This window comes from Dicentrarchus labrax, unplaced genomic scaffold, assembly GCF_905237075.1.
Source record: "Dicentrarchus labrax unplaced genomic scaffold, dlabrax2021, whole genome shotgun sequence".
NCBI classification, from domain to species: domain Eukaryota; kingdom Metazoa; phylum Chordata; class Actinopteri; family Moronidae; genus Dicentrarchus; species Dicentrarchus labrax.
Window position 1 is genome coordinate 19,277,855 of NW_026136721.1, and position 128,979 is coordinate 19,406,833.

Consider the following 128,979-nt stretch of genomic DNA (forward strand, 5'->3'; position numbering starts at 1 on the left):
GATCTTTCAGATCACCCCTGCCCCCCTCCCTTCTGTCACATTCTCCCTCACCTCTTATCGACAGCTTCGACCATTGCTGGGTGTCGACATGTGAAAAAGATTAAATGTTTCTGCCTACAGTTGGATGGATTGATTAAAATCCAGATGAAAGTGAATGCTGGGAGGATCGTAACAGATGGGTGTAGGAGCAAGAAGAGAAGAAACATTCCAGTCTAAAAAGATAGAAGGAACTGAGTGAAGACGAGACACAACATAAAAACCACCTCAACACTTTTGATCCGTTCTGATTTTTTTATTTTCTGATTTGTTTTTCCATCACAAAGCCCAGAGGACTCTTTAAAAATCCAGTTGAGAGCTCTAAAGGCTTATTTATTGAAAAATAATCTTGTACCCTTTATCTTTGTCCTCTGTCCTCCTCCTCCTTTCTTTTTCCGACCAGAGATGATTGCATTGACCGATGTTGCCTCAGACTTGGGGTTCAGTCTGATAAATGACTCTGCCCATCATTGGAGGAGGGGAGAAAAAGCGAGGGGAGATAACCTGGTTGTCCATCATCCTTTGTCCGAGTGCAGAGAGGAGATTGGATATTGACCCGAGGTTGCCTTCTCCAAGCCAAGATATTTGAAGTCTCTGTCATGGAATGACACTATAGTCCCAATACTGACTTTCTCTGCAGTCACACGCTTCTTCAAGTGTATATTTTCTATCTTAAAACCCTTATTTTTGGTGAGACACAGTTCCAAATTGAGATGCTGTGTATCGTATCACCGGTCAACATCTTGTAAAAACTATTATCTTGTAGTCAGAGGGTTAATGTAAAAGTTTGATGCTAACAAAGCCCCCCTGGTTGTAATGACTATATGAGTATAACAGCTGTTACAACACTCAACCACTTTCAACCATTCAGGCCTATATTCAGCTCCAATCCATGCATGCCTGTTCCTCATCATCCTACATTTACTCTTTTTTTTGGGGGGGAGGGGCTGGCTTTCTGCACCATCAGGTAGTTTGTCACAGCTCTACACCCGTTCTAGACTGTGGGTGACCTTGTCCCCTCGCCAATCTGCGTCTAATTCTTTTTCGTCTGTCCTTCACGTGTCCCTGTCATTATAGACAGTCTCTGCACAGCGCCACCTGGCCGCGGCGGAAGTCCCTACAGGGGCAAAGACGTCTGTATTTGGGGGAGTGTCCTGCACAGCTGAAAAGGAGGGGTTCCCGCTGGAGGCCGCACTCTCGCCGCACCACCGAGAAGGCTGGGAGGATGTGGTTGATCTCGGAGTCTACCACCTCGCACTGCACCTCCAACCTGAGGGGTGAAACAGAGGAGCACACGTCTGTATTCACCCTAAAGTAGCAGTTCATTGGGTTTAACCATAGGGAAAATGTTCTTAAAAGGATAATAAATAAAAGTCAGGAAAGTTATTTTTATTTGAGACAAGTAACAGGAAAGTGGAACCGGCCTGACCTCAAAATAAACGGAAAGCAGAGACAGGAAAAGGGCGACATTTCATCACTTTCATCGAAGTTGCCAATTTAAAAAAGACGATGAAATTTAGTGAAAAAAGTGACAAGGAAGTTGGAAAAACTGTGAAGCAGGTGTGAGATATCAGCATTAGAAATATAACTTATGTCAGAGCTACAAGGACGTGTAACAGATCAGAAACAAAGGAGAGCCGCACAGAGGCGGATGAAACAAGTGCAAGGAATAAGAGCTGAAAGCTGAAAGCAGTCAGGAGGGGGGATGTTTGGAGTAGAGACTCAAACATCGGCAGGCTTTGAGTCCTGGAGCTCCAGAAAAGGCAGTGTCTGAAACTTTCTGGCTCAACTGCCTGGAGCTGGTACAGTAAACAAATAAATACCTGGTGAGATTCAGCCTCACCTGTTCTCAGTGATCTCAGCTAAAATAGGAGAAGTTATCCAGGCAGGGCAGAAATGCACGGTAGGTTTAGATGCTAGAAGCACTTGCAATATCCGAAGGCCTTTTAACTACAGGGCTTTTTTTTTTCTTTTAGGGGATCTATCTTGATTTTTGTGGAAAAATATCCAAAAACTGCTAGTTGTTTCAGATTTGTCTTTATATTTTATGTAGACATGATTGACAGTGTTTTTGACCATGGATGGTCAGGCTGAAGAAGAGAGAAAATTTGTGATGAGATGTTGAACCTTCATTGTCATCATGATGTTTTTGGAGAATAGTAGTAGTTGACGGACAGCAAGTTAGTAAGTCTGCAGTGTTCAGCCAGGTGGGCCTCATGCAACTCAAATGGACACTACGTCAGGATGACTTACCCGCGCAGGGCCTCTTTGTTGTTGATGAAGCGGAAATGAGCAGGCTCGCAGATGAAACCAGCAGAATGGCATGCCTCCACGCAGGACTGGCCCTCTTGAGATACAAGCAGCCTAAGGGAGCTGAGAGGCGGCCAGGCAGGGGGAGCTGTCACATTGGACGCCCAGCCAAGGGCCGTGGTATTTGGCAGGGGCACAAACAGAGGCCCTGTAATCCTGCTGCCACCAGTAGACCCCAGTCTGGAAAGGTTGGCTGGCATGGAGGGAGGCTCTGGGGCACAGAAGTCCTGGGGGTGAAAGATGTGGCATTAGTTTGTGCAATCATAGTATTGTGGTAGACTGTTGGAGGAATACCTAACTGTATTATAGGAAGAACCATAATGCAGCTTGATAAAACACAAATTAAAGGATAGGTTTTCATATTTCAAGTCTTTTTTAAAACAATACTCTCATATATACACTACCAGTCAAAAGTTTGGACACCTTCTCATTAAATGTTTTTTCTTTATATTCATGACTATTTACATTGTAGATTCTCATTGAAGGCATCAAAACTATGAATGAACACATATGGAATTATGTAATGAACAAAAAAGTGTGAAATAACTCTAAGGGCCCTATCTTGCCGATCTGAAACGCAAGTATCAAACGCAAAACACAAGTAGCTTTGTGGGCGGATCTCGGCGCTGTTGCTATTATGCCGGCGGGATAAATGACTCTTGCGCCCGGCGCAAATCTAAAATGGGTTGGTCTGAAGTAGCTACATTAGTCATAGGTGTGGTTTGGGCGTAACGTGCAATAAACCAATCAGAGCGTCATCTCACATTCCCTTTAAAAGCAGGCGCGCTTGTTCCATGGCGGATTGCTATTATAACGGCGGATTTGCCAGGCGCATGCCAGGAGCGGTTCACAGCCGAGGAGACCGACCTTCTCGCCAGGGCCGTAAAATACCAAGAAGTGTCATTATTGACATGAAATAAATGTGACACAGCCATACAATAAATCAAAAAGATGTAACGCAGCTTCGCAGGAAGAAGCCCCTGGCCTCGGGAGCAGTGCGCACAGGCCGAGCAGTGCGCAAGGGCCAGCTGAGGAGGGAGCAGCGCAAACACCAAGGAGCAGAGGATCCAGACCCACTACACGCCAAGTGCAGTTGCATCAAGCGCTACGACGAAACTGGCTCACATGAGGACCGCCCCAGGAAAGGAAGACCAAGAGTCACCTCTGCTGCTGAGGATAAGTTCATCCAAGTCACCAGCCTCAGAAATCACAAGTTAACGGCACCTCAGATTAGAGCCCAGATGAATGCCACACAGAGTTCTAGTATCAGACACATCTCTACATCAACTGTTCAGAGGAGACTTTATGGTCAAATAGCTGCTAAAAAAACACTACTAAGGAAAAGCAACAAGCAGAAGATATTTGTTTGGGCCAAGGAATGGACATTAGACCAGTGGAAATCTGTGCTTTGGTCTGATGAGTCCAAATTTGAGATCTTTGGTTCCACCCACCGTGTCTTTGTGCGATGCAGAAGAGGTGATGATGGTCTCTACATGCATCGTTCCCATCGTGAAGCATGGAGGAGGAGGCATGATGGTGTGGGGGTGCTTTGTTGGTGACACTGTTGGGGATTTATTCAAAATTGAAGGCACACTGAACCAACATGGCTACCACAGCATACTGCAGCATCATACCATCCCATCCGGTTTGCATTTAGTTGCACCATCATTTATTTTTCAACAGGACAATGACCCCAAACACACCTCCAGGCTGTGTAAGGGCTATTTGACCAAGAAGGAGAGTGATGGAGTGCTGAGCCAGATGATCTGGCCTCCACAGTCACCTGACCTAAACCCAATCGAAATGGTTTGGGATGAGATGGACCGCAGAGTGAAGGCAAAAGGGCCAACAAGTGCTCAGCATCTCTGGGAACTCCCTCAAGACTGTTGGAAAACCATTTCAGGTGACTACATCATGAAGCTCATCGAGAGAATGCCAAGAGTGTGCAAAGCAGTAATCAAAGCAAAGGGTGGCTATTTTGAAGAATCTAAAATATAAAACATGTTTTGAGTTATTTCACACTCTTTGTTTACTACATAACGTGTTCATTCATAGTTTTGATGCCTTCAGTGAGAATCTACAATGTAAATAAGTCATGAAAATAAAGAAAAACCATTAAATGAGAAGGTGTCCAAACTTTTGACTGGTAGTGTTTTTTCTTGCTGTAATCATTCCTCTCATTCATATAGGCCCTTAAGAGATTCCGAATGCAAATTCAATGCAAGTGAAGGGGGATAAAATCCATAGTCATCGCTCTGTGCAAAAATGCATTCTCAAGTTTATCTGAAGTTAATATGAGGCTTCAGCAGTCTTAGTCAGTCAAATCAAAGTCGCTTTTAGTCTTTAGTCTACACTACTACTACTACTTTTAGTCTACGTACCAAATCCCCCCTTTTGGTTCCCTTTGACAATGTTTCTTTGGTGAGCCGTGGCAGAGGGATGGTAACAGTGAATTTCTTTGATGTAACTAACAAAAACCTATAATGTTTTTTTTTTTTTTTTAATAAAACAAGTATCGTATTTTGTCCCCCATCACTTTATATTGAAATCTCTTTAAGAAGGGCTCTCTTTGTGACCAATATAAACTGGTAGAAACTGTTTCAATGTACATGTGGGCAACTGACTGTTGTTTAAAGTCAGACATGAATAAATGTGAATCTGTCCTTTAACAGTTACTGCTGTGTCTACTGCCCACGATTCCACCTCCATAACTGCTGACAGTATGTAATACGACTAACATCCTGTATTATATGCTGCAGGTTGCTGCTGCCCACCGCCTGTTCTTTAAGTTCATCAAAGTAGAGCATGTAACGTCAAACTGAGAAAATAATATACAGTCAATATAGCTGGTTAAGCTACCTGATAATAAAGTGCTTACTGGCCCGGACTGCATGATTACAATTCAAAGCTGATGTTACTCCAAGACAGTTTTTTGGTAATTAATATGTCTGCTGGGGTAGGGTGTAATTTATCTGTATAGGACATTTGAGAGCATGACAATGCAAAGTAAGTTGATTTGTGCAGTACCTTTCAACAACAAGGCAACTCGAAGAGTCGTGCTGTATTTTGCATTGCAACAAAAGGGAGTGAATAGAATACAAATATCATCCAAGAAAAAACATATTCAAGAAAGTTGGCAGCAAATTAAAGGGCCAGTGTATCATTATTACTAATGCATTTCAAACTAATTTTCTTTAGTACAGTAGATGTTGTAGTCAGTGGCGTGCACAGACTTTTTGAAGAGCAAGGGCGGAAAGAAAAAAAAGGAGCGCTGACTGCAAAGTCTGCAGTACCCGAATCAAGGATGCTGGATCCACCACAAAAAATGTTATCAGGCACCTGAAAACTCACCCGGATAGGTCAGTCACATTAGCGCATATGGACGGTTAGCTCAGCATCAGCTATGTAACGTTCACTTAGCTTGCTACTAGCTTTGTAACTGAATATTTGAATAGATGAGTGAATGTTAGTTTGCTTGTCGCACTTGTTTGCATTGAGAGGTGTTGACATGACGTAAAAAAAAAAAATAAAAGTCGGGTAACGTTAATCATCTACGTTGCCACCATCTACTGGCTAACGTCAACCATAGAAAAATACATAGTTATACTGTCGGCTTACAGGCAGGTTACAGGTTAATTGTTGACCACGTAACGTTAATGTTACAGGTTTACCAGGTTACCATTACACTGCGTTTGAGTGAGAGGATAGAGGAATGTGTCATTAGAGACCCAGTGTAATTAAACAATACGGTTGCAGAGTGCAAACCTTTAACTTTTTTGAATACAGTTTCCTTTAAAGGAAAGCATTCATTGTGTGTTTTCTTCATATTGCATTGCAATATCCTGTTTAAAGTGATCATATAACAAACAACTAATCAGTACTGATACTGTATGCTAATAGATAAAGGAGTGATAATAATACAGTAAATGCTTTGAATTTATTAGATATAGCTGTGCAGTATTCTTAGTAGACCGGAAAGCAGCAGATGACAGAAGGCTCATAACAACCAGAAGAGACATATGACTTTTATTTTTTAGAGACTTGAGACTCAACTTGGACTTGTGACCAAGGACTTGAGACTTGACCAAGTCTCACCCCACAAAGACTTGAGACTTGACTTAGACTCATGACCAAAGACTTCAGACTTGACTTGGACTTGCAAAAAAGTCTTGTGAACATCTCTGCACTTTAGCACGTGTTTTGGCTCCCAAGAGGGCACTTGAGGGCACTTTAACACCCCGTGCACGCCACTGGTTGTAGTAGTAGTTGACCAACTGTAGGTGCTGAATCTAAGAATCACGTTTAAGTTTCTCCTTTTTCTCTTTGTTTAGTATAAATGCTGTAGTAGAGGTTTCTGTGTCCAAATCAGCTGCCAGTCAGGAGTAAACAGGTTTGTTGAGACACCCACTGCAGTTTGTCTGACATCTAGTGTGGGATTATTAAAAAGGAAGTCTTTCATTCCAGTCCTCCATCATCATGCCCGTCTTCTCTTTCTCCTCACTCATACCTCCTCATTAGTGTCAGCAGACCCTCTGCTTTAGAGCCGGAGGGCAGATATGTACTTCATAATGAGAGTTAGCATGTAGATTAATCATAAGTCCACATACGTGGAGTACAGAGACACTGACATATACACACACACACACACACACACACACACACACACACACACACAGGCAGAGATACACGATGTTCTGGGTGCTGAATGCACAAAATGATGAAATATTGAGCAGAGTGGGGAGTTTGAGACCTGGTGAGTGTATGCATGAGAGAGAGAGAGAGAGAGAGAGAGAGAGAGGGAGGACGAGAGACTGCTAGAGAGAATTTCTGTACGTGTGTGTTTTGTCCGGCGCTCCATACATTTGTATATGTACATCGACTGAACCTCACCTGATGCTGGATGTAGGAATGCACTCTCTCCAGCATTCCTTCACAGGTATATTCATAAGGCAGATATGGCTCAACCTGAAAAACAGAAACACACAAACATTATTATTCCATACTATTTTGCACATATTTAAGTGTATTTTTTTTGCTGTCACTTCATTGTTCACACTAATTGCAATAAACCTCACCTCTCCTTGTTAATTTTAGCAGATGAATGTTTTTATTGTCAGATCTGTGCGAGGCCTAATCACATGTGTCACTGCTTGGAAACTCATTATGCTTTATTTGCATACCAATAGATCAACTCCTGCTGTGATGTGCTGGTAAAGCACACACTTGATTGGCCTAATTAGAAATGAGCTGGAAACACAATAAAAGTATTCATATGTATATATATATATGTATAGGCAACCTGACTGATTTGTGGCTACGCAGCCCCATAAACAACAAACTGTGATTTTCTGCACCTTTCTATCAGAACCAGCATTAACTGTTTCAGCAGTTTGAGCTACAGTAGCTCGTCTGTTGGATCGGACCACAGGGGCAACGTGCATCAATGAACCATGACCGCGTCAACCATGTTTACTACTTTTCCTTCCTTGGACCACTTTGATAGGTACTGACCACTGCAGACCGGGAACACCCCACAAGAGCTGCAGGTTTGGAGATGCTCTGACCCAGTCATCTAGCCATCACAATCTGGCCCTTGTCAAAGTCGCTCAAATCCTCATGCTGCCCATTTTAAAGTGGATTTTTTTGTAAACACATCAACTTGAGGACAAAATGAAAATGTTTACTTGCTGCCTAATATATCCCACCCACTGACAGGTGCCATGATAACCAGATAATCAGTGTTATTCACTTCTCCTGTCAGTGCTCATAGGGGTAGGGGTAGTGCTGTTACGGCTGATATGTATATATATATACACCAAGATGTTAAATACACACTATACAAATAATACTGGATGAACGTAAACTAGCTGCAAACACAATGCTTGGATTAATACTTAAATTGAACAATTAGCAAATTAAAAACAAAAACAACAAACATTTATTTTGTTGATATCCTAATTGGAAATCAATTACACTCAAAATGACAAATAAAGCTTCATGATTGACTTGAAATAAACTGTTACAAAAGTGTAACTAATGAAAAGACGTCTCTCCACCTTTGAATGCTAACAACAGACTTCTGAGAGATTGAAATGGCAAGTCTCTACACGCTAATGCAAAAGACCTGCCTTTGTAAATGATACCCAACTTACTAAATTGCTTTTCCAATCTGAAATCAAAGCAGTCTAATGCTCAACCATGTGTGAAATCAGACTTGGCCCATTTGAAGTGAAAAACCACTGAGAAGCAAGTATGCAGGGATGATGCAATTTAAAAAGTTACGCACACTGCAAATCTGATCAAAGCCTTATGTTAATCGACTTTGTAAGCTGGAGCAGAAAGTAAACATGTGGACACACAAGCTCCCCGAAATAACACTCTACTGTGTGTAACAGAGGTAGTGCTTTTCTTACTCAACAAGGCAAGGTGACTTTTTATTGTTTTTTAAACGAAGACAGTTGACAAAGTTTGTAGCACAAAAAATGTACCACAAACTAAAAAATAGGGATGCACTATAATTTTTGGGGGTAGATAAATTATGTTGTTAATGGGAAGTGTATATTATTATGAATTATCTCTCCATTATAATAATAATTTATTTTTAATTCTTATGCAAAATGATTGATAGCCTTTATCACTCTATAAAAGCCAAGGTGTGTCTGTTATTTGTTTTTAACAGTGAGTTCAGTTAGATTTGGAATATTAAATCATCCATCCTTGTTCACAACATATTAGCCTTTCTTTCCATCAGTGTGTAAAAACTACAGGTTATGAACTTCTTTTTAAAATACAAAAATATGAAATTATCCCTATTACACACAGACCCAGGTCTGATCAGCCTGCAGTGGCCCTGCGTCAGCTCAAGGTGTCTTGTGATAGACAGCCAGAGATGTGACATAATGGTAGCAACATCATCTAGTGGTCATCTTCAAGAACAACCCCACTCAAGTCAACTGCAGTGCAAATACATAAGGGATTGTAACACTGCTTCAACTCAGTCAATTGAAGCAGGTAATTATTGGCGGAAAAAATCTATATATATCAAACGTTTTCACATGTGGATTCAAAAATTCGCCTCACCTTCTATTAATGCAAATACCAATTTAATCAACTACAACATGGGATATTGAAGGAAAGAAAGAAAGAAAGAAAGAAAGAAAGAAAGAAAGAAAGAAAGGAAGAAGGAGATGAAGAAAGGATTTATTGGAACATGATTACTTGTCAGCCAGTCAGAGATTGCTTTGTCCTGCATGACTGAACATGAGCCTCTGCCACTCGCATGCACGCACGCACGCACGCACGCACGCACGCACGCACGCACACACACACACAGTGTGAGTATCTAGAAGTTAATGGCTGTAATGTGCAGCTAAGTCTCTGTGTGCTGATATGCCTGATCTGTGCAAGTCCTGTGTCTTCTTGAATTTCCCTCAGGATAAATAAAGTATCTATCTATCTATATATCCTTCTAGCTGTCTCTCCAATTGTGGTTATGTGTTTGTGTTTGGATAAATGTGAGAAGAATATTATCTGACTGTGTGTCTGTGTGTGTTTGCTGGGGCATTGTGCCTCCAGTGAAGGGTGAAGGGGTCCATCAGCTCTCTCTCAGTGGTCTGACAGTGCAGACGGAGACAGAGCAGTCACCCAGTGCTGCGGAACTGCAGCTTGTCTGACAACACAGACAAGATGCAGAGACACACACACACACACACACACACACACACACACATACACGCACACTACAGATATCACTTTTCCTCCAATTTCCATGCACACAACTTTCTAATCTGCTAAAGTCACAAACTATTACAGGGCGTTTAAAGGATCATGCAGACAGCTGTCCTCCTGCTGCACATGATCTTTCAGTGTCCTTCATGCAATTAAGATTGCTGCTTTGTCGGAGCATTACTGTGACTCAATCCCTCTATGAAATACAATATGGAATTAGCTAGATAGTGGAAAGGGAAAGAAATAATGCCAAAGTCATGTCACGACTCCTGTGATGACATTTGGCAGTAGTGAGCATGAGCAATGAGCATGATTTATTTAGCTGTAAATATCACTTTGTCAGATCTAAAACTAACTGTAACGAAACCGACTTAACAGCCACGGTGCTGTAAACAGCTGTAAACTCCTCTTAGCTTTTGGATTTTAAGGACAAAAGACATATTCTTTCAGTAGCATGCATGGGCACGCTGCCTGAGCTAATTCTTCTCTAGACAACTAAAGCCATGTGCAGAATAGTGATCCACTGCTTAATCTCTCATTCAAAGTGTCAGTTTCATGCAATTGATGCACCTGCAATCTAAACATTAGTAAACATTATTTAGTATATAAAAGGTTTATGCTGGTGTGCCTGGCTGGCACATCAGTCTCTTAGAGAAAGCTTTTGTAATCACACGGACGTTTAGTCGATCTGGGCCTCAGACTACCACTCAATCTTTCTGTTTCTCTGTCTGTATGTTGTATCTCTCTCTTTCTATTCTTTCCCCATCGTTTGCCCCTTTGTTGTGCTTTCCAGAAAGATTTAATCTCCCCAGCTGACTAAATTAACCTCTCCCCCACTCTTGGCAGATCCTAGCATCCTCATATTCTCTATCAGCCCACATTTACTGCGTGGAAAACTTCAACACTCATATGAGACATACTGGCAAAACTCTACTGTGGATAAAGTTACTGCGCTGTTGTAGCAAAGTTTAAGCCTTTATCTCAGTTCACAGACAACAAGAGGTCCAGAACTTGTGACTACTTCATAGCTGGAAAAAGCAAGAAAAAAACATAAACACTACAAAACAGAACAAGGACATCTATAAATCTAACTATCTCACTGTGTAAAGAATACAGTGATTTATTATCACGACTCTGATGGTCATACAAAATTGTATTATTTTCTATTTTTGTTTATCGTCTATTTTATGCTAAACAGATATGATTCACATCAGGAAATGTATAGTACGGTATTCAACTTGCCATATGAAAGGATCTATTTTTTCTTAATGCAGTGTTGTATAAAAGGTCATAAATCTTTCCAACAACTGGACTTGTATGAAGCTGAATGGATAGAAAAGGATTTTCTATTTCAATTCAACATCATTGCCTGAAAGCGTAGCTCAGGGATCTCAAACTGCCGACACTGGGGGCCATTTCCGGCCCTTCAACCCCCTCCCTCAAGCCCACGACATAATGTCAGAAATATAATATAATCCTGCCAGCAAGATAATTTTTTAAAAATGATTTCTTCTACTTGTTTCATATTAATTTAAACTACCATTTTAAATACAATAAATTTTGTTGGGCGCAAAATAATGCCAAAGGTCAAGGAGGACTGCAAATGCGTTTAAACGGTTGATGAAAAGAGAGCAGTTTTTGGGCCTTTAATCAAAAACGATTATATAAAATAATGATATGCAAATATATAGAAACTGTATTTTTATGTTAAGTATAATGTTAGTAATGGAGATATTTTCAGAATATTGCTCTCGTTCTTGTAGTACTTGAACTTTGAAGTGGCCCTCCTATGAGATGACAATACAGTGGCCCAAGGCAATTTGAGTTTGAGACCACTGACCCCATAGCTGCATCAGAGAAGTATGCTAAATAATGGATAAAATGTCTCATTTTGTATCCCTGTGAAATACAGCGCAAGGTGTGTAAAAGTACCTTGGTCCTCATGATTTCCCTGATGGCAGAGTCAAACTCCAGGGAGTTGTTATAGTCCACTGTCATGACGTGAGGTCTTCCGATGTACTGCTCTGCATACGGGTGCTGGGAGGACACCTACAGAAAACACATGCAGGTCATACAGTAAGAGCTCTACAGTATATGTCTAAAATAAATGTCTTAACTTTTCCTTACAATGATGAGGATTATGTCATTATTAATAGTTTTTTTATTTTGGGTATTTGATTGTATTAATTGAATATCATCAATTATCATTTCAAAAAAATTCGAAAAATAAAAATATTTCATGATAAAATTGGAAAATGTCTTTGGAAAATGAAAGTATTTGAAGCACTTAAACGATGTTCCCCTCAGGTTTAGAAATAATGTACACGTCCATAGGAATATACTGCTAGAATTTCTCCCAAGTTACTCACGCAATAATTAGTAACAACATAGATCTTGTTGTTCTAAGAACACTATGTTCCAGCCTCTTATCAAGCACTAGCATGTGCTGTCTGCACATACAGTTTGTGCCAGTTCTTTTAAAGGATCTACTGATGAATAAAGTTACTTGACAACTTCGCTGCTAGTGAACACTGATTCTGATGCCAAAATATTCTCATCAGTGACTGATGGTGGGGAGTAATGAACAATAATGAGCTTACCTCTCTAGAAGTGGGCTTGCCTCTGAAGAACTCGTGATTGAGTGAGCTGTGAGGTGGGTGGAATTTGGGCTGCAGGAAGATGCAGCCGTTGGCTATCGCCTCCAGAGGGGCTGGGCCTTCGTAGGGAAAACCAAAGCCAATGAAGAGCTAAAAAAAAAAAAATCAGGAATGTTATTTTGTATTTATGGTAATTCCCTTCTACACATCTTTTGATCAGTTATGGTAATGTGTTATGTGTGTTCCTGGAGACATAGGAGGTATAAGAAAAGATAGACAGAATTGAAGCTGCAGTTGAGTCTGTGTGCACTCGGATTGACACCCGCTGATAAAAGATGTGTGAGGGTAATAATATCTTCAGTGTCTTGCCTTGGCCTTGCGCAGCAGTTGCTGCAACTCATGCTGGGGCAGCAGACCGTGGTTCTTCACGAAGGCCGGGACCTCCGGAGGTCTCTGGGTCTCATAATACACTGTGCCGTGGACCTCCATGTACCTGTGGAGAATCTGCAGGAAACCTTCCTTACCCTGCTGGGAGAGGAGGGAAAAAGATGGGTTGGTGAGATCGAGGGCAAAGAGTGAAGAGAGGAGGGTGTAATGGAAAAGAACATGGTTAAAGAATTTTGGTGTTTGTTTTGTCTCTGATCTTTGTGTGAGCTGTCTGCTGTCTGTTTACATAGCTGTCAACCTCAAAATCTAAGACAACATCTGTGATGGATACATCTAAAAAAAACACCTTTTACACAGTATATGGACACAACTGGTGTCTACAATAGCAATGTTTTCAGGTAATTTTCATGAAGACTTCTGTCCACCTTGTAATACACCTCTTGCTTTACCTTGCTTATTCCATTACTTAATGAGAGGCTTCCTTCTCATGGATTAAAATTCATCCTGAGACGCATAATCTGGTTTAAACTCTTGGTATTGAAAGAAATGGGGAATTATTTATTCATGAAATACTATATAGGACTCTTTAAGCAGATAGGTATCTCCTTTACAAAATGATTGTGTTGGGGCTTGTGGGGGCGTGAGAGGTGCGATAAAACATTACTTGCACTTACTCACAATAGTGCATTCTTCTCTCTTTATATTTATAAGCAGTACAGAACATTAAACCTGCATGAGAGAGCCAGAGCTCAAACTTTCAAAGCCAAGGTTGAGCATGATGACTTGGAAAACAAAAACCAACCAGCATCAGTTAACAACCAAAACTAAATAATGTGAATGGAGCGTCACCCTGGGCCAGAGTATTGACTGGCCGTCTGGTGTTAAGCAGCTTACTGTATCTCTGTACTGTGGTGTGTTGTGGCCCCCCGCAGTCGTAATTGGAGGCTGTAGCGATCGATAGCTTCCTCTGTGAGGATTTTCCCAACCAATTAGGAGATTAGCTCAACCGCTAAGTGCAGCAGACAACATGAATTAGCAGAAGGAGAAACACAGGCGTGGAAGAGTGCAGATTCCATAACTACACTTGCAGCTCTCTCTCTCTCTCTCTCTCTCTCTCTCTCTCTCTCTCTGTATGTCCAAGCTCATTCTTTCAACAGACACTGGATTAGGACTGGTAATCAGTATGTTCTACTGGGCTGGTTTTTATCCCTTACCTCATTTCTTGTAATATAGATTTGTTGGAGTTTATATGCGGCATGTTGGAAGGGTACAATGACAAAAAGAAAGCATATTTTTTGAGCTTCACCCTTTCTTTCACAAAGAAAATGGTGGCAGATTGACCACATGAGGTTCTTGTTCTTGTTTTAGAAACAATGGGTCCTTGATGTCAGCAAAGGCAGACAAAAGCAGGCTTCTCATTTGTAGCTGGCGAAGCATACCATGGTGAAATAATAGCTATAAATAAGGTGAGAAGACCGGCATTGTCATTAGTGCTGCATTGGCCAAATTAGCCAAGCTATGATCTCAGACAAAACATTGTGTTACAACATAAAACTTACATCCTGGCTGCCTTATCAGTCACTGTGTCTTCTGACAAGTAGGAGGATAAAAAGATAATCACTGTTATTGTGCATTTGAGTGTACTTGTGAATTTATGACAAGAAGCTAAATCACTTTTCTGGATCCAGTCCTGACAATAGTTGTGTTTGTATAAATCCTTGAGGGTTGTCTTTGACATGTTAACAGCTCAGAGTAACTTTATGCATATTTGCATATATGAATGACATGACATGACAGGAGTATGTGCTGAAAGAAACAGGCTCTCACCTGAAGCTAATGCATCCATCAACATCCAGGCGGGCACACGGCAGGAGAGAGAAAGACAAAAGCGAGAGAGAGAGAGATAGGAAAAGAAAATCAGAAAAGAATGTAGATAGACAAAAATACAACAATAGGGGAAAACAAAGAAGAGCAAGGAGACATTTTTTGCCTTTTCACCGGGCTTTTGAGGATTACAGTATTGTACTTTTAAAACCCCTAATCTACGTTCAGTGCTTGTCTGCCTCACAAGCCACAACTATCTTTCCGCAGACGACGGAAAGTAATGGGAGCAAACAACATCTTTACAATCATTTTAACAATGGAGACACAACCGTGCCCCTCTGCAGTGTGCAGAGAAACAAGCAGACAGCTTTTGAGAGGAAAATTGCCTGTAAATTATAGTAGTACAATTGTGTATATAGAGACACATGAAGCTGAGCTGTGATGGCGCAAACAGCGGGGGGTGCAAATGCTGTCATTGGATTTTTCTGTTAACACTGCAGTATATTGTGGGGGGTGTTGTGTGTCTGGGAGAGTCTGCACGTCTAATTCAGAGAGACTGCAGCGTATTTTAATTTAACAGAGTAACAGTACAGCCAGACCTTTCCAAGAATGTGTGATATTTTGTATGTGTATGCATGCAGGTGTAAAACATGCAAGAATGTGTGCATGAACATACGTGCGTGTCCACATGATTATACATTTGTACATTTGTGTTTCTTCTTTATACTATTAAAAATGTCTTTATTTTGTGCATGAAAACATTGGACAGTGAGTTGTTTGTCTGTACCTTCCACATGCTGGCCTCTTTCCCATACACTACAGCCATGTTGTTCACTTTGTTCTGCTGGATGCTCCGCTTCTCAGTCTCATTCAACTCCTCCGAAACAAAGCCCATGAACGAATTGTCTGGTGTGTGAGCTGAATGTGTGTGTGTGTGTGTGTGAGAGTAGCACGTAAAGGCAGGATGGTAGTTAAGAGAAAGAGAACAAAACACAAAGAGAGAAAGTTTCATTGTGAGTGAGAGACAGACAGGAAAGACAGAAAAAGAGCACTACATCCCTGTTTGCTTCAGTTCAATGGCTAAGTTAGAGTGATAATTGGCTCTTTAAGTATTATAAATAGTGACTGTCATAAAGCCAGCTGCTGTTGGTTATGCAAGATGTTTTTGGCAGTAGTAAGGTGTGCTGAAATGGTTTTCCAAGTTATGGTTATAACTATTTTCCTTGTGGAATTACTTTTCCAAAGCAATTATTTACTCCAGCCTCACAGTTCCTTGCAGTAAACATTTTCATATATTGAATAAAGTAATAAATGGCGGCTGCTGTTATATGAAGCAGTTGATAAAGGTTGAGTCAGTCATAATAGCTAAGGACAGTGTGAAACATGTCTACAGTAGGCCACATATTGATGTTACGACGATCCTGCTGTTGAGTGCCAACTGTACAGTTGCTGAAAGGGCATCACACAGTTGAAAAGAGAATAGTAGTCAATGTTTCAGTCAGGAGACAGACAGCAACAAGGGCTTGGATCAGATCAGACATAACGTGTAGCTTGAAACAGAAAGAAAAAAAGAAAGGAAAAAAAGAACAACTTGAAGGGATGCTAGAATCTGTGATGGTGCTGAAAATAGCTGCATTAGACACATTACTCCAAATTAATGTGAACAAGCAGCCACACCTGTCAAAGAAAGTGAAAACATAGAATTGGAGTCATTTTTATCATTTTTAGAATGACTGTCAAAACCTGATGACAGATCTGTGTGTGTCTGACAGTTGAAAGTTTTAACTTTCATGTTTTGAAGTTGATAGATTGTTTCACGTGTTAAAAGATATGAGGATTTGTAAAAAAAAATAAAAGATTGTGCATTATTTATAATGTAAAGTGTAAATCAATATTATCAATTGAGCAAACCATGGGTACTGCCAGTATACATACAAGTGTGTTACAGAAGATGAAAACTAATTAGAGAAGTGTTTTGTGTTCTTACGGAACATGGTCATATACTGCCGGGCGTTGAGGTTCCAGTAGCCCCAGTTGGTCCGGTAGCCGTGCAGCGTTGCATACTCCTCATGATTGTAAGCTGGCTCTGTCCCAAACGTGTCAATCACTCGGATGTGACATCTGTAAAGACACAGAACAACCACTTTAAAATGTGTCTCCCAAACATCAGGAACACTTTGTTTTAAACCCCTTGTCAAAACCATAAGCATTAAACATTTAAAATGCAACACTAATAACTCTCTGAGTAACAAACACATTTTCTGAGGTGCTGGAAAATTTCTGGAAAATTAGACATTTTCTTGATTCTGCATCACAATATTATCATTTCTGATCTGAGCTTGAAAAATCTGACAAATCTGAGCTCTGCCTCATTTGCAGGATAAAAACGGAGGGTCGTCCCAGGTGCTGACTAAATTACACGCCAGGTTTACACAGATTAAGAGCACAAACTGAATGCAAGGCGCAACACAAATCTGTCTTGTACTGAAGTTAAATAAAAAAATCTGGCCCTGTGTGGTATAAATCGTTCTTTTTCCAGCTTAAGAGGCTTAATGGCAGAAAACCACACAAATAATATCTGCAGGATTGTCAAAAGTAAATACATAAATAAAAAAATAACACCAGCAACCAGCAGTTTTTCCTGCAAGTTTGACAGGAATAAAAAAAATCACTTTGAGATTTAGAGGTTGGAGTTGAGATAGGGCACTGATATGATTTACAGGTGAATGCTTAGTTGCACAGCACTAAAGTGTTGTATGTATGTGCTCTCAAACATACACACGCAGAAAGCTTACTATGTCCTTGTCTCTATCAGTGAGTGTGTTCAATCTGGCCAGTCTGTGAGCTCAGGGGGATTAACAAGAGCTAAAGGTGGCAGAGTCCACTTCCTCCGCTCTACTCTTTTCTGGCAGATAACTGTGTGTGTGTGTGTGTGTGTGTGTGTGTGTGTGTGAGTGTGAGAGAGAGAAAAGAGTGACATAACATTCAAAAAAAGTCACTGTTTCATGGCACACCACTGGCCTTGAAGCTGTACAAAGGTATCTATTTCCACATGCTAACATTGTTATATATTGTAGAAGTGACATTCAGAGCATTATCCTTTCCCTTGCATGCCTTCTTGTAGTTTAGTTAGTGATTTCCAATATATCCTGCAATTATTGTTCAGAAACTGCAATAATGGACCATGAAGTTGTTGCTTTCAACAAATAAAGATGTGAATTTAATTGTTAATTTATCTGTTTGGTAATAAACATGTAATTAGAGGTAGGTAGAGCAATAGTGATTGTACATGTGAGGGACTGTTATTACATTTGTACACTGGTATGATGTATTGGATTTTATTATGAAATGATTCTTCATCTAACTACATACTTCAGATTGTGGCTCCATTATTAGATACAGAGTAATACTGCACTATTTTAAACTTTTAAGGATGTCCCTCCACTGATTAGTTAATAATAATTATTATTATAATTATAATTATTATAATTAGCATGGCTAGCAAGGCTACAAAAAACTGTCCTACAAAGGCCATTGGCTGTCACATGACATGTGTTTCACATCATAGCGTCCCTACTCAAATATGTCTTACAGTTATTCTGTTTTTATGGTCTATTGAAGCTGCTCACAGTGAAGAAATTGCTTTCCCTGTCTGTTCGATGATGAATATCTTACTGCATACTTGTTGGACATCGGTGCATATGGTGAGTGACAATTAGATTCTTATAAGCTGACAGCTTTAAAATATCTATTCTTACATTCCTGTGTTATGGCTGCACTTGAGTCAGGTGTCATGTTTTCTACACTTGAGGCACTTAACAACGCTGAGTGTTTTAGCTTTAATTTCCTTTTCTTTGTTGAACTAGTGATGCTAGAACTAATGTATTGCCAGTCTTGTGTGTCACCCATGATTGCTGGCTCTCTAACTTTTAATGTTCACAATTTGATTTCTCGGAGCAGCATTTAGCTTCGTATTCAGGCATGTGCCGAACTTAAAAGACAGGGTTTTGGGGTCTTTGGGTTATTGTTTATATATTTTCAGGAGCTTTAATGCAGAAAAAACAAGAATATTCCTCTCAGGGCATTCCAGTCTTGTTAGAGACAAGGTGACACCGCAATCTCGCTTGACACTTCTCAGATATTTCTGTCATCGACGGCTGTGATACATCTTGGAAAGGAGCTTATAAAAACAGGCTTATCTGCAAGAGGGAGTCAAAAAACGTGCACTTATCTGTGCTGCCTTATTTTGAGGCACTAAGGATGAGATCCTGCGGAAAATGTTGTGTGTCTATTTGTAAGAGTCACAGAAAGCTGACAATGAATTATTAATAAGAAATGTTAGTTTCACTTGTCTCTGCCCTGTCTCCCTTCCTCCATCTCTCCAACCGGCACTATCACATATCGCCAGCTCTGAAATGGTGAAAATGTTTCTGCCCGCAGATAAGAGGTCCCAAAGGGTTGGAAAAAAGAAGGAGAGGAAGAAGAGGGGATAAGCGAAGGAGTAGCTGAGCTGAATATCTATCGGGAGATCAGAGTATGGGGCTAATCTGGGTTAAACGGCTGCTCTGCATGGCTCACCAGTCCTCAGGGTTGAGGGGAATATGGCAGGGTGGTGTGTGGTCACCCACAGTTTCAGCTTCGGCTATGGGGAGTATTAAGAAGACACTCTAAACTAATTTTAAAACTGTTTTGTTATCATATTGCTCCGACCTGCCAAATATATGGTTTGTAATATGACAGCAGACCACTGGGTAAACAACGTACCTGCTATAGAATCTGCTTTGCTGAAAGGTCTTAAAAATGTTGTTAAATCTGCTGCTGTGTCACAGATGTAATCAGCACCCTTAACATCTTAGAAAACACTTTAAGAAGAAGATGAATACATAAATGATCGTGTTCTTAACAATATTACCATTTCAGATACGTCAGGGAATTGAACATTTGGGGGAGAGGCTCTGCTCTTTATGGGAGCGCTCAAAGAATACCAGCACCAAAGAGGATTCTGCAGAGAGAGCTAATCCACACTTTAATAAACATACACAAAGATTAAGTCTTAGTTTAATTCACAGTACAAAGAACATAGCACATCAGGAGGAGGTTGGGGCGGTGGGGGGCTTTGCAGCATGACACAGCGTTGTATTTGAGCATGAGTCAGCAGAGTAATAGTGACAGGTGCAGTACACCTGAATGAATATGATTGTTATTGATCAGTTGGTAGCCATGCTGCTAATGAATGAGCCACTGACTGTAAAGCATCATTTCATCCTTTGTCCGGCTCCTGAATGTCAGCAAGATGAAGGAGGCAGCTGTACAGAGATTTCTGTCACATTAGAATCAACAGTTATAAATGTAAAAGTCTTTACCTGAGTTACTGAGTGAGTGATGAAGTTACAACAACAGTCAGTCAAGTTTCCCCATTGGGCATCACTGTTTTAAAATGAACAGATGCGAACAGTCCTCGAATATATTCTCAGGAACACATTGACAAATGATTCATGTGACAAATAAAGATTTATTTTAACTAATGCTATAATTCATTAGATGTAGGCATCAGATAACTTGCAGTTAAGGAAGTACTGGGGTCCACCACACCCCTCAGATTCTCAATGCTGCAGACACACACACAAAAACATACCTCCATTCCAAATACAAATCTTTTTGACTGTTTTCAGTTTGCTAATTGCCTGAATAAAATGTAACAGTCTAAAGGGTATTTTTTATTTAGCCAACTCAGTCTGTGCTTGAAGTCCAGAGACTATCAAGAGGATACAGATGTGTTGGCCGGTTGGTTCTTTCAAAGAGCAGTGATGTGTACAATCTATCTATTCATCATTTCTTTAGCAGATGCTGCGGCTTACTCCCTATGCTACACCGAAAGTATGTCTTAGTTTTGCTGTGAAATTCAAACCGGGGTGGCTTTTTAAATGTTTTCATTGCTCTTGTAAGCAGTTGGGGGGAAAAAAACCACTGAAAGATACAAGGGTACAGAGCTGGAAAGAGGCCAAAGAACATGCCAGGGATTATAGATAATAATCATGTCAGAAACGCTGTTTAAGTGTTGTCAAGGGGCCTAAAGACTGTGCCCCCAACTGAAAAAAAAAAGCCAGATTACTCTTTGAAATTAGAAGAAACATTTGGATTTTTGAAATAATTCCCCTTGCAGCATAAAACAGTCATTTAATGTTGCACTGGGCACCCATAAGACAACAGTAACTATGGAGAAGTATTCTTAATGAATTAAAGTGAGTTTGGCCAAGATGACAACTCTACTATGATCAAAACAAACAACCAGCTCCTGATACATCTATGAATCGTGCTCTTTTGCTAGCTAAAATAAAGCTAAATTGTTACTGATGTCTCTCCAAAGAGTCAGCAGGCTCCAGGGAAGTACAGCTACTCTAGCTCATCTTGTGTAAGGTTTTTGTTTTTTTGTTTTTTTGCAGGCCTTCCCTTTGATATCTACCCCGATCTCTCTCTATCAGAGCAGTAAATTCAGCATGCAGAGGAAATCAATATGCTAGTCCTATTATCAGATGAGTGGGTGTGATTTAAGACTATCTCCTATTGGCTATCAGCATCTTTAACAGCAGCGCCCATGGACTGATACACCCTCGCGCGCACACACACACACACACACACACACACACACACACACACACACACACATGCAAACACACAAACAAAACAACACACCCGACAGGACAGCAGTTGTTGTCCAGGCATAATAAATGAACGTGGATGTCGGTTGGAACATAAAACAAAAGTAATTAAAGGGAGCTGAAGGGCCCCAAAGCTCAGAGCACTTGATTAATGATGCCTTTCAGCACACAGGGCTCAACTAGACTGGTCTAACCTGATGAAGCGAGAAGAAGGGGGAGAGAGAAAGAGAGAGAGAGAGAGAGAGAGAGAGAGAGAGAGAGAGGTGCATAGGTATGTCATTGACCTGCCCTAAACCTCGGAATTGTTAGATACATGGAGGAAGGGGTTGCCTGATACTAGAAAAATAAGTAGTTTCTTGCTTTACATTAAATCAATACAAATGATTGGTGTATGTTACACAATATATACCTGACTGTAAATGTAAGCGTTTTTTTTTAAAGCTTGTAGTGTGTTAATAAATACGCACCTCATCCCAGAAAGAACTGCATATTCTGGGCATTCTTCCTAATATCTTTGAAATCACTGAGGCGCATCCTCTCATGAAAAGTGAGGGTAGATGTTCCTCATATCTGTATTGGTGAAACAATCAGATAATTCCTTCGGCGCGAGCTTCCGGGGCGAACAAAGGGCCGTCTGTTACAAATACTAACAGTCACATTCTGTTAGGGAAAGCAGAAATCAAGATGCCACACGGTAATGACCGAGCAGAAAACTGCTGACCTCAGCAAGCAATTAGGTGCAGACAGCTGGCTGAGTGGCATCTTGTCTAGGTGGAACTGTGTGTATGTGTGTGTGTGTGTGTGTGTGTGTGTGTGTGTGTGTGTGTGTGTGTGTGTGTGTGTGAGAGAGAGAGAGATACAGAGAGAGAGAGAAATAGTGAGAAAAAGAAAGACAAACAAAACAGGTTGTGTGCTGGGAAAATAGTTCCCCAGCCCGCCTGCAATGCATTTCTTTCTCTCTCTCTCTCTCTCTCTCATAATTGGATTTTAAAAATACATGGAGCAACCCTTTATATGTGGTGTCAGGTTGACTCCACTCCTCTGTTTTTGTGATATCTCTCTTTCTCTATTCTCTTTTCTCCTTTGTTGCCATCTCTCCACACACTGTTCACTGTTTTATCTCTTGCTCTTTCCTCTCTTTGTTTCACTTCATTTGGCCTCCGACTTACATATGCCTTCTCCTCTTTTATCTTTCATTGTTGCTTCTGTACGCCGGGAGCAAGAACAAGGAAAGCAAAATGTCAACTGCTGCCATCACATAGAGGGGGTAGACAAGGATGCCAATTTACTGGACCAGGAAATATGAGAGAGGAACAGAGGGGGGTGGCTGCAAGCTGTTTTTAAGGGGCTGAAGAGGACAACGCTCAAGCTGGACTTTAAATTGTATGTATTTCTGAGGCAACAACGCGGAAGGCCTCTGAAGATAAAATGGGCTTGTATTGCTGTGCTCTGCAGGGTTGTGCAGCTGATTTTCTTTTCTTCAAATGCACCGTGGCACTTAAATTCTTGTTTTGGGTATGACTTTACTGTTTTGTTTCCTTGGTCTCATGGCTGTCATGGCCTAGTTTCCAAGTTGTTCCATCTTTGTAGCAATGCCAAAAGCCATTAAGCACACTTTTGTAACAGCATAAAAAACCCCTCTCCGCCTGTTTCTTTTTAACGTCTCACTAATCTTCCTTCTTTCTCATGAGGCAGATGTCTTCTGTTTTCTTCCCTGTCTTCCTGTCTCTTCTTCTTTCTGTGCTTAATCACCACCCTCCTGTTGACAGTGAGCCTCTGAGTGCAATAAAATAACAGCAATAATAAGCTGCAGAGACAGGGTTTGATTGGAAATTGGTGCAACACATGTCCTGATGTTTTGTGTACGTGTGTGTGTGTGTGTGTGTGTGTGTGTGTGTGTGTGTGTGTGTGTGTGTGTGTCGAGCTGTCAATATCTCATATGCCTCCAATCTTGTACTACATGTGATATTTATCTTATTCTTGCTGTGCAGAGAAATGGTTCAGTGTCAGTCTGTGTGTGTGTTGTGAAGTTGTTCCAATACATCACATTAAGCAGTGTCATGTGTTTGACATGTTGTGCATTTTGAGGTCTTTGACTGAATGTGGATGAACGGTTAGAAGGAGACAGCGTATGTATATGTGTGTGTGAATGAGCGTCTGACAGAAAAAGAGTGTGAATTTAACAAGCTGAAAGGGTTACTGTCAGACATCTGGGCAGTGAGATGTACACCTTATTACGAGCAATAATTAATCCATGAACAGCCAATAAACCTACGTGTCTGCCTGGAAAATTGCTGACACACAAACACCCCCACAGACAGACCACACACATAAAAATATACGCCAGTTAAGCAGCACAGACAGGGAAAAATATGAGCCACACACACAACCACACTGCACATCCACTAACTTGTGTTTCTTGAGTGAGAGTCCCATGTGTTGCTTCATCTGCTGCAGGCCATGGTAGTCGGTGTAGATGAGGTCAAAGGGCAACGGGCCAGTCAGCGGGCAACTGCCTCTGCCCGGGGGCACACCGAGGAACCTGCAACACACACAAATAAAACAGAGTTTAGACAAGCAACATGACAGATTTTTGGAGTTAATCTTCTCTTCTAGCTCACAGACTGCACTTCAGCGGGCCGAGCCACCTGAGCATCCAAGCATCTATTATTAACTTTGACAAAAAGATTCTGTTTTTGTTACAGAAAGGTAGGGTCAAGAGAAGGTGTACATACAGCAGGGTTAGCTGGGAGTCACATGCATTCATGCACATGTGAAATGGGGGTGCTCAGGGTGTCACTTTATATATATGTTTGAATTAAGAGTTTTAAAAGGCTTTTCTGTTATATTCCAACATGAGGAAATATATACCACCTTTGTTTTGTTTTTATTCATCCGTTTATTATGAAAATGTGTAAGAGTCCTCTATTAATGTCTTTGGTGAAATGACAAGGTTTTCTACTGTGCATTCACATAATATAACAGTATTGAGTTTTCAAGAGTCCCTAAATCACAACAACCAAAGAGGACATGAGTCAGCTGATACCTGTCTATGCTCCATCTCTGGTCATCTTTCAGCCAGAACCCTGAGTTCAGTTCAACCACATACAGCAGCTAATTAGCATCAGTGGAAGCCCAATCCACATCCGTCATTAATTACTGCCGCTGTGTAATAATCAGGTACATGTATAGGTAATTTCTCTGAAGTTTGAAGGTTTGTAGAGAGGGATATATTCTCGTTTCACTGCATTGTTATGGACAATAACAACCTGTTAATGAGCCTTTCTGTTGCACGTGCAATTATAACCCTTTGTTGCTTTGAAAAATATGTACTGTTGCTTAATAGTATACTGTTGTGTAAAGCTGAAGGGTTTTCTAACTATTGGATAGATTGTCATGAAAATTGTTTCTGGCAATCATACTCCCCTCAGGATGAATTGTAATAACAGATCACTAAGTAGTCATCATCTGGTCAAACATTTAATTTATCTAATACTTTAGACCACATACCTGCAAAACTAATGACATTCCCACCAGTCTCAGCTTTATTTTGTTTTTAGGTAGCATGCTAACATGTTAAACTAAGATGCTGAACATACTAAATATTGTATTTGCTTTACAGCATGTATCATTGTGAGCATGTTAGCATGCAGGGACTCACAGAGCTGCCAAGGTTGCTGTAGACTCTTAATCTGGTCATATAGTGATTTTCAGGCGGTCGAGACAATTTTGCCAGCAAAACATGAAAGGCAACTATTAAATTTTAGGTCTTAAATGTCTTCAAATCTTACTTGATGTCAGCTGGAATTATCTAAACAAGGAGTGCTGAATAAAACATTCCCATCATGTTTGCATGAGTGATTGCTGAATAGAGAAAGGGTTCAACTACAGAAACCAAACTTCATCAGCAGAAAAAACTTTTGGATTGACAGATGATCTCTGAGAAGTGCAGACATCAACACAGTGGAATCTTAGTACAAAATATGGAAAAGTTTTGTTTTTGTTGTTTTTAATAGAAAGAATCATGACACTTTAAAACACGCATCCATTTTTTAAATGCATGCCCTTTGAAGAAATCAAAGCCCCTAACCCTGGAGCTTTTACGCTCAAACCGCCTGCTGAGCACACCAGTGAGAGAAATAGACTGTATAGATGGCAGTATGAGGCCAGAGCTGGAGTATAGCATGAAGAGGAATTTCAACAAAAACTGTAGTAGTCACAGTCGAGGGAACTTCTTGGACTGTGTGCCAAAATGACTGCATGACAAAGTAACCCAACAAATTGATCTGAAATAATGAAATGCCCCTCACTGTTTACATCTCCCCTTGCACTGGGAGAGAGTTTCTCATATCAAAGTTAAAAATCTAATTCCCTGGAGTGAAACAAAAAAAAAAAAAAACTATTAAAACTAAAATTGTGTTTTGACTGAAAGTGTGTTTGTTGATCAGATAGCATCGTATGGGTAATGCTGAGTTCAATCAAAGTCAAGCCAGGGGGCACCCGGGGAGTCCTTTGGCAAAACATAATTCAAACAAACAGGATGAAAAGAGCTGAATGTGTAATGACCTGGCTGTTATACCTTACAGCAGCAACATCAACAGCAACAACAACAGATGGTCAATGGATGGAGGGAGGGAGAGAGCGAGAGAGAGGAGAGGAGAGAGAGAGAGAGAGAGAGAGAGAATCTGATGTATTGAGGTTGTGTGTGTGTGTCATGTAAGATCCAAATGTTTCCTTTCTTTCTTTTGATACCACTTCCCAAAAGTCTACTTTGATTACAAGAAAACCTTCAAGACACAAACACACACACACACACACACACACACACACACACACACACACACACACACACACACACACACACACACACACACACACACACATTCAAACCTAAAGAGAGAAGAGATATTATTCCTAAGTATGTGATGTACTGCATCCAGTTCCACATCCTTGTTTGACTCAGTTTCTACTCATCGATCGACTGAGGGCCTCTCTGTTACCGTGCCGACAGACCTGCTATTGGATATCTGACCTGTGAGTGGTCTGCTAGCGCTTACTTAGCTCTTATTTCTGTGACAGATGAGGCCAAAGGCTAATGGAGACTGTAATGCAATTTGTACCCCCGGTGAATATCATCTCGCTATGCGAGTTTTACATTGGAGTCTGTTTGGCTGCAGTGCTTATTCAAAGGGTCATTTGATAGTGTTGCAAGGAGCACTTACAGGAGCTCTGCTGGCAGCTGCTAACCACCACCAGACAGCAGGGAAAACACACGGATAAAAGAGTTTGATAAATGAGAATGTGGTACTACTATTAACCCACAACTGCTTGTGGTTTCTAAATGTGTATGGGTAGAGGACGTTTTTGTCCAGTGTACTGTAAAGAATGAATTTTCCGGATCAAGTAGAAGCAAATAGTAGGTCTATTCATATATTAGTTATCCGGGCACACTTCTCTATTTGTATAAGAACCAAAACAAAATAAATTCTACATTTATTTAAACTCAAATATCCTGTGTATTATGATATTATTTTATGTACCAAGAGGTTTCAGCTATTGTTGAAATTTCCACCTACCCAAGGCACAACTAAAATGATCCAATTTAGTTGTTTTACAAGTCCCCATCTCTTACATTTCAACCCAGTAGCGGGCAATGTAATCCTTCAGTGTTTAAAATTACAACTGTGATGTTGCCTGCATCCAAACATTTTAGAAACTGGCCGCTATCTGCGGTTTGAAGCCCTGTAACACATTATGGAGTAGCATGATGGGATTTCAAGTGTGCACTCTGCTTGGAGTGTGGTTCCCCTCATTAGTTTCCATTAGCAATACAATGTCTACCACCATCTTTATAGATAATGGAGAACTCTCATAGTTAAAGAGGCATATACAATGAGAACCAATCACATTTCAGAGATGAAAAGCAAGCTCTTACAGCATTATTTAGACTTGTTAAGTGTTAAAAACTCAAGAATTTGGCAAACTGCCCCACTGTAGTCAACATAAAACTCAGTGCTGGCCACCAGTTGACACTTATTGCATTAATTAACTCTTTTCCTATAAGGGTTTGGACAAAACACTTACACAGATGCTTATGAGATCTCACTATGAGGGTTTGCATGTAGCATACTGAGAGGGTCACACTGTACTGTGTGAGTCTCTCTTCATAGCCTCAGATTATTTAAAAGATTATGTAAAAGTAAACTGTGAGTCAGGTCAGCTTTGTCAAGTATGCATACATGTATGTCTCAAATATATATGTGCTATTCTCTTCTCTTAAAGTAGAATGTCAAAGATTAGCTGTCTGTGGTGTGGAAATGAGGAGGACTACTCTGAGGATACGTGCATTAGAGGGAGGAACGAGTGGAGGATAAGGAAGGAACATCTTGGAGGAGGCCTGGCAGACTTTGGTGTGACCATGTTTGTTGAACACACTGTATACTTGCTAACCCTCCCAGTTTAACCTCAAGCATACTCTTTCATACTGACACAGTTTGCATATCCTCTAAACTTTTCTTCCATAACTGAACAGTCACATTTACGCATTCACCTAATTTCTAAAAATCCTCCTTACTCCTCCCCTCCTGTGAAAACCTCCTGACTTTGGACTGAAAGGTTGGGAAGTGTGACATTTAGAGAAGGCTCAGAGCAGCCTCAGTGGCACACTGTGGTTTCCACTGTCAGTACCCCTGAAATGATAATAATCTGCACATGCTTTGTTTCTTACTGTAGCAACGTTTTCAATAAAAAGTGTGTTTTTATTTTTGAAAAAGTGGATATGTTCCAACTATTAGGATTTCTGATTTAACAGAAATTTGTTTACTATAATGTTTTCTGCTCATGCAGTCTTGAAATTTGCTTTTATTCATTTTACAAAATTGAGATAATGAACAAAAATGAATCAAACAGATTAGGGCAGAAAGGGTGATAAAGTCGTTCTAACAGAATTAGCTCAAACAACTGCTGTAGCTCACAGCCTGTCTCAATTCCCAAAGTACATATCTGTCCTTGTATTGAACGTTCACATAATATTCTGTCTTAATTAAATACTCTTTAAAAACTGGTCACAGTCCAGCCACTTGGCCACTATTGACAATGTTACATTGACAGTCAGTTTGTTCATGCCAAAAAAGCCTAAATCAGGCTACATTCATTTCTCATACTAAATTAAATTCATATATCCTCATCAATGCTTTATATCACACCCCCAATCGAGGACACACACACACACACACACACACACACGCACACACGCACGCACGCACGCACGCACGCACGCACGCACGCACGCACGCACACACACAATGTTCCATTCAAGCCAGAAAAAGCTGTAATTCACGCTGAACGCTATCATACCATCGCTGGTTATTCACTGAGGAAGCATAACACAATATGTACAATCCATTTTCATTACGCAGCGCTGGAGCTCACGCTTTCCTTTGTTTGCCTGCAGATGTCTATCAGTCTACCCATATGTCTGTCTGTCATAACAGAGAGAGGAGGCCAGTGAGAAAGGGGGAAGGCCATAATGGTGATTGGGATTCAAAAGAATAAAATAAAGACAGACAGAAAATAAAAAAAACAAAGAAAGAAAAACACAGACTGTAATGTACCAACAGCTGAGAAAACAGCAGCACGACAGAATATAATCAGCTCCTCGGTTCTTCATTTTCCATCAGCAGCCCATTTCTCTCATTCTTTCCCTCTAATCCTTCTCTTTTGGCAGCTATTCAGCCATAGCATATCGGCCAAGAGAGAAAAGGATTTGTTTATTTTTTAAATTGTCTCATTTTCTTTCTCTCTTTTGTTAAAGAACACCAAAGGACAATTTTGCTGATGAAACCACCTCGAAATACCTGACCTCTGGGTGGCATATTCTTTACAAAACTGAACCAGCTGTCCATTAAATTCACCCTTTGACAGAGGTTGGTACAATATTAACACCTGCTCATGCCTTGAATAGGTCAATTCAATGGCTTTTAACTAAATTTGGATGTACTGCTAATAGGACACACTGTCCCTGTGTTAGAAACATACAATGTCAGGCTTGTTACAATCATACAAAAACATTAAGTTTTTTATGATAAGGTAGAAAGTATTAGGTTAATACATTTGATTTATACTGATGTTATGAAGTGGAATTGACTGTGGTACTGATTTATGTCTGCATTTTGTAAAACAGAATATATAATTGATTGAAAAACATTTTAAAGATGATCACAATGCCTTCCAAAGCCATGGTTTGATATTCAGTCCTATCAAAGCCTCCAGATTGTTAACATTGAAATATAACGTCAAAACTAGAGTTGCAGTTTGGCTCACGTTTGATGCACCTGTTTCCCACATATCCAGATGGTGGCACAATTTAAAAGGGATTTTGAGGGTTTCATTTGAAATTGTTTGTGGCTTTTGGAAAAATTAGATGTTGTTTGCAAATGTTTACCTTAAAAATGCTTTATTGATAATTCCGATTGAATATTAAATATAGAAAAACAAAATACAAAGTCAGTTAACAAATCAGATACAAATTACAGATAACCCAATATAGAATCAGAACATATACCTTTAAATCCAGTTGGGTTGTTGTGGCTCAACTTTTAAAACATATCCAACATTATACATATCAACACATTACTGTATATGCATGGACATGCAGGAAAAACCCTATTCAGAGCTTCAAAATAGACATCAGTAACACACACACACACACACACACACACACACACACACTCACACACACACACACACACACACACACACACACACACATACACACTTAGGATGGCAGCCATCCCAGACACAATTCCAGTGCCATGCAGGGGCCACACTGGAGTCCAATTACCCAAGGTTCTCTTGTCTCCTGGTTGGCATGTAGTCAACAAGCCCTGAGAATGAACACATTCACTCACACTCACACACACACACACACACACACACACACACACACACACACACACACACTTGTGTGAGTGAATACACAAGTGAGAATCAATGGGGTTCTTGCAGCAACATTCTATTAAATTTCTCTTAATTTTCTGTTCCGAAAAAATAAAAGTCAACTCCAGATGCACCAAACTTCCTTGCCTTTTTTATGTTCAAATTAAAAATGTGTGTTTCTTTGTGTTAGACAAACTACACAGACAACAATTTGTGGCAGCGAAAACAAGATTTTTTTTCTTATCCTGGTTACAGTGCTCTCAACCATTTGTAAAATGTTTCTCTTAGCTACGAGAAGAGCAAAGATAAGATAAGGTAATAACAAAATAAGAACAAATCATGGATGCAAACAAAAATAAGAGAACATTTGTTTGTATGTCGCTTCTTGCATGAGGCCCAATGTTTACTTATATCAATTTACCGTAAAGAGTATTCAGAATCTGTACAGCCTGTTAAATCAATCACTGTTCATATGGTAAACCAACAGTCTTGCAGAAAAGTAGTGTTGCGAATGCATTTGTTTACAGCGTACCGCAATATGAAAATAACATGGCATGGTCCAGTGCTCATGAAACATTTTCAACAGGGCAAAGTCCACTGTTGACAGGACAAAAACTGGCAAAACTGGAAATTCAAGGACATCTGTAAGACATGGAAAAAGCGCTTATTTCACTGCAGTCATTAATCATTCATTCAAGGAAACCACTCTGATGGGAACTGTTCGTTTTCAGCTGTGATTCTTAGTCTGTGCTAAACCTCAGACCTCCATATGTAACATGTGTAGAGTCAGATGATATTTGAACATTATTTCTGATATTGTATAATTTTTTTTACAAAAGAAAAAAATGGTTTTGTCCGAATTAATACTTGAAAGAATTTTGTAATTTAACAGCATATTATGTGAAGTAAGGTGTGGAACATGAATTTGATACTTTTATTATGTTTTATTTTATTTTTTTCACATTTCCATCTTGTGATCAATAGACAGATAAAAGAAAATATTCTTGTTCATATCACGCTTATAATTTCAACCGGATGAAACAGTCTTAATATTCAGGACACAGTATATTAAATCCTGCACTGAACTCTTTGCTCATTCAGTATATGAACAATCAATAGAATTCCAGTGAAATGTTGTATGTATGTATGTGTTTGTAATTTGTGTGTGGGTGGTACTAGTTGTGTTTTCCTGTGCATGGTGCTATATAGCTATTCTGTTCAATATCAAATGACTGTATTGATCTTCTAAGGAGCAATTTAGCAGGCTGTTATTAGGCGCAGAGAAGCACAAAATGAACAATAACACACAATGCTTGCGGGGAGCTAATATCAGTCATTTTGCCCATAGGTCTATTACTGTATATGCAGTGTGTGTGTGTGTGTGTGTGTGTGTGTGTGTGTGTGTGTGTGTGTGTGTGTGTGTGTAAGTGTGTGTCTTGGTCAAGTAGTCAACAAATGGAGATATCGTATTCTTACTCACTTCTCCTTGGTCTGTTAGCTATTCATTGTATGAGGTCTGTTATATTCTCTCTGTCCAGTCCTATGTGTGTTTGTGTGTGTGTGTGTGTGTCACCAACCAAACAGCTGGCCATGTGGCACTGTGAGGTGAAGAGATTCCCCTCAGCTGAGAGAACAGATGATCCATACTGGCCATAGGGGTGTGTATAACTGACTGTGTGTTGTCTGCATGTGTGTGTGAGTATTATGTGTTTGCACTGTATTCAAGTCCGTGATTTGTGTGTGTGTGTGTGTGTGTGTGTGCATGACACAAACGTTGAAGGGCATTCCAATCAGTGCTGTCAGCTGATGTCATCCCCACTGTCCTGGCTGACAGAGGGCAGGATGGGGGCAGCAGTAAGAAAAGGATGGAAGCAGCTGAGACCATGACTGAGCATGCATAAAGTTTGTGTGTATGTCTTCATGTGTATCCTACCATACAAAAAATGATTTCTAAAAATGACAAAATAGACTGATGGTCATGTTTGGAATCAGATCCAGATCAATCTGGATTTTGTTATGGCCTGGTTCACTTCATATTTACTGGGATTATGCTCCATAACAAGAAGAAACAGTTGAAAACATACAGTATTCTGGTACCTAGAGCTTTGCATTACATTACCTGTGTTGTGTTTATGCACATTTTATTCAGCTTCTATTATGAAAGAAAAAGAAAAATGGCACTGGCAGTATGATCACTTCATTACTCATCAATGTGATGGAAACGTCTTGACATTCAAAGAGATGCACTTTTGTTTTTACATTTTTCTTTCATTATTCAAACAAGTCGGAGCCAATCAAAACACTCCCCTGGACTTTACGGGACATTCAAATTACTCCTTCAGTTTTTCAGATCAAAAATAACAATTGGAAGGAAACATTTTCAACTTGACTTGTCTTAATTTTTTGTTTGTATGTTTAGCTTGGACAATCAAGATTAATCTATTAATTTCTAGAATTGTGCATGCAAGACAAATTCAAACAGTCGGAACAGGAAAGAAAATATAAGAATAATATGATAACCACTTTTACTTCCATATAGGAGAGTGGTCAAGCCAAGGGAGCACATTTACAGAGCAAAGACAGTGTGAAATAGAACGGCACGTCGTAAACTTTCATCAGGGATTGTTTTGCAGATATCACTTTGGAAGTAATAGGGACTTGGTATGCAAAATGTGTACATATTTAGAAGCCTCACTGACTATTCAAAACAGGACCATACAAAAATCAAATGGTCAAACCGATAAAAATCTATATTCTAAATGTGATGAAAATATTGCCTTGGTGTTGCATAAGGTAACATCAAAAAAGTTTCCGCCTCAAAACTTGCAGAGTTGAATTTCGTTAAAAAGTTTATCACCGTGACATGATGACAAAATTGTGCAACAGCAGCTTGATCCTCTTATGTGTGGACCCTGGAGGCAGCTGGAGGCAGTATAATATTCCCATTTTAGGAAGACAAGTCTACTTTACATGTCAAGAATTTACATCGGTGATGTGAGTGTGTTTGTGTGTGCGTGTAGGTGGGCATGTGTGTGTGTGGTTGATAACTGGAATATTAACAAATTCTGCCTGAAAAAGTAAATACCGCTGTAAATCAACATGTTCCTAATTCACTCAGCTCATTCAAATCATAGTTGGGCACACACACACACACACACACTCACACCAAAACCTCTCTCTCTCTCTCTCTCTCTCTCTCTCTCTCACACACACACACACACACACACACACACACACACACACACACACACACACACAGAGCAATCAAACACTCAAACATCCATGTAATCATCTGTTTCCACATCCGCCTCTGATTACACCCAGGGGATGGCAATCTGTGTGCTTGTTGGCAAAGTTTCTCTTACTTGAAACACACACACACACACGCACATGCCCACGCACAACCAAATACACAAACACAGCAGCAGATACGTACATGCCATTCAACACATCTTTTACACACGCACTCGCATGCACCGGAACACACATACATACACGGCAGTGCTAGAAGCAGCTGACGGGCCCCAGTTATCAGCCAAGGCAGGGTGCACTTGATAAGGGAGCCGCAAGGCATCATAAACACCAATACAGAAGAGAGAGAGAGAGAGAGAGAGAGAGAGAGAGAGAGAGAGAGAGAGATCAGCCGAGGCAGGGATGAATCAGAGATGAGGAAGACGAAAAATTCAACACTCCTGTCAGAGATAATAAAATTCTCAGATGAAGAGCTCTGGTGCAGAGAGGGAGAATTAGAGACGCAGGGGGAGAAAGATAGAGAGTAAGATGGGCGAGCAAGGTGAAAGGGGAAATGAAAAGTTAGCCACAAGGGGGAGGACAGTGAGAGAGAGCCAGAGAGAGAGAGAGAGAGAGAGGAAAAAATAAGTGGGAGTGAGCGAGAGGAGAGAAGAAGGGGGGGTAAGGAAGAAGAGGAAAGGAGAAAACAGATAACGTTAGACAGAAAGATTAAGAAGCTGAAAGCAGTAAAAAAGGGATTCAGGAAGGAGGATTACATTTCTGAGAGATGTGCTTGTTAGAAAGAACAAGAAAGAGGGCGCCCGACAGCTCACCTGGTAGAGCGTGCACCCCATGTACTAAGGGGGACCCCCCCCGCCCCAAAAAAAAGAAAAGAAAGAGTGAAAGAAAAGCAGCAATACAATAAAGCTGTAATAAGGACGGAAAATATAACTATAACCTCCCGTGACTGACTTTGATATGTGGAAAAAAAATGTGAATTTACAGATAAAAATTACACACACACACACACACATACACACACACACACACATGCTGCATACGGACCCTTTACAAATAAAGCCAGCTCCTGCTTTGTCTCCCAAGACGTCAGGCGCTCTGCTCTTTTCCCTTCGTCTGCAACTTTTGATCTAATCCCACTAAATCAAGAAGAATAAGAATCTGCATTGGTTGTGACGGAGGAAGTCGAGGGAATTGAAAACGCACACACATCGAAGGATACACATGAGGCCACAGCGCACACACACACACACACACACACACACACACACACACGTAAGAAAATACATATGGTGGGATATGCGTGTGTAAATAGATACTTTAGCAGATATACATATCATAATGCTCTCACACATGGTGCAGATCAAATAAATCCACTTTGCAACCTGCCACCGGCACTCAGGAAGGAATGAAACAGAAGCAGAGTGCTGCTCTGTGATAAAGCAGGCAGATGCCTTTTGCTTAAGTGTGGAGTGAACACACGGGTATGGATGAAAGTGTAGGAACAAACACTCAGAAATCATCCAAAGTCAAGTGGACGTGTGGATGCCAAGTGCCATCCCACATCCCACCACACACACACACGTACACACACGTCGTATTCAAGTGATCTCATTAGTATTACCCAGCTGACAGGGCAGAGCACCAAGTGAACTAATTTTTATCGATGTGTGCTGTAGACCATTGACCCTCTAAAGTTGCACTCAGCTGCCTGAAATGAGTTCCAGCTCACACCTGAAATTAGACTTTCAAACCCACACTGGCACTAGAGAAAAGATTTTTCCAGTGGCAGTCAAATGACAGAAAATAAACCCTCCTCTCATCCATGCCTCAAATAACACGCCAAAAGTTTGCAGTGTTGTTTTCTTCAGTAACTATCATTCCGAGTTGACAAGTATTAATTAGCAAGTTGTTTGTTCGCACATAGAGCTGATATGACTGTGGGGCAGCCATGCAAAAGTATCAAAAGTCATAAACCTGATGGGGTGGAAAGAAACAGTGGCACAGAGTTAAAGTGACACTGTTGCAAAGTGAGAATTTTTGAATCAGACTGACAGCTAATACCCCATAACAATATTACTTTACAAGTGACAAAGCTCCCCATTGGCCATTGGGATAACAAATCTTGTCAATTAGATGCAAAGTAGGAAATAGTGTTCTGTTGTTCCAAAGCATCACAACTGATCCCTAACCTTAACCAAGTTTTTTTTTTAACCATCCTATATTGGTGTGGCTCTAGTGTTTGCAATGTTGGTCTGTCTGTGGATCGACTGGTCCACCACTTTGGTTCAGACTGAAATATCACAACAACCATTGGAGGGATTTTAACGTCATTTTACAAAGACATTCATGGTCCCCAGACAGAAATTCAAGGTCCCTAGATGATAGATTTTAACTTTCGTAATCCCCTGACTTTTAATCTTTTAACAAAATATCTGCAAAACTAATGACATTCCCATCAGCCTCAGCTGGACTTTGTGTGATGGGATAGCGTGCTAACATGTTAAACTAAAATGGTGAACATGGTAAACATTATACTGATCAGATTCAACATCAGCCCACATCAGAGGCAGGGTTAAAACCCACTGTATTATTGATTTTAACTGTTGCTGAGAAATAAAAACAAAAGTGGAGGAATGTCTGTAGGACAGAGATGTTATGGACTCTGCTCACATCTCTCCATCAGACAAATGGAGCAGAAACACAATGTCGGTTTGTCAGTGATGGAGCTGTAAAGAAGCTGTAAGAGCAGTGTCTGTCTGCACTGATACTGTAGGCATCCACAAAAAGAACTGACAGTTTGTGTTCTATAACTTCCTTTCGCTGCTTGAGCTCAGTTATTAAACAGAATTTTCAGCACAAACCAGAGAGTGAGAGGAAAAGGCTAAAGTGAGACAAAGTGGAAAATCTAACTAAAAAGTAAAGGTGAGAGAAAAGACAGCCATCTATTTAGATTTAGTGAAATCAACACCTTTCTCCGCTGAGCCTAATTTCAAGGCTGGCTGCCCTAAAATGGCCCAATTTTCTCCATGGAGAGGGCACAGAAATATCACGTGTACTGACATCAGTTTGAGCCCAGCTCTGACAGCTCGTCGCTTTTTAAGCTATTAGGAAGAGGAGAAGCTGACAGCATCATTGAGCAAAATGTTTTGGGTTCTCGCGTTAACTCTTAATCCGAGGACGCCTCGTGAGGTAGAGTATGTGGGTATACCAAACCCAATTATGCTTGACTTTGCTCACATCAGCTGCACTCTCTTTTCAATGAAAGTGGAGATAACAAGGGCTTTGATATAACTAACAACCACTGTCTTCGCTAAAGGAAAATGTGGATAATAAGAGGTTTCTGACCCCATTTTTAGCAGGTCTTGGCACAGGCATGATAAAGTGGTATCTCTGGTTTGAATGCCATTTAACTTACTATGGTTTTTAAGATAAAATTAAATATTCTAATGGGTGGATATAGAATACAGAGTTGACTCTAACCTCAGACATAGATAAAGCTGTTTTATTCATAACAAATCACAGCTAAAAGTCAAAATGAAATAATTTGTGGGGAAAACAAGTATAAGAAGCCGGAATGTTAGAGCACTGTGTGATCTTCTACCGACTGTTCAGTTTTACGACGCACATAATTGATGATGTAACTATTGATATCTTTCTTTAATGCATGACTGCATACTTTCCTAACATCAAAACTGATGACGATGTGCTTGCTCTGCAGGTGCTGCACACTAATTTATCAGTAGTGGTCATGCACCATTGCTCTGAGAACCAATTAAGAACCATTAGGAGGTTCATAATCTTTCAAGCCAGGGCTCATTATTTCCCTTAACCCAAGAAAGAATTTAGTCCCTCATCCTACAGTATCCATGACGTTTTGCTCTTTTCAGTAACTTAAACCACCTTTTATGCTGTGTAACTCAGTCGCATGAAAACTGTACCTATATCAAATCAACTATCCAAATTGATGCAGTTATAATGACACACCATCTACAACATTCATATTTTACATACATTTATGTAGTGCAAACCTCTTTTATGCTCACAAATGTAAGCATTTTTTAACACCTTGAGGTCGGTTTGCATTTTTAAATTAAAAATAAAGCCCGACCAATGGGGTTTTGCAACCAAGACCGGTTTATAGAGGGAAAAAAATTCATAGATTGCCAGTATAGTGGCTAATATAGTGATTTTTTGAGCTGGAATGAAAAAATACCTATTGTGAAAAATGTGAATTGTGAAACAACCGAAAGCATTTTTCTCCTGTATTACTGGAAAGAAATTGGCAGATATTGGATATACACACATACCAATATGATACCATCCTCTCTTTGCCTCTTTGTTTAGTAAAGGCTGACATCTTTTTGCAATTAGTATGCTTTTGTCCAGAATCATTTCAAAGATTGGGTTCAACAAACACATAATTTGTTTGATTGTCAAATCACGTTGTGCATCCACCGCTTCACTTGAGTGACAAGAAAATTGCATTTCCCACTTCGCCATGAGAACAACAAAACCCTCGTTTAATGAGGAAAAGGGGGCTGTGATGGGTCAGTCAGGGCATTTTAGGAAAAGCTGGATCTGGTACTTTACATTACACTTCCTCCAACTTCTCCAACGTCATCCTCCTTATTTCCTTTTCTGTCCGCCTTAGGCAACTTCTCGTGAGAAATAAAGCTCTGTGAGGGAAAGGAGGTTGATGAATGGCTGATAGCGTTGGTTTTACTGGAGCTCTGCTCAATGTGTCCCCAGGCCTTGGAGTCTATTCAGCACAAGAACTCCCCTCCCTGCTTCCGTTCCCTAGTAAGAGGAGATTGAAAAGCCCTCAGCGCCTGAGTCTGGGATGATGAAACACACACAACCCCATGCAGCACACACACCTTATCTAACACACATGCTCTTGCTGCACCTGTCTGTCTAGCTTTTCTTTTTCCTTCACTTTATTCAGCCAGAGCCAACTGTTTTGGCCCTGCAGCCGGTAGAGACTGACCTCCCTTAGCCTTTCATCACACAGTCAGACAACTGAGGCCGCCTTTACTGCCTTTACTTTCCACTCTACCTCTCTCTCTTGGTCAGTTGCTATTTTTCTTGTACACACTAGACAGAATGACTTAATGGGCCAAAATGGCTCAGAGAATGTTGTTTCTCCACAGGGACAATAGACCTTTTATATAATAGACATAAGACATATAGCTAGAAAAACAGAGGTATAAATAATAACATTGATAATGACTGCCTTTTAGGATTATCAGGCCACTTTACACATGTCCTTTCATGTGTCCTTTTTCTGGATAAAATCCAGCTGTGATTTTGTAGATTTCGGTGGTTTACTTTCCTTCATTTTCATGCAAATCTGGGTGGGCACACTCCAGAGGTGGACCTAATGCACCTGAAGATGATAACTGATAAAGGAATAATTTATGCACTTAAACAGTTTGGCTACAACAATCAACCATTAGCAATACCAGCAATTTGGCTAACAACTATCCATAAACTCACACAAACACATGGATGAATCACATTTACAGACATCCAAACATGATCGTCTTCACAGGTTCGAATTCATGCCTATCTTTCACCCACACAGATATTTCAGTGGTCAAACTGATCAGAGATCAGATAAATGCTACAACAGCTCTGTGTGGCTGCTGTGTGATTGTATTTGTTGAAATAGCTGGAACCGTTTTTCCCTGTCTCGAGTGACAGGAAGAATGACAGCTAATTTGAGTGTAACGTCAGTTGCCGTTATCACAGAGGACAGACATTGTAGAGGCTAGTTTCCACAGATTGCTTAACGATGTAGTTACTGAAGATTATATACAATGGATGCATTTACATCTCTTTATTAGGCTAAAGAGTGAGCAGTTTCAATCAAATGTGTCTTTGGTAACTATCCGAGACACAGGAAGTGAATATGTGTAAACGGGGTTTCTAAGTTTCCAAAGGAATAGAGCATTGTTAATATTATTAGTTACACCTGTGCTTTTTGCTTTTTTCATGTTTGGTCAAAATGATCCGTAAGGTGAAAGATTAAAGACTAAGGATTCAATATTGATTTTAGGACTGGAGGATTTTAAATCAGGAATCATGAAGCCCAGTTATAACAAAACAGTCAGATAAGTTCAGAGATATTCTGTTGCTGTGTCAAATGTTCAGTCAACCTCCTTCCATGATAATGTGTGCAAATACAAACATATAAAAAAAATGTATACCGACCATTTTTTCTAAAAGAAAAAAAACAAACATTTATCCAATCAAATGTGATTTGGAATAACTAGCTAACCCACCCATGACACAAAACTAGTTTTAGGCAAAAACATAACATTTCCAAGGAATGTGATTGATCGGATTTATTCATTTACGCACATCCTCCTCCTCCTGATCTAACAACACAGGCTGAGGCAGGTGTATGTTGTACAGCTCCACAGCTCTGTATCCCACAGCCATGTCCAACTTTTCCACAAGAAGATTTGAATCCCTCTCGTAACTAAACGCCTCATGTTCAATTAACTCTGAAATATGGCACATTAATAAAAAATAATGACGCTGAAACTGCTATTTTACTGTGACTTTAACTGTCTGTAGCCTTTAAGTAAGAAAAATACTGTATTTAAGATATATCACCATATTTCCAAATGATATCTCATAGCAATAACCAATTTATATCATTACTTATGTGGTTTGAGTAGTGTTATTAAACTGCTCCCATGTTAAAGGGCTGAACATTTTTTTTTTTACACTAGATGTACACAGCATACACAGACATACTCATGTAAGTACACCATTGTGCTAAATCAGCTAAAGAAGCATAAGCAGCAGCTTGTCCTATTTGTATTTCCGAGTCCCAGTTGTGTCACAGAGACCAATTAGAGGTAATGTCATGCGAAGATGTGAGTCAATGCAACACCAGTAGCGAAAGACAAAGTCACCCATGGGCCACGACTCCCTCAGTTCTTCATATCTGAGACAAGGGATAAGGGAAGTCATTATCAAGTGTGTGCTAGTGTGCTGTGTGGTGTGTGTCTATAAGGGGTTAGAAGTAAGGATATGGGGTGATGAAATGCTGTAAAAATCTGGGAAGTTGCTAACAAGCACATTGATTTGAGCTTAGAGGGGAACAACTGGAGGAAGAAAGAGAAAGAAACAGAGAGAAAAAGAAAGAGGGAGCCAGACTGACAGAGACGGGAAGAGAAAGAAAGGACACAAGGCAACATTCAGATCCTGTTATAGTACTTTAATATATGATATCATTACATAATTATTACTTATGACTTAATGTAAAAGCATGATTTTAATGTTGTTGTAGGTGGTGGAACTCATTTTGAACTATTTTGTATAGGACTGCCACTCATGATTATTTTCATTATGGATTAATTTGATGATTATTTTTCTCCATTAATCGACTGATTAAAAAAATCTGATGACAGTGAGAAAGGCCATCACAATACCCAGAGGCCAAAGTGACACCTTCACAATGCATGTTTATAATAGTTTATAATACCTAAAAAAAAATAAAAAATTAAATTGTTAAAATAATCTCTGAAATCCTCACATTTGTACTTGTATAAACAGTTGGGTTGTTTATTCACAAATAACAAAAATTCATATTTCATAAACTATTCATATGTTTTGTGTGTAAAATAACTAAAGGTCTAAAATAATTGTAGAGGAGTAAGAAATACAATATTTTCCTCTGAAATGTTGTGGAGAAAAGAAAAAACCCAAGTGAAGTACAAGTACTCCACAACATAAGACTAGATGTACTTAGTTACTTCACCCACTGAGGGAGAGGAGAGGAGTTTGCTTGCGGTTTGTTTCTGCTAACACAGACAAAATGATGCAGACTGAGCATACTACTCATTTGCATGCTCCAATTTTTAACAAAGAGACAAGCTGGCACTCGATCTCACATACCCAACACACACACACACACACACACACACACACACACACACACACACACACACACACACAAACAACTGATTAATGTTAATGTGCTACTGTTTCTCTTATAGGGAGGCATTTGACACACCTCAGCAGGTTCTCTCGAATAGAGAGATCAGATACACACTCCCTTCATAACTCTAACTTGGATATTTTTAATAGGAGACGCTTCTCCCCCGCACTTAAGCCAAGTGTATAATAATGTTTTGAGTCAGCTGCTTTACAAGCTGTTTTTTTGGTTTTTCACTTGCACAACAAAGTCAGAAAGAACAGAAAAGTATTAAAGTTATGAAAAATAAGAGAAAGCAGCAATGTAAGGAAAGCGAGAAGAGCCTAATTGCCAGGGTGAAGGAAAGAAAGCAAGATCAGGCTTTTAAAGAGGATGTGTGTGCATGTGTGCACTGTATGTGTGTGTGTATTCTTATCTGCGTGGGGCAGGTATAATAAGGCAGTTTGTAGCCAGCCTGTGAGAGAGCAGGAGGTGAACTGAGGTCACTCACTCCAGACTCTCTACAGGCTTCACTTTAATGATGGCAGAAGGTGAAGAAGTCAAGTTGATGGGGGGTGATCGAGGGAGAAGAGACATGGAGAGACAGTGAGAGAAAGAGAGAGAGAGAGCGGGAGGATTTATGAGGCAAACAGTCAAACAGAGCAAGACTACACATTACAGAAAAACAATAACACAGGACAACAAGAGGAAGAAGTAGTAAACACAACTCCCGACACCACCTACACATTAACAACCCCTCCTTTACTCTGCATAATGCATAAGTAATATTTCTGAGAGGAAATATGTTTTTAGCTAAAGGTATGAAGAGAAACCCACACCTCTAACTACAGTGTCTTTGAACTGGCACCTTCAGGCTCTCGGAGGTTGCCACACAAATAATTTAACAAGGTCAGGACATATTTTCTTATGTTGAGAAACACATGAAAGCCAGAGATGACACTGTGACCAAAAGCAACTGGAGACAGTAAAAGCAGAAAAGAGAAGGAAGAAAGTGACCACAAAGAGAGCTGGAATGCAGTCATGGTAAAACTAGAGCGTGCACAAAACAGAAAGCAAAATACAGAGGAAAAACAAGTGTGCAACTGAATGAATCTGAAGACCCAATAGAGTTTTATAAGGCATTACGTAACCTCAGTGGATAGCTCTTTTTGCATTAATCTCTTGGGTTATGCAAGCAGTTTCTGGGGCAAAGCACTAGAATTAAAGCAATGAGCTTATGATGCAAACTAGCATCTTTTACAGCATGTTGTAGTACTACAACTACACACATGGATTCACAAGCACATATGGAGCTTTTCTCCTCCTGTAAAATGTTCTCACAAAAGACAGAACTCCACGCAGACCGATAGGTAGATTAAGCACACACACATACACACAACAGGTCTACTGAACTGGCTTAAGGCTCAAAGGTAACATTTATTGTTGCCCTGCTTTACAACTAGATAGGCTCCAAAGGCTTTTAATATTGATGACCTGTCCAAATGATATAAAATAGGACTGCGATGTCTAGAGACTGATATTCCTCTGGTGGTGTGAACATGTATGAAGTAGGAAAAAACAACAACAAAAACCCACAATATGTTAAACCATCATTATACTAGATAAACCAGATGCCTGCTCACCTGCTCACCATTAATGTGAGAAAGAGATTAGAGCAACCAGAGTATGTAACTCTGGAAAAGACACAGACAAAAACAGATTGAGATTCCTCTTATGTCAGTGGTTGACATCAGTAGTGTAACTGGCAAGACAGGTGAAAAATCACTTAGGAAGCAGAACTAGCTGGTAAATGTACAGGGGCACATAAAAAACTTAACATAAAGATTTAATGGCACTGATGAAACTTCAAGTACAAAGGATTGGTGAACAACTGTTAACTGTTAGTGAGGGTGGTGTAAAAACTGATCTTGGCCAGAGAACTATTATCTTGTCTACTGCTGACCCAGACTGTCAGACACATCAACTGATTAATCTATTGATTGGAAAACAGGAACATTAACCCATTATAGTAACAATGACATATTAATGGTTTAAATCTTAATGACTGAGAATGTTTTGTAAGTATTGATGACTGTTCATCTAAAAGCTATGAACTGTGGTGTTCCCCAAGGTTCCATTTTAGGTCCTACCCTTTTAAACCTTTACATGCTGCCACTTGGAAACATTATCAGGAGGCATGGCATCAGTTTCCATAGCTGTGCTGATGGCACACAGCTTTACATATACGCATCTCCTGATAACTGTATTTCGGATATCAAGCAATGGATGGCAGAGAATTTTCTTTAGCTCAATCAGGACAAAACGGAGGTCTTGGTCACCGGTGCTGAAGCTCAGAAAGACAAACTCAGTGTGAAACTGCAAGCAATGGCATTAAATCCCTGTCAACAAGTAACTGATTTAAATATTAGTTTCAAACCTCATATTAGAAACATAACTAACAATGCATTTTATCATCTTAAAAACATTGCCAGAGTGCAGCCGTTTCTCTCTCAAGCCAATACAGAGACATTATTGCACGCTTTTATTACCTGCAGGACACATTACACCAGTCCTAAAGTCTCTGCATTGGCTACCTGTGTGCTTCAAAATCGATTTTAAGGTAACTTTATTGGTTTATAAACCTCCTAATGGTCTTAGTCCTACTTATTTATGAGATTTGCTTTTACACTATCAACTCTCAGGTCTTCAGTTAGTGGCCTTTTAATCCTCCCCAAAGTCAGAACAAAGACCCATAGTGAGGCATCCTTCACTACCACTATGGTCCTTGTCTCTGGAAGCCTTCCTGAGGATCTGAGGGTAGCAGAGATTTTTCTTTCATAACTAAGTAACGAAGCTATACAGATGAAGTCTGATTGATTGATTGATTGATTGATTGATTGATAACTCAACAAGAGCATTAACACATAACATGAGCATTAATTTATAACAACAACAATAACTCATAAAAAAGCAATAATTCATAATAATTTATAATATGAACAATAACACATAACAACAGCATTAACTCATAATTATAGCAATAATTCATAACAACATTATTACTGTAACTCACAGCAGCTTTACCATAAAACAGCAGCATTCTGTAAAATGTCACATTAACTCAAAACAGCAGCATTAACTAATAACAGCAACCAGGGATGTCCAAAGACTGTTAGGTACAGGTCAAAATGAGAAAGGGGCACCTCGACTGAGCACATTGGTTAGGCTTAAGTTTAGGGTTCATTTTGCAACAGTGTCACACCAAAGCAACACTTGAGGTAGTGCCCAAGGGGAACTGACCAGAGGTGAAATTTTGTGGACCAGAGGGGCAATTGGGCTGACAAAAGGGGCACATGAGTGCTGCTGGTGTGAATCAAGTGCCCAGAGAAGGGCACTTTGGGGGGCACTTGGACCACCTACTTTAGCACTTGGGCTCTCAAGTGCCCTTGTAGTGTGACATGGTCAAAAAAAGAAATATGTAATTGCACAATAAAGTCAGGCATATCCTGTTTCAAAGGGCACTTTAGCACCCAAATTGTATGTAATCTGAAAATATATGAAAGCAGGACTGAAATACAAATACAGCTCTGCAACTTTTCTAATTAGTCATTCAATTTCCATTCATATTGACAGTACTATAAATTATTTAGGTGCTCCGATTGATCAGTTACCGATCATAATCGACCGATATTCGCTCCAATTAGTTTGATCAGTGATCTCTATAACGCCGATTAGAAAAGCTGAGTCATTTATCTTATACCACAGGAAAGTTATTCAGTCTTTGACACATATAGATTTACTTGGGCGGGCTGCCCGGTATATTAACAGCTAGGGACTTGTTTTAGCATTTTGCAGAGAGAGAGAGAGAGAGAGAGAGAGATAGAAAGATGTTATCTGGTGGATTTTTTACAAGCACGGAGCAGGTAAATCAGTAAAACAGTTTTGTTAAAATTTTAGTTTTCTTGGTTGACTTTATAAAACTTACGACTGACCGACAAAATAACGGAGCAGACACCTACAGCCTGTATGATACATAGATAGAAGCAGAGAAGCAGACAGAGGCGGGGCGGGGAAGCCAGTGTACGTGAGACAGAGGTGTAGGTGTGAGTAAACAAAAAAAGACCAAAATAAGGTGGATAATTGAGTAGAATTAAAATGGTGAAATACGAAATTAGCACCCTTAATTATTTATTTCTTGCTTTTCGTTTTACAAATACATTAATACTGTATGTGTTTGTGTGTGTTAGGAGTAGATGTTATAGTGTAAAAAACTTTACTTTGCAGAAACAATCCTAGACTTTTTCTACAGTTCTCAAAAGAACACCAGAACTAAAATCCCCTCACACATAAGTGGAAGGTTGGAAACACATGCATCCCTGCTGTAGGCCTTTAATCTGACCAGTCACACTATTCAATCATCAGCACATGTCAGCTTCTGGTTTCCCTCCTTCCGCTCTCTCCTCAACTGTATTGGAGGTGTTGATTGACTGTTACTCTGTGTTACTCTCTCCACCTCCAACCTCAAAAAGGCCTGGAGTCTGATCTCCATGGCAACTGAGACATTACGTGCAATTGGGATGAGATTGTGAAACTTGACACCTCAAGTTAGAGGAAGAGATGGAGAGGGAGTGCACGAGACAGCAAGAGCGAGTCACACAGAGCACGGGAAGATCTTGAACATTTAAAATCCATGAGAACTTCAGTGGGTTTTAAATTGGAAATCATGACAGAATCATCTTGGAAAACATGAGAAATACAATTATAATGAAATTGGAAACACTGCAGAATGCCAAACATAACAAGAAGTACCAGAAGTTAAAAAATGTATTACAATCTATCGTATTATCGTATCGTATTAAAATAAACCTTTTGTTGGACTCTGCAGTTTACCTTCAATAAAGTTGTGAACCCTTTAGAAAGAAGAAAGGGAGGAAACTAAACTATAAAGGCTGGAGTATGCTTGATCAAAACCTGTTTGTACTACGACTTTGTTGTTCACATTTTGGTTGTACACATAAAAGGTGTGACAGGAATAGTTGAGAGAGAAGTTCAAACACTGCCTTCTTTATCACCTCTGTACAACTGGCAGTGTGTGCTACACAGCAAAAGGCCATTAATTTCTCCTGTGCCAGATCCTTCTATTTTTCAGTATTACTGCAATCTACATGTCTCTTTATAGTAGTGACAAGATCAGGCCAATGGTGCTGACCATCTACCTTCACATTGACAGCAACAGCTTTCAGTGATCCCGACCCTGGAGTCTTTTATGTAGAGCAGGTGGAGCCCTGTCTCTTTTCGCTCTCACACTAATACATCTCAGGTGCCTCGCCAATCTAATTGGCACCAAACTTCAGCCTCATTTCCATCAAGCTACTCAGTTAGCCCACATTGTGAGAGTGCACACTCAGCAGAGACCGGGAGATGCAAAAATCTGTATTGAATTAACTTTGGTTTGTGTGCTGCTGTGTGTGCAAGTAAAATTACTGCTTTGTGCAGAAATGAAGGACAGTCAAAGATCCAAAAACAAAGGGGTGGCATTTATCAGTAAGCCTTCAAAAAAAAATAGAATTCAATGCAAAGAACCATTATTGCATATTTGAATAACAAGAGCCCCCGCCCTGACATCCATAGTTGTCAACTCAGCACTTTGCTGAACTCCCCTTTCTTCCCTCCTCTCCCCTACAGGCTTCCCCGTACACATTTCTCATCAGTCCATCCACCCGCACAGTGACAGCCTTGAGACCGAGATATGTCTCTACCCAATCCCAGAAAACATTACAGCTCATAAGTAAATTATTCCCTGTATCATATGGACCTACAGGCCACAACACAATCACATATAGACAGAGTGCAAGAACAAAAAAAAACTTTAGAATTCAAATGATTTCAGTTCTGTATTAATGCTCTGGTATACTGCATCCTGTGGTAAATCAATATAACTTGTTTTTGTCCATATACTCTTTTGCTTATTTTGACTTTCAGCCACTGTCTGTGGGTCACAGTGTGTTTGTGAGTCTCTATGTGATCGGACGGTGCATCTCTAGTGAATAAAGTCCAAAAACCTGATCGTAGTGCTGATTGGAAACAGTATACAGTAAAACCAAATCATCCCCTCAGTGGCCAATTACAGCTACAACTTCCTCCTCAGCCAATTACAACTCTCAGATGTGGCTATGAGGGCACTGTATCAGAGACTATATACACATATGTACACACACACACACACACACACACACACACACACACACACACACAGCATTGTGGAGCTGTGGAGGTGGATAGACTCTGGGCACTCTTTGTTCAGTTTTGTTCTAACACTGGTGTTGCCCAAAGAGAAGCAGAGAAAACTTTCCAAATCTGTGTTTGGACTCAACTAAGCAGCCTCTTTGGGAAAATTGTTATCTGTCTGCCTGGTTTTCCCTCCACCTCGGTTGGCGTGCCTATCCACACTGTCAGATTTGTCTGCCTGCTCTGTTCATCTATCTGTTTGTCTTCAGGAAAAAAATGTTCGAAATGGATCACCTCTTGTCTTTGGCGGTACTCTTGCACATTATTGGGGACAGGAGGAATAAAGGGAGAAGTGCAGTATGTCTAAAAAAATTGACAATATTAGAATAAGTAAAAAAAAGTAGAAAGAGAAAGAAATATGAACTTCAACTGAAATCGTGTCAGAAGTCCTGGAAGACTTATTTAACAATGTAATAGGAAATTGTTTATCTGTCAGTATACCTTTTTATTTCTATCACACCAGCAGACAATACTCTGGCTCAATATCACAATAAATCAACATCAACAGCAACAAGGAGATCAACACAAGACACTAATATCACTATGGTTGCCTCCTTTCTTCCTGACAAAAAATGATGATTGCATTTGCATGACATGATGTTACTATACACAAAGCCAATATTTGAGAGTACAGAGAAACATTATGGATGAAGCAGATTATTATGTGTTTTTTGTGTCTGATGATTGCATTCTTTCACAAATACTGTTTTTAGCCTCTATGTATTTTACAGTGCCAGCAAACAGAAAATCAATACTCATGCTTTTCAAATCACGAATCACGGCGTAGTTGTGTGTAGCTTAGTAGCGAGGCAGAAAATATGGTGGATGGATATGCACTAAAACTACATAGCATGACAGCACAAAGGAGTACCTTATGGATCAGAATGCCACTAAAGGCTAAAAACAGTGTATCCTCCTTTCAGTTACATCTGTTTGCCCAGAATTGATTTTATCATTGATGGTTTAACTGAATGGACACTTTCAACTATCATATTATCCTTTAGGTAGGTTAGGTATGTTGGGTAGCTGTAAGGTTCTTTAAACATTATGATGAGCCAAAGATCAATAAAGATATTGACATATCTGTTTTGAGACATAGGAAAGGAAAACACATTTTGATTTTTATTGTACAACTCCATGACAACCAAACTGCATTAACTTTCAACTTTCTTGTCGAACTGAAAGCAGGAGCTAAGGGAAATGAAAGGTGTGAAAATAAAAAAGTGACACATCAACAAAAAAACAATTGACCACTTTCCTGCAGCAAACCATGAAGAAAGATTGACATCAGGAGGCAGAGTTGGTGTGCTCTTTCTCACACCAGTGTTTCTTAAAAGAACCGAGTCAGGATTAGAATGCGGTTTGAAGAAAGATTAGACTACTTCCCAGAGTAATCCAAAGCTAAAAGCTATTTTTCCTTCTGAACCCATTTCATGTGGGCAAGGTGAACAAAATAATTCTTCATGCTGGTATGTTAGATTATTCTGTCGCCTAAAAAAAAAAAAAATAAATAAATAAATAAAAGATCCCATCCTGGGTTGTGAGAAAGACCAGTTTTTAAATGGGGGTCCCGTTGGTGTCCCGAGACACTATAGTAACACATACGCAGTTAAAAACGATCCTGCCATCCATTTCAAGTCTGACAACTGAACTCAGCCTTGTGGACGTGAGTCCCCGCCATCTCTAAACTCATTTTTTAAGTATAAAATGCCTCTAGATTTTCCCACTCTCTCCTGCTCCCTGCAGAGGTGTTATATGTCTACAAAATGACTGCCAAAGGCTTGGGGTCAATATAATACTTCTTCTATGATTTGTGGGAGTTGTCGCAGGCAGTGCACAGTGTAGAAAGAGCACAGCAGGGTCTCTGTAGACATCATTATATTGATCTATACTCTATACATGTGTCATCTCAGTGATCAACGATGGCAGAAAGACGAAGAATATTGGCCCAATCAAGGCTGAACAGAGACGTCTCCCATCTGCAGTACGATTCACTTGTCTTCTCAAATTCATACCTATTCATAATTCTACTGTTCAACATTAGCCATCCATCTTAAGGGAGCTTGACAACCTGTGTGATTTATTCAGTCTCCGCCATGAAGTAGATATTGCACAGACTGGACAGAACAAGCCTGAGGGATCTCTCCCAACAGGGTAGATTTACATCCATCCATCGGTGTGTGTGTGTTGGCTCTACAGCTGTATCCGTCAGCAGAAACATGCAAGCGTGCTGACGCATGGGATAAAAAGACACACACCAGTGCAGTCACACTGACAGAAAGCTGTGGAGTGTGTCAATACGAGATCAATACAGCTACATATAAATCAACAACCTTAGGGCCCTCATACCTAATCTTTAGGATAAGTGGGAATGGGCTGTAATTAGAGCACAATGCTGTCTTACACATTTTGAATACAATATGTTATACATTAGCATAACAGGAGGATTGTAAAAGGTCATCGGTTTGTTGTCAAAGCTGCCATCAGGGGTCATTTTGTATCCCACCTAATAAACATGTTAAATACAACTATGACAAGATGACATTAGTGAAAGTAATTTATACAGTAAATAAAACATCTAGATGTTAGAAAGCACCATACTCTGACTCAAGTAATCAAACTGTTTACGTGTAGCCTTGACCCCACCAATCAATAACTCTTTTCAAAGCAAACATGTCCATACCAGTTCAGATAGAGGTTTATTCTGGTTAATGGTTTAATTGTGGCACCAACTCCTTGATCTTCAGCAATCTGAATCCTTCCTGTTACTTTTACATTCCTAACACCACTGGCATTTGCTGCTTTTATAGTCAAACTAGGTACATCCACAGTTTGGTCTTTTCTGCAGAGCAGCAAACACTGATTCACTAAAGGGGAGATATTATGGAAATGACCAGAGAATTGATTTGATGAGTGAGAAATGAGGTCAACATTTGCATCATCACCTGCTCAAAACCCACAACCAGCAACAAGTCAAACATTCAAGCGTTTGGTAGTTTTAGCATACAGTAACTCACCCCTGCAGCTCTTTGACAGACATGGAGATCTTGAGGTTATGTCCCAAAACATGGAGAGCAGTGAGGATATCTGCCCACTGGACCATCTCTCCCAGAGGACCCCCCTTCAGCACTTTGGGGCTGAAAACATCTCCAGACTCCTCTGTCAGGAAGCCCACATGGACCAGGATCTAAAGGAATACAGGGACACATTGTGGCAAAGAGTTAAAATAAAAGTCTGCTGAGAAGCTCACCACAATCCTCCACTTGAGAAGAGTATTGATCGCAAAAAATACCATGGATGTTAGCTAAATATTCAACTGATGCAGAGGCATATTCAAAATTACTTATCATCTATACCCCCTTTAATTAATATGACTAATATTACAACTTGAGTTTGAATTTAATAGTTTTGGCTGAAATTTATTTTGGTTATGAAAACATTACAGTAGTTGATACCAAGGTAAACAATGAGATCTGGTAACTTTTCTACAATGAACAATTCAATAGGACAAAATATTCTAAATGAGTTTGGCTAATCTGGTGGTTTGCTTAAAACTTGTACCAATATCTCACTGCTCAAGTTTCTTGCTTGGTCCAACTTCTTTTGGGTAGTGTCTTGAGTTGCGATAAACCTTAATTATCACTTAATGTGATGAAGTTCAAAGATAAGGTTCAAAAAGGCACGAGTATGTTTCTGAGTAACTTCCTCTTCATTTAATAAACCATAAACATTAACAAAACGTATCCCTATACAATGATGTCCTGCTGCTAAGTAGGCCTTACTTTGTTGTTCAAACCTGTTTCACAATTTCACATTTTGCATAGCAGTAGCTCTGAACTCAGCAATAATGCTATTTCAAAAGTGTATTTTTTCCTGTTAGATAATAAACCTGAAAACATCTAGCTGTCATGGCCATGGCTTCACTCCTGCATTTTCCCTTGAGTTTTCTTGTGTTTGGCCCTCCCCTGTGTCTCCTGTGCTCCTGTCTGTCTCTATGTCTGTGTGTTGTGGGTGTGGCTACTCTCCTGGCTCACAGCTCTGCTCATCTGCACACCTGTCTGGAATCAGCTGACCACCACTCCCACTCGCCTGCCCTGCATCTCCTCGACAGCTGAGTATATCATCCACAGCTTTAACAGACATCTGGCACCAAATCACTCAGTCACTTTAGTAGTTGTATGTTTTTCAGGTTTTCTTTGTGTCCTAGTGTTTTAGTTATTCAATTTAATCTCTGTTCAAGGATGACACCACACCCGTCTGCCTGCCCGCTAGGCTCTGCCTCCAGTAAGCCATCCACTCTTGTGCCTCAACCCTTTTATCATCATCACTGAGCACGTTTTAGAATAAAAGCTACTTAACTTCACCATACCTCTGAATCTATGTCTTACATTTGGGTCCACTACCGAACATAACACTAGCCATTCTTTAGTATTTACCTCAAAGCACATTTATTAAAATAATGTCCTTTACAGACAACATGTCTTATCTGGTGATGCAGTAATTTATATACAGTTAATGTTTAATGTGTATATTATAAAGCACATTTAAGTTAATCTGATTCACATTATATTATTTATATATGTGCTTGCTGTTTAAAGTTAAGCTCCTTGAAAGTTAAGCTTCTGCAGTGCAAACTGTTTTAATGAGTTTGAGGATTAGAATCATTAGAATTTCAGACTCTTCCAAAAAGAAAATTATGGAAACTGAAAAGTAATTCTTTGAAATCCCCAACGAATTATCCCCTCATGCTCCAATGGAATAGCATGCACGTGTAGAAATCCATCATTATGGACTTTATGGTCCAACTCATTTCACATGCACCGTATGCCTATACAGATAACAGCTCCACCTAATTCCTAGACACCTAATGGCAAAATCTCCTCCATTGTTTTTTAAAACATATAACACACGTGAAGGAACTATCACAGTTTATATGTCGCACTATTACACAGCTTTGCACTTATTTGGATACAGTCCTCTCACACATGCCCACCTAGCTACTGCATAATCAGTGCAACCGCTGAGAAATGAGCAACACGTTGCCTTTCACAGAGGATTAGACACAGCCATGTCCAAACGATGCTCTCCTGAGTAATCCTGATTAACTAACGCAGCATGAACACCTCCATGCAACATACATAATGAGCTTAAGACCAGCTGTGTGGAGTTGCCAGAAAGTTTCAACAGTGATTTCTTACTATGTCTCATCTCACTATGTCTGTCTCTCTCTGCTTGTATGTACTGTAAGTGCATGTGTCTGTACCATCATGGCTCTGAACTGTTGAGGTAATGATTAAAAGCTTCCAAGAGCTTCTTAGAAGTGTGCACTCTCTTCCCCTCTCCATCATGCCACATTAGCGACAATGCACTAATGTACACATACTCCTACACATTTCCCGGAATATCAGAATCAGAATCAGAATCAGAATCAGATTTATTGCCAGGTAGGTTTTTACACATACGAGGAATTTGTCTAACATACCAGCATGTGCTTAAAATATACAATAACACAAAAATATACAAATCACACAAAGATTATGTCTAAATAGTAGAGAGAAAAACAGCGGTCTGCATATCTGATATTTAATAATTAAAAATGATTATAATTTTATTCATAGTGAGGAGAGGTTATTTTGTATTATAGCTGTATACATCCAGTACAACTGCTAAAGTCGTTCCACTGATGTCCAGAATGTGTGTAAAACATTGGACAATGGTGCGTATGCAGCAGAGTCAAGCTCCAGTGACACTCCAGCTGGCGTGAAAAATCCCCTGATTTAATAAGCTTGGTCTATTAACTTCTGCTTCATAAAAAAGATAAGTAAAATTTAATTACAGTTTGGGTGGCAGATGGCAAGAGTGAGAATTCACAGCACCAATACTGTTCACTCTCTTGGCTTGGTGGTGGTTGTGGTACTGGTGAGGGTGTATCACACAAACACTGGCAACCACGCCAAAATGGAGACAGAAGGAGGCAAATATCTCATACTGGCAGCAGCACAGTAGCACTGCTAAATAAATACGAGAAATATCACACAGTGGCAGCAGAGCTGAATAACTGCGGATTGGATTCTCTGAAACTGGCATCCACACAGACACAAGTTAATAGGGAGAGAGGTAAGGGTGCTTTACAAAACCTGGCAACTTGCACCCATGATCTAGACTGCTGAGGAGAGATTTCACTTTCACTCTAATAGTCAGGAACAGAATTAAAGTGGAGTTCAATGAAACGTATCAGCACAATGCTGGAGAAGTAACCTTTATATCACAGAATAAGAATCAATACCTAGAACAGAGAGGAGAGAGGAACTAGGGTGGGTGGTTCTCACTGTGTTTTACGGTGCTGATCACTGCCAACACACTCTCGCATATTTGCTCACGCACTCACTCGAAAATGAAGTTGAACGGGTGGAAAAGCCACACAATGGGAAGTCGACAACAGGGGGAGTAACTCCGAAGCTAAAGCTGTGCTTCCTTATAAACTCCTGTATCACGGCCAGCTGCCTCCCTCAGGAATCTAATCACACACGAGAGAGCGGAGCTCTTTATACAGTGGACTTATGGTACTCCCAGATGGTGTGTGTGTGTGAGTGTGTGAATGTTTGCTGATGGATTTTGAATTTTTGTTTGTTTTAGGATTTTTTTTGCGCATTTGTTTCACACTGACATACATCAATGAACTCAGTGTGTGTCGATGTTTGTGTGCGTTCAGTGTGAATGCTTGCTCGTTTGCCGCAAGCTCAGGGAATTCTCAAAAGGATCTGAAGCTACTGTTAACGTCCCATGGGGATCGAACACAAAGCCCTGCCAAACCCGCTGAGACAGACAGAGAGTTACGATACTGACGCACTTGTGCTCAAATCTCTCACTCACCTTTACAACGCCCCATCTGCCTTGGTGTGTGTGTTCATGTGCCACCCCTCAAATCAAGGTCTTTTCACAACATCATCCCTGTTATGAGTGGGTTTTTTGAGATTATTTAACAGGAATAAGCTGTTGAGCAGGAAATGTATTTTCTTTCATGTGCCGATACTAGGATCGTTTTATGTAATATGAGTTTGTGTTTTTGTAAAATCCTTGGAAAGTCCTTGGTGCGTACATATGAGAGCAGGAGAGCAGAAGTGGCTCTCAAGTGTATGGTACCACTCCATTGCTCTGCTCTGCTCCACTCATCACTAACAGGCTAACGACAGAAGAATGCTAATGCTTGTTTCAGCATCTGTTGGTGCAAGATCTCGCATGTGTGTGTTTGAATATGTGTGTGACCCTACTCGCTCATGCACTGTGACCCTTATGAAGGTCGCAGCTGTCCGATGGAAGGCCACGGGTGGCAACACAAGCTGGCACTGCCAACCATCACTACTTTACCCTTATTTTCACCTTCTCCGTCATCCTCCTTTTACGCCTGTACAGACTACTTTCCCCTCTTTATTTCTCCTCACGTCTTTCCTCCTTGTTGTCATATTGCTCCGACCTGCTCCCCCCTCCACCTCCTCACTGCACCTTCCATATCCCATTAGTCTCCTACACTGTCTGCACTTCATCAGTCAGAGGTCAATTAACTCTCAAGAGGGCATGGGGAGAAGGGAAATTAACAATTTGGCATATGCTGATACACTAAATGTGCAGGCTCAACACACACCAAGTAGGCTCAGATGTACACAAAGTCACTTGCTGAGACACCTAAACACCAGACAGGTGGTGAATTCACTGCAGCAGGTTAACAGGATAAGGTCAGTGTCTTTGGATATGTGCTATTGTCTCTTAAAAACCTCCTTTGATGTCTAGTAAAAAGAGAACAGCAATTTGGTATACACAAAATGTTCCATCAGCTACGTTATAATGGCTGAATGGGTTGACCCAGGCTTTTCATTAAGTTTGATAATGGCACTGAAAAAAAAGATGAGTCTAACTGCTTTGAAAGGGAAGTGCAGCAAAAGGTTGATTGTATTCTTTCTGACTCCACAAGCACTGAGGAAATGGGCCGATTAGTCACAAAATAAAAAGATTTCCTAGAATATCTAAAGGAGGCTTTTACTTTATCACTCACCCTGGCACTCTGCATACAAAATCTCTCAAACATCTATCTCTCAAATATTTTTGACTGTATATCTGTACAAAAAAAAAACCTTTGAGAATTACATTTCTCAAGTTTCCACAGTCGCTCTTATGCACACACACACCTCCCGGTTTCCTGTCCTTGTGTTGCTGCTGAAAGTTAAAAAGAATCATCTTGCTTTTTTCTCTCATTTCCTCTCCCCTTCTATCCTTTCTCCCATCATACTTGCCTCTCTGCTCTGCTAATTTATTCTTTTTCTGAGTAAACATCCACTCCGCTTACAATCAAAGAGAAAGCCAAACAGGGAAACAGACCTGAATCAACAGAGCCCCATTGGAATTGTAAAGACTGCACACTCAAGCAGAATGCTAAAATTGCTGTTGGAAGCGAGGGATTTTGTCAAAGACAAAGGTTAGGCGGGTGCAAGGCCATAGTCAATTCACATCAGACAATGTTTTTTTCCTGAGTCAGAGTTAATTAAAATCAAACAAACAGTGTTTCCCTTCTCAATATTAAAGTGAGCGCTAATTTCAAAGTTTAAATGGAAATGAATCTTCCTTTGAGGAAGGAGGGTTACAGTCAAAAAAGGTACATTTGACTGGTAGGGATGGACATGTAATTTTCAAAATGAAACATATGAGATTCTGCCCTTGGCTTTTATTGTCATGATATCCAATTAGCAGTCAGGCACACACAGACAGACCCAGACCCGGCAAACACACACATTTTTTACGTCCGTTTCTAATTATTATGATAAACAGCTTTTGACAGCCAAGGCGAACTCTTACAAACACCAGGACATCTGCTGTTGAGATAGCAGTAGCACGTTGTAAGGAGTATGGGCTGTTGCAGCCACAGAGCCATGATAGAGGATAACAAATCCCCCCAGTGCACCACAAGAAAGGAGAACATCAATCTCAGTGACAGAGGACTATTTCCACCCTTGTTAACTTATTTTAGGGAGAGATGGGGGCAGAGAGAAACATTTTGGGGAGAAGAAGCAGACTCTGTGCTCAATCTGCCTCCTCACATTAACTCTTTCATTTATCACTATTTTCTTAACTAAAAGATTATGAGTCCACTCAGAGCAGGGTAAGGAGTGTAATAGGTAGGCTCTAAAATGTGGTTTAGTGAAAGGTTACATGCAGCAGAAAAGTTTCTAGGACTCCTGAAGTTTTAATTACATATTGCTTTCGTTGACATTTGAAAAAGTATGCTTTTAAAATACATCCATAGTTTTATATCATTAACCATTTTTTTAATGAAACACCCACCTTGGCTTTCCAGTATTTGTTGCTTGCTCATCTGAGAGGTGCCTCACGACTCCACTCTCCACCTCCATCAGTTCTTTCCTAATCCATATTCTACAGTACCTTCCCCTCTACCATCCATCCTCCTCTTGTCCTTCCTTTCTCATCTCATTCCTCTCCCTCTGGCAGTGGCACATGCCCGGCATTTCATAATAATCCAAATCATTCATCGTCATAATTTCTTACCTCCTTTCATTTCTTCTCCCTCATCTATCTTTGCATCTCTTTTTTCCTTTTCTCTCACACCCATGGTGTGCATGGCTACAAGCAGGTCCATACTGCGCTGCTTTGGTGCCAACCAAAATGAGGTTGAACAATTGAACAATATTATAATGGAGTAAATTCATATTTGACACTATATAGCTTTGAAAAATATTTTGAAGTGGGTACATGAAGACAGTAACACAGATTAGAGAATTAGAATGCAGACAGCAGCGATGCATGACAACTTATCGTTACCTCCTCTATAATTTTTCTCTTTAAAAAGCCTTTAAGAGGAATCTGAAAAAGGCTTTTTTATGTGTTTCCCATGCCTAGCATCTTTAAATCAAATGGCTTTAGCTAACCTTGAATCTTACATTTTGCTGCAAAGCATCTGTAGATCACTTTTAGTCTTGAACATACTCATACTCAAGATGGTATTATCTGGTACTATAAGCTGCATTATTGTGTTAATGTTTTTCATGATTAACAGTTCAGTTGGGTTGCTGTACTCCTCCCTTCTGCTTCATTACCAACCTTTTTTTTTAATAGACTACCACTGTTGTGCATTGCTGTGTATTGTAACACTCTTCACACAATTGAAGCTTCACTGCTTCTCAACTCCTGCTCACAGTCAAAAGAATAAACACTTACACCCACTCCATTCTTACCCCTCATCTTCCATCATCAATCACCTTTTTGTTTTCATCTCTCCCCTCCTTCTCTCACCTTCTTTTGGTCCCTCCATCGTTGCTCCAGCTTGGCCTCCAGGCGGTTGGCGGCTGTTGCCCACTGCTGAGCAAGGCGACGGATTCTGCGCTTCATAAAGCTGAGGGACTCCTTTCCTGTCCCAACCTGGTCCAGCAGTACAGAGAGGTCTGTGCGGAAGGCAGCCTGGGAAGGTAACGGACAGGAAATAAAAGGACAGATGAAAAGAACAGTCATTTCCATTGACCACTGATTTGAGTGTCTGTGTCAGTGTGTCCACCACTTTGGTCCAGACTGTAAAGCAACTGAAAGTGAGTAAGAAAAGATGTGAAAGAGGAGTATGTCATCTGCAGAATTAGGAACCTCAGCTAATGTAACCTGTGGATGTAAATCGTTTTGTCATGTGTGATGGTAATTCTGTATTCTCTGCAAATGCTGGAAAACACTTCCTGGTAGGTTTTGAAAGAATACAGTAAAACATTTTGCATAATGATGCAATATTTGCCTTGTCAACGCTAATGTTTTAGAGAACTACTTCATTGTGCTATTTGTTTTCCTGTCAAAGAAAAGTATCGAAAGATTGACAGCAGAATGCATTTTCCAAGTTATGCTCTAAACAATGGAGACTTTTCTCTTCTGAGAACAACCTTGGCTCAGCCCTGTTTGTGTGAAGGATACAGGAAGACTGTTCCACAGTTCAGTAATTTGGGTGACAGGGTAGATAAGATGGAGACACCAGTCTTCATTTACAGCAATATTCTGCTTTACTTTATTTCACTGCTGCCACAAATAAGGTGTAAAAAACAAGATATAATGTGCGTACATCACTTTAATAACTACTTTAAACATTTATGATTGCTTCGTGTTCCCAAACAAACACTGGAAAAGGCTGACTAAGCCACTCTAACTGGGAAAAATACCAAACACTATATTCAGTATGAGTGTGTGCAGTGTTATTCCATTGGGTGAACATCCAAATTCAAAGACTTTTATTATCGCTACACAAGCTTGCCCCAGATGGCACATTCACCTGTATTTGTGCCTCCAATGTGATGCATTAGTTCATATTAAAATAAAGGCAATCTAGGAGTGCCGAACTGTAGTGTTCCTTTTAAAAAGTCAGCAAGGAGAACAAGGGAAGACTTTCACTACTCAATTCACGAATGCATGTATGTCACAAATGATGTTGCTGTTAAAATATTAGAGAGCAAGAGCGATACCTAGACACTGTATGTCTACATACGTTATTGTGGGTATGACCCTGCAAACTGCTCACACTACGTTAGTGTGTACTAGTTTGTCTGTGTAAAAGTTTTACTTGCTCCAAAGTCAATGAGAAAATTAGAAGGAAGAGGATAATGATGAGGAGGGTCATGCTTGTTTTAATTGGTAGAGTGAAGAGGGTCAGATGAAGGTGAACTATTATGTAGCAATGGGGGCAGACTGCTCACACTCTTAATACTGAACATCATATTTTGAGACTATTAGCACTCTCACTCGACCTCTTTTGATTGGTATTGGGGACGTATGACTGACATCATGACAACCAATATTAATCACTCTCTTCATTTTTCATTTGCTGTCTGTGTTGTTATTAAAGGTTGTCTGAAACTGAAAATATAAAAGGCAACAATTTGGTACAAATAACAGAGTGAAAAAAAATGATTTTGATGTTTGTTTGTTTTGTAAAAATTGTAATTATAACAAAGTCATGTTTTATTTGTCAATTGCAGCTCACTAAAAAAATATTGCTTGTATGAAGTCTTTTGTTTTCCTCTGACACTCATTTCTACTCCCTCAACTCCACTCTCTATCCATTACAGGACTGAAGATTTGAGTTTATTTTCTCAAAAACATTAAATACTGAAGTGAGCAATTAACACTTAAGGTCACTCATGACTGAACAGATGTTTTTTTAAGTACAACAGCACAGAAAGGTTTAACAGTAAGTAGTTTATAAGAAGGGCACTTATGTACATGTTGGTAACATGTTTTATTCATGTCATGAGGTAAGAATCTTTACATCACACTAAACAACCGCAAGTACATTCTTTCATGTGACAGCTATGAAACAAATATGAACCCGGTGAAATACAGCTCCTAATAATCAGCTGCATTCTTTGGTCCTCATTTCTACCCTCACAGTACTTTATACATTTCCAAAGGAACTTATGAACTGAGCAGGCTTGTAATGTCTGAGCTAGTAGTCTGGTTGTTTTTTTGTGGCTTTTTTAAGCAAACAAACACCAAGCCATCAGCCTTTGACCCCTCGCTTGTGAGTCATGGATATTAACTAGGAGGGTGAGGTACCTGTGAAAGCAGAAACCAATTTTCTGTTCTCTCCTGCCAACAGAGTAAATGCAGTCTGTATTATAAGATGCTACCGCGTATTGGGTGTGTGAAGTTTACTGTGCTGCATCAATACAGCCGTGTCAAGAAGAAATGTCTTTGTTCATCTTTATTCCATCCTAATTGTAGACAAGTTATTATGACACTGTATTATACATGTCAATGTATGCCGCTGATTTCTAAATACCACATTTAATTCAATTTAGAACGCTTTGAACTATTTTTCCAGGCTGGAAGAATCTGAATATATATCTCTTTGTTTTTATACTTGGACTGAGCCATGTAGACAATACTCCCACATACTGCATCTGCTCTTTCTTATCACAGACAGAAGGTGGAATTGCTTAACCTCTATGGTACCTTTTTGACTATACATACTGTTAAGTTCTTTTCAAAATGTAGTCATTTATTACTTAAACATAATTTCCTAAGTATGTCTAAATAATTAACTTAGGGTTGAATGAAATGAGGGCTCTTAATACTGAAGTCTCAGTATATCTCTATGTATGTCCCTAGTAGCGTTTTATTTAGCTGGTGTTCATTTTGCATGTGTATTTTTGTGAGTACTCCCATCACCTGTCTCTTGGGGGGCTTTGCCTGCTGTGCATGCTGGGTAGGGGGGCTGCTGTGGTTCCTCCAGGCCAGTGGGGGGCAGAACCACTCCACCTCGCTCAGGTAGATGAGGAAGGAGCAGTCTGAACCATCAACACCATAGAAGGCATAGCAAGGGTCCGATGTCCAACGTGCACGCATCCACTGGATGGTATACAGAGAATACATACATTTACTGCTATTTACATTCATTTGCCAACAAAATTCCATCAACAAACACATGAAAGGGACATCAGCAGGTCAGAAAGAAATATAAATTATGTTCAATAGCAGTGAAGAAGAATTATAACATTTAGTTTACAGGTTGTAACAAGCTACTTTTTCTGTATTACCTTAAACTTGGCAGTTTGTCTTTACCGAATAATTTCTCATCACACCATGTGACAACTGCTACCAAAAGCATAGTGATTTTAAAGTAGCAACTCAAAATCCTCATCCAACTCAATCTATTACTGTTACTACTTACTGTTACTACTGCCTAACACAGCTAAAGAACACCTGCTGTACCATCATATTTAAAATGAATATAAAAGATTGATACTCACATCCACTTTCCCTGGACACTCCGGAAAGCGGGGGTCTCTTGGTACCTCACACTGGCTTGATGTCCCATCTCTGACTGCTGAAAGGACACAGTGAATGAAATTTAACCTTCAGTAATAAAGCATAAATATATTTTTTGTAATCTGGACACCTTCCAGGAGAAGGCCAGCAACAGACCAGGATATACTCCCATTCTAAAATATCTCTCATAATATATCAAACTAAATGATAAATGGATATATGAAATACAAGTTGCATGCCTTTGATTTACTCACAATCACTTCTTCATTAGTCTTTAGACTCGCTTGTTTATCTTACTTAAATCAGATGCTTTTAATGTGAATATTTATTCTCCAGTGGAGCAGCATCAACCAGTGTAATAATATCTATCAGCTCATTTAGCAGCATATGTTGCATGTCAAAGCCTCTTTAAAATTCCTGCTTTATTTCTTAAATCAAATCATTTTCACAAAATGACTACAGACATGAGCTTGTTTGACCCACAGGCTCACCCCTCAGAACCGCCAGGTTACAGTGCCACTCACATTAACGGCTTTTCTCCACTCGCCTGTAGACATTTTACGGCAATGTTCACTTTCTTCATCATCATTAACGCCATCAATTCCAGCGTATGCTGTGTGTGCCGTCGGTGCCCATAAATCCCTGTGGTTTCCCTCTTGCGACATCACACCATATTTGCTCCACTGCAGTGTAGACTATTCACTGGGCCCTGACAAAGCAGCACAGCCTGTCTCCCGCTGCTGCCAACCATCCTAAGGTTACGCTAGCAAGTACGTCTGCTCACTTAGGCTACACTCACTGTATTAATTGCTCCACTGACTTAGTTAACTGCCTCTCTGCTGCTGATGTGAGGAAAAGAAGGGAGGAGAGTGACACAAAGAGAGAGAGAGAGAGAGAGAGAGAGAGAGAGAGAGAAAGAGAGAGAGAACCAATGCAGCTTCAATGTATCATTGTTTTTCTGTATTTCAACCCCCCTCTCTTCTCTCTCACTCTTTCTCTCTCTGGACCAACAAATTTCCCTTCTCTCTAGGCTGCGTCTGTTTCCATTTGCCTAATGAAAAAGAGACATTTCTCCACATAAGTCTTCCCCGGGGCTCCTCTCCATCGACTAAAAATGCACACACTGAGACACACGCGGCTTACAAATATGATTACAATAGCAACCACTGTAGCAACAATTGGAAATATGGTCAACTAACTAGAAAACTCGACTCCTGTCCCTGCAAGGCAGAACATAAAAGCCTCGTCAGTGCTTGAGGGGAAGGAAATTCTAATCACGTCCTCTTTCTCTCTCTTTCTCCTGTCGTTCCCTCTCGCACATGCCTGACCACGAGATAAATAAACTGCCACTGAGCCGTATGATAATAAAGTCTGCCGGCAGTGTTTCAATTCATCTGTGATTAGAGAAAGCAGCAGTGTTTTCATTTTGGCATGTGCCGTCGTCCCTGCAGATGCAGCGGGGAAAAACAAAAGGAGATGTAATGCTCATTTATTCTCTTGTAAAGAATTGGGCAATTACCCTCAAGAGAAAAAGTGAGAGAGGAGAATACGGAGGAAAAATTGATCATAATGGTGGTAATATATTGTGTGTTTGTGTGTGTGTGTGTGTGTGTGTGTGTGAGTGTGTATAACTGTCACAAGCTTAATATTATTTAGGTTTTTATTAAAAATGTGCAGGAGCCAGACAAGAGAGAAAAACTGGGTTAGACGGAAGCAATAAAGCAAAGGTGACATACACGAAGATGACCACAGTGTCCCACATGCACAACATTGTCTCCCAGATGACTTGCTTTCTCACATTTACCTTCTAACTTTCCTACTAATAAAATCAGTCTGCTTTCTAACTATAAATTCTTACTGGTTTTACTTTCAGCAACTCTCAGATCTTTTTTTTAAAACCTATTTTTAACTTTACTACTGTAATTGCAAATAGCTCCAATGGTTTAGTCAGACGTTTTGTCAGAAGTGATACGTGTCAGTGGAAAAATCAGCTAGATGTCCTCATTTAAACAAGACTGTGACAGTGTGTATGAGGCTCTCTCTCTTTCTCTCTCAGCATGTGTGTGTCTGCAGATTTGTTCTGTATTCTCTTCTGTTGTGCTGGAAGTAAGAGCAGCAATTGAAGTTTCACAAGTTGACAGCTGTGCATGAGTCCAGCTGTGCATCAAGTTGAACGTTACTGAAGAATGACACTTAATGTGGGATGTTGGATGTTTGTAAGTTTCCAATCAGCCTTCTCCCTACACCCGTTTTAATGGGACAATGGTTAGAACCCAGTACACTGTGTAATCTTATGATCTGCATCACATAATAATGTCCCATCAGTTCAATGCAGTGATTTCTCAACCTCTCAGTTTACTTTGTGAGAAATCTTTCAGAGAAATCTGTAACCAGACAGAGTGAGATCTGAATTCACTCTGAGCTCCGGCTTCTGCCTACAGGTAGTTGATTCAGGGCTTGTCAGTGTAAGGTAAACACTTCAAACATTCATGTATATAAATGTCAGTTTAGCTATTCAACACCAATAGGTAACTAGTGCGCTAATTGTACTTATCACTCAAGTAGTAGTAAGTACTATTATTAATTATTCTTTGCTGTATTGGGTCTTTTTCACTTATGTATATGCTATATATATATATATATATATATATTCTATATTATATGTTATGTATGAATGACAAAAGGTAAAACAAGGGTAAAGGCATTTCACTCTGATGATGAAGATTGGTACTGTACCTCTTCCTTGCACCATGCTGTTTTGCAGTATCTGCTCCACCCTGGTGGCCATGTTGGAGACATTCTGGGCAATAGCTTGGATCCTCTCCACCAGGCCAGCCGGTTGAAACCTGCAGAAGATAAAGGCAATGCGGAAATAAGATTGAGCGGAAATGTAAACAAAGTGCCTTGGACTAAAAGCATGTACCCATGCATAAAGTAGAATCTTTAATTCCACTCTAACACACACCTGGCTGCCAGACTTCTTCAAACAGCTATTAATATCTCTCATTACCCATTCTTCCTCTCATGATAGTATCACCTCCTCCTAAGTCCCCTCCGTACTGCATTCTTCCTCCTTCAGTTCACTCATTGGTTACGTTATTCACGTCTTTTGTGTCAAATTCTTCTTTTTTTCAGTCTTACACATTTCTCCCACTCCTCTCCCTTGCCTGTCTTTCTCTGCTTCCCTTCTCTTCCTTTTTTACATCTCAACAGATGTAGAAGTGTTAGTGGGAGATGCAAATTGCTAGACACTTGGTTGGAGCGTGAAATAGGAAAAGACCTGTGCTGTTAATACCACTTCCTCTGTAGGGTGAGAGACTTCCCATTCACATAATAATATGTGTGGGGAAAGTGTGTGTGTTGGTTTTGTGTGTATGTGTTTGCGTCGGATTGTGTGCTAGTTGCAGTTTCGCATGTTTCCAAAGCATCTGACTGCATGATTACACATCACGCAAAGCCAAGCCTGCATAACCACACATGCTCATACTGCTGTGCTCATTATGTCCGTTTAAATGACTTGACTTCAGTGTCCATTGTGTGTGTGTGTTCCTTCCTGTCTCTCTGTATTGTCTAATCAGCAGATGGTATTAACCCTCATTAAAGCCAGAGGCGTAAATGCAGCACAATAACACATCATCAGAGATTATGATCAGAATGATTGATTATGTGTATGTGTGCAGGATGGAATGCAAGTCTGCCTAACTAACTAAATGTCAACAGCAGCTGCAGGAAAATGAACTAAAATAAAAAAGGAGGCAGTCATAAAAGACCCAGGAAGTCTCAACACTTCATTAACAGCTTTATCAGTATCACTTGTAAGCATCACTAAGTGTGTTTGCGCCCTGCTTACTACATTTACTACAACAGAGAAGCCATTATTCTCTAGTGCATTTATATTTCAGGGGCAACATATGTCTTCAAAATGTATTTGCTGAAATGTAAAGTTATAATGTAATGTTCAGTATTTCTTTTGCATAAATTAAAGCTTTTACATAGAAAAACATTACCTCTGTGTATAAGCCAGGTATACATTCAGGGATTCTAGAGTTAATTTTCTTTTATCGAAATCCTATGGAAATTCTACATGGTTTGACTTTAGTTCATTTAGAATTCCATTAGCCAAAACTAATAGATACAAAAACCGACTCTATGCCATCCTTCAACTTGAAAACATTTTGTGGAAAAGGTGACATGAATACATCTACCCATTTAGGATCTACATTTTCCTTAAAATCGTTTCTGCTTTGTATTTATTTCATGTTTTTATGTAGTTTTGTCTTTTCCCCGGTCTGAAACCCAGGTGGCAGCACAAATCTCTGTGTGTCTGGCTGACACCTTTTAGTGGATGTCTGCACACCAGCTGAAGCTCAGTCTTGACATGACCAGAATGTCATCTTCTCCCAACCACAACCTCTCCATTGACACTGAGAACTCTGTGGTGTCTCCCGCTTAGACAGCAAGGAACTCGGGTGTGACACTGGATGACCAGCTGTCCTTTTTTGCCAACATCACTGCAACAACACGCTCTTCCAGATTCCTGCTCCACAACATCAGGAGGACACATCAGTTTATCACCCATAAGGTGGCTGCTCGACTCCAATTCACGTCACTGCTAGTTGCCTACTGTGCTGCGAATGGCTCAAGCCCAGACACCAGGCTCCACTACTGCCAAATGGATTGCTACTCCTCCCTCACTAAGATGAGGGCCCACCTACCACTCAACAACATCCAGACTGTTTGCTGTCCTGGCTCCACAATGGTGGAATGTCTTCCCCACTGACATCAGTGCTGCAGAAACTCTGCACATCTTCCATTGCTTAGTTCATGAAAAGAAGCCACAAAAGTCTATCTCTCTCTTATGTCTTTCTAAATGCAGCACTTTAAGCAGTTCTGCTCAGTATTTCATGAAGTTGATGTACTTGCATCTTGCAAGTTAGATTTGTATTCATATATTTGACTGCACTCATTGTACTGTAAGTCGCTTAGAATAAAAGCATCAACCAAATACAAGTAATGTAATGTTATGTAATTCACTGTGTATTTATCTTGTGTTTCTGTTTTACTGCTGCGTAACCAGATACCAGTTAGGTATAGCTAAACTAAAGCTAAAGTACTAAATCTCCACAGTGTAAAGAAATATTTCCAAACACACAACTGAAAGTGCCCTGAAACAGAGTTATCTAAATCAAAACATGTGACAGAACTAATTATAATTTCACTCCTCAATTCCATGTAAGTGAGGCAAATACAGCATAGCCTATGTGTTAGTTAAAGTTATTACTATACAGCATTATATTAGGCAATAACATTACATTAAAACATTAATATAATTGTTCAAATGTTCTTTGAGGATTACAGCTGCCATGGTACCTATCCTATAAAAGTTGCAATGTATTTGGCCTGAAGGACAAAACCTTTGCTTGGTAAGCTTGGTAACCCCTGTTTTTGTAAAGCTCTCTTTGGGGGCTTGACTGTGACTGTGCAAGTTGGCCTCTATAAGACTTGACCTTCTAATCGCACCTCTAACGTCTGCTACAATGGGAACTCATCCCAAGAGATGAACACACAGAGAATTGGAATGGGAGAAAGTTAGAAGGAGGGACTAAGGCTGGGAAGTAGGGGGGAGCATTGCACAATGAGATCCAAAGAGGGCAAGAAAAAAAATGAGAGAAACACACAATGGTTAAGTCGAGGAAAAACTTGAATAAAAGCAGGCAGAAAATGAAGAGAAGGAAATCAACCATCCACAGCAAACAGACCAAGAGTACCAGGGGGACTGTTGAGCTAAGAAAGAAAAATTATAAAATGACGAGATCCTCTGCGCCTTCGCGTGGAAGCCAACAAAACAGCTTGACTGAAACATTAAATGATGATTATGATCAAAGAATACAAGGATATGCATATTTGATGGCCCACTGTTGCACGCTACTTGCAATGAAATTTCCCCCCTTTTGATGAATGCAGACAGTTGGCTCTTTTACAAATGAGGGAAACAAAAGAGAAATGAAGAATAGTAAAGAGATGACAAAACGGGTGGAAAGTACAGCGGGAGAAGAAACGACAAGAGCAAATCCACTGACGGATGCCACAGAGTAGAGACGAAACCGAGAGATAAGCGGTAAGAGAAAATCAATGATAACTAGGGGCAGAGTTTCTAAGGATACAATGTGTTCTCTCATGTTCTCTGTATTTGTCTTTCCCCTTCCTTCTCTATCTAATGAGCTCATCCTCTTAAGGGAAGAGGACAGTTCGGGCAGCATCCCATCAGCCGAAGTCGTCCAGGGCAAGAGATTCATGTGACAAGGTGTCAGCATGGGGGTTGGGGGTTTGGCTGATGCCCATTTGTTTCGTGTGTGTCCTGACTTATTCCACCCTGTGTCATCGTGTTAAAATATCACACTTAACAGAGCTTATTCCACCGCTCCTTCACAGACACAAATGCCAACACACATGCATGAATGCCCACAGACACACACTCACTTGTCACGTACAGTGGTATAGAAAATTAGGTTTGAACAGCATGGTTTATTTCTCCCACTGATCTATGCACAGAGCAACTGAAATAAGGAAAAACAAAATAAAAATGAAAGAGAAATTTAAGTCTCCTTTGCTGACTACTTCCAGAAAAGCTGCAGTGTGACATTGACTTGAGTGCTGTGGAAAAGAAGGTCTCCTGGGATAAAGGTTGTTACTGACTGAGCTTAGATGGGTGCTTAAGGGAGGAGAAATAGGTAAAGCCAAGCCAGAGCACTGATCTTCGGAGAGCGTGCCCCTAAGGGGAGGCTTACCAATCTCCCCTCTCATCCGCTGCACAGTAAAACGGAGTGAATCAACTGCGTGTCCTTTTCCCCCTCTCCTCTCCCTCTCTCATTTTCTCAGGCTCTTTGCTGTCCCTCTCCCCCCCTCCCTCACTCCCTCATTATTTTCCCTCCGTTTTCTGCTGTAACGAGTGGCTGCCCCGTGGGCGAATCGTAGGCTGGGGCCTCAGACATCAAGTCCCATTCGCCGCTACACAGGAGTGTGTCAGCACCAATGAAGCTCACACGGAGATGAGACTCCCGCCCAGTGTGTGTTTGGGTGTGTGTGTGCGTGTGTGTGTTGCTTTCTGTGAATGTGTGCCTGACTGGCCTGGATTTGGGATATGTTTTTATAAAGCTCTCTCTTCCTATTTGCTCCTCTCCCTGCTGGCAAAAATCACACTTTACCACGTCACTCATACTCAACTACCTTTCTCACACACTCTCTCACTCTGTGTATGTGTGAGTGCAAGAGGAAGAAAAGAGGAAGGGAAATATAGTAAAAGGGACAGGGGGCAAGAAAGAAAAGGCCGAGAGAGTAAAGGTGAGTAAGAGACACATAGATGGAGACAAGAAGAGGGGAAACGAGTGACGGAATGAAAATCATTGGACTAAAGAGAGACTCAAATCATCCGTGTGTGTGTGTGTGTGTGTGTGTGTGTGTGTGTGTGTGTGTGTGTGTGTGTGTCTGTGTTTGTGTGTGTTTGTGTGTGTGTGTTTCGTGCCATTAATCCCACAGGCTATGTCCTCGGTCAGCGGTCTGTGCCCTGGTCTCCCGCCCAGACTGCTTTTAACAAGCGTTACCTAAAATGAACTAATACATAGACACGTGACGCATTTACACACACACACACACACACACACACACACACACACACACACACACACACTCATTAAACACATATTATTATCCTTCTTCAGCAGGGAGCCATCAAAGGAACATCATCAAGACAAAAACGTGTGTGTGTGTGTGTGTGTGTGTGTGTGTGTGTGTGTGTGTGTGTGTGTGTGTGTGTGTGTGTGTGTGTGTGTGTCTGCGTGTGTGTCTGTGTATGTGTGTGTGTGTGTGTGTGTGTGTGTGTGTGTGTGTGTGTGTGTGTGTGTGTGTGCCCACTACAGTTTCATTAGTCAATATGCTTTTCATTTTGCTTCCTAAATCAAAACTTTCACTCCAGCTATTGTAATGGCTTCGCTCCAAGGATCCATTCAGTCCAAACCAGACAACAGTGTACGCAGAAAATAAAATGGATTTTTTTCTTTTTTGTTCACAGAGCACTGCTGCTGAAGAGAACAACTTTCAAGGAGAACTCATTTAAGAATTAAACAAAGGTAAACTTCTTGTAGCCAAAGTTTTTGTGTCAATTTTTGAGCTTGCAGAAGTTTTCTTCGGCTCGCTGAGTGATGTTTGGTCTCTGTGGGGAGTTTGATGTTTATAACACACCAAACATTTTATGGCTTGCATCAATTTGTACAAACATAGTTTTACACAAGCCTTGAAATGCATATCGTGTTTACAAGTCACACGTTTCCTGTTTTCAAAGCTTGGATTTAAAGTAGCAGCATAATAATTCTTTACTCCAGTGAATCAGAAGGTAAACACGGCCAACCAATAGTGGACTCATTTTGTTGATGTGATCACAGATTCCATTACAACCAAAACATTGTGTGTTTTCATTTAGGGCTACTTGTGGTTCCTATAGTCTCTAAAAGTAGAACAGGAGCCAGAGCCTTCAGTTACCAAGCTCCTCTCCTGTGGAATCAGCTTCCAGTTGTGATTCGGGAGGCAGACACCCTCACCACATTTAAGAGTAGGCTTAAGACATTCCTCTTTGATAAAGCTTATAGTTAGGGCTGGATCAGGTGAGTCCTGAACCATCCCTTAGTTATGCTGCTATAGGCCTAGACTATCGGGGGATTTCCCATGGTGCACTGAGCTCCTCTCTTCCTCTCTCAGTCTCTTTCTGCACTCATTCATGTTCCATTAATGCATGTTACTAACTTCACTTCTTCCCCGGAGTTCTTGTGCTTTCTCGTCTCGCAGGTTCTCATGGATCCTGGTGGAGCATCCTGCCATGGTCCTGCTTGACTGCCGTTGCCAATATCACTGATATTAGTGTTATTATTATCATTAATATTATTATTACTACAGTTACTATTATTACTATTGTCACTGCTCATTGTCCCCCATCGATGCTGTTGTCGTCGTCATCATCTTCTTCATGTTCATCATCATCAGTCACTACTATTAGTGTAGTTGTTGCTACTGTTGTTGCTGTGCAACTGTCTGTCTGTCTGTCTGTCTGTCTGTCTGTCTGTCTCTCTCTATCTCTCTCTCTCTCTCTCTCTCTCTCTCTCTCACCCCAACTGGTCGAGGCAGACGACCATCCACCTACAGCTGAAGGGTCTGTCCTAGGTTTCTGCCTTTTAACAGGCAGTTTTTCCTTGCCCCCGTCGCCAAGTGCTTGCTCATGGTGGTACTGTTGGGTGGCTGTAAAAAATGTTAGAAGGAGTTTGGTCTAGACCTGCTCTATTTGAAAAGTGTCCTCAGTTAACTTCTGTTATGAATTGGCGCTATACAAATAAAATTTTATTGTATTTAATTGAATTTCATTTATTAATTTTTAGAGCTGCAGCCTATTTCCATTTATTTTCTAGATAATATAATGTTTTAAATGCAAAATGTCCCTCTCACATTGCATTATTACATCTTGTATGATTAACAAGTCAAAGTTATTTTATATTAGGGGTAATACATACAGGATATGTAATAGGGTAGACATGTGAAAATAAACCTTAACTTTAGAGTGTCTCTGATTGAGTGCATTGAAATCTCAGCAACAAATGTGGGCAAAAGGTTGAATGCCAGATGTGTGTAATGGGGCACCTAGCCAAGCTGAAGGCACTGCTGCTGGGGATTAACCCTGGATCATAGGGTGCTTTTTTTACTGCGACTAAACCTTGACATAACGCTGTTTTGATCAAGCACACTGTATTTTGTGCCCACAAGACCAACTCAGCAAATAAAACATGCAGAGATATTCACTCAATGTGAAAATAAAACTAGGTTCAGACCCTGTCAATTTTCATCTTAAAGCGTGAACACTTGCAAGCTGTAACCATGGGGACTGTTCCCATTCATCTCTATCCTCCATTCCACACAATGTGGACTGATGATAATCACCATTTATGGTTTGTTAAAGAATAACATATTATAACCCTTATGATGTAATTTTCACAAGTATGTTATTGTATAATGTGGCCATTTGTTACTACATTTTAAACTAATTTAAAGAGACTGCTAAACATCAGTTATTTACCCAAGTTCTAGGCTGACAACAAGTTAGTGGCTATGGGCAAAGTGGTCATTAACCATTATTTAAAACAGGAAAGTCACACAATATTGATTTCAGCTCTTGTGCTTGAACCTAACTGCACCCTGACCATAAGCCTCTATTCACCCAAACTACCCCCTTCGAGGCAATAACTACAAATTGATTTCTGTTACAGGAACGCATGCATGTACCGTCCCTGACAATAGACAGAGCTATACTCTTAGCAGGGCACTCCTCTCCAGCCGTGGCCTAAGAGTAAAATGGCTTCCCCCACATTAAACAGCCCATTACTAGACATTGATTACAGTTAACACCAACGCCAGACCGTATTAATCGTTCCATCCTTCCGCTCTAGTGCCTCTGCGCAGATCTGAACCTGAGCGCTTATCCGGGATCATTTAACAAGGTTCGAGGAAGTGAGGAGATTTGTGTCAGTGTGTATCACATCACTCCTACTGCCTGAGTTTAGTCAGGCTGTTTGAAAATGAAAGGAGCCAGAATGAAGAGAACGTTAGATAGAAAAGACAAATTGGATGTTTTGGTACTAACGGGGCAAAGAGAGGAGCAGTTTGATAAAAGCACTAGCAGCAAGGTCATACAAGACTTGCAGCGATTTTGAGGTAATAGGCAGCAATTTCCACAAGCGATCGTGAGTGGGAAAAAAACGAGAGAAATACAATAAGGCGAGGAGTAAAAAAGGAGAGAAGATAGAAGTCATGACTATAGTGGAGATGGAGAGGTGATGAATACTGTATGAATGACAATGAATAGGATGGTGTCATTATAGTATTTCACGTCTATCTGCCATATAGGATAAGTAATCTTACAAAGCTCTACCAGCTGCTCTGTGAGCTAACCAATGCACTGCTGATTAGCATGCATTATTTCTATGTCAGCAATGCATTTTTTTCCCCCATTCATAAGGGGAAAGAAAAATGCTTCACTATCCATTTTCTATCAAATTATTTCATAATTTCATATTAAATACTAAAGTTTTGTAGCCAGGGAATGAGAAAAATCTGCTGAGCTCGTGATTTTTCATTAAACCCGGTAGCCTAATGGTCTGTTCCCACCAAACGTGAATAAAATTCTTTGTGTGAGTGCATTATATACAAAGTCAATGCAAAGACGCAAATAGATGCAAATTCGCACTGGGCGATGTGAATTGGGTGACGCAAATTCGTCAACCAATTCACATTGGGTGTAATATAAGTATTTGAATCTGAATTCAAGTGAAATTTTACTACTAAATTTAATTTGGTGTGTTTTCATTGGAAGAAGAATAACTATGTAACATATGGTGGCATCAACTAACAACAGTAAAATGATAGTTTTTTTGGCAAAAAATCTATGTTGTTGTTGATGCCAAACTACACTCATGTCATTTACGGTTTCAGAACGATTTCAGAATGTTTCAAATAATTAACGAATGAAGGTATCAGACCTGTGTGACTCTCCTCGTTTAAAAATAAACTTCCACATCTTGTTTTGGTGTGAATCTCACTACAACCAGTTACATCTAGGAAGTACTGTTTTTTTAGGTGATCACCAACACCCATAGCACTGACACAAAATAAAACTCAGTGTACCTGTTGATAGCAGAGCTGAGCTCATCCAGGCGCCGTGCGTCAGTGGTGGAGGTGTTGTCAAGTTTGGACAGGCTGTCCATCCTCTTCAGAATCACCTCTAGCATGTCGCTGATCTTCCTCAGCACACCACGTGACTCCACGCCTCCCAGCACTGAGTGGAAAGACATGAGATGAATGAAAAGCTGGCCAGTGGAGCACACAACACACTCGTAGAACAGCATGCACATTAATCATAGGGCCTGCAGCTCTTCTGGCTCAACATACTGTAGTTGATTTTGGCTGTGTTCTTGTTTTGGACAACTGTCTCTATGCACTTCACTGCAATGCCGATCAAAAGCAAATTCCCTTCTGCTGTGTGCCAAACAATGCAAAAGTCCTCCATGAGATTTGTGGGAAAACATACACAATCTACCTTTCCTTTTGTATAGCCTACCACTGTTCTGCCAGCTCAAGACATTTTCTGAATAAAAAATGGACAGTTCTTCTGAAATTAAAAATCTATTTAACCATCACTTCTCGTTACTGGCATTGTTTGTGTAATAATACTTTTAGCTTATAGCCCTAAATGACAAAGTGGGAGTGCAGTAGATAACAGCATTATGATGATTAACCAATTTAAAGGGCTTTCAGTTTTGTGTTATTGTCCCCATAATATTTATAAAAATGTTGCTTATATCAGATATCACAGTTAATCATCTCTTTCTAAAAATACATAATGTTAACTTGCTTTTTCAAATATAGATATAGATGTTATATATATATCAGTACTGTTAATAGTTTTTTCATTATTAAAGGAGGTAAGGTCTTTGGGCAAATATCAGAAATGCTCCTTTACCTCTCAGCGGCTGGAGTGGCGTGTCAGTGTCTGTGTTTGATTGAGTGCCAGTGTTGCACTGTATCAAACTACACCAAAGTGACATTTGCAGGTATGTTTACATGCTGTTTAATATGCTACAGATGAGCAGACAATTTACTATCTAGCCTGCAAACTGGCATTAGTGGTAATTAGTTGACATTATTCCACTGAATTACCGCAAAACGATGGAATTTTTCCTCAAAAGAGAACACAGTACAAGTAAGAAGATATGTGCCCTAGACAAAAAGGCTATTTCATTTCAGTCAATCAATTGTTATTGAAGCAGTTTTTTTTTTATTTAGTTTAGCAAACTTTTACTTTTATTTACTCCCATGTTTGCTTTGAGTTGATGTAAGGCTTTTCCTGCAGCTGCATTGAACATCCAATACGGTGACCATTTTCCGTAAGAGAAAGACCATCCCTACTATAATACCACTTCAACCTCTTTACAGCAGCTCCTCTTCACTTGAACCTGTGTCTTAGTCATCATCCTATAATCTAAAAGCCAACAGTTTGATTATCTCAGTCTTTAACCTGTATATCTTCAGCTTGATCTCTCATTTCCTATGCCAACAGCAGTGCACATCACCCAGTGCTGTATTCTGATCTCTTGTCATAAACTGGCTTTTGTTAGGGCCAGACACCCAGACACTCTGGAGTCTGATGTCTGAATACGAGGCTTACTTTTATATCCTTTGATACCCTTTTATATGAGAATGAGACTTCCACCATGACCATGAGTTATGAAAAGCCGGGAACTAATTATACCGGGGCTCTTTTTCTCGCTTCTTTTTCAGCCTGTGTCTGTGTGATGGCCAATTTATTTCTTTCACCTAGCATAGCAAAGAGGGCTCACTGTGGACAGAAAGGAGGGGCTGTGTACGTAGTTGTGTGTGTGTGGAGGGATGAATACATCATCGGCCATCAGAGTTGAAAAGTGAGCCTTAACACATAAGCACGCACACACAGATGCAGCTTCAGAGACAGTGAGGGAGAGAGGTTGGACTCTGACTGGATAAAAGGTGTACAAGACCTCATTAGGATAATTACACCGACACTGTCAGGGTCAGAGTGTCTGTGAATTCATTCATAATGGCCCAGAATGTTGAAGGTGACTGAAAAGTAGAGACACAGATGGAAAGCTTTCTAATTTAGTATCTTTGCAGAACAAATCTCTCATACGTCATTTTGAAAATATTATAGAAAAAAAGCAACAGAAGAATCTTATATGACAACTGTAGGTGAGAATGAGAAGATAACGGAACCTTCCCACCCCTTTTATGCCCTGTGCTCCAATCAGAACTTTGTTCAACTTTCTCCTTTTCTATACTTAGATACTGTGCTATGTGCTAGGCTTGTCTAAGTTGACAAGACAACCAAATTTGGAAGATCATTAAAAGGTAAAAGCGACTTATAGTCATATCTTAAGTTAGCTAAGATAAGCAAAATCTACATTAATCGTTAACAATTGATGTAGATAACTAGCCAGCTAAGAATTGGTGTGGATTGGTAGCGTTTTGCTATCTAAGCATATCTAAGCACAGGAAAGGAGAAGGTCTGACTGAGGTTCAACAATCCACATCCTTAAAGGCCTTAAAACATCTCAGCTCTTATTCTGAGTGATTGGACCCAGTTCCACACTTTCTGCTTTTTTCTCTTCACAACATAAAAAATGGAATCTAAGGACATTATAGTTTGAGTGATAGAGTGTTGATTACAAAACACCAAAGGATGTTTTTATCCCAAACATTAGCTTTGATTGTTGCTCACATAGTCACGGATATTTAATCCTATTGAGAAAAACTTAAAAGCAAGTTTTCTTTGGCTCTAACACCTGGAAACAACACATGTCCTGGATGATCAGATACGGATGTGCAAATCCAATTAGTAGGTGAACACAAATCAAACAGGTGTCAGGAAAAGCAAAGAGCAAAGTGGAATGCCAATCAAAAATGTACTATCAGATATTGGCAAATTGTAAACAAGCCAAATTAGGTGTTCAAACTATAACTGAGAATTTTAAAGACTGCAAATTCAAAGAATATAAAATATGAAAATATGATTTCAGTGTGTACACTGTAGATGCATTATAATGCAAAGTAAAGAGGGCCTGAGGGAATCTGTCCACTTCAATCATGAAATATTCAGTAACCACACATAATTCAGTAAACAGTCTAATAAGATACAGCTTGGGACATAAGGGACACAAAGGTCAGAGATTATTCTTCTAGCCTCCCATCGGAAGAATTACCAGGGCCCACACTGACACCGCAAACACCTGGATTACGCTGTCCGACCACTCTGTCAAACCCCATGTCTGCTGCTTGACAGGCAATTACAGCCAATGGGCTCCAGTGCCTAAAAGCTCCGGTGCAAGGTCATTGTCTGCCTCGATCTCTACCAACAGTCAAAGGAATCCCAAGTTCAGTGAGTTATCTCCTCAGCGACAGATGTATTCGTCTCAGACTGACAGTGTCATGTCCTTTGCCTGTGATGGATCGCAGTGTCAGTGTGTGCCGGTGGGTCGCTCTGGTGACATCTATGTGATTGGCTGATAATGGATAACATCCATGTTATGGGTCAAGCAAATTGAAGGAATGACCATGCTGAAATAATTATATAAAATTATTTTAAATTGATTATTAGGATGGAACAAATACATGCTTGTCAAATATTCCACTTTTACAGGTTATTTGGTTTGCTAAGGTCATGGCAAATGTGGTACTTTCAATAACTATTTAATATGGGTGATTCCCTTTGTATTTCTTTATAAATAAACTACCATATGAGATACATGAAATTAGTAAGAACACCAAAGCAGTATTACAAATCTGAAGGTACGAGATCCAAAAAGCTCATGAATAGATATTTAATATGTTCCCATGGTCTAATGTATCAAATGCCATTTCGAGTCAGGGGGCTAATTGCTCCCTGTGAGGTTTTGTTTCTTGACGAATCTCTGTGTCAAAATTTAGTCACAGAAGCTGCATTCCCATGGTTGGCAAATGACCAACGGATATAAATGAGGTCTGCCTTAGAAAAGCTGATCCTTGTTGAGATTTCAAAGTGTACCTTGATGAATGACAAACTGGAAATCTTTTTCAGTCCACATACCAATTTAAAGGAGAAGGGCTAATATTCCAATAGCTTACTTAAAGGTCCAGTGAGTAACATTTAGGAGGCTCTATTGGCAGAAATGGAATATAATATTTATAAATATGTTTTTATTAGTGTATAATGACCTGAAAATAAAGATTGTTGTGCTTTTGTTACCCTATAAATAGCCATTTTTATCTACAGGGAGATATCCTTAGGAGGTCGCCATGTTGAATCGCAATGTTTCAACAGTAGCTCAGAACGGACAAACCAAACACTGACTCTAGATAGGATGCTCCGCGTTTATTTGCAAATTTTATAGTCTCCAACACGGTTAGTATGGGAGGGTGAGGCGAATTGGTTGCAATCTCCATTCTGCAACTACACTGCTAGATGCCACTAAATCACCCTGGTCCTTTAAATGATACCATTATATAGAAAACAACTGCCCTTGTCTTCCCTCATCAGATGAAACCTCATTCAGATCTCCCTGGTGTAATATATTTGAGAGTGAAGGACACTGTGACCACAGTTACTGCATGTAATGGACAGAAACGGAAAGAAGATAAACAGCAGCAACATTACTGCAGAGATATAAATGGTTTTGACTGGCTCAAGCTGAAAGGGCAGTGGAGTCAAAAACAGGAAACTGTGTGTGTGTGTGTGTGTGTGTGTGTGTGTGTGTGTGTGTGTGTGTGTGTGTGAGAGAGAGAGAGAATGCGGGTGTGTGACATTGGCATTACAGACAAAATACCACCTGGAAAAACTGATTACAGAAACATACAAAACAAGTTGTGAAAGAAAAGAAGTAACGAGAGAAGGATGAAGAGAGAACATGGACAAGAATCAAGATTAAACGCCATGTAGCAACCAATTTCCCCCTTTGAGTATCTGTATCGAGCCTCGGGGTATTGTCTGTGAGCTCATTCTGATCAGTCTATCACTGATCACAGATTATATGGAATGTACTGACAAGCTCTGATTGCTCAGTACTACAATAGCTCTGACATCAGGAAAGCTTTAGACTCAGCTTTAAGGGGGTGGGAAAGTAATTTCATTGCTAATCACCATTGCTTGACTAAATACAAAAGAGACAAATGGAAAAGAATTGAAATAAAAAAGGGCCATGGAATTAGACGCTTTCTGACCTGTAGCAGTAACTGCAGTAACTGCAAGGAAGAAGACCAAAGAAGTGAAACTGACCAATATCTACAGTATAAAGGAAAAAAGGCCAGATGTCAGAGCTATCCAGAGTCTGCCTGCCATTACTGTTAAAGCCCATGGCACTGACATATTTTCTATACGTTAGAGAAACCTTCCGGATTATGAGCCAGTGGTGTTATCCCTGCTTTCACCTTCTGTTCAACCCACTCAAATCCATATCAGCTTCTATGAATATTAGGGATGTTCAATCAAGGCCTTTTAACCCCAGATCCGAGTCATATAATATTGAGTATCTGCCGATCCCCAGTCCCAATCCGATACTTGCCCAGTGCACACTTCAAATACATTAAAGTTATTCAAATCAATCCAGTGTATATGCTTGACAATTAAATAGCTTGACATTGCATTAAGAAATAAAATGCCTGGATCAAAGCTGTTCCTTCATGTTTTTATATTGCTTTTTCTACACAATAAAGTATAAAATAAACTCTCTGTAATGCTTTTGGCCTTGTCGCTGTCTGGAGGGAGTTTCTCTCTCCAGTGTTTGTTGCTTCAGTGCGAGCCTTTACCTGAGTTACCTGACTGAACTGTCTGTATTCTGCTCAGTGTTTATTTCCTTCCTCTCTAGGTTTTTTGCGCGGATTACATTCATTAATTACTCTTATTGGCTTTTTGTTCGCGTGGCTTTTGTTGAACTTGCAGTGGCGTGTTGAGTATGGTTAAGTAGGATCTCTCAACCCTCTCTCCTCCGAGCACAGGCAGCCCCTCCTGCCGGCTCTCTCTCTCTCTCTCTCTCTCTCTGTCTCTCTCTCTCACACACACACACACACACACACACACACACACAGACACACACACACACACAGCAGAGCCGAGGAAAGAGACAGCAGATAGAGTAGACGATGGCTGCACCGTGCATTAAATCTTCGTGAGTAAAAACAGCTTTGTGGTAGCTGACATAAAACAAAAGACTGGATCAGATCAATAAAGCTCAACATAGCCGATATACAATCATTGAAAAATGCCTTGATCTACGCCGATCATGAGACAAGATCGGATTGGGACATCCCTAATGAATATACATTTTAAAGTACATTTAGAAAATTACCATTGCATGCATCATAAACATGCATGATAAATATTGAATTACTTCTGAGCAAGGTGGCTGTTTCACTTGACACACTGGGGTCTAAGTTATATTAAGGTCCCTGCTGAGTTCGGTCAGCTTATAATACTGATGGTTGCCTCAAGAAATAAACCAAATTTAGCAAGCAAACAATCTAGCCAAAGGCATCATGACAAGCACAGATGAAAATGTAAGTCAATTGTGTTTATGAGTTCTTCCAATCATGATGAGTGGTGCATAGGACACTATGAGAATTTCATGTCATAAAACTCTGGCCTAAATAATTGTGATTAACGATATTATCGCAATAAGATAGGATAGGAACGCTCAAATAGGCACCTGTTCCTGTCGTCCTTTAGTTTGAAATCCATCCACTCAAGCCACGGTGACAGGTTTAGGATTTTGGAAAGATGTGGGCTCCCCCTTGAATATAAATAAGGAAATCAAGGCTCTACGCTAGCAAGCAAAACGTTTTTTCAAGTCAAGCCATGTGAGAAAATTCAAGCTAATCTTGATTCACAATCATCCCGATAATGCAAATTCACCACAATATAGAGTGTGTTTTTATTGAGATACACGATAATATCAAATATTGTCCCATTCCTATTGTTCATGAAATTGTTGTTGAAATTGCTCATCTTGATAAATGCATACATTTAACTGCATCCCGCTGTAATGCCACCACCAAGAAAATGATAAAATGGAAGATTAAAAATGGAAGAATTCTAAACTGGCACTGAATAACCAAATATTTACTCTAATTAGACGTGTGCTCCAAGTTATTTACTGTGCATGAAGGAATAACTTCCCTCAAGAGATCAAACAAAAGTTGTTTCTGGGCCCTCAGTCATGAATCTAGCACAGAGTTGCTGTACTGTCTGAGTGACTACCTGTTTGTGTAAGATAAATGCAGACTTAAGATTCAATGAGAGTAAAAGCATTGAGCTAACAGGGCCAAGCTGCTGGCATACTATTTCATGCCGTGTTTGGCTTCCCCCACTGGCATAGGGTGGAATAAATCAGCACACACACATGCACACATAGACAGGGCCCTGCTTTAGCCACCATATTGGACTGAATATTTAGTGTCATGGCACATCATATTTCTCCTGAGGACTGAAATGGGTGAAGCGTGAACAGAATCCTTGTTAGTGTCTCTAAACGGACTACTGAAAACTGAGAGGGAGACTTTTTGTATATGTATTGTATGTGTGTGTGTGTGTGTGTGTGTGTGCAAGGTCTGTAGCCTGGGCAGAAAGTTGGCCATTTCCCACATCCAATTTCAGTGTCTGAGCAGCAGAATCTTGACAGTAGGAACAATTAACATTACTGAGTGGAAATTAAATTGGCCGCCAGATGCAGCTTCACTAAGAATCCATACAGAATACTAAATCTAATTACTGTATGTGTCTGCGTGTGGGTCCATGAAATAGCCACAGCGTGTCTGTCAGCTTGACTTTACAGTAATGGAAATGACAGAAGGGTTCACACTATACAAAATAGCTATGACTTCCCTCCATCAAATCCTTTTTATGTCACCGACTTCAAAAATTCATATTTCACCCAGGCTGGGAAATGTATTTGTCTGTGTCAACTGCCTCATCAAAAAATGACTTTTCATATATCAGCAGTAGGAAGCCAAACTGGAGGAGTCAGTACTGGCAGGGGTGTGTTTGTATTGCATATAAGTATGTCTATGACTAAGGCATGTGCTGTGTGCAGGGTTGAATAGATAATAGATTCCTCTATTATAGTTGAAAAAAAGAGAGAGTTTAAAGCAGCAGGGTTCCTTCCATTAAAACAGTGTGTTTGTTTTGTTTTTTTTTTGTAAAAAGGACAGAGGTCATAGAGGGGGCACTGTAGAGCAGGGTGAATAAGTTGTTTTTTGCTCTGCTTTTTTACTTGTATAATTGAATTAAACTGAATTACACCGCACAAATTATGAAGGCAAAATATTTACCATAACATGACAACAGCGGTGGTAAATTCTGGATTAGCTCAAGTGTACTGACAATTAATATGACAGTCTGGAACTACAAATCAAATATGGCATGATCTCATACAAATAGCATTTTGAAAATGATGAGATCCGATCTGGAAAAACTCAGCTGAAAGAAGCCAGAAATGTGTGTTCACCTGCAGCGGAGTTATGGCACTTTGAAAACGTTTCCCTGTCTCCACATATCAAGCACGATCGAGCTCTGTCTTTGAAAATGAAACTGTCTTGAAGCAAACTCTCGATCATTTGATATGTGGTGTGTTTGTGAGACAGCTCTGAACTATAATCCTTCCTACGGTGAGCCCGCCAATCATTTTTGTGTGTGTGTGTGTGTGTGTGTGCATGTGTGCGTGCGTGAGTGTGTGTGTGTGGTCGTGGATGGCAAGTACGTGCAACGCCATGCAAGTGTATCAATATGATCGTCTCTTGCAGCTTATACTCATGTGTATACTCACAAAAATATACACATACGCACATACACGCACACACATCTGTGTGCATGAGGTATTGCCAGGACAGGATTGTGTTTGATTGGCTGGGGGGGCGTTTGCATATTCATGAGAAGAAAACCATTTGTGGTTTGATGAATGCTGACAGAAGGGCCTGCTGGATAGGAGTTGACACAGCTAAATTAACTGGAGACCGATGTCATTTTGTCACCGAAGCGCACACACACACACACACACACACACACACACACACAGAATGGCAGAGACGACTGAAAGCTACTTAAACGGGAAAATCCACCCCAAAATTGTGATGTTATTTCACAATTTAAAGTCAATTTCTTACAAAAAACAGAAAACTGGGCTTGAAATCGGAGATTCTGGACTTGAACTGATGTCACATGATACATTATGGAGATGTTTCATCAGTGCTTAATAACTCTGTGGGCTCATAAATGTTTTGTTTGAGATATTCCATCCTAGCGAGTATAATTGGAATGTAGGACTTCCAGCTGTGACTCAGAAAATGCAGTAAGATCACCATGGGTGCTGTCATGGTGTCCTGCCTGTTGTTTTCCATTATTCACCTCAGCTCCAAGATGTGTCTCAAGATGACATCATCACCGCAGTTTCTCTCGGCTGCTCATTAAGAAGAGACTTAAAGGCTGTACGATACTAATGAAATACACACATAATAAGCTCTAGCTGATACACACAAATTAATTCACACATTATGCATGTTTACCTGCACATACTCCTCCACCACCCCCCTTCTTCTTCCTCACTTCATCTTTGCTTTCTTTAATTCTCCCTGAGCCTCTTCTGCTTCCCCCTCACCCTTGTGCTTTTCTCTCAACATCTTCCTCATGCCCTATTCTTACTCCTTCACTTAAATCTTCATCCTCCCCCATCCACTTCACCCTCCCCCGCGTCTGCAGTAAAGGCAACAACACAATCACCAGTAAACTTCCTCTCTCATCCCTCAGTGGGCAGACAGACAGACATGCAGACGGACAGACTGGTGCTTAATGCCCCGCTACCGCTACAATCTCCACTGCATCTCTTCTCTCCTCATTTCCTCACCCGCATTCAATTACTACAAATTACATGCAGTTTAATTATTATGGCGCAGGAGCTCTACTGTTCATTAGCTAAAGAACGGCAGGACTGAGTGCAGACAGAAAAGAGTGGGATGGGGTTTTTTTTTTAATGCACAATGGGAATGGAAGTATACAGTGGGAGTAGGGTTCTGGCAAATGAAAATACAGCAAATGAAGCATAAAGGAAGTGAAATATCATGCTGGCAATAAAGTAGAAACAATGAATGCCAATGATCTAAAAGGCAATTTAATAAGATGTAAGACCACATATGATGGGATGATCAATAAGCTATTTTGTACCCTACAGAATAGAATAAAGTAGAATAGAACCAGCTGCCAATGGTGGAAGAAAAAAAACACGTTGATAAATCTTAATTCCCCCTCCTGGTTCAGCTTTTGAAATATTTATTGTTCATCTGGTTTTCGCATTTTCTCACCATTCATCCGACGATGTCAAGGCAAATTGCATTTCATGAAGGCAGATGGAATAGATGAGAGGATATTAAAAGACACAAAGAAAGAGAGACAGCTACAATGCTTATTAATGCTGACAGTTTCTGTCACTTCTCTTTTGAGTGCTTCTCTGTTTCAAAGTGATCGAGGATGGGATGAAGAAAGACTCCGTGTATGGCTGTAATCTAGCTCTTTGTGACTCCACAGTTCAGCCTCAATCTAACCCTCACCGTCACACTCCTCCCTGTCCTTTCCCAAATTGTGTTTGCCTCTGTAAGCTGTTCTTTCCTTTGAGTTGCACTTTTTGTTTTTTAAGATGTCACATGTGGACAACATCTTTCTCATTTGTACAATTTTCCATCCCTCGTCCACCAACTTATTCCATCTTCTTCTTCCTCTTATCTTTTATTCTCCATCGCTCTTTAATTGTCACTGTTTCTCTCGCTGTCGTCTTATGATGATGACAGAGGATGAAAAACTGCCATCAACACATACTCACACAAAGCACCTGAGACAGACAAATAAAAGGCAATATTTGAATAGAGACCAGATTGTATATACACATATGCAGCATGAAAGGCTAATCTGTGGGAAAGTGCAGTGTGTTTGTCTGTGTGGGTGTGTTTGTTTCTTGATGAAACTGTGATGAAATGTGGTGATAGCAATGCATGTTTCCAACCACAATTTCAAATGAAATGCAAAACAATGGATTTCTTCATCAGATAGCATAGTTCTTCTGGGAATTACACAAAACGAGGCAACGTTCATTTGCTGAACTGAATTGTGACCTCCCTTTTGATTTTCAACACACTTCCACACAACATACAAGCCACAGTCATACTCATTCAGCATCTTGACAAGCTTGACAAACACAAGCCGTGGCCCTTAATTACCATTTCCACCACCTACTGAAGTCTCTGTCTCGTAGAAAACATTTCTCTGTTGACTTTCACTACTTCAGCACAGCTCTGCTGTTCAGAGCAGACAGACACACAGCTGCAGGGGCTCCTTTCACCACAACCACGTCAATGTGTGTTAGTGTGACAGAGCGTTGTGTTCTACACTGAGGCTGGCAGAGATGGAGAGGTTGAGTTTATAGTGTGTGTGTGTGTGTGTGTGTGTGTGTGTGTGTGTGTGAGAGAGAGAGAGAGTGTGTATGTGTGCGTGTAAGATGGGGGTGCACAAGAATTTAGATGGGAAATATGTGTGACGTGACCTTTTTCGCTGTTTTGTGTGTCTGTGCATATTTGGCTATGGTTTGTGTGTGTGTTTGAGTACGGCCTAGATGATGTTTATAAAGGGGTTTCCTGGAAAGATCAGAGAGAAGGAAGTGTACTTTCTGTGCCTGCCCTACTGGTGGGTGTGGGCATCTCACTGGGTTAATATCCACCTCATATGGGATGAATGGTAGAGAAAAATTCCCATGTTTATGACTTGATGAGCATTTACATTGCATGATTACAGAGTTGAGGGTTGAGAATACCACAATGTAACCATTTCCATTAAAGTGGAATTGAAGATCACATTTCGGTTGATAGGCGTTCATATTTGTTTGTAGGCGGAATTTATCAAACTTTCATAGAAATCTGAGTTTCCCAGGAGTTTAGGAAGATCTTTTGTCAGATATGGAATATAATATTCATAGGTATGTTTTCATTATTATACAATTACTTAAAAATAAGAATCAGGTTTTTGTTACACTGAAATGAGAGGTTTTTATGTACGGAGGGAATGGGTCTTGGCTCTAGGTAGGGCCTTTTACGAGTTTCGCGGCCACCACAGTTTCTCTGACATGCTTGGACGGGAAGAGTGAGGTGAGTTTCAATCTAGACGCCACTAAACTAAATCCTACACACTGGTCCTTCAAGTATAAAATGGATGTTGACACAAACTCTACTTATAAGTCGGAAACGGTAACTCAGGTATGACATAGAAAAAAGTCCTAAATACCCCCCACACCAGTTAGGGCTGATAACTCTGTGACAGACAAGAAAATGTCTTAATTTAAAACTCCGGCTCAGTGATTTTGATTTAACCCTTTAGGCGTCGGGTTTTATTTTGAAAAATACTAGATTTTGACATCTAAATTTCAGAAGGCTCTGGCTTGAAAGTGGTTTGAGATAGAGACAAATATTGAGAATGACCTAAAGTTTATCTAGGGAGTCAATTTTCCCATCTAATTTGCATATTATGACGTCATATGGCGACAGCCATATTGGATTATGTAATTTCCATGAAATACCTGATATTTTGAAAGAGAGTTGAACTTATGTCATCAGATTCACCCCCCTCCATCTATTTGTTATGTTGTCCACATATCAAATGAACAGGAAAAGGTAAATTGTAACCCAACAGTCATAAACTAGAACTATTACTACCACAAAACTCATGTAAACAGTAGGCGTTTTTTTATGATTTTTTACCCACTACAACCCCCCCTATTGGAGGACACTTTTTCTTTTCTTTTTTATTCTCTTCTTCTTATTATTATTATTATTATTATTATTATTATTATTATTATTATTATTATCATCATTATAATATGATAATAATACTAACAATAGGCGTCTTTTAGCTGCAGAGGCCTAATCTGATCTATCCAGATAAAAGTTTGTAGTATTTGTAGAGTGTGGAACCTCTCATTGCAAGGCACAGTACAGAGACAATATGAACAATACTGAGACCCCACCACATAGCCTAACAAATGGACAGGTACACATCCGCATCGGATGGCTGCGCCACTGCCGCGCATGGACGCACTGTGACCGGCGCGGTAGAAAGAGTGAACCCTAACGCTGGTCCCAGCGCTATTCTCACCACCCCCGCTACTTCTACCACATCCATTAGCTCCTTTACTGATACTACGAGTTCGTATAGTAATCCCACCTATGTTGGGCAAAGGGTCGTGTGTTTGTGCTTGTGCGTTTTCCTCGCTCTGCCCGGCAGCGCCGGTGCAAAGATGCACCGTGACTATCACGCTCACTAAACGACCGGCCGTCATCTCCCAAAGCAGTGGCGTGCACAAGGGGGGGGGGGGGGGCAGGGCAGTCGCCCCCCCTCGTGGCCCAATTGTTGAAAAACACGTGCTAAAGTGCCCACTTGGGAGCCAAAACGCGATCTAAAGTGCTCTCTTGGGAGCCAAAACGTGTGCTAAACTGCCCTCAAGTGCCCTCTTGGGAGCCAAAACGCAATCTAAAGTGCCCTCTTGGGAGTCAAAACATGTACTAGACTGCCCTCAAGTGACCTCTTGGGAGACAAAACGCGTGCTAAAGTGCCCTCTTGGGAGCCAAAACTCGCTAAAGTTTCCTATTGGGAGGCAAAATACACTAAATTACCCTCTTGGGTGGAAAAAACACTCAACTGCCCTCTTCTAAGTTCTATTATTAGGTAGAGATGCCTATTGCATGTTTAAGGAGGAGCTACCTCACTACGTCTTGTGGGAATAGCTTTTCAAAGCTAGCAGGTAAAGTTAAAAGTTGGGTTAGCATTGCATATCAGGGTTTCCGCCAGGTTTAAGTTGACTCCCCGCCGGGCTAAGCATCTGGGATCATTTTTAAAAATGCTTTCTTGAAAATGCCTTTGAAACTTCAGCTTGCAAGTTAAGGACAGAAAGTCTTGTTAGTAGGCTATGCTATTGAGTAGGCTAGTGGCTAATGCTAGCAGCTAGTTGAGAGAGAGACCAGTGTGATGATCAGCTAAGTAGAACAGAGCTGGGTGAGCATTATAAACTGTGAATGTAGCTTTAGTGTATATTATGATACACTTTGCAATAAAAATAGATAATGCAGTCATCTATGCAAAGCAGATTTCCTGAATTTTGTGAAGGCTAGATACATTTAGGCTATCAATCAACTATTTTCCTCTTACCAGATACCATGTTAGCTAGCTGACATAATCTAAAGAGACTTTTGTGACAACATAATGAACAATGAGGCCCCTATGAGTAGCAAGACATCTTCAGAACCAAACAATAAGTCCTGTTACCTTTGACTTAGTCATACTAGACATACTAAGTCCTTTCAGTTTTCTTGAGATGGTTGCACTGTGCGTTTCATAAAAACTGCACTGAGCTATACATTGGACTTTGGACGAGCAAATCAATAGACGTCACTTTAGAATTAAACTCCCATTAGGAAGATTTGACTGTTTGTTTTTTTGCTGCCATTAAAGTCCATGAGAGTTTCACACCGACACCAACATCTTGTTCTGTGAAGCTCATTTGGTTTGAGAAAAGGTCTTAGTCAAAGTTTTAGTAAGGGACAGATGTATCGTATAAAGATGGTTCATTTAGTTTGTAAAGATGTTGAGAGAAAACTGAAACTGAGAGATGCTCACATTGTGGACACACATAGCCAATCCCTAGGCAGTAATGGCATGTGCTGTATCTTCTTTGCCTCTCCATTATCTTTCACTACATCACCTGAAGGCCTCTTATCAATCAACATCACAATGAAACATGGTTGCACAGCAGCCCTAAGGGAAGGACAGGGGAAAGATGGAAGAGCTAAAGAAGGACAGGCAGTAAAACTGGTTTAAAACAAGTGAGTTTCAACTATGAGCTTTTTGAGATAGAACAAGATAAATGCCAAAGGCCAGTGTCACATTTACTGTCATCCCACTGAAAAGCAATGATAGCATCTGAAAAGAAGAAACAGAAAAACTGAATTGTAAAATTGGCTTTAATGAAAACTTTCCATATGCTGTGCTTTGCTTTTCCTCCCTGCCTTCCCTTCCATGTGTAATATATTTCATTGTACATAAGCACTTCCTACTTGTTTTCAGTTGTGCTTTCTAGAAATGCACTGAGCTACGAGTAGGTAACTTCTGCTGCCAGGCTTTGTGATGACTAAGAGGAGAGTGATTAATTCTCAACGCCATCCTAAACTTTTAACCTACTTTGTACGGTCTGTGCAAACCTTTTAAACTACATGTTTTGGCAACTGCTGTAGAAAAATCATTATATGCCAGAAGGCAGTTTCTGTGGTGATTACGTGTAATGTGGAACAAAAAAAGGATTTCCTCATCACTTTTTGCTTCTCCTTCAACTCTTTCACTGCACATTCATCCTGTAAGGTAGAGTACAGATACTTTAACAGTTATCTGGGCTAAGAGAACATTTGCTCTCTTGAAATCAATCTGTTCTTTGACCTCTCAATAATCTTTCCGTCCTTTGTCTCAATTTTTTCTCTCCCCTAATCTTTCATACGCTCAGAGATTCTTTATCCCCACTATTCACGACTTCTTCATACTTTCCCTCTTGGCATCTCTCACTCCCTATTCGCCTTAAATCTTATTTAATAGTCTCTCCCTCTTTCTCTCTCTGGACCTATAAGTGTTTGTCTCTATAATTCAGCTCTCAGCAGATACATTAGCATCTGTCAAGGCTTTGCTCTGTGCTGAGAGCTTTGGCAGAAGCGGCTCTCTTTTTTTTTTTGCTCAGTGGCACACTTCAGCACCCTGGCACCTTCACTCATCCCGTTATTTACTCTGACTCACAGGTAATGAAGCAAAGGACTGGTGAAACCATGTGTGAGAGAGAAAAGACATACCACTCTTGGAGCCAGAATGGACATCTGGCCTTGTGATACTGGAAGGCTGAGTTGCAAACTAGGGATATACAAATGTTTACAGTCAAAATGAACAGCTGGGCTGGGGGCAGTTTAGGTGTACAGTGCAAAAGGTGTTTATCCAAAGGCTTTTAGCCAATGGCGACAACTGTGCCATGTCTTTTACAAAGCCAAAATAGAAAATGAACAACACACTTTAGACAAACAACACAGTTGTTGCCTCTAATCTGGGAAAACATTGGTCTATTGCACATGTATTCATTTTTGCAGTTGTTCATATTGAATTCAGTGTATTCAGACTGGAAAAATAAGATTCCACTACATCCCACAGGATTATTTGTGGCTAGCATACATCTTGTTAGAGTGCAAGTAGTTTTTATGCAGCTCCAAAAAAGGAATAAACAGCAGGTTTTGCTAGAAAAGCCATCACTGCTTTTTTGTGCAAACTTGCAGTGGCTGATGGAATTTTAAAGCAGCAAATGTTTTTTCCCCCAAGATGATGTAAATCAGAAAACAGAGGGCACTGTTTAAATTTTCAGGAAACACAGCTAGCAGCAGCGAGCTAATCTCAAAGCTGCACTAAATAATGAAAGACTTTTCTTATGATTTTATGTATGACTGATTCACTCTCATCTTTGTGTATTTTCCACCTCATTACGATAACAATGGTGCATATTCAAGGTCATAAACTTTGTTTTGTTGATTTAAGTTTCATTGAATAATAATACACTGGTGTTTTTATATGTGCAGTACAGCACTGATAGTAGTTGGGTGTGGCACTGTAAAAGTCCAATATGATTTTGCAGTTTTTATCATGATAATTTTGAAGCAATTAGAAAACAAAACAAAACAAAACCAATGAGACCTCTAAGGTGTGCAGAAAATCATCAAACATTTAATAATCTATCACATAAACCAAATAGATACAAAAACTAAATATTTACTGCTGCATTTGTCCAATGAATTTTAGTGGATAAATGTGAGGTTATAAATATTGCTGACAACAGGTTTGAACAGGGGCATTGAATTGGTGGCTCTGAATGAAATTATGAAAGAAAAAAATGTCCTGTTTCATTACAGATTTCTATTACAACCTCTAGCCGGTATAGTGTGAAATCTGAGCCATATAAAGTTAATTGAAATTTGTTAATTAAAAGAATTTCATTAGATTTAAAATCTCCAACTGAAAATAAGAATATAATAAACAAAGAAGAGAAAAAACCAAACAGAGAACAAAGGGATGGAGGGAAAACATGAAACAGAAACTAGGCCAAATGGCAGAGGCCCTAATAGGTTTGTGTTCAAGTGGACTAATACAAGAGCGACCTCCATTTCCAATTGACACTCTGGAGCAGGTTGCTGTGTCTGCCTGTTCTGTCTCTGTCTCACACACGCAAACACTCACCCACAAATCAACACATACATATACTAAAGCTCAGACTCTGATCTGTCTCCCTCCCAGCTTAATCTGACAGCCATGTCAGCTTCAATAAGCCTCGGTTTGCAGCCAAGGCTCTGCGGTCTCAGCCTAATTGCATTATCTTTCAGCTACCTGAGACATTACTGTGTTTTATTCTGCTGACGCTGATGCAGAGATCAGACATTAGTTATTGTAGAGGGAGATTCAAAAACAAAGTGGGTGCTGTGTTGACAACATTGCTGGCCATTTAAAGGTAATAGTGTGCAATGATTATACAGCTGGCCCCGTGGAAACATGAGCGCACCATACTCACATTCACACAGCGGCACAACATGTAAAGTCATAAAATGATGCAAAGAACCCCCACAGGATGGCTAATCAATTATTTATTCAATACCTTGTGCTGAGGATGATGTTCTTTTGAAATATTGATGATAGCAACTAGACAGTGCCAACTGTGTTTGTGTTGTTGCAAGGTGTGTTAATGTGAACTCCAATAAATATAACTGTATGACCATTTCAATGGGTGTGGCATAGTAGGATTATGTGTACTATATGCCCTGCAAAGTTTGTTTAACTTAAAGCTTAAATATATATCTATTTCTGTTACAAGTTAAGATTTACCCAAGTTATTGTGCCACCATTCTCAGTCTTGCTGCTGCACAGCAGCCTGCCACCTTTCTGTATAACGCTGGGCATGCCGATAAAGTCTTTGAAGAAGAGCTGTCACAAACAAAGTGATATAAACACTAGTTAGTGTGAAATTACTTTTATATCACAAAATCTTCGTTGCTTCTTTAGGGTGCAATCTCAACACTTCAGCAGAACAAACGATGAAAAACATTACCTGGTTGGCTTTTACTTTTTATATATCCAGCATAGCTCAGCTGATACTGATACTTGAAAGCCGATACCGATATCAGTGTATCAGCCAATATTCATTTTTAAAAAGTTAAACACATAATGCAGACCAGGAATGAAGTCATTTTTAGGGCAAGGTCATGTTGGTCTTTGATAAATACATTGGGGCATCCCGGCCAAATGTGAGGCCAAGGCCAAAACTACCAAACAGTATATATATATATAGTATATAAACATTTATTTAACCTTAATACAGTAATAAAAAAAGAATGTGTGATGTATTAGCTAGTTAGCTGCTAGCAGTCATTAAACTCAAAAGAGAAAGCTAGCTCAGAAACTTATTTGGGAGACCTCCGGATTTAAATTATCTTTAGCCTAATAGCTCCAACCAATGCTAGTTAAAGTTAGTTTTACACAGTCTGCTGTGACGAGTACAATAAGATGCTGAAGTAATGTTACATAAACAACTACTTTTTTTTTTTCTGTGGCAACAATCCCTGAGCGTATCTACACACTTTATGGCTGACTAAAGTAACAAAACTACCCCTCTGTTAACATCACACCGAAGATGTTTCTGAACATCTCTATTGACAAATATATTTGTAGGAGTGGGAGAAATCTCTCATTACTGTTGATGTCCTGCTTGACAGACACTGGGAAACGTCACTTTGTTTATTTGCCGTATATAGTTTATTGAGGAAATACAGAAATTCTAAGTGCACAACAGCCAGGTCAAAACAGGGCAATGCCAAACTGGCCGTGTAGGTAGTTAATTTTAGTAGGGGCATTATGGCCACTTGGAGTATAATTTCTGCCATGATAATTTTAACAAATTCAACAACTTAATTTGGATGTGATTTATGTTTTTCTAAAGAATTGTGACAAAGATAGACAGAGTGGGCGATTTTACAGTGGAAAAATCAACTTGTCAATAATCTCTGCTGGACAAATGAGGCAATAGTGACACAGTTTCTAAATTACCTCTACTTATTCCCTCTACACCCCACCTTTGTCCAGCAAATAATGATACGTGGCCACTTGTAATGATGGTATGGTATTGCAGACAGCAGACACTTAAAGAGGCAGTGATCTACTTTCTGCCAGCATTTTCTCCTTAATGAGGACACAAGAAATGAGACCTGAGTGAGTGGAAACAATTGCGACAATGGTTTAAGACATGGGTATAAAGTAGGGCTGCACAAATTGAAATATTATCAAAATCACAATATAGTGCAATATTAAAATTGCAGAAGTTGCAATGTTTTCATAAAGTCATATGTGTGACAAAATATCATTATAATGAAGTAGTGCTGCAGAGATGCACTAGCCTACAAATCTTACACTCCAACAAATGTCACATCAACATAATTTTAATAGTTAATATAAAATTGTGACGCAAATATGATCATTTCCACTAAATGAATCATTACAAATCTTGTTTGTCAGAACAATCGCAGTCTGATATTTTTTATCATATCGTGCAGTATAAAGTACTCTGCAGTTTGTGTTATAGAAACCATGTTGAAACATGGCAGAGAGAGACACCTCACTGCTTCTACAAGACATCCAGAGCAGAAAAATGTAACGTGACAGCACGCTACATGCCAGACGGCACCAGAGACAGAACCACATACATTTATAATGTAAGATGCACTTTGTCTGCATATAGAAGATAGTAAGGGACTTGTGTATGCTTACGGGAATAAAACAATGGGCACCGTGGTGGGTAACACAGAAACAGATCCATTATTTACAAGGGCAAAACAATCTCACAAGATCATAGAAGAAGATACACTAACTGCTCTACAGCTGGGTTCATTTAAATGTAGATGTAAAATACATTTAATTGCTGTGAAAAAAATTTCTAGATGTGAATGTAGCATGGATTTTATTTGCACAAAGCTGTGCTGAGGAGCTTGAGGCAATTTTCTCGATCGACTTGCTAAACTGTCTGAGCTCAGCTGCTTCGAAAGCTTGTGGGTATAGTTAGTTGTGTGTGTGTGTGTGTGTGTGTGTGTGTGTGTGTGTGTGTGTGTGTGTGTGAGCGTGTTTTGAGAGAGAGGGAGAGAGACAGAGATGGGGTTGGTGCATAAAACATATAGAATACATATATGCGATGTGCTGTATATGTTCGCATACTATTGCACGATTGGTTTATATGTGTAAATAATCTACAGCATGAATTACAAGTTTTAATGTATTCCCAGATTCCCCAACCACAGGATGCTGAGTCGGACACATTTCATTCTTCTCAGAGTGATAGCCTTGTGGGAGCCACAGAGACTGACGCCGCCTTGAGTGGGTCCATTAAAGAAATGAGAGTGATCAATCAAAACAAATTAATCCAACTTGATCTCCCAAAGGCACAAAAAAGCATTGTAATCTGTAACCCACCAACATGTAGAAAGGGACACTACAACATGTTTGAATTCTTGCGTATGTGAGCAGTCCCAACATTTAGACACTTACATACAGGCCATAGAGACTAGAGAGAGATTAAGTCACACTAAGACTTCTAATATAAGCCAAAGGCTATAATTAGCAACTGTACAACATTGTAAGTGTTTCACACTTTGCCTCTGTGACTACCACTCAACTTTTGCTTGAAGTGAACAGGATTAAACTCATACTATCATTTGTAAATCCCAGGAAAGCAACTGTACTCCATATCGATTGTAAGGTGAGTGGTTCTGACAAGGAAAAATTGTTGCGCTTGTTAAAGCCGTTCCCATTCAAACGGGATGCATTTCTCAGTAGACAAATCTACTGAATGTTACATGACAGAAACAAAGAATGAGAGATTTGGGAAAACATTTTAGAAATTGCTTTTTCTGTTGTGCTTCGGCACGTCTTTTATTTACTGAGAAACGGATGGGCCCTATCATCCGAGCTGACAGGTAATGCCATTTAAACTTTCCCAGAGAGAGGAAGAGCCCAAGGCTTGGCAGTACAGCACATGCACACTACCAGATCAGCTCTGTAAGCTGCTAAACAGATGCTTGAGTGGAAGAAAGCCGTCAACAAGCAGCAGGTATGTCAAGGTAAAGCATTGAAGTGCTTGTTACCATTAAATATATGGCCATGGCAATGAATTAAATGTTTTTTATGCGTACTATAAATAGGGTCTATAGATTACTATAGAGACATTCATTAATTACTGTCTCACAATCAGGAACACCAAGTGCCTTATTATGAAGAACTTGATACGCGGTAATAAAACATATTTTTCAGACATAGCATGTTGTACACTAAAGCAATGCCCATTAAAAATTAACTAAGTGAAAAATTGGAAGATCCTGGGGCCTGGATCCTGTCCAATTTCCATAGATCTATACCGTATATATTTAGCCTCTGTGCGACATTATGTACTATGAAGATGTTATATTTGGAACAAGTAGCCAGTGGTTTGATAAATCGTTAATTCTCATTTCTGTAACCTACAGTAAAGTGAGAGGTGAGATTATCAACTCATGAATGAAAGAAAGAATCTTGCCAATGATAGAGCAGAATTTAACGGCAGAATTACGCCTCTTTTTCTCCTTCAACTGATAACATTTGTCCAAACAACTACACCTCATATGGGTAAAAACGGTTATTGGACGCTGATGCTGATAAGGGAGCGCTTTTGTGAGTGCTTGTGTGTGACAAGACCGACGGCAAACATCAACAGCTTTATGACATTATCACAAACTGCTGACAGACCTGCAACATAACGACTGATATCAAGGCTGCTGGTGTGATCCTGGCTGTCACATGATTACTGGAAGCACGGGAGCGCTTGACGCATGTTTCTAAGGGTGTGTTTGTGTGTGAGTTGTGTGGCAGATAGAGAGAGAGAGAGAGAGAGAGAGAGAGAGAGAGAGAAGCAGAGGTTGACCGTAATTTCAACTGACTGCGTGACGGCGGCGCAAAAGACAAGTGTTTATGCATTTGTCTTTTCAGTCCACATGCATCTTAATTTAGCTTTGCGCCCATGTGTATCCCCGGTTTTAAAATGAAAAAGTCTCAGCTGCCCTCAACTGAGCTTTCTCCTCCTTTCTTAAACTCTCAGCAATCACTCTCCCCCTCTTCTCAGCTCAGCTTTACAGCCCGGCACAGACACAGCTCATCTCCCCAGGTGCTGCAAACAGGACCTTCTCTCTTTCTGTCTCTGTGTCACACACAAACAAACACACACACACACACACACACACACACACACACACACACACACACCTAAACAAACACACAGCTAGATGAGGTTAAATCCACCTGTCTAGTGGTTAGAGAGATTCACTAGAGCTCCCATTCACTTCTCTTCTCTTTCAGGTCTTTTTTTTTCCTGTGGTCAAACTGCTTGTCTCATTCTCTGCCATTACCTGTCAGTAGGAGCTATTTTCTGTTTTCATCTTGCAGGAGTAAATTGGCAAGATACTGTAGTGTTGTAGACGAAAGATTTAAGAAACTGTCTTCAGTGTGTGAGTGTAACTTGTGAGAAAGAGAGAGGGAGGGAGTGTATCCATTTTTGAATACTGCTGTCTTGCAATCAAGGCAGCCACTATTGTATCATTTAGTTTGTCAAACATAATCACAGGATATATGTATGCAAGTATATTTATTTTGATCCCTTTCATGTCTGCACGAATCCCAGTCACTTACATTTCATGAAAGAGCGCTCAACAGACCGTGAATGGCATTTAATCCCAAACACCATAAGAAAATACACTACCAGAACTCAGCGAAGTGAATCAGTGTGACATCATGTCACTGAAACAAAAATATCTTTAAAATGAGAGTGCACTGACTGCTTATATGAATACACAATATGATTTCATCATACACCTTGGTTGCATATACACATTTAATGCATCATTTCATACAGGATTGCTTTCACACAAACATGTATACTTATCTCATAAAACATATATACCATGATTTATATATGGAAGTATAATAAATTATTTTCTACCCAGGGAAGCAGTTAGCTCTAGTAAAAACTAATTTTGCTGCTAAATTGTAATAATGTGTTTCTACGCAAAGAATTAAAGCTTGGGGCTTATTTGAAATGCCATTATGTTTAGTTATATATCAGTAACTTACAGGGCTGGTACATGCAGTTCTCTATTCTCAATGAACCGCTGCACTGATTGTGTCCCTATGTGTCAAACTTTCAAACCAAGTTCCTTCGCTGCTGTCAAACATTACATTTGCTGACTTCAAACTAGAAGCCAGACCAAAACACAAAACACAACAGAGAAGAGAAATAAAAACATATAGACAAAGATGAGCAGCTGTGTCAATGCAGCAAACAGAAGTGAACTGCACTGTGAAACAAACAAGCAGAGCAGAGTTAAATCTTATTAGAAGTAACCTCTCTCATCCTTTGTTTTCCCCTCATCCGTCTATCTATACTGCATCTCTGCTGCCCTAAGAGACGTGTCACTTTCTCCTTGCAGCGTTTCCTGAAATAGCACCAGTGCCCTCATAGGCATTGCCGCCGCTATATAAGCACCATATCCAACAAAAGGCTTCAGATACAGTACATACAGTATATGGGTTTATTGTGCCACTAATCTGAAATCAGTGTTGGTAACATTATTTATGTATGGTAGCTTATGTATGCATTTCCCAGATTAGTTATGCTCTCTACCCATTTCCACCAGAAGCAGTTTCATTTTTGTATTTCATACAGTTAGAGTGTGGCGTGTCATATGCCAATTTTATAGCACTCGGTCACAAATCCCCCGTAAGGCTCTTCTTCATGACTTCTGGTGACAAAGAAAATATGCATTAATGAGTCCACTCAGTTTGAGTGTTGTCTGAGTTTCAATTTGCTGTATTTTGAATTTTAATATTTGCAAATATAAATTTTCAGATGTTGTTACCACCTTCCTTCTATGGCAGTGCTCTGTGTGCAGAGTTTTCTCTAAGAGAAAGATTTTTCGACAATCCTCTATGTGGTTTTCACAGAAACTGAAACAGAAGCGCTATTTACTGCCAACGGAACAGTTCATCCTTCTTGTAACAAGGCAATTATCTTTTGTATATTTTCCAACAGGAAGGACACTGTAGAAAAGACAGACAATACACAACAATGTGCAGTGTGGAGGCTTCCCTGCGTCATTGCAGTGTTTACAGTATGTTTTCTGACATCACAAGACAAAAATAGTGATTGTGACTGGTTCGTGTTAAAGTTTTATATTACTGCCATTACCATTTTAGTGTCTTGTATGTGCCTTTGCTCACATATCAATCTTTCAAATCGTCTCAAGAAAGATTATTTTATATCTTTTTCAACTTGCAAAAAGAGGCAGGGTCTACTGCCCATGGAGAAAAGGATGGAAGACTGCTTTCTGATATTGTCTCCAACTGATGGTTTTCTGCTAACTAACTGAAACTAAGCTTCATTATTTAGAGTCAAATCTGTCACTTTGAAGATAGTAAAATGGTTCAGAAACCTTTATTTCCTCGCCTTTTCATCACCCTTACACTATACACTTTGTGTCAAATGAATGAATTCCCCTGCATTGCAGCGATCATTACTGTCACTTTTCAGACAAAGGCAGAAGTGTTTTCCTGGATGTAGAAGAACTGTCCAACTGCGTTCAACACAGGAACGCTTGTGAAAGCAGGAAAAAAAGGGGCAGAGGAATAGGCAGAAGTGAGCTGAAGAAACAAAGAAAAAACTACAGCTACCCTGCAATTATTCAGTCTCACACCAGGCACTTAATATATTCATCTCCGAGGGAAAGAAATGAGAGAGAATGAGAAGCGGGACGAGAAGGAGAGAGAGGTGGGAAAAGAGGTGGCTCGAGGAAAGAAATTATCTCAAGTCATGCTTGTTGTGCTTTTTATGACTTTATCAGCTCACACCAGTAAAGAAAGTAGACAAATACAGCTGCCTTCTTTGTCAACACATACATAATACAATCGCTAGTCTTCCCAAAACTGTCAGAAAACAGAGGACGTGGCTTCTTAAACACCATTACTGCAGAATGGAAGCACAAGCACGCTTCAGTATGACACTATCAGGACCGGAGAAAATAACCAGCTTATCGCAGAGGAAACGATGAGCTAGCAACCTGTAGAGAAAGCGTGATGCAGGTTATGTAATTGAGACAGCATATTGCTGCAGAGTAACCTTCCAAGAGACATAACCATAATATAATGTGCTGTGGAGAAATTTCTCATTTACGGCTGGGTAATAGCACTTAGGTCAGAACAATGGCCCTCTCTACTTGGAAATTGGATAGGCTTTCTCATTAATATGTATTGTGTTAGGAATGGGCTCAGGATGAAATAAGACGGCGAATGGCCTGAAGTTTGCACAGTCGGGACACAAAGTTGAGGAAGAGAGTTATAAATGTGGATATTACAGGTGTGTAAAATAGATGCAGAGCGGGTAGAAACTAGGGCTGCACAATTAATCGAAATATTATTGAAAACGAAATATGTGAATCGCAGAGGCTGCAATTTTTTGATAAAGTTAAAATGTGTGACATAAGAGCATTATGATGATGTACTGGAGTTCTGAAGAGAAGTCCTGACCTACAAATCTTGTTCTCCAGATAATGTGCTTGTCTGGTACAGACCCCCAGAAATATAACATCATCATGATTTTAATAGTTTCTTCAGTGAATATTAAATCTGTGATGCAAAAATTATCATTCCCACACTAATCGTGGATCACTTCACAATCGCAAATATCTGTCAAAATAATCGGAATATGATGTTCTTACTATATTGTGCATCACTAGTACAAACACACTGTATCTGTGGGCTGCAAAGATAGAGAGCAGTGTATGTAAGTGTATGCTTTTAAGGACATAATAATGTCATAATAGCCAATAGTACTGTAGCATACAGGAATCTAACTTAGATGCTGATTAATGTGAGTACCAGGTACACAGGGAAAATGGAGTATAGCATCAGTTCAGGCAGAGCACTGAACCTGCATTTGCATGAGTTGATTTGTCAGATGTTTCATTCATGCTTTACCATCAATGATTCATTCAACAGCTGCTTGGCTACCAGCTGACTATTAACCTCCTACTATATTAACTCAGCTGCTGCAATTATAACCACACACTTGCCACTATTACTTTGCTGATACTGTACCTTCATGTCAACACTAGGGCTGCCCCCTAATAGTCGACTTAACCGTTAGTCGCTGAGAAGAGTCTTTTCATTAGTTAGATAGTAACAGAAAAACAGAAAAAAACCCCATCAAACTCTGTTTAGGAGCTGCGCCTTGTCACTGGGACAAAAGTATAAAGGGATTGTAACACAGTGCAACACAGACCTTTTCTCTTGTAACACAGGGAGTCACTTACCGGTGCACTGCTGTCAATGCTAACTGTACTAGCTGCTGCCACTAGCTAGTTTGCGGTCCTATTAGCTGTCTGTACCCTGACTCGGAGCTCAAAGGACAGGGGGAGTTTAAACAGTACTAGCCTAAGAGCTGGCCGAACCAGCAGGGAATACTGCCAAGGAACGCACAACTGAACCGGACTAATAGCCTCAACGGAGGCCAGCTGATTTACAGGGGGTTAGTTCTCCAAGCAGAATCCTCATTGCCTTTTCAAGAGCTCCCTTAAAAGAGCAGAGCCTGTTCCACAAAAGTAGAACCATACACAAGTTCAATTCCTTGACTGTGTCTCTGACAGAGCTTAGCTTTCTGGACAAATAATATGGCAGCCATTTAGTCACCTTTGTGTATCTACACAGCATTGAAATTGCAAAGGCCAATAAATGCTGTTGTTTTTAAATCCACATCTCATGATGTATTGACTGAGAACCCTTCCTCCCTTTTCAGCAAGTACAGTAATTTGTCAACTTCAAACCTCAAAGCTGTTCAGTGCAAAACACAATCTTCTGTTTCTCCCCCCACAGTGCAGCTCTATTAGAGCAGTTGGGGGTTTTGTGCCTTTCTCAAAGACACACTCAAGAGTAGGTACGGGGATTGAGACCCAGTTCTATTAGGACCTGGTTATTTCTTATCCAATTACTTGACTAATTGATTGAATACTCGATAGAATACTGAATTACTTAATTAATCGATAGCTTTCAGCCCAAGTCTCGAGGGACAAGAGTCATGTAAATTAAATCAAATCATTGCTGCACAAACAATCATCAATTGTCAAGTAAAGTTTTTAAATTCAATTGAATTGTTGTGACCATTTGTTACTGTTGTCTCGTCTTTCCACCAAATTAATAGAAAAGTATCAATAGTGACCAAAAAAATGGAAATAAAAATTAACGATCCCCATCCATACTGCAATTGAATATTAATGAATGTACAGTCGTTTTCTCTCCATTTATTGTTTGTTTATCAGTTAGGTGATTAATACGTAAAGAATTGCATACCTTAACCACTGAAGGACTGTGTTCAGTCCCTGGCAGGCATGTTTTTAGTTTGACCTTTATACGCAATAGGCAGTTTATACAGGTGGGAGGCTGGTGAGGGATCGTTATGTCTCTTACTGTTTGGTCTAAATACAATACCTCTCTCTGTCTTTCCCATTCCCCAGGCCAAGAGTGGAACTTGGCTTTTTGTATTCTAAAAAGGTACAGTTTTCTACCTTTTCTGAGAGCGTTTTAAACTTTCTCTTCAGTATGTTCATGTTTCTATGAAGAATGCTTACCATTGACATGACTAAGAAATACAGCCTAACATGATTCACCAGCTTCCTTTAACCATATTCATTAACCTCAGTCTAAACTTTGGCTTTGCTTAGTTTGGTTTATGGATGGGGATTAAGAAGCAGCTCCTCTCTGAAGAAAAATATACCAATAAATCTTCTCCAAGGCTAGATGGCTGGCAGTAAGTAGCCATTATGTTATCTTTGTAAAGTCACTCATTTGAATACAAAAAACTAGATCATATAAACCTCCTGACCCACTTCCTGCCTGCGCACACAGGCTCATGATTTAAGATTGACATTCAGTAGTACATACAGTACCATCAGTCCTTCACATCATACACAATGACATAAAAAGGGCATATTTGTATGTGGGATATATTTACATTCACTGAAGAACATGCTGCATGATGCCTTTGTTAAACTAATGATTCATTCTAAATTACATTCTAGATAGGTGATAGGTAGGGAGATAGGTGACCTAATCAGGTAAGCTAGAGTTTACAGTACACAGAGATACCTGATCTTTCTATTATTCCAAACCCAATAAAAGTTACCAGCACTGTGAGCTGTTAGAAGTGCCACCATATACTATAATATATAATAACTAAACTATAATAAGAGTCTGGTAAAACATCAAAATTGGCAAAATTGCCTTTTTTTTATTTTTAAGATTTTTAAGATTTTCCTTCCATCTTTCTTTTCTTGTGAGGACACTTGGTCAGGAACACACACATACACTTTCTCAAACAGACAGACAGACACACATTCATTCACTCCCCAACCATTTTAGATTTTTGGCTCTGAGTTGATGGGGTTATACTGAGAGAATCACAAACCCATAAACCCATATGCACACACATATACACACACACAGCCCATTCAGACTTCCCAGGCTATGAGTGCACCGATAAAGTGTACTCCCCGAGTGACTACCCTGCTGCACCTAGCGCCAGCGACATGCAGAAGATTGTCATGCCAGATTTGTTCGACATGAAGCGATGGGAAGGAAACATAACTGCAGGGAATGTGTGATAGAGATGAACATCCAGTGTGAAAAAAACATGAAAGGAGACCACAGAGCGGGGGTGTCTGATGTGCTCAACCGGTACCAGCTACTGCATACTGATGTACTGACATATACACGTGCAGAATCACACACTTTATAATAATCCAAAAAATGCACATGCATGTAAGCTGCAGTGACTTCCATGAGTGTAAACTCTTCGCTGAGGTCCTCTTAGGACTCAAGTAAAAATGACTTTCGGGAATGTGACGCATTGGGGTGAGTCTTTTTGTGACTGATGGCATGTAAACTTTCAGAGAACATCACAGAACTGAGTTTAATGCGAGTCAAACAACCATTAGTCTCGGCCCCTGCTCGGATCAAAACACAGCAGCATTTTCAAACAGCATTCCCAGAGTCCTCATGGCGATAAATTAGTCTTCAACTGACAGCATTCTCAAGCAGTCAGCCATACAGAGAACAGCAAAAATTATAAAACTATATTTTCTCTCCCAGCAGAGACACACCTAGACAGAGAAAGCCCAGAGTCTTTCAGCTAGAACAAACAGGGTGAAGTGACTGTCATGGGTCCTTGTTAATGTAATAAACTGCAGAGTGTGAACAAGCTCCATAGGGAGAGTCTTTGATCAAGCTAACATCTCCCTCATGTCTGATGTATTTTAATCTGGAGAAAAAAAATCTGCTTATGTACCTTTTATCCCTCTTTTTCATCTGACTCTTTTGTGAGCAATGCCACCTCCAGAAATCTCATTCTCTTGCTTAATCACAGATACACACACAAACACATACAATCGCTATTCTACTTCCACCTCCTTCCGCCTCCTCCTCTACTTTCTCATTTTCACAATTGAGCCCCTACCTCTCCATCTCCGGCTCACAACTCTTGATGAGCCTGTGAGTCACTGAGGAGAGACGGGGATTTCAGAGAAAACCCAGTACTCTGAACCTCCAGTGGAAGCTGATAATCCACACAAGCGAGAGGTGGCGGCGAAATTCAGTTAATACCCAAACAATTGCTATCAGTGCAACTCCCACTAAGGTGACAAAGCCTTACACAAATTTGCCTGTTATTGTGTGCAAACAGGAAGCTAATATCTGTGCGAAAATGACTAAGGCACAATGCGAGATGAAAGCCTGTGATTTGATTCATACACAGAACAGCACTACTTGTCTGCTTGTGTTCCTGATGACATTGTCAACACATCATGGATTAGTCTTAGATGACAGCTGCTAAATAATCATCATCTCAAGTCAGGACGTAGAAAGCCTTGTTATACAATGGCGTGTAAACACAGTGATACTTGGGGAAAAAACAGAAATGAACAGTAGTAACTAAATGATTGCCTTCGGCTGTTGGGGACAAAACTGTTATGGATACATGTCATGACAAAGTAACTTCATAGTTGTCTTAGAAAAAAGCTTTCACTGTAAAGAAAAACAACATAATATATGGCATGAGTGGGAAAAAACTTCCTGAACCAATGCTAATATTACAGCTCTTGGGGCCAAAAAATTTAAAAGTACATCTAACTGAGATTGGTCTAGCTAATATTTTGATGTGATTTAAGTTGTAGTTATTTTCTGTTAATTAAAATCTGTGGTCAAGGTTTTGTTGAAACCAGTCAGTTACAGAAAAATCAATTTCTAAATAAATTGCATAGTTTTCTCACCTGACTAATTTAGGTCACATTTATTATATATAGTATATTTTACACAAGCAATACTATTCAAATTTAATCATAACACTCAAACATGACAATCTGATTACTGACAACAGCTACATAGTTGAATATCACTGGACTGGTGACACCTAATGCAACTGCTGACAGATCTGCACTGAAGCTGCTTCAGCTACCGATCACAGAGTAACAATCCAGACTGCTTCACTGTAATCTAATCTTGGACATATCAATTCAGAGGTTTTAGGTGATAAGCTTAAGACAATGATATGATGTACTGAAAATATTAACTTCGATATTCTGAGAGCTGTGTGTCATTTGTACTAAACAACTGCAGAGCTACCTGTGAGCTACCGCTTTGAAACTGACATGAGGCCATCACCTAGAAAAACCTGCCACTGTTGGTCTTTCATGAACAGCAAACAGACACAACCCACTCTTTATTTTTTCAGTGGTGTTTCTGCTTGCGAAAAACCATCTTTGGCCACGTTTTAATTGTACAAACACAGGCAGGCAAAGAGAGAGAGCATAAAAAGCCAAGAATTTGGTGTTTCCCCAAACTCACAGAACTAACATTAATTTTCTACAGCTAAATTAATTTACCAGTGGCATTTGCATAAAGTGATCGCCAGCTTAAACGTTTAATTAATTATATGAATTAAAATTAAAATTGTGAGTCTTGCACTCTTTCAAATACGATTTTAAACTAGAAACAGTTTTCAATCATTTAACCCTAGCTGTTCTCAAACCAGAAATCCCAAATTTCTTGGCAGCTGTTAAATGATCACAAACATTGTTATGGTATAAAGCCTAATTTTGCCTATGGAAAAAAATCGAAAAACACAGTGAAGTAGCAAAGTGAAATGTCTTCAGGTCAAAAAAACTGACCACTGATAAAGCCTCCACAGGATAAAGTAGCTCTGCTTTTCTGCTCTGTGTGAAAAGACAAGAACCCAAGAATTATGCAAACATTTTTAATTTGGCAACGTTTTCTTTCTTTATAAGGTCTGCCAGAATTGACATGTACTTAATGAAACGCGAGAGTGAAAGTGTGTGTGTGTGTGTGTGTGTGTGTGTGTGTGTGTGTGTGTGTGTGTATGCTGCTCTGCAGGTGGCGAGTGGAGGCTTAATGAAAGGGCCAGTTGTTTTGCGGGGCTGATTTGCAGAGAGCAGATGGATCAGTCTCTCAGTCTCTCTGGTCTCAATCTTGTCCCACATTGCTGCTGTCGCCCCATTTAACAGCCAATTTCCTGCCAGCTCATCACAAACATACATAAACTCACACATACACACTCAAAGGGAGAAAGCAGCCGAAACAGTGTGAGGTGGTAGACCACAGAGACACGCATAAAGGGAGAAAAGAGGGTGAAACAGTGGGGCATACACGCAAACAAATGTACCCAGGCATACTGTAGATGATAAAGATACAGGGAATCTTTTGTGCATAGACAAGCATTTTTACGTACATAAAGGGATACACACACATACATTTAGAGACACATAAACACACACAAAGTAAACTCCTATGGGGAAGCACGGTTGGACACTATACAGTTTTTAATGAGCTTGCTCCAGATGTCTTCCCAAGCAGCAGTGCATGAGTAGTTGATTAATCAAGTACATTTTACTAAGACACACTGACACATACACACTAATCCTAATTTATCACACAAACACAGTAATCTCAATTTATCACAAACACAGTAATCCCAAATGACCCCCCATTATCTCTCTCTCTCTCTCTCTCTCACACACACACACACACACACACACACACACACACACACAGACACACACAGTGCCTGATTTTTAATATGCTTCTGCATCTATCCATTTAGCTAAATCCACTATTTTCTGTTTCCATTGTCCCTGGTTCATCTTTCTCTCTGATTGATTACTGCACATACTGACACACATCATCACCTGACTGATTCACACTTAACGTAGCACTTGCTTTGTCTTTCAGTTGCTTTCACGTCCACATAAACTGACACATGGTATGCCTCAACTACTGTCGTGCCCACATACATGCTACACACATGTGGAAGCGCCCTCAGAGCGTAGCATTGCTTATTTTAACTCTAGCAGTGCTAAAAGAGGGTCTGGCCTCCAAAAAATGACCTCTGACTTTCAATCTTCGCACCTTCTACGGCAGGAGATTACAATGGCGCTCTCTTTTTCTCCTGCCCTGCCACCGGCAGTCAGCCTTCACTCCGGGTCACGTGATATTGCTGGCCGGCAAATGTGTTAATGACACTTCACTGGTGAGATATGGCTTTGCCGGACACAGGCTTCAGTTTCCATGCAACACACGTACAGGAACTGCTGCGCAGTGTGCAGTGATATGGAAATGTATGGGTGTTAGGGTTATTTACAGTATTTGTCTGTGGAAAATGAACACACAGAGAAGTACCTTAACATTACTGTGGGCTGTAAAAGTATTATTCTTCACTTCCAGGTAATTCTAAGTTCAGGAACAAGACCTCGTCTCTCCCTGGGTTCCTCGACGCCTCCAGGCCTATCATTGATTCCAGCCACCCCTCTGTACCATATCCTCATTCAACCCATCACAACCCTACCTGTTATTCCAGTAAACTAATTTGTATGTATTAATGCTGTGGTCTTTGTTAGTGGGAATTTCTCAACCACTGACTCAGGACAATCTCAGGAAATGCAGGGATTTTTCAATGAGTCATCATACCGTAATTTCCAATTGTGGTAACAGCAAAAGTAACATAGGTTTGCTTTAATGGACTTTCATATAATGGTGCAGAGAATCTGGAGAGGGTTCAGGAGAGCTGTAAAATGCATTTAAGGCTGGATTTGTTATGGTTCCTCTCCGGTCATTAAATATACAGTCCACCCTAATAAGTGGATTCATTTTCTTGTTGTTGTGTTATAGGGTTTTTACTGTAAATTGCTATTTCACCAAACATATATTCACATGCATTTTCACATATACAGTATGTCTCACACACACACAGCCCCATAATATGCTGCTTGTGTCAGAGAGAGAAGAGGGCTACCATAAGTGCAGAATCCCTGAAAGTAGTGGGAGTAAAACCCACAGATATAATATTAGCCACCCACACTGCTGTCACTGCTGGGGATCAGACCAATAACTTTCAAGCTACTGGCTGGCCTCTCTACTTCACGTCCCACCCACCATATCAATCTTCTTTTACAAGCATCCTGATTTATCTCTCACCACTTGACTACAACTATAGAAAAAGCAGCTTTTCTGCTCAGGGTTATGTGAATGAAATTCACTGGTCATTTTGGTTCTGCAATGGAATTTACATTTACTTGATTTCTTTACCTCATCCAAACATTCCAGGCCATTTTATGTTTCCAGTGACAAGTGGTGCAGCTTTGACGAGGTGGCACATAGCAGGGAAGCGCCAGTAGGACCATGGAGAGTTATAGCACAGCAATATGCACTGACATTACAGCATTTCAGCTCCATGAAGGAACTGTTTACACACAAAACGCACACACATGCATTCTCACACACTCACGGCACATGTCAGTACCTTCTGTGCGGATGGTGAAGGGGGAGTCCCCCAGTCTCTTGGCTGAGAACTGCCCCCCCAGAGAGGTCATTAGAAAGCACAGGCTGAAGAAGCCAATTCCCACCACGAATATCCTGCAACACAGGAGGAGGAGAGAGGGAATAAATGAAAAGGGAGTTGAGATAGATAGACATATTTATAGGGAAGGGCAGGTAAATAGATGTTTTGGGTGAGCAGCAATATGAAGATGAGGATAGAGAGAGAGGGGCGCATAGTGAGGTATTCGGAGGCAGAAAAGAGAGTGGATAAAGAGTGAGAAGCTTGAAAAACAAAAAAAAGAATGTAGGCAGATGAACGGGCCAATAATTACGGAAGACAGGTTTGCAGGACAGAATGATAGGCGGCGAGGAAAGAAAAGCGGGAGAGAAAATAGAGATACAGAGATGAGAGGATGAGGGAAAACGTGGAGGGCAGCAAAAGAGGAGGTGAGAAGAGAAACAAAGAGACAGTCAAGAAAGAGCAGGCAGTACTTCCAGAAGGCAGAGCATAAATAGAGCAACGATCACACGCAGAACAGCAGAAACTTGAAGCCAAAGGGCACTTGAAACATTTTAGTGTTTTGATGTTATCGGTTGGCGTACATCTAAGACAACTGCCAAAATAAGGTTGAGAAGTTTAAGCTAAGTGCAGGCAAAATGGATGTGATTATTTATGTAATATCAAAGGGAACGCAGAGAGGAAGGGAACAAAAGGCAAGAAGAGGACAGAAGACAGCCAAAAACATTTTTAAGGTGAGAGCGTAAAGACAACCAAAGCCCTATTTGCAGGGGATTACTATTACCAGGGGACCTCTAGCAATTTGTGATAAGTGTGGAGGTCGTCTGTGATTTTAATCCCATGTGTATCTGCCATGTCCGTATTTAGTAAGTAACCATTCCACCACAAATGACCACCATGACCACGTTTTGCCAAACACAGAGGTCATGTGATAATATTACTCCTGTACGAATCAGCATCTCTGTTATTTGCGGTTGTATTTTATTATTTATCAAACTGTCAGGTTTGTTAGGTGTTCAGAGCACAAATGCCACAGTTTGTGAGGCTTTAGTTAACAGATGCGCACACACAGAGCTCTCCAACATCACAAACCAAATTTGTTACTTGTAAGTTTTGTATAGTGTTGCATCTATAACATAATCAAACAGAAATGTTCATCAAAATACAGCTATTCTGACAGGTCTGAAACGTGTTAGATTAATGTATGAATCTTACAATAATGTTGTTCGGGTGTCACTGAATGTATCTGGAACGAAACAGCAGTACTGTTGTTCTGTTTGCTGTGCACAGCTGGCTGTGTCAGGTTCTTTGATTTGACTTTATTAAATGCCTGCAGTATCGCACAGCAGCAGAAACGATAAGTGTGTCTTTACATTGAGAGCAATGTGTGCATGTACGAATGGGGCACAGCAGACTGGTCTCACTCACACCTCTGTCTGAATCACACAAAATTAGGTCAACAATTGGCTATGCAATACAATGTTTACTGTGTGAATAACTGTATACTGTGTCACCCTGAGTTATGCTGCATGCACATGGATTCAACTAGACGGATGACTCCAAACCAGATGTCAAGAGCTAGAGTTAGTGGACAAGAGCACAACACCGGCAATGTTGATGGTATACATATTGCCATCCAAAGTTAAAATATTTGTACTTTTTTGTCATCCTCTGCAAAAGAATTTACAGCTGGATGTTACATTACGAACAAAGAAAAGTTAATAATTATGAATCCATGGGAATGCAGCATTACCAAATACGTCTACATTATATTAATAGAATATTCACCTGCCTATACAAAGAGTTATCAGTTGCTGCAGTTTCTCCTGTCTATGCTAACCCTGAAGAGGTTGTTTTATAATGACATTCACAATGTAAGGGATTAGGAACAAAATCCACAGTCCTGTGTTTAGCTAAAGCTAATAAGAGGCTCCAGCAGCCTGGGTTAGCCAAGTCATGTCGGTATCTTCATGGACAGTGTGGACAGGGGTAATGATTTCAGCCACCAATAACTCTTCCAATCTACATATGGGCATGTGCGTATGCTTTTAAAATTTAAAAATGTGAACCTATCTATTAAATCGGTGCTTATATGGTGCTTACATTTTAAAATACATCACGATGTGGGCTCTGATCTGTTTGCAGATCTGAGCTTTGAAACATATGCCTCTGCTACACCCGTCTTTGTGGCACAGATCTGATATTCGAAACTCTACCGTACCTCAGACGGGAAAATAAAATGAGACTCTGTGTGGATTCTCTCTTGTTAGACAGCCATGAGAGAATCAGATCTTTCACTTAAAAGAGTTGAAAATCAGGTCTTTTGTATCCGTGTAAATCCTGCCCTAGTTAAGCTGCTCTCTTCAGTGTATATGGATCAAAGGTTATCTTATGATACCATGGCTCTTTGGGGAACTAGGAAGGCAAAGTGTGATCTGTGATTCTCGTCCGCTGGACAAAATGCCAGTCAGCCTCCATGACTAACAAGTCAAGTCCCATTTTAAAAATGTGTGCCGCTCTGCCCCCCCCCCGCAACAGAGAATTCTTGGAAGACTTCGTAGAAGCACTGCAGTACAAAGGCAGATTTATGTGACGAGGTATGGCTCCATTGCTTATACTATATATTTTAGCAGCTGAAGCCATTTTTCCAAATCCCCTCATCATGTACATTTGTTTGGGTAAGGCATTGTAATTTCTCAAAAACACATAGGGTTCCAACAACCATATTCGCTACGAGGAATGCATCTAAAGCAAAGGTAATGTCTTAAAACGGAAGAAAGGAAAGGAGCGTTTGTGACATAAATATCAAAGCCTTATACAGGTAACCTTTAAACTTAACTTAACCTTAACTTCTGCACCAAAGGTTGGGAAACTGAATCTAAGCATAACAAATGAATGAATTATTCATAACTATTTCTTTCTCTTCAAAGCCAAGCAAGAGCTATTTGCTTGAATGCACGTCCCAGTGCGAAATCTGACAGCAGCTCGGAGAATGGTACAGTGAGTAGCTCCGGTCACGCAAAGTTCTGAACAAAACCACTCATTATTGATGAGGCCTTAAGAAATGACTTCCTATCAACAGCAAGGAAGAATGGCCACTTAAAAGAACATTTGCTGAAGTGATCTGATTGACCCAAAGGGATCGAGATGATGTTGAATAATCTGTTAAGTATAGAGCGTGGTGGTTTGGCAAGCTCCCAGGGTGACTATATTCCAAGACAGAGCCAATGTGTCTTGTCCCGAGTCATGAATGCGCTGGCTTCAAGGACAGACGGTGGGATGGGGCTCTTTGAGAGTACGACACATAGAACATATTGACAGTGAATAATTATCATCATCAAGGCTCTCATCTAATGGGTTGCATCAAACATGATTACAGCTATCCAAAAAAATAATGCAGCTATACAGTCATTACTGTTAAAATGCTCATTTATCTTTGTTTTCCATACATTTCGAAGGCAACGTGATCAGATAACATTCTGAACTGGAGTTGGATCTAATGAATTGCCGTACTGATTACACTTGCGACAAGACAAACTGTAATTTGTGTATGAATACATGTTGAAATTAGACTTCCCAATTCTGATTATCAACTTCATTTGCTAGTGTGTGGCAACAGATTATTAGACAACACTTTAATGTGATGATCACTGCGATCAGCAGGATTAGTGTCAGAATGTCAATGGGCACTCCTGCATGTAGCATTTCTTTATTGATTTGCATTGAAAACATGGGGAAATTATAATCATACTGTATTTACATTAAAGTCCCAGGTTCTAAGCAGCTGACACATTCACTATCGTTTCTCATTTACCTCTCTGTCTCTCCCAGGATACTGTAATATCATGATATAATGAAATATTACCCCCATCTGTTCCAGGCATACTGCAGAATTAATTAGAATAGCTCAATCATTGTCAGAGGACCACAGAGCAGCAATACGTTAACTGATATGAATCCAATCCCATACAATCATTACGATGAAGGGATTATTTGTCATGAATATGCCGCCATGACCCACAGATACTTCTACCAGCTTGGATTATACAGTCACTATACTACCATCTGGTCATCAAGCCAAGTAGGTGGAAGCTGAAAATCCGAATAACATAACTCAGACCTCATCTTCAGCATGTTGTATTATTATAGTACGGAAAACTAAAGAGGGCCCAATGACATGAATGAAAGCTAAAGGGGTTACACAGAGGACATGAAGTAAATTGGCTGATTTTACAGTTAGGTTTTCTAATCCACTTTATCTATTCCTCTCTGTGTGACCGAAGGATTAATAATCCTGTGTGTGTTTATGTGTGCGCGCAGTACAGAAGAAAAGGTTGAAATGCTTGTAAGCAACACGGAGATTGATGGAAAGAGAAAGGAGGAGAAAATATAAGAAAAATAAGAAAAATATTCAGCAAATGTTGGTGTGCAGAAGCTGGCCTGATGGTGTCCTAGGGCGATCGTTTCCTCTGTTATCATTTAGCCGTTCTCCAAAGTGGCGTTAGGTGGGTGATATGAGAGGATTACGCCCCGGTCCTGCCTGACGAGTCTTTAATTAACAGGCTTAAAGTAAATGCTCTGCTCCCTATAATTGGATCAGAAGGAGAGATCTGCTATCAGCTAATTGGCTTCCTCACACATATAGACTTATCAGATTTTGCCTCAAGGTAGATGATTTTGAAGTGAGAGGAGTTCTGCCAGGCGTGGAGGAGCCCTGACGTAGCCGTTAGTTGTGGTGTATTTCAAGAAACTTTTGCTGGTGCCTGAACTAGCCTAAATTCTGGAAAGGATTCGGATCTAATGGCGTTCATACACAGAATATGTTGATTTTAAAGTCTCTCATTGACTACAGTCTGACAAGCGGCCTTTTTGGTTATTAAAACTTTTCGGCTTTTAGCTCTTGTCAGTTAATTAAACTTGCCAGTTAATATTCCTGCTGCTCAAAAGTAAGGACCCATTATTTGTACCTATTGTTCCCTCTTACTACCTGAACATCTGTCTACTGGGGGTGTCCTGGTGCTCCAGTGATCTAAGATGCATATTCACAACGCCCTTGGTTCAAGTCTCTTGTCAAAACTATTAAAGAGATGCAAAATGTCCCAAGTAATCTTTTAAAAATCTGTCTTCTCTACTACTTGTAGTACAGTTACTGAGACACAAGATCTAGGCTATTCTGGATGTAATACACACACAAATCACTTGCTCACATTGTCTGTGTTGTCAGTAATAGTGTAGCATATTGTCACAAAGCTGCTTAATTGAGTGTATTTGAATACATGCTTGATTTACTGAGTAGATAGCAGGTGAATCACCGGGAACCACTTTCTTTTTTACAGCTGCACAGCTGCTGCATCATTGCTCCAGCCTACTGGAGAAAATGTTTTGAAAATCCTACAGTATTAGCAGGTGGGGGTGTGGGGTGTGGGATGAAGGGTGAATGGTAGTCTTCACTGGAGGAAAACCTCTAGCTTTTTTGAACCACTGAACTCCCAGAATTACGAGAAACAGAGGAAATCATTTGAAGAGTTAAAGCCTGCTGTTACTCTATGCCTATCAGGGCAAATCAAATAAAGTAGGTTAGCACAGCATGGCTCAATGGACTGTAAAGCATCAACTGTTTAAGTGGTTAACATGTTTTCCTCTTTATATCTTCACAAACAAAGCCCACTCACACAGTGATAATAGAGCCATCCATGCAGGAAGAAACTTACTTAGCGCTCGGCTGACTGATAGCACAGGCTTATTTACAATGTTGTCCCTTTATCCATGTGGATCTAAATCTAATTCATCTAGCAGAGAAACATCTGGTGTGTGTCTGTGGTGGCACAGACACACACACACACACACACACACACACACACACACACACACACACATACAGACACACACACACACACACACACACCTCAGCTCCTCCACATAACGCACACAATGCCAAAGTAGTGCATGGTGCCACGGCTTTACAACTCAGTGCAGCCATTCCTCACAGTGAGAAGCATCTTTCTAATCAGCTTTGTGATACACACACACACACACATATATATATATATATAAATTAAAAAAAACAATGCTAACCCACAATGCTCGAGGCTAAAGGGAAACTGGGTACAGAATAAACGTTATCTCTTTGTCTCTTACCTGAACGGTTTGAACGTTACTAGACATCTTCTGACCATTATTTTACCGTCGGTGCTGCCAGTGATCATTCATTTCCAAAACGAGCGACCCCTGACATTGCTGCTAACCTCCCAACCTGGAACTTGAGGTGGCCAAACATTTTTTTTTTATCTGCGTCCCATCCAGCGGCGGTCCACAGCGGCGGTCAACTCGGTTATTTTTAAACGAACAAGCCGCCCATGGGTGCTTCTTTATCCCTCCGGGAAAGAAATGGCACAAAGTTTCATTCAGTAAGTCTCCCTTTTCCCCGTGTCAGAAAATGTCATTTGAAGCGTTATTCCGTCGTCAGGTAAAACACTCAGGTGAAGTCCGCTGCAGGTTGTGTCGACCGTGGAGTCATATCCCGATGCTACTTCTTTACAAAAAATGGCGCTGTGGCCAAACATGTGGGTAAATAAAAGTATCTGTGTTTTTTTTTTTTTTTTTTTTTTTATCTGCGTTGTCCTCGCGGAGAGGAGAGCTAGCTTCGTGGACGGTTTTAACTTCACAGCGAATCCAGCGCGAGTGTGGCAAGTCAGCCGTATTGCCTCGTACTCGTTCACTTCTCAGCGGGCAAGTTAGATTTTGTGAAGTGGTACACGTCCGGTTCATATTTTCAAAATAATAGCCTTGTCGAATAATGGTGTCAAATGATGTCAAATAGTGTCATTTTCATTTATAAATCAAAATCATTAGTTCTGCATCAGAGGAGAACGTGTTATGGAAAATAATCCACACAAATACATAAACTAAAAGAAAAAAAGGAACTTCAATAATGGGAATCATCCTAAAAGAAATCCACAAATCATGTCATTATTTGTAGTTTATAAAAATGCCACGAAACACACATTTAACACTTACAGTTACTCGCAATATAAGGTAAAAAATTCAAAAGTTAATTGCTTTTTGTTGTGACGGTCGATCTGTAGGTGTGGTATTGGTCAGGATCTTTTTGTTACAGTGTCTCTATTTTGTTTGATGATTAAACGTTTTTTAAATTAATTTCAGTAACACAATTACCCCTGTGTGCGAAAAGCTGAACCACTTGAAAAACATGTTGTCCTTTTATTTTGGAGGCGGATTCTCAAGGTTTCCTGTATCCTTAAAGCTTCCTCTGGCTGACTTGACACTGGTCCAGCGGCTCAGTGATGGACAGATGCGAATGTTCGGAAGCCCCCGCAGCCGGTTTCACCTCTGTATGGCGCAATCTATGGCTTTTAAGTTGTGTCATTAAAAGCACTCAGAACCCCAACTTTCTTTGATCTTGCAGTTTTTTTAGAGACTACTTCTCTTCTATGCAACCTAACAAAGGACCCTTTCTTTCTTTGTGCTGGTTCCAGTTATTCTCTGAAAGAGGAATGAGTGAGTCACATTTCTTTAGGCACTTGCTTTGGCACATTAGGATCTATAGATAGATGTGTGTCTATTTGGTGGTGACTGACAGGGGGAACATTTAAAAAGCCCCGTATTGAGCTTCGCAGTTGATCTTTTCAGGACCACGGACAGCGAATTTGATCAGGATGCAACAGCGGCACCCAGCGGCAGGCAGTGTTACAGCGGCAGTAGTAGTAGATATAGTAGTAATACTGTGTAGTGTAAAACTTTCTTAAAAACTACATTTACAGGGAAGGATGCAGTACTGAATCATACAGTATAACACTAAATATAATAAGTACTCTAGTAAAATTACACACAAGTATGTAGAATTAGTTTAAACACATGGAGAGGGGGTTGAGCTTTAACTTCAAATTGTATTTGTTCAGTTAAACGATTTGCAGTCAGTTTTAGTCGTGGCACAGATTATACAGTCTATGTGGTCAGCAGTGCATTGGAGCAGAAATGGAGGCAGGGGGACCGGGCTGAAGATGACAGTGAAATCTCAAACTCCCTTCATGCATCACTTGCCCTCGTACATGTGGATTTGAATGACAACCCACCACCCACGCAGGCTGTCCCTCTCTGCGGGTTGTGGGAATAGTTCTGCTCAATCAGCGGGAATCCACTGGGCAAACATAGGATTTTTACACCTTTTGTTTGTGTGTGTGTGTGTGTGTGTGTGTGCAGGGTGCATTTTAGTCCACACAAATGCATAAACACACACACACACACACACACACACACACACACACACACACACACACACACACACACACACACACACACACACACAGTAATGGTGAATGTGCACTTGCACACACAGTAAAATAAACAACTGAAGTTTAAAAAGCATCCTGTCAGACATGGAGAAGAATACCCAAAGGCACAAAGCTTCGCCTTGCTTCAGATATAGACATGATCCCATGCTCACTTTTAGTGGATCATTTAGAAAATGTTGCTATCTAGTTGCAGGAAAGAGCTGCCCACTCCATCAGTGAATGGTATTATTTCAATGGAAGAACGGAAGAGGTATTAAGTCCAGTTCCAGAGTGGAGAAAGTGTCTCAGGCACTGTCACAGCTACAATATGCTGTTTTTTACTTTTGCTGGTCGAGTCCTCCTTCCCCTCAGTTGGTTAAGCTCCCTCTGCAGCACTTGTCACTATCCTTAATGAGCTGTCTACCTTGAAACAGCATCTAGCCCGAGGCTGAGCTAACCAGCATCTGTAAAGCAACCACAGGCACAGAAGTAGAAGGCAATCTGTAATAAAAAAACAAAAGTGCCTCTATGTTCACAGTATGTATTATCTATGTGCATTTGGCGTTGTTGTATATTCTTTTTATTTTGCTTTGTGGTTGATGATGATTATATTTGACTTTTCTACCCAGCTCTTTAGTGCCCTAAACTAAAATGTACTGATGTCAGTGTCAGGCTAGAGGATAAATGTATAACCACAGTGTGTAATTTTCTATTTATATATTGCTATATTTGTATGAAACCTTTTTAGCTTTACAGTGTAGTGGCTACAGTGCCAGTTTTAGATCTATCTAAAAAAGGCATTGTACCTACTGTTTTCTGCAGGCATAATACACCTTGCCAAATTATTGAAACAAAACAAATCAGTTTTTTATGAATATTTTGTTTTCTCTTGGCTAATCAATGTGGTATTTTTGCAAATGTGCCCAAAATATTTTAGTAGCTTAAGACCCATCAATACCCCATTTCAGGAGGAATCCAACACAAGATATAATGACCTCTCTGACCATACAAGATTCCACCATTCAAAAATATAATTTGAATTAAATACAAAAAAAGCGAATAAAACACAAAGATGTCCAACATATTTTAAACGCTGCACAACACCATACAGCTGAAGCAGTAAACAAATGCAACAACATTTCAGAGGCAACTGTAAAGACCCCAACAAACCAAGACAAACACAAAGAGACACAGAGCAAGAGAAATAAAGATCAAGAGACAACGTTTCGTTACATATTGAATGCTTCACACATTTTCTTGTAGGATGGATGACTTAACTAGAAGGAGTGCACTATCCATCTATCATCAGACAGGGACAAAGGGGGGAGAGCATACAGGGACATTTGTTTCAACTGTTTCACAAGAACTTCTTTTATCTGCCTCACAAAGTTGTTATCAGATTTCTGCCGCACCACACTCTCTTACCAAGGTGAATAATGACATTGAAAATAATGGAGCAGACCAGAATCTCTCATGGTGTGACTTAGTTACTGGTCATTGATGTAGTTAACTGTAGGCAAGCTAAGCAAATGAAAATGCATCTAGTTAGAAAGGTTAAAAATGGACAGAAATGCTTTTAATTCAATGGAAAAGACATTATACTAGTGTAACATGAAAATAAATCTTTTTAGTGATATTTGATTTAAAGAAATTGCATGTTCTATATCTATGCATCTCTTTTCACTTATTATGTGTTTGCTTTTTGGTTTACTTGTTTACATAATCATACACTGATTAATGCTTCAGGCCGACTACACAGCTGGAACCCTGATTGTTTTACTACAAGACCGGACACAGACTGAACAGACATGCTCTGGATGATTGGTACTGGTAATCCTGTGTATGGGTTAAGGAGTCTCTTTTGCTTGCACAGCCCACAGGATTATGTTAAGCAAGTTTGATTTTCATATGTCAAATGATCTAAACAAATCTGGATAGAGGGAGCAACACAAATCTGAGAATTAGAATTAGATAATGACAGATTGTGATGTGCAGATAAAATAATCATAAAAATTTGATGGGTGATTATAGAACTAATCAACGGTCTTATGTATGTATGATGAAGTTGCCTTCAATTAATCTCAGTTAGTCTCCTAGCATCATTTGCAAATATGCTTTTAATTTGTAAAGAAATAAAGTTCAATTCTTCCTGCAGAAAAAAACATTGTAGAAAATGATCCCACTAATTGAGTATGTTCTAAAACACATCTTTATGTATTACTGGCTATGTCTAAATGCTGGTGTAACAGACATTATGTGTCTGGATAAGGTTGATGATCCTGTTTTTTGAGCCGATGGAGAAGCTATTTATCGGGACAGCAGCATAAATTGATTTTCTGTTTCTGGGTCCAACAAAAGTCGAAGCCACTTCCCCATTTCTAAATGCATCTCATCGGAACAAAGTGTAAGAAGAGTCAGCTAAACAAAATGTGATTCTAATCGAGTGATTTATGCAGGTCATTATAAAGCAAGTTGCTGTCACAAGAGAAGTTGAGATGAGGACAACAGACCGAGATCAAACTCCAAACTCAGATCACGTAGACAAATTGCATATCAGTGTCACGCACCCGTGGCAGCCAATCTAATTTAATTTTCTCTGGCAGCAAGGAGAAACAGAAAAAAAAGTAACACAACGTTACTGTTGCAGTCCTTAAGATGTGGAGAAAAAACACCCAGATGGAGAGATAGATCAACATAAGGCATTAAAGACTTTCGCAAACAATGTATGCAAATATATGGGCCAATCCCCATGTCTGAACAGTTTAAGAAAAGAAATCCTGCTGCGACATCACTGACTGCTGTGAGGCCAAAGTAGCAACATGCCTTAAAGAGTCAGCCCATACCAGCAGTGCAATAGGAGGTTTCTGCTCTCAGCTATTCACTTAATATTTAATATTTCTACTATTTCAAGTATGTTTATAAGTATTGTATATGTTGGAGAGAGTGGTCATGGGAGCTGTTTCTCCTCTCCATATCAGCTATGTTAATAAATGTTTTATGCACTTTAGTGGTACTTTGTGAGTTTTGGTCCATTTTGTGAGAGTTTTCTGAACTTAAAGCGCAGTAAAATGAGAGAAAGTGAGTCACCTTGAATAAATACTGTATACTACAACTGTACACTAATATCGAATATACTAATATAATGTTGAATATGGTGTGTACTCTCTACACTCCTCTAGATATATTTATCAGCTGAAACTGACAGGTCGTCAAGTAATGATGCTTTGTAACACCCACTCAGCGTCTCATACAGAGGCACACAGAGTCCTTTGGCGCTTCTGTAAGATACATTATGTAAATTATGTGACAGAAAAATGACACCGCCAGTCATGTGATGGACATAACGTAACTTATGTAACTTAAAACTCAAAATAACTCTCTTTTGGTTTCACATGACAGAAAACATGACACTCTTTGTGAATATATTGCAGTAAGGACTTCAGCCTTAGCACTCAACCAGGTGAGCTACCAGGGAACCGCAAGTGCAAGGATTTCAATTTAAAAGTAGGACACTGCTACAGCTGTGAAGTGATTCCTTGGTTGACAAAATGATGTCCTTGTTCTGTAATTATTCAAAAGTTCACCTCAACCTTTAGTTTTCTGGTGTGCCCTGGTGGCTCATCTGGTAGAGTTGGCACGCCATGTATCAAAGCTGTTATAATGAAATGAAAACATTTGTTAAAAAGACAAAAGCTTTATCTTTTTCTGGGCACCTCAGCTTACCTGGTGGAGCTGGCGCCCCATGTGCCATGGGTTTAAGTTCGACCTATGGACCTCTGCTCCATGTCATCCCCTCTCTCTCTTCACCTTCCTGTTCATCTTGAGCTGTCCTAACAAAAAAAACAAGAAAAAAGACCAATTCTGGAGTTTCCACCAGTACAATAGGGCGTCATAGCATATCTAAGCTTGGTTTTACTTTTTCTGTCCTGCAGCTTTACTGCTTTATTTCACTTTCACCCTTTTCAGCCAGAGCAGGCTGCTATTTTCTGTGAAAAGGCTCTAAAAAGCACACTCTACGCTACCTGCCCATCACAAACCAACACATATACACAGTAGCAACTAGCTGGAGAAAATTGTGACCCATTTAGCAGCTAAAGAGCCAGATAGTTCTCTTAAGAGTTAGTAGAGACCAAACCAGAGCTAAAAGGAGAGTGAATAATGAACTAATAATGTATTCATCAGGTGGCCAGAAACATGACTGGATCATTAACTGTTTTCTAACTGCCATATCAACTTTAAAGGTGATAATATGTCAGCGTTGTATTTGCAGCTTGTTTCCGTTGCCCTCAAGAGGCCAAGGAAATCAGTTATTGCAGGTTTAAAGACCCTGAACTTAAATTGTTCCACAAGGTTCTGCATTCTCTCTTGTTACCAGACGCATAACTGAGTTCTCACCTGTTCCTGAAACAGAGCAGACACAGCACTGTGTTGGAATTGTGTGTACTGCTGTTATTTCTGGCAAGAAGAACTCTACAGTCTTTCCTCTTATCTACAACACAACTCCATTACATTTACCAGGACTGATCTAAAAAAGGAAATTACACCAGACAATGAAATAAGCTTACCTTTTTTAATTTAGACCCAGTCAGTTTTTGTCTCAAACTAATTTTTTCCTGCCCTCCCTAGTCTCCAAAACAAAGACAGACTAATTATGAGTCTGGAGTCGGTCAGAAAAAACAAACAAAAAACAATCCATTACCTCTGAACTGTAATTGAAAACAGAGCCTGTAGTTAATTACTAATCGTTAATCATCCCACTCACCTCCAGCTACCTGCTCGCTTTATCGTTTTTCATTCCACCAACTTTTTTCATATCAATTACAAACCCTCCCTGTGGATGCAATGGAGAGAAACTGTTGAAAGGAGGGATAAAGACAAAGCAGTTCAGACAAATGGGGGAATGACAGAAATCGATGGAGGAATAGAGAATAGACATGAGGAGAGAACATAACAATAAGGGAGATTGATTTATCTGTAATGAATGAGGGAAATGGCTTGGTGGAGTGATTTGTCCCAGTCACGTTCAGGTTGATTGTGGGCCGTTTTGTGAAAGGCTGAAAGGCAATGGAGGATTGTGATGCTGATTGACAGGGCAGGTTGACACGAGAGAGACAATTTGCATTTTCATTACATTGGAGATTGACTTCCTTCTCCTGTGTGGTTTGACACTCACACACAAGCACACACACACAAGCGCACACACACACACACACACACACAACACACACACACACACACACGGTTATGCAAACATGGAAACATCATGGTGCTGTCTCTGTGCAGAGTCCGACCCTCAGCATCTCTGCAGTGTGTGACTGACAGCTACACAGTGAGTCTGTGTGGGATTTAGAAACAGTAGCAAAAGAATAGCTCTCAAAATAGACCAAGGGGCTCCAAATTATTTGCTGTAAACAAACCCTAATATTGAAAACAGGGTATTATTTCAACTTTTAAATCATGTGTCCAAATGTATGGGGAAGTTCGAAAAATAAAACCTATACACGAGGAACTGCAGATTTGAATACACCTAACCTGATTTAATCATACTTCAAATTACAGAAAATATTTACTATGATAAGTTAATGCTCAATAATGACGTATTTTGGTTATAACATTGAAAAATATTTAGAAGTGATAGCAAATACTTTTTTATTTCCTCCCGTATTAGATGAGATGATCAATACCACTCTCTATAATATGTATGAAAGTGTGTGTAACTGTATCTCAATCTGTGTTTGAGTAATAAAAAAAAAAAAATCAAAATCTGTATTCAAATTTGCAAATGTATTCAGATGTGTAGACAAATCTTTAAACTCATATATAAATCTGTAAAAGTGTAGACAAATCCGTAAATCCATACATACATTTTAATGGATGAAATGTCTTTGAAAAGTATTTGCGCCAAGAGCTGTACAAAAAGACATTTATAGAGACAAAACTGAAATGCAATTCACCTCACCTTGTGTGTTTTCTGTGCTGTGATTTGATTTTAATGTGGCACAAAAAAATCTTAACACAGTGACAAAAAACTGATAAAAAGCTTTTGACTTTGTCTTTTATTATATATATATATATATATATATATATATATATATATATATATATATATATATATATATAGGGCTTTTTAACTTTATTGAATAGGACAGCTGAAGAATGAGAGGAAAGGGGGTATCCTATATGTAGCTAAAGCATGTAACCAGTTTCGTTGGAAAACACCATTTCTGGTGGGTATTACAGCATCATGAGGCTTCTGGTTATGTGCGTGTATGCACAGATATCTGGAAATATGGGCTAAGCAAGAAGCAACAATATTGCTAGTTTATTGTCACTGGATTTGAGGTTCACACAAATACACGCACATGCACACACACACACACACACACACACACACACACACACACACACACACACACACACAGTTGTTTCTTCAGACAAGCACTTTTGTCAAGCAGACTGTTTTGACAGCCAGCAGCTCTCAGACTGAAAGGAGCAGCATCTGAATGTGGCATCACTGAGGAACGCCAAAGGGGAAAGGCCTGTGGGGGCCACTGAGGGCCCTAATACTGACAATGTGACTGACAGACCTACAGTCACATTCTGCGAAAGCAGGGGAGAGATGCAATATACAGAGTTGACAAGCTCCCAAAAGCATCTTCCCAAAGCAGATCCCCGCATTGTGTCCTAAAAGAAATCCACTCTATAGCTTACTGTCTCACATAAAAAAGACTGGGCATCAGCCTCACCACACACATTCCGACCTGGCAGAAGAAATGACTGACTGTACATAAAAAGTTAAAATTAGTCCAAAGTTATTCGTTCCCGCACACACACACACACACACACACACACACACACACACACACACACACACACACACACACACACTCACAAGACAGGAGAGCCTCTTCAATCTGTTCTCTGTTTGACTTAATTCTTTCTTTCCATCCATCAGTAGGCAAAATAAATATAATTAGGTAACTCAGGTAATCATGCACAAATTGATTGATTCTATTAGTATAATAATAGTAAAGAAAATATGAATTTTTGTTGCAGTCCCTCATTCATTCATGTTTTTTTCTTTTTCCCATTTCATTTTGGATCAATGTGAATATTATTTTGCAAAAAAATGTTAAATTAGTACATTTCTGTAACATAGCAAGTAAATAAACAACATGAGGAGTGAAATCTCCTTCTTTCAAGCCTGGCTTTCCTTTTTGGTATCCCTCTCACACACTGGGAGTGAAGCATCAACGTCCCACAGGCCACTGCACTGCATGCCCCTCTATTCTCAACTTCTCTGGGTTTCACACAGGCTTACTATGACACACCGTCACATCTGTGTATAATTTGTTGCTCTGCTTTTATTGGGGAATCATGGAAATAAATTAAGTAAAATAGAAACCTTAGGAGTGGGTGTGAATGAGCACTCACATCCATTTGGAGCTGACTTCAGATGAAACTGATGCAATTTTTTCTCTGTGTGAGAGTCCCAGGATGACTTTGTCAGGCAATCACCATCCTACTTGCCACATACAGTACATGTCAGTGTCCTCATGTACTCTGAGAGTGAATCATTGCCATCTGTGAGGTTTCTCTCCCTTTGGTTTCTCTCAGGTTTCACCAGCTAGTGGCACAGTAGCTACTGTTTCTAGACACCATCCTAGTTTTCACATACAACTCAACATCTCACAGAAATGAGAACAAAATCTTCCCAGTTTCCTCACAACGAAGCAGGCATATGATGGTACTTCTCCATCCACTGGTAAATCTATAGAGCTGCTAAGGTATCTTCCTTTAGGTGACAAATGGAGAAAAGAGGAGTGATTGATCTTATCCACTTTCCACCTTATGTAGCAATAAAAAGACAGACCAGGGCAAAATCAATAGAGGTTTATAAAGCTTACTGTTGCACTGTGGATATAATGTTATGACCACTCTGAATTAAACAAAGTGAGCTGGAGGAAGAGCTAGAGGGGAGGAATTGACAGATAAACAAACTGGCCTGTTTTCAGCTTAGGGCATATAAAACTCACATTAATATTTAGGATGAATATTCTTTCTCAAGGTTCTTCAAGGTTATTCCTGTGGTGGGGTCAGATGGATGGGGTATGTGACGTAGGAGGAGTACAAGAAACCCACCATCATCTCAGGAGCGTTGTGGATGACCACATACCACTTTTCACAGCAATTCAACCTGCGTTGGCTGTGCTGAATTGTACCAGCTCTACACAACACTGTACCCCTAACATCTAATTGTCTACAAGGGTAGAGACAGTGTCCTAAATAGGACAAATGAAGCGAGTGCTGTGAGAAGGCAGTGATGTGTCAAACCCTGCCATGGTTGGTAAGAGGTTGGAGAGCCAGAGTGATTAAAGCAATGAATCACCAGTGGGGAGGTCTCAGCTGCTGGCGTCATCTCACACGCAAGCTGGCAATTCAGGGTGTCCATAAGCAGCAACTGCAATTCTTCACTAAAACTAGAGTGTGTGTGTGTGTGTCTGTGTGTGTGTGTGTGTATATGTGAAAGGGAGAGAGAGAGAGAGAGAGAGAGAGAGAGAGAGAGAGAGAGAGAGAGAGAGAGAGAGAGAGAGAGAGAGAGAGAGAGAGAGAGAGAGAGAGAGGGAGATGTTTCAGTGTGGACACATTGTTTTTCACTGTTGTTTATACAACACTGTATAAATGTGTCCAATTTCATTCTCATTCTTCGCTAGCCGAAACAAGACTCATAAATCTAGATAGTAGATGTGTACAGAGGGCCAGAATCACTTTGTAATGCTGTGAGCAAATGAGTTCAGGTGTTACTTGCAGGTGTGTAGTGGAGTGGAGAGAGACTCTACTATGTGTATGCTTAACACAGAAAAATAGAATCAAGATTTGATCATCCTAAACTTAAAACTGTAAATATGACTAAGACGCTACTGTAGACTGAAGCAAAACTAAACTTTGTGGTATATAATAGACACAAATTCTGTAAATCTAAAACCAAATACAAATAAAATCTTTTTAGTTGAAATACAGCGTGAATGAGATAATGCATTTTATGAATTTAATGAACATTATACAACCACTAGGTTGCACTCTCCTGTACACTGAATTATTAAGGCTCCATAGGCATAAAGTGCTACATGACCAACACTAACATACAAGCCATGTAGTAGTGAATAAATCAGAGGAAACTATTATTATTAGTTTTTGCTGACTGCCAAGTGGTTGAAGTTGTCACCTTGCTGTTATGATATATGCATTGCTGTTGGGTGTTGTTATATCTATCTTTGTGTTTTTGTTACCTTAGAATGTGCCATTTCTATCTACAGGGGGCTCCTCTTCCACACAGGCTGCCATGTTGAACTGCTATGTTTCTTCAGTAGACCAGAAGGGACAAACCAAACACTGGCTCTAAAATGGGCCTGCAAGTTTCATGTCCACTGTACTTATCCTACATACTTGTAATGCTAAGTTGTATTCATGTAAAACAGAATAAAATTATCAAAGTCATAAAAAAAAAAAAACACCAAAACGAAAATGAACTTAAACTTGACAACTTAAAACTGAGACTCAGTAAAAAAAAATAATTCCAAACTTAAGTAGCCTCATGGGAGTATTGTAGTATGGTATGTATATTGCCCAGTATCACAACTTTTAGTGGCTTTAAAATCTGTACAGCACACAACACCCCCCTATCTTTTGAACCTTGATTTAGACAGAGGATATAGTAAAAAATAGAAAAAGGACTGGATATTAAAAACAAAGGCAGCCCAACTAACCATGGTCCTGCTGGCTACATTGACAGAGACTGAGCCAATCCATCCTTGTTCTTCATTTTACGCCTCTGCTTGCATCGTTTATCCTATTCAAGTGAGGCGTCAATGCCAATATTTAGCAACCTGAGCCGTGATTGATGATGACACCCACAGTCTGCCACAGTAACTATCCTCTCCATAACAACAGGATACTTATGTCTGCTTTAATTGACACAACAGAAACAACACAGCCTTCCAGCTTCTGTTTTCTGACACCTGGGAAACGAACAGAAAGGATAATGGGCCAGTAGGAATACTGGTCTTATCAACAATAGTGCCAAAATCCAATTTATAAAAATGGTGCTATTTTTTGCCACAGCACCACATCAGAATATGAAACAGCCAGTCTTTTTTGGCTATATACACAGTATATGATGCCTGTATGTGAAAGTAATTTGTATTTATCACTGTGGCATTACATTACTATTGCAATTAGTCTATTTCAGAAAAGTTCGCCATATATATACCCATTTTAAAACCTGTCAAGACTGCTTTAGTTTAGAAGACTATTAGAATAGTGTGGGTCAGGGAGGTTGCTGTAGTAAATTGATGGTGTTATAGTTATAAAGTTTCTTGAGTGAGTGTCTAACGTACATGATATAAGAATTAATGAAAGGAAAATAAAAAGGAAATGATGTCCCTGGCCACCTGCAGATTATATGCAATCCCATGCCAGACATCCCAGTGGTTGATCTTGGGGATAGCCACCTGCAATGAGCTGCAAAGATTCCTTGATCACAGGCCTGTGAACAGTAGGTGATCTCAGACTGAATCCAAGGCTTATTCATCTGTTGATATATCATTGAATCCATATCTTACCAATGCTAAGACATAGTTTATTATTTAAAGATCTAATGTGGGTGTGTTAGTATTATACTCCTTTACTTTTTCACTGACTCAGCAGGAGAGGGATGAAATAATTACCTTAAAGCGTCCATCAGACCCGGTCCACCCTATATACACACTATGCAAGCTGCAAATTTACAAGGGCCCCGTCTCCCGCTCATTTCAAAGCAGGTGTCATGGTTAACAACTTTGATTGGAGGCTGAACAGTTTATCCGTCAGAAAAAGAGGGTAAAAAAAACACCACAGGAGTGAATTGTTGGGACAGGTAAACTTGTGTTCTCTCCAAGTTTGATGTCAGTAAACAACAGTAACATTAAGTTGAATTGCTGTCTGTACAGCGGGACAGTGCCGCTCTCTGTCTGTCTGTGTCTTCCAGGGCTGTTCTGCGACTTTGTTCCTTTCAGAAGTGAAAGTGAAATACACCTTTTCATTACGTTTGATAAACACCAACGGCAAGGAGTAATTGCAGCCAGGAAAAACATCAGGCGTGATTTGTTCAAATGCACTTTCACAAAATGAAACTCATGCTTTCCAGCAGCGATAACATCAGGGCACCAGTCCAGACAATATATGGGTGTGATGGCACTCCTCACAGACGCATATCATGTCTAAACAAGACAATAATTATCTAGTCTCTCAGTCATGGTTTAGTAACAGCTCTGTGATGTGAGATTTAAAGCAATGGACATTGACTAGTGATTAAATATTGAATTCAAATGTTGATTAGTTGGGCATACTGGGCAATGGATGCACATCTCTCAGTAAATAATAACCATCAAGTATTCAACCAAGCCATAGTATGAATAGTATTTATATATTTGTGAAAGGAAATCTGGGGGACAGTTTGAAGGGGCTGATGCAGATATTTTGACTCAAAGCTGCAGGCGGAGCCTACAGGCTTATGCTTCTATTGTATAGCCAAAGCTAATTGTATAATATTGTGAAGACTGAACTAATTATCAGGCAGCAGAGCCAAACCTAATTTTTAGTTTTTATTATTTTCTACATTTATAATTTATTTACATTCATTTAATATTCTATAGAAAATAGATTCTATTGAATAAATATTACTCCTAGTAGAATTTTGCTTAGGGCCCCAAGGAGATCAGGACCGGCTCTGGTAGCCATTGTGATGAAATGCAAATGGTAGTCAAGTATCATTTCACATTATGTCTTTGTAAGGTCGTGAGCATCATTCAGTTGGCAGGATTTGGGTTTATTTGTGATGATGAGTCCAGACGGAGAGAAGATCAGACAGTAGGAAGGCTATAAAGTGAAGCCAAGTCCATTTCTTTTTAGCGGCACATATTAGTATTTATGATCTTCAAAGTCAAAGTCAAACAACTCTATGAAGTGTTGGAAGGTTTGGAAATACACAGGGTATGTGAAAAAAAAAACTGTAAAAATTGGTTTGTTAATTTTGTACAAGCATCACACTTACAATAAAATAGCAAATTAGACTGTGATGAAGATACTGGATAGATATCTGTGAAAAAAAACATTACATTATTCACAACAACTAATTTGCCTCCCATTCGGGGAAACTGTGTGTGTGTGAGAACTATTCTGGAGAGGAGCCATAAGAGCAAAGAGAGGAAGAAGAACTGATGGATGGAAGGAAACCAAAGCTGAAAAGTCAAGCCTTGAAATGACAGATTCACACCCTTCATTTCACTCATAATAACTCAGTGGTCGATGTATTCACCTTGGACAGATTCATCTGTGTGTGTATGTATGTGTATGTGTGTCATCAGAACATTGGTCTTGGACTTTGTACAAAAATAGACAAAAACTGGTGTTTCAATCTGTGCTACTGTAGTTTTTGTATGCTTTCAACACAATCCAATATCCATTAGTAAATCTTGTTTTTCCACACTTGATCAACTGCTAAACTCACTCCTATGGTGGAATAAATGAACAGATGTCAAGATAAGTCTTTCAACTTCCCAGGTCAAAAAGAGGCCTATCATTGACACATTTCTGTCAATTCTATTAGGCCCGGAACACCAACAAACTTCTTTTCTGCAACACTAGTATGACACCAGATAAACAACCCCAGTGGGCTCTGATGGAAATGTCTTCACGTTTATCACTTTGTTAAGTGGTTACGTCTCTCAATTAAAGAAGTTGCTCAGAACCCAATTGTAACCACTACTAAAATTGTGTAATCAGTTTAGGAGACAGTTTGGCCAGCACTCTTCTTCAGGTCTAGCTCCAGTCTTTCATATCCACCTCTTCCACCATTCCTGCCATCGTGCTTGGATCAACTTTTGGATCCAGACAGGCTGGAGAATCAGCAGGCAGACCGGAGACACAGAAACACTGGAGAGCTGACTCTGGGACCCGAACTGCACGGGTGGACTGGAGAACTGGCGGAGGGTACGAAGACCCGCAGGCACTCGAGAGCTGACCCTGGAACCTGGTCTACACGGGAAGGATCCCTGGAACTCTGAAGAGGTCGGATTCCGGAAACTCTGGAGAGGTTGGATCCCTGAGACTCCGGAGAGATAGGATCTCTGAACACTCTGAAGAGGTGGAATCCCTGGAACTCTGGAGATACGGGGACCTGACAGGGGGGTAGGAACA

At 40.0% G+C, this 128,979-nt stretch overlaps 1 protein-coding gene across 1 annotated transcript; it reads right to left on the bottom strand.

Moving 5' to 3' along the window:
- Positions 1 to 271: 271 nt before the first annotated feature.
- Positions 272 to 114,164, bottom strand: LOC127354336 (alpha-1,6-mannosylglycoprotein 6-beta-N-acetylglucosaminyltransferase B-like). The gene is made up of 17 exons (XM_051384206.1): positions 113,591 to 114,164; positions 107,417 to 107,529; positions 73,470 to 73,620; positions 64,488 to 64,597; positions 61,733 to 61,809; positions 61,152 to 61,331; positions 58,248 to 58,412; positions 50,966 to 51,135; positions 23,952 to 24,083; positions 16,870 to 17,003; positions 15,670 to 15,800; positions 13,041 to 13,199; positions 12,675 to 12,821; positions 12,007 to 12,123; positions 7,237 to 7,311; positions 2,290 to 2,573; positions 272 to 1,306 (listed from the first exon to the last, which is right to left on the bottom strand). The coding sequence occupies exons 1-17, from the start codon at positions 113,656 to 113,658 to the stop codon at positions 1,108 to 1,110; spliced, it is 2,412 nt and encodes an 803-aa protein (XP_051240166.1). The 5' UTR covers positions 113,659 to 114,164; the 3' UTR covers positions 272 to 1,107.
- Between the last annotated feature and the right edge of the window lie 14,815 nt (positions 114,165 to 128,979).

Coding starts and splice junctions, on each gene's coding strand:
- LOC127354336 (XM_051384206.1), bottom strand. CDS start 113,658: ATGATCACTGGCAGCACCGACGGTAAAATAATGGTCAGAAGATGTCTA. Junction 61,332..61,732: donor AGTGTCCAGGGAAAGTGGAT/GTGAGTATCAAT, acceptor TATACCATCCAG/TGGATGCGTGCACGTTGGAC. Junction 15,801..16,869: donor GCAGTATATGACCATGTTCC/GTAAGAACACAA, acceptor ACACACATTCAG/CTCACACACCAGACAATTCG.